Source organism: Anser cygnoides, chromosome 2 (genome assembly GCF_040182565.1).
Source record: "Anser cygnoides isolate HZ-2024a breed goose chromosome 2, Taihu_goose_T2T_genome, whole genome shotgun sequence".
Classification (NCBI taxonomy): domain Eukaryota; kingdom Metazoa; phylum Chordata; class Aves; order Anseriformes; family Anatidae; genus Anser; species Anser cygnoides.
In genome coordinates this window covers 70,782,801-70,897,748 of record NC_089874.1, presented here as the reverse complement: position 1 = coordinate 70,897,748, position 114,948 = coordinate 70,782,801, and the positions used below count along the sequence as shown (strand labels likewise).

The 114,948-nt window shown below is 42.4% G+C and overlaps 1 protein-coding gene and 1 long non-coding RNA gene across 3 annotated transcripts; both read right to left on the bottom strand.

Annotated features, from left to right (window-relative positions):
* Positions 1-10,407: 10,407 nt before the first annotated feature.
* Positions 10,408-108,707, bottom strand: NEDD9 (neural precursor cell expressed, developmentally down-regulated 9). 2 transcript variants are annotated; one of them, XM_013190430.3, is made up of 8 exons: positions 108,549-108,707; positions 81,492-81,699; positions 32,862-33,302; positions 17,896-17,997; positions 16,599-16,700; positions 14,960-16,183; positions 14,523-14,612; positions 10,408-13,023 (listed from the first exon to the last, which is right to left on the bottom strand). In XM_013190430.3, the coding sequence occupies exons 2-8, from the start codon at positions 81,492-81,494 to the stop codon at positions 12,514-12,516; spliced, it is 2,472 nt and encodes an 823-aa protein (XP_013045884.3). In that variant the 5' UTR covers positions 81,495-81,699; positions 108,549-108,707; the 3' UTR covers positions 10,408-12,513. The 2 variants fall into 2 exon arrangements, with proteins under 2 accessions (XP_013045884.3, XP_013045883.3); XM_013190429.3 differs by lacking the exons at positions 81,492-81,699; positions 108,549-108,707 and adding an exon at positions 48,592-48,745.
* LOC136790120 (uncharacterized) lies at positions 69,743-81,481 on the bottom strand. Its single transcript, XR_010829416.1, has 2 exons — positions 75,649-81,481; positions 69,743-75,429 (listed from the first exon to the last, which is right to left on the bottom strand). It is a non-coding gene; the product is annotated as an uncharacterized lncRNA (long non-coding RNA).
* Positions 108,708-114,948: the final 6,241 nt, after the last annotated feature.

Below are 114,948 nucleotides of genomic sequence, written 5' to 3'. Positions count from 1 at the left end.
TTGCCATAAAATTTCTTTAATATTGCGAGAATGAGATGTTCTGCTGTTGTCCTACTCTTCTCATTTGCAGAAAGGGCCTACTAACAGAGTACAGTAAAATGCTATGGCATTAGGTAACTTGGGCACTTGAGGGTTTTTTGACTTCAAAAAGTCTGAATTGTAGATAGGGGTGTGTTTGTGAAGGGGGGGGTTAGAGATAGGTGGGAGTGATACGTGATTGTTTACAAGTATCAGATGTTCATAAAGCACCTGCTTGCTGTTCTGCTTGGTGCTGACCACAAGGAAGCACATAACGGTCTGCTCCAGGAAGATAACTAAAGCTGCTGCTCTGTAACTCTGCTCTGCCCCAAGCTCCCTAGCAGGCCATCGTTGCCGGCAGTGCTCCTTCCACACAGGTACTTGTGTGCAATCCTTGAGGTTCTCATGGCCATTATCCAACACAAGGAGATCAGGTAGTCTTTGTAAAACAAGCTGGGTTTCATCTTGCCTTGGTTATACCTATGTGGCCTTGGTTAAACCTATGTGAAGACTTTTACCTAGGATTAGACTGGGAGTTGGTAGTGTAAGGATGCTGGGTTTCATATCAAAACTTAAAGACGTGTATATTGCTGTACTCTTCATGTAGACCAGAAATTTGTGTGTTTTGAGCATCTGTACTGTACATGTACACTGTTTGTGATGTACTTCCTTCTAGCATGGCTTGTGTGCTTTGCCACCAGGACTCTGCCAGTGCCATTGAACTTGGAAGGGTGAGAAGACATGTCCTGTATTGGGGGCTGTGGCCTGATAACTATTTACCTGCAAATCCTTCCCAGCTGGGGCTGTGTGTGTGCAGTACGATGCAGGCAGCTGATTCTCGTTCCTTCCATTAAAACTTGCAGTCTTCTATGCAGAAATCTGTGCTGTGAAACCTGTGACTGGAGCTTCAATTGCCTTGCCTTCACTGGAGTAACTTAGCAAACCAGGAGGTGTGTGCACCCTACATCCTGCTCAAAACTGCTGCAGTGGAGGGTAGCTTGTTATATGTGATATTAATATCTCCTCTGTGCTGGAGGATTTGAATGGCTCGTTAGGATTTGAAAGTCTGGTATCAGCAAATACAAATTTCACTTTCTGGATCTCGTTCTCAGTTTTTCTGTTGACTTTCTGTATTAGCCTCTTAATTTGCCAAAATCACAAGGTTTATTTGACATTTGCATCATTTAATTACCAGCAATTACATGTACAAAACGTTATTTGTTTTATACTTTCTAAAGGATTCAAATACTGAGGGGAGGCTTGACTTTTTCCGTACCCTTAGTTCCAAGATGTCCTCATGTTCCTCTTAAGTGCTGCAGTAATAGTGTGGCTATCAGGAAAGCGCTTACCTCTGGACTGGCTTCCCAAACAGGTGAATTGTGCCTGTCTTGTCTGAAACCTGGAGGATCTTGTTGCCAAAGGTGGGTGAAAAGGGAGCTTGGGGCCCAGCTGTTCACCACTAGATGGCGTGGGCCTTCAAGCTTTGCAGGTAGAGGGCACATTGCAGGAGACCTGTTGAGCACCCACCCATCAGTGCACCCAGTGCGGTCAATCACCTTTGCTGTCCCTGTTTTTAGCGATCCCGGTGGAAATCCTGGTGGATCTTGGCTGGGAGGAACAGGGACATCCCCTTGCAGGGAATGCCTTCCTGCTATTTGCCTACATGTCTCGTGCCAGGAAAGCTATGAACTGTGTGTAGAGTCCTGTGCCTGGGGGAATTGCATGTTGTTTTGCAGTAGAGGATCACTGGATAATTTTTTTTGTCAAAGAAAGTGACCTCAGAAATGATCTGCCTCAAAGGAAATCCCAAAAGTACCAAGAGGGATCTGCTTTTCTTACTGCTTGCCATAAAATAGAAGCAGCATTTCTTTACCTCTCTGGGTTATGAACATACTGTAACGTTGTAAAGACCAGCTTAAAGAAATGGGTTAGTTTTTCATGTTTATTTTTTTCTGGACTAATCATAGGAGTAAACTGTCTACTGTCCAGATCTCTTCAGAAACAACCTGCTGTTGCATTTCTCACCTTTCTTATGGTTTCACTGCAGGGATGTGAAGTGAAATGACAGCCCACCAGAGCTGGTCAAAATCTTCCTGGTTACGGAGCAGCTGTTTTCTGGCTGTAAAACCAAGACTTATGATGTGCTCACTTAATATTAGCCTTGCAGGGAAGGTTTTAATACTAGGCTTGGGGGTAGAGAGCCTGTGTCACGTTTTCTTTGTAATGAAGACAGAAATCCTTGAGAAGAGCAATGAGATACAGATGTAGTGGGAGCCTTGCTAGCTTGTGAGTCATCCTGCTGATTCAGGCAAAGGGAGAAACAGGGAGCATTTTGTTGGTGTCCCTTTGAACCCTTTTTGATCTTTCAGGCTGTATGGCTTGCCAGGGAAAGAGGGCTTATTGCAGCTGTGTCTGTGTCCAGGCTACATGCGTTTCTCCTTCAATCCATCTCTTAAAGACTGAGCTCAAAGACACCATGTCCCTGCAGGTTTCCTGTAAGTAAGGAGTGGGTGGAAAGACAGGAAGGCTTCAGGTCAGCTGTGCACAGGAGTTTGTGTATAAAGGTAGGGTTAATGCAGGGCTTCCCTTGCCCTTCTGCATTGGAGCCATTCATGTGCTGCTTGGGCCTGGAGGGCTGCTGCTCTTTTTAACAGTTTTTAGCACTTGGCAAGAGAGCCTCTTAACAAAAGTAAATGTGTTGGGAATAAACTGGGCTGTCTGCAGTCACCTAGCAGGTCAGCATCTTGCAGGATCCATCCACCACATCAGTGGAAGCTCCTTTGATGCTGTATGGGAGAGACATCTCCCTGTGATCACAGTCCACACCTATCTCCAGCAATGGCACTAGATTTCCTCCTCTGTCCCATGCCCTTCCTGAGAGGAACTGAGAGTTCATGTTAGATGAGCCGCACTTGTCCTCAATACTTCAAGCAGGACTGGAGGATGCTTCAAAAGTAATTCTGGGAGATCGGGTGAGCTTGTCCCATTCTAGCAAAAGGAAGAAAGTGTGCTGAGAGAAGGAGAGGGTGCAGTGGTGGGGTTTGGTGTGTGCTTCCTGCACTGGGAAGAAGACGCAATAGACTGAGTTTCATTAATAGCCATCATGTTTACTACTACTAATGACAGTAAGAGGCCAGCATTTGGTGCAGCGCAGGGGATGAGATTGCAGCCTTCCCATTGCCTGAGACCTTCTGCATGCTGAGAGGCTGGTGTGTTTTGGAGCTGGGCTTTGCTTTCATGTTTTGTGCTGCTGTCAGCAGGTGCGAGACTGTCCCACCTGGGCAAGGAAGCTGTGGAAAGCTCATCAGTCTTCCTACTTGTGCAAAAGGTAGGGCTTGGAAAGCCTTTGGGTTTTCTGTTGTGTTTTGGTTTGTTTTGTTTTTTTTTTTGCATTCCCTCTGCCTGCAGTACAAGGGCAAGAGATGAATCAAGTCTGGAGGACTTGCTGCTGTGAGCATGAAATAGGTTTTTAAAGATATATATGCATCTCAGCTGGTGAGGGGGCCACAGCTGTGGCTGCTCTGATAATGAGGCTGGTGCCTTCGTCTTCACGGCTGTGGACAAGCATCCCTGCTGGGGAAGGGAAGGCTGCTGCTGCAGTCCTTGCCTGGGTGCCTGTTGTGCAGTTTCCTTCTGGGAAGCCATGGGTGCTTTCTGGTACAAAACATTGTGTTTCACTTTTCTGCTTCCATTATTCTTCTTTAAAAAAAAAAATTCCTTGTAATTCCTTGTAAAAGTAATTCCTTGTAAAAGGGTCGGAATTGTTGCTCCAAAGGCTTTTGTTTGCTGTATAAGAGATACCATAGATAGCCTTGAGCTCCTGTGCTGCTGCCCTGTCATGGAACCCTGACCAGAAAGTTAGATGTAATGGCTCCATATGAAAAATGTGAAATGTGGGAGTTTATTCCCTTTGCTAGCACAGCTGGAGGAAGATCTGTCTGCTGGAAAACCAGTGAGCTGCAGCAATTTGGGTTGTGGTAAATGTCTGGTAACTAGTGCTGGCCTGTCTGTGCCTTTGTCTTCCCAGACAGTAGTACCATGGGTTTGTGGTATAGGAGCAGTTTCTGTGTCCTGATGCTCCCATCTTAAGTGTGCTCTGGTTAGCTGTTGATGAGCACAGTGCCCCAGTACCTTGCTCGTTATTAATGTGCTACCAGCTGCCCCTGCAGTTTGTTGCATGGGCAGTTTCTTTGCTTGTGCCATCAGATAAAGCATTGAAAATAAGCCGAGACTGTTTCCAAATATCGTGCACTGTAGAAGACTCGTTTCATTGAATGTGTGTACTCACTAAGGTACGTATTGTTTGCCGAATAATTGTCATGTTCATGCTGATACGGAACAAAAATAGGATGGAGGCCTATATGCTGGCCGTCAGGAAACAGTAAATGACGATCTTTCATAACGTGTTTCTAATTAGTAAAAGAAAATAAAATCACTGTCAGAAAGTCATTTTGAAAACCACACTTTGAAATTGTATGCTATACTGTAAGTAATTGTATGCGGTAATGTATGTAAAATAGAAGTTCTTTCAGCCTTCTTATTTTTTTGTGATTCAGCTGTTGTCATGCCTGCAGGCTGGCAGCTGTGGGCTCCTACCAGAGCCCCTGGTGACTGCCTGGGCTCAGCCCTGCTTCAAGCAGGGAGCTGTCAAGAGAAGAGATTTGATGAAGCCTCAGCACCAAAGCTTTGATTTACTGACACCAGGCTCCCTGGTCCTGGGGAAATCCACAAGCTTCTACGGTGTTTTAGCTTGTGACTCCAGTTAAACTCCATATGTAGCTGCGCCAAGTTACAGGAGATAGATACGGGATTTGTCATGTTAGGATCCCGCAATGTGATCGTTTGTTGATGAGCCACTTAACTGAGCTGCCTGTAGAGGCTTGAGGAGATGTAAACAATGGAGCTTGGAGAGAGTTTATCTCCTGCTAAGGTAGACTTAGTCATACAGATCAGGCTTTACTGAGCCTATTTCTCTCTATTCAGTTTAAGGAGAGCCCTGGTGATTGCTCATGTGCAAATGTCTTTAGATAAGCAAGACAAGTCACACCTGGGGTGTCTTACACTAGGAGAAGAGATGAACTGACCCAAACCGGGGCACTTCTGAGTACACCACCCCTAGAGAGAAGAAAAGAGGGAACAAGGAGTAGGCTCTCATTTGTATCTCTGCCTTCAAGCAGCTTTACTCCTTGGGTGGAGCTGGTGGTTATTCATACTGCTCACAGCTGCAGGATTCGTCAGTGTGTGTAGCATCGAGAAAAGACTTCCAAGATCATCTAGCCCAGCCACCAATGTCACCCACTAAACCATGTCTCTAAGCACCACGTCCAACCTTTCCTTAAACACCCCCAGGGATGGTGACTACCACTTCCCTGGCAACCCATTCCAATGCCTGACCACTATTTCTGAGAAGAAATGTCTCCTCATTTCCAACCTAAACCTCCCCCGGCACATCTTGAGGCCATTCCCTCTAGTCCTATCACTAGTTATCTGTGAGAAGAGGCTGACCCCCAGCTCCTCACACCTTCCTTTCAGGTAGTTGTAGAGAGCAATAGGGTCTCCCAAGTGCCTCCTCTTCTCCAGATTAAATAACCCCAGTTCCCTCAGCTGCTCCTCATAGGCCCTTCACCCGCTTCGTAGCCCTTCTCTGGACATGCTCCAGGGCATTTGATCAGTTTTCAACAGGGAAAAAAAAAATATATATATATATATCTTTACCAGAGTATTTGGGGCTACAAATCAAGAATAAAAGTATTTTAGAAAACAGTAGAGAAACATACCTAGAGAACAGTATTTAAGTTACCAATTTGTACAAAATTTCTCCTATAGGTGAGCCATCCACAAAGCAGGACGGTTGTTTCTAAACTACACAGGAACAAAGACCACCACAGTGTTCAGGACTTCACTCAGGAGACTAGGCGATTCATAATTAGTCTATTTAAAGTTCCTCCTGCTGCTGCTGCAGGGTGAAAATGCTGGATCCTGTGTCCACCTCCTGCATATGTGCACAGGGCCATGACGTGTCCTGTGAAGTGCAGCCCTGCTCTGGGAATGTCCTTTCACTCATCGTACTAGTTCCTATAAAAGCAATGCGAGTTGCCAGCAGGGCTGTGCTCATTCCTGAAGTAAATCTGTTACCAGCGTCTCAAGCGACAAGTGACAAAAGCTACAGGTTGAGCAGTGCAAAATACATGTGATTGTTCTCATTTATCAAAAATTAATTTCTCTTTGAAATACAGCACAAAAAAAGCCCAGTTTAGTTAACTTCTCCCCTTCTGGAGTGCAAGTTAATTACAGGTACCAGTTTCTAGCTTAAATCGCCTCCTGAGATAAAGGCTTTTGGCTGAGCTGCTCTCACCATCCTTCGTAAAATCAAAGCACAGGGTGGAAAAACAGAACAGTGTAAGTCCATTTTTCTTTTTCATGTTCATGGCCAGTCACTCTCGTGGCTTTTTATCTTTGAGTTTAGCTGGGAATAAAGCCAGGCTTGAATCAGTGTGTGGGGGAAATGCCCTGGAGCCTTCTACCTGCACAAAGAGTTTAAAGATTGATTCATTTCTGCAAGGCTACTTGAAGTCAGAGCAAGCTGCTATTTTTTCCTTCTTCTCTGCTCTCCTCTTGCAGACCTTTCTGCTTGTCCTTCACTGCAACCTTCATTGTAAAATGAAGCCTGTTTTTGCCTCTGCATAAACAGCAGATGCTTCTGGGAATTTTTCTCCTTCATCTTCCTGGCTGAAAATGGTTCAGGTAGCCCTGGCTGCAGGGCTGAACGGGGTAAAGTTAGTTAAGTGGGAAGCTACAAATTATTTCTTGCATTTGGGATCATGCAGCTTGGCCTTAAAGAGCTCCAATCGCTTTTCCTGTAATTAAGGGAAATTACAGGGAAGCAGAAAAATCACCCTGATCTCGTAGGACAACCCCCCTGTGCCGCAGCAAGGTTTTACATCCCTCCTTCGGCCGGCAGCACGCGGGTGTGAGCGTGTGTGGAGCCAGGGAATCATGATGTTGTTGGGATTTTTCTATCGGTGACCTTCTGGGATGCTGTGGCCTGCAGAGGTAGCTGCTGCTTGTGACACAAGGCCGGGGCAACATGCTGCAGGTGGGGTTAGCTTTATATATCTCCTGTGGACCTGATGCACAGTGTTCTCCCCCATTCTGTTCTTGCTGTAGTCAGCCTGATCTATCAAGTTGCTGCTTGTACAGCAAAAGATAGCATGCCCCTTCATGTTCAGCAGAGAAACAGAAGCCTTTGACAGGGAGATGGGAGATATGCTGAATTTGTTGCAGCTGCATCTCCGTGTGTGTAGGCTTCCCAGTTGTGGGGCTCTTCCCCCAGCAGTGACTCAGGGAAGCCATGGAGATAGCAATGAAACAACACAGACTTACACAAGGAATGTGGATTTGACGAACTTTGCTTGTGGGAGTGCAGGGGCAGAAGTTAAAACCAGAGGGAGAGGCAGAAGAAAGCAGGCTGCAAATCCGTTCTGGGCTTTATTTAGCCTGACAGTGCCTGTTGGAAGGAGAAATGAGGCACAAACTTGTGTGTGGAGATGACTATTGCAAAGTAAAGCCCAGGAAAGTCTTGTTCTGTTCAGCACTGTTCTGCGTTCTGGAACATTTCAGCTTTTCCTCCTGATAAACCCATGGCAAATGTAGAGATGTGAGTTTATCAGGAGTAAAAAGCAGCTTTTGTCTCCTTGTTTCTTGCCACAGCACCGGCAATTCCTGATGCTCTGCTGCCATACGAGGCTGAAGTGAAGCCTGCATGCATGCCCGGTCCATGCCCTGACATTTTTACCTGAAACAGTCTTTGCTGTTCCTCTGCTTTGGGACACCTGCCCTAAGCTGCTGAGCTGGGAGATGGTGGGATGACAAGCACACCACTCTGAACCCAGCAGAACTTCCCAGATGAGGAGCTCTGGGGAGATATCTGCTCCAGGGTTTGGCTGCTGTTTCATTCCCTCTGTAACTTGCAAGCACTGAAGACTAAGAGAACGATGTACTTGTTTCCAAAGCGAGTCCAGCAGTGTGTCCAGCATGCTCCAACATCACTAAAGATGTGAGCTGCACTGAAAATTTGTCTCTAATTTAATCAAAGGAAGGCTGTCTCAGAGTGGTTCGTTGGGGGAAGCGGAGGTGATACCAGCTACAGAAGGAGCCCATGCAGTCCCCTGTCAACCCAAGAGGCTGAGGTTCCTGTTGTTCCTGCTCGCTCTGAGGTCGGCAGCCCTGCTGTAAGGCTGGGCTAGGTGTTCTACTGCCTATCACTTCATCCAGGCACTGTTCAACACCCAGTTGAGTCAGAAGCACTTCTAGGAATTCTTGAAGAGCTAGGTGTGACTGTAGGCCAGCTGTGGTGCCAAAGAGCCACACAACTGTTTCTGGGACTCCTCAGACAGGGAAAGCTGCTGTCCTGGGTGGAATTCAGATGCAAATAGAAAAATGCTTCAAAAAAAAAATCCATATTATCTGGATAGTCTGAGGTCTTCTAATCTTATTTTGGACAGAAAAATTGCTCAGTTGATTTAAGAGTGGTGCATATATCTTTTGAAACTGTCAGCGTATGCTGTGAGGAAATGAGTGGACATGTTTCAGAGTCAGGAGGAGCACTGAGACTAACTACTATACTTCACCCTGGAAACCTTCCTGCCTGAATGTCGACTAATGTGAGAGGAGAAGGAGGCATGGAAGGTTAAGAACCGACTTTGGAGTAAGCACGACAAGTTTCTAAAGGCTTTAGGTTGATGAAGGAATGAAAGACATGGACTCCTGATGGCTTTTGAACAGGAGACGTTTATTGCCCTTTTTCACTACTACATATACCTTCCCCGTAGCCCCACACGCTGTCCACGCGCCCGAATCTGTCATACAATTGGTTAGAGACCCTCAGACACACGTCTCAAGCCAGCCAGCAATTGGCCACTGCCCAAAGCTCATCTTTAACACTGTAGCCAATTTACTTTATCTCGACCTTGCTCAAGTTTCTGTTTCTACCGCTTGTTTCCTCATTATCTCTAATTCAGGGACATGTGAAACAGCGCAAAGCCACCTGCGAATTCCTTTCCCACAGGTTGAGACTGAGGCATGTTAAGATGGAGTAGGCAGCCAGGAGGAAGGGTTTGTCAGGGAGAAACTGGCAGAAGAATGGGCTTTGGATGCTTTGTTTGTAGAAGGATGGTGTTACCAGCGTAGGAATGCCCTGAGGAGCGCCAGCAGGAGATGTGGGAGGGACAGATCTGAAATGTATCCCAGATGTACGTATTGGAGAGTGCTAGAAGCTCTAGGGTATAGACGTTACAGGGGATGTGAAGATACTGGGGTGTAATCTGGTGGCAGTGTGGGAGCTTGACTGACTTCACCTGCATTGCTGTAGCTGGAAAGGCAGACAGCGGATCTCCTGAAGTCCCAGCAATACACAGGGCAGCACAACTACAGCAGCTGTGCAGCCCTGGCTTGCAAGAAACTTCAGAGGTGCAGCAGGGGAGTTGTGTGGTATGGGGTGAAGTAAAATATAGTTCCTGTGGGCTCTGCAGAAACAGATTATATGATGGACTGACAGTTTCTCTGAAACTTGCCAATTTCTAGAGCGGCTTTTCTCTCTTCTTTTTCCCTTTGTCACCTTTCTGGGAGAGAAAGGAAGCGTTTGTCTAATTAATAAGAATTAATATTTACTTCCTTGTCTGGAGTAAGGAGCCAAGTGTGTTCTGTGTTTGCCATTAGTGTGAGGCAGATGTTTTTCCCTGCTGGACATCAGACTCATTTCACATGGGCCATCCACTCGGTTGCCAAACAGCAGCAGCTTGTTGGCAACTGACTGGGGATGCTGCAGCTCAGGGAGGCGAGAGAAGAGGTTCTGCTTTCTATTCTGAACTGTTTGGGTTATCCAGTCTCTCCTTTATTGTTGGGCTCTTTAAAATTTAGCAGAACAAAATGGAGTACTCCCAGGAAGCACCTCATGGATCCTTGGCTGTCCCCCTGCAAATACAGAAGGAGCCACGCCAGGCACTTTGTTCTCCAGGCTTTCATTTGTGTTTTCTCTGCAGGAACTTTTTTCATTGGCAGCTGAACTGCCGTAAGAGTGGAGCTGATCCCAGCCAGCGACAGGCTTTTTCTCTCTTTCTTGCACATCCAGGGTGTTTGACAGCAGGGAGGGTAATGCCTCAGCAGCAGTGAAATGGGAAAATAACTTTCAGAAAACACTGTGATCTATCAAGGCATATGGTTGTTTCAGGTGGTATCGAGGCCCAGATAGACTTAACTTGGCACACATTAGAAGAGGGAGGCTCTCACTGTTGGTTGAAGGGAAGGGATGGCTGCACTGAGCAAAGCTGCTCTTCTGGTTCCCATGTGGATCTTTTACAGTCCTCTAAGCATCTTACAAACAAGAAAAAATAAGGCCAAATATAACCTTTTATTAAAAACAAAACAACAAAAAAACACAATCCCTAGTCATTTAACGATTTAAAAATGACTCCCTACTAAATCTGTATACAGGCTTGTGATTAAGGTTCTTTTGAAAGCACAATCAGCATAACAGATAAGCTTCAGAATGCTTTTTCACTTCCTAAGAATATACAATGGAAAAAATGAACAAGGAAAACCAAACGAATCCCAAACAGCACAAGTACAAAACAGGTTCACGAAGATAATTTTTTGGCTATTGGTTACAATAGGATAACTACCCTTATTCTCAAGCTGATTTGGGCTTTGGATGTTAAGCCTGAGCCAAGCACCAGGGCTGATCCTGATGCTTCTGAGGTTGGGCTGGGACTTCCTGGGGACCTTCTGGAGCCTTGAAGTGATGTTACGGATGCTAAGAGCAGTCTTTACTCTGAGATGATATATTAAGGCAGCAACGTTTCATACACTGCTGAAACTTGTTTCAAGACAGTGAATCCCATTGCAATAAGGCAGATATGTAGATACAAACAGGGGAACAGAAAAAGTTAAGCAGAAATGCCTGTTTTCTAGGTGCTACTGATCTTGTGATGGTGTATTTACCAGCAATTTGCACTCTCGTGCAGTCAAAATACATCAATGTGGCACTACCCTGGCTTATCTGAGGACAGTAGTGTTTCTGCTTTTAAAATGCCAGAATCGCCTGGAATTTATGAGCTCAACTGCTCCTATTGCCCACTTTGAAGAGTAGCTTCTAATGTGAGGACCATGCACAGCTGGTGTTCTGTGACTTAATTTTAGGGGGTACGCAAAAGGCAACCAATAAAAACAAGTTTATACATGTATACATGTTTTGGAGCAGCTGGCATACATGAAGTTTCTAAAGGTCCCTGCAACTCTTAATTTTTAAGGGTCCAAGTTGAAAATTATTGTGTAAGATTGTGTATACTGCTGATGTAATTGCCCTATTAAAACAGGAGGTCATTTCTGGTAATGTTGTAGTGCAGAAGGACCAGTAGCTATGGAACAGAATTTAGGGGAAAAAAAGCCCAATACTTGAATGGAAATCAAAATTGAAGTAGATGCAATTAATTTCCAAGATTTTTTCCTAGAAAAAAAATAAGTGCCATTTCTTCATCAAATTGTGTACAATGTATACATATGTTTAATTATCCAATGCTTCAAATTCTGTTGTTTTTCCTGTATGAATTACAATCCTTACCTTAATCCTTCTGGAGGGACTGATATTTTGAGACATTCCTCATCTGCACCCTCAAAGATGAGCCCAATGGATTTTCTCAGGATAACTCTAAGTCCATAAGCAAGGCTTTTGAGCATGACTTTAATTTAATTGCTGATGCAAGGATATACAAGGTAAACATAAATCTACGTTGCTGAGACTCCAGGCTTTAAAATCTGATATTGTACAGTTATTAGGAACAGCAAAATTTGAACGCCATAAGATATTTAATATGTACAGTTCTTTCCTTCTTAGAAGGTTGTTTCTTATATGGCCTAAACATGCTTTTCTCCCCAAAAAACATACTTTGTTGCTTGTTGCGGTTGTGCATATATACTACTCAGAATGATTGAATCCTGTATATAACAAAACAGCGAGAGGGAAGTTAAAGTTCTTGGAAATTACTAGGTTAATTCCATTACGGGAATGGGGTTCTATGAGAACCATTACACTTGCTTCATGGATTGCTACAAGTAGATTTCACAACCAGTCTATGTGCCAAAATTAAGATGGAATGAATCAAGAAGAGTGCAGCATCCAGTTAAATATACTGAAGAAATAGCAGTATATACAAAAGATATGCACTGCTTACCCGACGCATACTTTAAGGTGCTTAATGATGTTTTAGGGAATGTAGCAACATATACAGAGTGTATACATGTCTAAATGTATATCAGAAACACAATACGGAGCCAGATATATTCCCAGATCCCTGATTTCTTTAGATTCTCTAACTTGTAAGAACATATTTAAAACATTTCATATAAAATATCTTCAAAAAATAAATGATAATGTTTACATAAAAATAGTTCCAGTTTTCTTTTCTGTTTCACTGTTCGTGGGTCATGTTCTGCTTTGTTTCATAAGGATGCCATCTGGACTAGTGAGAGTTTAAACAACTGTGCCTGATGAGACAGCTCTGTTACTCGGTCCACCATCTCCTGTAGCGTGGCAGTGTTAGGGTAATGCAAGGCAGCCATCTTTGTAGCCATCACGATGCTCTTCAGCAGTTCACACAACTGATCGCTGGAGTTCCTCACTCTGTTGCGTATGTCCTGAGTTGTCACTTGCCGTGTGAGTGTGTCTCCAATGAACACGAGTTTGTGAGCACTCAAAATGACGAGTTTGCTGTGGGCAACAAAGATTCGGGGGGGCTGAGAACTGTTGATGCAACTGAAAAAGGCATCGATGGTGTTTAGGAGGTAATTGAAATGAGTTTCGTATTGGTCAGAGTAGAATAAAAGAGGCTCTCTGTCATGAGAGGCAGCAGTGCTGTTTGCAATCTGGAGAGCTTGAGGTGGCTTCCATTTCGAAATGTCGTTCTCTACAGGCTTTGTGATCTCTTGCTCCAGCTGTTGAAACTGATTGATCTGAAAGACAAATAAAAAGTTTCTCTTCAAATAATGTTCTTATAAAGAGGTTAAGTATTACAATTATACCTTATGCCTCAGAACAGTAATACAGGTATCCTAGATTAGTTTCACACTGAATAAAAACTAGTGTACACGTTCTTAAGAATATCTTACTTTGGAGAGTGAGGGTGGAGAGTGAGGGAGAGCTTTTGTTAACGTAAATATAAACAGAGTTCAGAAGAAAAAAACGTTAAAAACATTCCATTTGCATTTAGAAGCCTACTGAATTTACAGGCTGTTTCTCATTTAGAATATGCTGAAATCGTAAATGAGGGATGGATCCAAGTGACAACGACAGCTATGCAATCTTTAAAAACCTGCCATTTCTGTGGGGTTTTGAGATGACAATTGGGAAATTAAAGACAGGCACTTAAGTTTAAGTGCTGATGAAGCAAAAGTTTAATATGCTCAGACAGCAGGAAATGCAGAACATGAGGTGTCTTTTACTGTTGTCCTCCCCACCAAAAGTGGGGGAAACAGGAATGTTCTCAGCTCTTTTGTTTCTTTAATGTAAAATTTGCTGCCATATCACGTGGCAGCAACCTACTGAACGATTAATGGCACAATGACAGCCATCAATCTTACATTGCCTGTTTGTTTTTCTTTAGCTTTAAAGTGATGTTAAGCACTATTAAAGTTAATGGTATTGTTGTTCACTGAACATATGTGCAGGCAGCATGTGTATTCAGTGTGGTCCAGTGACTAAGACACTGGATTGTGGGTCAGGAAAATTGAGTTCTAAGGTTGGCTTTGTTATCGACCCACTATATGACACTACAGAAGTCTGCTTCTCTTTTGGATGAGAACTTTTGGAGATCGGGACTGCTTTCTATTACATGTACACAGTGAGCCTGCCATAGTGGTGCACTGTAATAAAAAAGATAACTGATCTCTTAAACTGAGATGGTTGGAAATTGTTTTCAAGGGAAAGGCTTATTTGTGTCACAAGAGATGTCATTCCAAACACCAAGAGCTGTGGCTTTGCTTCCACACAGTTACTAAGTGGCAGCAAGGAAACAAAGTGGGCAGAGATGCTAACTTTCAGAACAGCTAATCTGCAGTAAATACTTGAGCTTTCTTTGGCATAAGCAATGGCTGACACAGATGCCACGGGCAAGGACAGTGCTGCAATCCTGATGCTCACCATTTCTCATTTGGATCATGACAGCGTGTGTCTTTGTCCTTTGCATTCCTGAATCTGTTAATAGTGGAACTTGACTGGCACACTTGACTGGCTTGGAAAGAAGCTAACCTCGGTCCACTGTCTAGCCAAGACCCAGTCCCAGCCATCTGGGACTTCCTAGCTGTGTGTTCTGGCACTCAGGCATGTCTCACAGCCAAGGTGCTAGCAGTCACACAGTGCTAAGGCAAGGGCCTCTCCTGTTATATTTGACCAGTACTCCGTATATGCAAGAACGCTACATTTCAACGTGATTATTGCACCTTAGCAAACATACCTGATGGTGTTCTAGCTCCATTTTGTTCTGCTTGATGATATTTTCTTTTTCCAGCAGCTCCTTCTGTTGCCTCTCAAACTCTTCTTTCCCCTGTTTTGCATAATGTAAGAAGACACTGTGTTAAATCAAAACTGCTCCTGAGCTACATGACAACTTATAGGCCAAATAGCAGGCTTCTTTGTATTGACTTTTTCACTGGCAGTAGATCCCTGAGAGCAGGGAGAAGAAAAAGATAGCACAGCTGAAGTAAAAGGCTATTGCTGCTGTCTGTGCGACAGTCCTATTTGAGAGCAAGTAACCACCCTGGTGAAACTACTCCTGAACATGTCTTAGTGTGACAATCTACTTGCTACATTCCTGCAAACAGCTTTTGAAAAAAAGAAGCATCAACAACTCTTACCTGGTCTTGCACAGAACAAGGTGTTGGGTTTACCTACCTGAAGATGAACGTAATCGTAGTCATCCATCCAGCTCTTTTCTAAGCTCTTGCTGGTGGTATTGTGAGGGTGCTGACCTTTACTCAGGAGCGGAGGAAGGGAACCACAGTGATTCTGTGTTTTTTCTCCATGATGTTGCATATGAGGATTGTTATATACGTAGTCAGGAGCGTTCATATTCTCTGGTATGTTCCTGAAATGTGAGCTGTTCAACACCTGTTTGAAGAGCACCTCAGCATTGACGCTGATGGTGGTGGTCAGCTGCTTGGCATCGTCCGGGACTGTCTTTGCCACCATAACAAACCGGTCTAGGTCATCACACTTGTTCTGCAGTCTGTTAACAGCTAGAACATTCAAAGACCAATTGTAGCTGTTCAAGTCATGGCTGGTTTGGGTAAGGATCTGGTGAGAGTCCTCCAGCCTTTGCACCTCCCTCTTCATTTTGTTGTAGAGGCTGAACTCAGACAGACAGGAAGCACTGGCTGCTGACCCTTTTGCAAACTGAAGGTATTCCAGCAGTGACTGCTCTACCTTATCCACAGCAGCATGAATTTCATTGATGTGTTTCTCCATATGTCTGTAAGACCGCCAGTCTGCTGTAGTGAAGGCCATGAGGTTATTGACAGCTGTCTCCACCATCTGCTGAAGGTGATAAAGCCTCTCTATAGCAGTGTCTGGATCAAGGATTAGTCTTTTGTCCTGTGCAGTTGATGCTGAGAAAGAAGAGTCTTTTGACGTTGTTGAAGATGTGGACATGTTACTCCTTGTGCTTCCTGTGCTGGAGAAAGACAACCTATTTATCCCATCAGTCACATCCTGAAAGCCTTTAGTGTCTTGGAAAATTGGTGGTGGCACATCATAGACACCTTCTCTTCCTTCTGAGACCAGACTTTCAATGAGTCCTGTCTGTTGTCCTGGGAATGCAATTCCCCTTGGGGTATCATAAACGTCTTTCTGAGGTGCAATTTGCTGTCCAAGAAAATGGTTTTGATGGTTCACAGGGATGTCATAAACATTCTGTTTGTGTGTTACTCCATCAGTCAATAAAAGGCCCCCGGAAGAAAATTTCTGATTAAGTTCTTTCCCAGCTGTTTTGGTGATAGGAGGAGGAATATCATACGCTCCTTCTGGTCTTGCACTGTGCCCCATTGGAGATGAAAAATCCTGCAAATTTTCCCTCAGGCCTGTATCATCTCGGCATGCAGATGGAGGTATAGCATAGATCTGAAACAGAAAGCAAACCATGAAACCTTTGGCTAGAATAGCAAAATAATTTACATCTTCCATATGGCAAATTGAATGTTTGGATGGAAGATCTGCTATTGAATTCCATGGAGTCAGACATTCTGAGTTTGATGGAGCATCAGTTTTAATATCTCACTTTTTAATCTTTGCCTTGATGCAAATTCTCATGGAAGGCAAAATCCAAGAAGGCCGCATGCTGCCATAAGGAAAATCTAGGTCTAATGACCAGTTCACACTCCATAACGTTAGCAGTTTTGATACAGTGCTTCACTTCATCAGTTTTAACAAAAACGTTAAAAGCTTAAGGAAATCTTTAAAGTACTGAATCTCATTTTCCTTCAGAATCATATGTGAACTCATTTAAGCATGATATTGTGGAAACTCTAGCACTTACCCCTTTGGCAGGTGGTATATCATACACTCCTAAAGCTTTCGCTTCTCCCATGGGACCTGGATGTGCAGTCCCCTTAGCCGACGTGGGGGGAATGTCATATATCTAAAGAAAGAATAAATTGGTTATAGAAGTAAGTCACTTCACAAAAACTCTAGTCTTGGGTAAGTTTTCTTGGTTTCCATGTTTCCTCTCAGACTGAAGATGACTAGGGCTGTGCAACTCTGTTTCATGTGGGACAGCTACTTGGATTTGGCTGGTATTTTGGACAGTTAGGAGGAATTATGCTCTGCTAGGACCCCTTTGGGGAAATGTGTGGATGGCAGACTGGACAGATGAAGTCATGGCTGACTCCCATCCCAAAGGTTAAATCAAGGCAGGTCTATTACAGATGTCTGTTGGGGTGAACAGGGGAGCACTACATTCACGTGCCTAGAACTGATGACACCCTCACCAACAGACATTAGAGGGATGGAGGAATAAGCTTGTGCAAGAACATGCTACCAAACCCTCTGAGATTAAGGCTGCTCCTCAGTATCGTGTATCTGCTTTATCCGGTGTAGTGTGGGCTGTCTTACTAGCAGGGAGTAAAGCTGTCTGCTGTTTCAAGCAACCCATTTAGTGTCATGTCCTATGGTACAGTGGGTTCTGCGTGTGCTCTAAGGCGAATGTTCGAATGTCTCTTACCCCAGATTTCCCAACAGTTCCATCCACTCAGTGTTAGTCTGTTATGTACTATTGGCTGTCAACGTTGTTCCCTAGAGGAGCTGCACTATTAAAGAGCCACAGAGAGATGTAGGGCTGTTGAGTTAGAAGTCCTCCAAGCATCCATTCTAGATGTCCGTGGTCTTGGAGATCATGTGCCAAAGGTGTTCCCCAGAACAAAAATATATTTCAAGTTCAGTGACATGTGCAGTAGACACATGGTGAAAACAATTCCCTGTGGGGCAGCTGTTTGTCTGAGAGATAATTTTACCCTTACTGAACGAATTACTGTCAACTTTCCAAAAACAAAGTAAAGGAAAAAAATGTTCCCAGGCAGCAAGTTTATTCTGTTTAGATATTCTGTTTGATCAAAATACAGAAAACGAATGGGACTTTTGTGTTTGGTGTGCTGCCAGAGCTTAGTCAACTTCAAATACAACTCTGAAATACTTCTGCACTCTGTGAAAAAGTCATTGCATTTAATTAAAACATGTTTTCACTCTGAAATGAGAGAACTCAGTTTGCTCTTAAACTTCTGGTAGAAATTAATCTTTTGTGCCTTTTCAGTGCTGTTGGCAGTTTTATTGGTACTTACCCCTTGGAGAGGGCGAACAGGGGGGATGTCGTAGGTATCCTTCTGGTATTTGGAAGGGAATTCATAAACATAACCTTGGCCTGACCTGACTGGAGTTATTACCTGTGGGTTGGAAGAATAGGAAACTTAAGTCTTTGAAGATTTTGGCATGTACTCTCTGTAAATGCATAGGGTTTTCAGTATAAACATTCTGGTATTATTAACATTCACATTTTAGGTGACAATGTCAGTAACACAAGTCTACATATATTTCTGACAGTTGAACTCAGCAAAGTGACCATCAGTAGCTATAAATGTACCATCCATTTCTTCCAGACCACTTCTGACATGGCTGCTTGTTTATCTCCTATTTGTCAAGCAAAGATTCTCTTTCAGAGATATAAGAGAACTTTGTCCTTTCCTCTCGTTGACTGCCAGTTAGCACAAACCACATGATGTGATGGTCATACCACCCTCTCACTGAGATCAAGGCTATACAGACCTTGCTAATCCTACTGACGTGTTGAGTGTTCCCACTTACTGACAGAGGCTCAAAATATTATGGGAGTCTTCCCCCTTTGTTCATGGAAGTATTTTCTACCTACTCCAGCAGAATGTCTCATGTTACTGTGCCCCACAGGACAACATCCTGAATAACTGAGTGTGAGCTGTGGCTTTGAAAATTCTTTACCTAGAAAAGCTATTCTTAAACCTACCGAAGTGGGGCATTTAATTATGCTGTCTCCATTTGGTTTGTCTATATTAGTGGCTAAGAGAGAGGAAATGTTAAGCCATTCTTTAAGTATGCAATGTGAGAGCCATCTCTGAAAAAAGCTTAGAATTTACATTTTTGGCATTTTCTAAACCATTAACCATAATGACTTCAAATAAATTTTGGTGAAAAATAAATGCCTTATGTCTTGGAAGGCATCTGTGTGCTAGAATTTCAGTATAGTGTGGTATAAAAGAAATGATGTTACCTAACCCCCAAAAGAGCTAATTTTATAGCGGAAATACTGCTTAACCTCTGCCGGTGCTGCTTGACTCCAACAACAACAAAAATAAATAGAAATACCGTAACCTGAAGGCATAAAATGACAAATTACATAGGCCCATATGAGATGTGGTTTTGTGCTCAGCAGGGGAGAATTGTTTACCAGAGCTACTTAACTACCTTTAGAAATGTATGCAAGATGTCAAAGAGAATTTTCAACCACGTGCTCAGTAAAGATCCCACAACAGTTTTGGCTATAAGAAATCCTCGCGTCTTGGCCAAATTTCACTGTGAGTGTTGATTGGCTGAGGTCTGCAGGGAAACTCCTTGATGTTAACCTGCTACCTCCTCTTTGCTGTATTAACAATGCAGGCTTTTCTTCTTTTTATTTGCTGCATAAATATTTTTGTGTAGTTTTTTTTCAGGGCACCGTACCATGAAAAAAACACTGGATTCCCCCCCACCCCATGGTGACTGTCCTATCACTTTCAAATACAGGTGTGATTCAGCTGTGAGTAGCCCAAGGCAATGTGCCCTGTAGTATGTACACTGTGCTGACTGTGTGCACCTAAGGTGAGGGAGGAATGTCATGTCGTTTGTTTGTTTGTTTGTTTGTTTTTTGCAGCTGCTTTTCCCTGAATTAGCATCAGAGGACAGGGAAGATGGAACTGGAAGCAATACGATCTCCATAGTGCTATACCGGTTCACTGTCCATCAGAGAGCTCCTGCTGAAGTGGGTGTAGGATTAATAGGATTTAAATACTTATGAGCTTTTTAAAAATAATCTAAAAATGTAAATTTATTACAGACTGTTTCTTTTCCCCCAGAGTCACCTACTACATTGTAAAAGAGATCTACAGGCAAAACTCTAAAGACAATTCTCCCTTAAGTTACTGGAAGTTTCCCATAATGGCTCACTCCAGACATCACCCCTCCCAGGCCATTCTCATGTACTACTGGGATTATGTTGTTTGCCTTAGAAACTCAACATCACTTCCCTGTGCTTTTTCTGACCATGAGGGCTAGAGATCAGACTAGCATACTTTTTTTTTTTTTTCCCTTCAGTTGGGTGCTGCCAGTCAAATGCCTTCCACCCAAGTTAGGAACAGAAGGACTTGATTTTAAGCAGTGTTTACTCAGAGGATCCTTCCAGCAGTTCGAAAATCACAGCCACAGCCTTGCTTCAATAATGAGTCACTGGATTTTTAAAAATTGTCCTTCAGGAGAACAGAAAATGCAAAGTAAAAACCTAAAGGGCTTCTTGTGTAGCCGATCTACATGAATATTTTTGCCACAGTGAACACTGTGGCATTAGGCTGCTTGTTACGCCAGGGCAGTGCTTGACCATGACAGAGAAAAAAACAGACTGTTGTTGAGATGCAGGCAGGGGCCCCACTCAAGCTCTGGGAACAGGGAGAAGTGGTGCACCGCTGCAGGTCAGCTCTGCTTTACCTGCTGAGTGGTGCCTCGCATGACAAGACTGTTAGGCTCCAAAAAGATGGGCATCATTCCTCGGGCTGAAATCTTTATAAACCTTTGCTCAGTTGTGACCTTATCCAGAAGCTGAACTCCATCCTAAATCTAGATTAGGAGTAAAATTTGACCAGATCTCCTCCAGGCCTCAGATGTAAGATGCTTCTTCCAGTCCTACCCAAGGAGACAGCACACAGCACCTCAGCAGGAGCTTTCTGGCACCTCAAGTTCTTCAGTATTTGCACAGCAGCAGTATCACGCAGCTGCGGTTATTCTTGTTGCTCATTCTTAGAGACCCTTCCCATTTTTCAGAAAAGGCTGGCCTACTAGATGCCATGTGAAAGGCTTAAACAACTACAAGGCTACTGTTTTTATTTATGGCTGCAATGTGATCCTAAATAACTACACTAAAGTTAGGCTTGCCAGATGAAGGAAGCCAACTGCACTTATCTTTCTGACACTTTTGCATTTGCACAGACTTGACTAAGCTGAAGTAGTAGTCAAGCAGCGTCACTCCTTTATCTGGGGGCTTCTGGCTGTCATCAAAGGCAGCGTGAGGTTAAAACACCACATGCCTGATTTGGGGGATTCATGAGTACAGCCTGCCTATATGACTGACTGTGGACATGAGACCTGACCTGTCTGAAGGCCGCACTTAGCAGTGCACTGTGTTTAATGTGGCATTTATTTTCCAAGTAAAAATGCCTGAGGCTTTTATGTCTGCTCCTTTTCAGGCTTCTGAAATAGCTATAAGAAAAAACAGAAAATACAGTTCTAAAAAAAAAACCAGCAACACCCAGCAACAACCAAGGTTTGTTGATAATATGAAAGACAACTTTGTTCTCCCAGTGACTCAGGTGTATTTTCCTGTGTGAAGGATCATTCTCCAGTAACAACATGTTCTGAGTGATTTCATAAAATTCCCCACAAACGCTGATAAAGCTCTGCACTGAGTACAAGAACATTTCCTGTTGTACCTCTGCTCCTCTTCCCTTCCATCACTTTTCACTAGGTTAAACATGCCTTCTGCTGGACTGCTTGTTCCTAGTCAATTCAGAACAGAAGCTGCTCATCACCAAAACATACCTTGATACCAACATAATGTTTCGTAACAGTAATTTAAAAGAATACTGATGCTGCTCAATGAAATGAAAATGTGGAACACTGCTTTTTCTGAATAAGGAAGAGGGAGGTAGCTGGATAGATGAAGAAAGCCACCAGACCCAGTACTTTCAGAAGAAAATTCTGATTTGGGGTATTCACCCACAAATCTATTAAATGAACTCTGTTCTTCTGAATGGGTTGCTCAGCCCTTTCAACGCATTGTTGAACCAGTTTTTATGGTTTTGCATGTTCGCTATCCGTTTAGTTCTGAAGACAGACTTCACACGGAAGGAGGTGGCTGCAAAAGAAAAGTTCTCCTTCTCTCATTTGTGGAATGGGGATAGCAGCCCTGTTTGGTACTTAAGGATTTATTTTCCAGCAAATGTCACTGATCCTCAGACCACAAGAGGATTCTTTTTCCTTTTACCTCTTCTCTTTTAAGAATGCCTGTGGTTATCTGACTTTAAATAATCCTGCATTTCAAATCAGCAATTTTCCTTGTTTACACACTGAAGGAAACAGATGGTGTTCCCACAAACTAGTTAGCCCAACATTCTCAAAACATCGTTAACCACTTAATCCATGCAGAGCAACTAACAGGGACCAGATTTGGCTCTGGTGAAACATGTAATGAGCCTACTTTGAACTTTCAGTACCGAAAAACAAAGACAACTGAACAGAAAGTTTGTTCTGTTCTTGCTGAATACCACACTCTTCCAAAAGCAATTACTTGCGTCTTTTCCATGCCAATGGCATATTTATGACCAAGAAAAAGAGCTCAACGTGCATGTACTTTGCAAAATTCCCAGCCTTGTGGTTCATTAAAACTCTCCTCCTTAAACATAAGGAAAAAAGATATTCTGTTTCTTCCAGGATTAAAATGGAAGTTAGGCTAAAACAGAGAACATTCCAAACTAAGGCAGCCACAAGACAGTTCCTGTGCTTCCTGCAGAAGCACAAAATTGTAGTTTACATGGTTTAAGGAGGACACAGGGTGAATAAATGTACAGAAGCCAACAGAATTACTCTGGATTTACAGCAATACTGTGGAGGGCAGAATTCAGCCTCTTCCCCTGAACTGCAGTACCTAATATGCAGAATGATGGAAATTAAGCTTTACTGAGTCTTATAGGGTGAGAAAGCTGAAGCATGGGTATGTTGAACAACTTGCCCCAAATCACCGCTATTTCCCAGTACTGCCTCTTAATCCCAAGAACCTTCTGAACCAACCCTTGCTGACTGCTTTTGAAACAGATCAGTGCTTTTAGAGGTGAAGAAGAGGAGGCATATGCATTAGATCTTGTATATGTATTTTTTAAATCTGGAGGAATATTTGCATTGAAATATGTTTCCTCCCACGATGCTCTCCTCTTCAGCCCATGGGTAACTCTCAGCAGAGGGCATGAGCCACAGCCAGAAGCTGCTGCTAATGTCAGCTGTCAGTCCTGGCTCTGTTAAATCAGCTGTGGCTTGCCCTGAAAGGAATCCTGTCCTGGAAAAGACCAAGCGGTAGTGCATAAAATGGAGCCATTATAAAGCTTGGACATAGGAAAAATTAATCAAAATGTAATTAAAGGAAAAGTAACATATCTGTTCTGTTGTAGGGTATTTCTGTAAGTTTGTTTAATGTAAAACTCTACAGTTATTGCAAATCTGTTCCCAAGCCTCTTAAGTAGCTATATAACAGCTACCTGGACTATCTTAGGTCTGTAAGGAAAATGAAACAGCCAAAGGGATATGGGAAAACTGTAAGAGAGTGAGAGATTTTTTTTTTGCGGGGGTGGGGTTGGGGAGTGGTCCCTTTTCTCTTGGACTCTATGAGCCACTGAACTGTGCTGGATCAGACAGTGAGCCACCTCTCAGCCCGTCTTTCTGTTTTGCTTCATGTGCTTAGGAAGCCACGTGTCTATTTATTTTTTATTTTTTTTTTAATGAGGGTGGTGGTGGTTATATGACTAAGTAGAACAGCAAGAAGGTTGTGTTAAGAAGAGTGTTCCTAAGATAAGATGAGTATTTGAAAAAACTTGGCTAGCTGGCTAAACTCCGTCCTTTTTACAAAAAACAAACAAACAAACAAAAGTTAAGTGTTTCCTCTCCTGTCTTTTACAAGCTGTATCAAGATTTCCAGTGACTGATAATGCACTTCCTGACAATAACACCTATCAAATCACTCAGGATTGTCTGCTGCAAAAAATGAGCAAAAATATTTGTATGATGCAGTAATCTTAACTTATTTGCTATACATGACGATATCCGATGTGTTTTCCAGCTGTCAGTAAATAAAGGTTGTGGTTTCATTATCACATGTGCTAACTATGCTTGTGCTTACTAATGTTTGTTTTTGTGAGTTGCCATAGGTCTTAGCATAATCAAATCATAACACTTTATTTCAATCTAAATAATGAATAACCACCAGGCCACTATAAAATATTCACGTAGAGTACTTTCTGTCATCACTGAAATGTTGGAGAGCTTTTGACCAAGGCTCACAAGCTGAAAGAGGGGGGGGAAGCCTGTAGAGGCAGTTCTAATGCACCAGGTTTGGAGCTGCAACTGTGAGCTGATTTCTAGTGCTATGAGGCCAACTGTTTCTGAAGTACAGAAGGAAATCGATAGGAATGACTGCTTTCTCTTTCCCAGCCTGACTGAGTTATTCTGGCAGAAAGAGGCATGGTATCAACACACGTGGTGACACTGCTGCTTTTGTGCAGGCTGTCTTTAACTGGGTGTTCCCCATTGAATTTTCTGAGAAGTAAGATTCAGATGTGTGAAGATAAGGTTACATGTAAAACGCTACCCTGACGCAGAACTGATTTGTTCTTTGATGTTGCATGCATCTTTAAAATGCCTGCTTATTTTCTGCCTGTGCTTTATGTCCACTTCTTGTCTGGGACCATTGCTTATGACGATTTGCTTTTCTGCTGTCATTGTACGTGCTCTCAGGGCTGAAGCATGTCCAGATGTCATTGACTCACCCAGTGTGTTAAATTAAAAATGCTTCGCTTTGCAGGCTTAGGGCTTTAAATGGAAACTTTATGATGTGGCTATGAAGTGCCTCACCAGTAGATGCCCAGTCTATTTTTTTAAAAAGCAAAATAAAGCAAAACATGGTGCCGTAATACAAATAATAAGAAGTAACAAAAATCTGTTACTTTTTTCTTCTTTTGATGTCATCTTATTTCAACCAGATTTATGCAAGTTCTGCATCGCGATTCTCAAAGATGTGAAATAGAAGACGTGAAAGTGATTTAAAATAAAAAATTTGAAATCACATGCTGGCCTTGATCCAAACCATGAACCCATGGAGGGGAAGAGGGGGGGTTGGTTCATTTTTTTGTATTGTTTTGTTTTGTTTTTTAAGTTATAGAGTTACACAGACGACCTAAGCTTCCACTAGCATAGAATGACAGTGCTGTATTATGTGCAGTGGAATGGTGCTGATTTGCATCAGCTGTAGTTTTGGATTATGGTGTTGAATTTTTGCTTGCTGCTGGTGTTCATGATCAAAAACCAAATGCAGATACAAAGGTCCATCTTTGCATAGACTTTGCTGAATGAGCAGTACAAGGTGGAAAAAGGATCAACACATTTGCCATTAACAAAATTTTACTTTTTTTTTTTTTCATTTAATGATGCTTTCATGACTTGATCCTGCTCTCACTCACATCAGCTTGAGGGTTTTCTGCCAGTTTTGTTATGAGCAACATTTCTGCTTGCTTCAGTGGAACAGGCTTGGTGCTGGCTGCCCTTGAATCGCAAGGCTGACTGGGAAGGAGTATTCCTAGCTTCTGATGTCATTCTTCCTTACAAAATGTGATTAAAAAGAAAGAGACAAATCAATACTTCTGAAGACGTGTCACTTTTGAGGAGAGGAAGAGAACAACTGCAAAGAGCAGCTCTTTATAGTTAAAAATTATCAGCATTTTCAAGGGAAGTGGAAAAAGTGATACTTGTCCAATATACTTGTGAAGGGTTTTACTAGTGCCATCCCCGTAACAATTACTCATTTAAGACAGACTGATTTCATCATTTCTGCATGTTGGCCAGCAGGGCTAAAGAGCTAATGTGTTACAGTACTGGTGATAGAAGAGTCATGAACTCTAGAGTGCCAAAATAAATGGTTGTGGTGAAAAAAATCTGCCAAAATTATTGTGTGCTTAGTTCTTCTGGTGGAGAAGTATGTGTTATTTGCTAAAGCATTATCTGGAAGCCTGTGATCAAATTTGAGCACAAGCTTTGATTGATGAAAAGCCCATGGCAAAACTTGGTACTTCAGTGTTTTGGAAGCAGCTTCTTGCTTTGGCCATCCCAGCCTATTTAGTCTTCCCATTTTAAAAAGGTTCCAACATGAAGAACCATTCAACATGTGCACTTGTCTCCTATGCTGGTAATAGCATGACTGTCTGCTCTCAAAAACAGAAGCCTAATGATAGGGCATTTAGAGGATGAGATGAAATGAAGAACAAAGATGAGAAGAAAAGGTTCTGGGACAGGTAGGGCAGAGAATGGTCTTACTGTTGTGAGTGATAGGAAATCCTGAAGGCTAACAAACAATAAATCAGTTTGGTTCAGTCCAAATTATTTGTTTTAATTCTTTTAAGGAGTTTCATCTTATTTTCTTTATTTCTTCCTTCCTATATTAAATTTCTAGATATAATGTTAGAGGAGAATAAAAAGGGGGAGGGGGGGTAAGAAACCTTCATTTGGAAAATGTTTAAGTCGGATGTTTCAATGACTTTTTGTTTCCCTTCAAATATTTTATTCTTTATTTGCGACATTTCTCAGAAATGACTCTTCCCTGTCAACAGTTTCCGTTTGGGCAAATTGGCATTTCCAAGTGAGGGGAAAAATGGTTGCAATGAAACACTGCCAGTTTCAATTTCACGTGAGTGCTCTCATGGGTGTACACAAGCAGAAGTAGGGGAAGCGTCTCTCAGTCACTTAAGTTGAGAATCATGTTGCTCTGAGAGAAGTAGGCAAAAGAAAGCTTCCAGCAGGAAGAAGTTCAATGTAATTTGATTTATAGAGGTTCTTGGGCTTAGAAGCTATATTCTGGTTCTATTTTTGTATGGGTTTCTCAAGGCAAGTGTTCAGACAAGTTCTGCTAACTGGTGTTTACATTTACACAGCTTGTTTTGGCAAGTTTATGGGAGGCATAGACTCCTCTTAAACAGGCATTAATGCAACAGGCAATTAAGGATGCAGTTAATATAATAATTAGACGACCTCAGACAGGTCTGATTGTGTATATAAAAAAAGTTGTGATGATAAGATCCAATAGGAATATGTCAGTGTTCTTTAGGGATTACGGATGTACTGTCTCATGGAATGTTTTTGTCTCCTAAGAATTTAATTGCATTAATTTCACTTTGATTCCATTTGGATTATCTGTTTTGGTAGAAAGGTTCATTTAAGCTTAGGGTTTTCTAAAGGTGAAAAAAATCACACGCAATATTAGCACTGCTATTAACAAAAAAAAACCAACAAACATACCAGATGTGAAATTATGACATTCTGATGCTGGTAAGTTTTCTGCCAAAACAACTGTCTACAAAATCATCCAGCACCTGCAAAGCCTCTACCTATCAATAGCACTATATTTCCAGACAGTCAAACACCAGTCTACATCCATCCATTTCCCACCTCAGAAATTGCACGTCCTCCTATGATGAGGCTCACTTTTTAAATAATCAGTTTTGCACTCAAGTTTTTCTAAAATGCTTGACTGCTGTAGTTCTATGGTTTGGGCACTTGCAGGGAAATTTAAATTACCCAAACCTAGTGCTTGGCTAGTGGATTTTCAGGTGTAACCAAAGATGCAGTTAGGTCTAACCACCAAGGAAGAGCCCATAAGTTTGCTTTTTTCTTATTTATTTATTTTAACTATTTTTATTTTTTTTTAAAGCTAAGGTTTAATCCTGCACTTGTGCCTTGCAGGCAGATTTGTGTTCCTGGGGAGCTCACCTGTTGAATGAGGCTGCAGGACTGGCCCCTTTTCTGATACTACTAGGAAAAAATGCATGCCTCTGGTCTACAAATAGAACTGATTAAAAAGAGAGCTGTGCATAGGGAGAAACAAGGAGTAATGCTGAGCTCATATGTTTACTCAGCCTAATAAAATGCAGTCTTTTTCTTAAAATAGCTCTCTACAAATCACATCAGTGACTAACTACTGCTTACTCTGCCTTATGGATGAGGGTTTCTTCACCCAGTGGTTTTCTTGGAGACTACTGAGGATAGATTACTGATATGAAGCCCATGCAGTTAAAATGGCATTTCTCCTATTAATTTCACATGAAGTTACAAGAGAAACACCCAAATCTAAGGATATGTCTGTGTGCTGCTTTTACCATTCAGTTTGCATTTGAGAGAATTTCATCCTTCCGAGCACACTTCATGAAACAGAGCACTGAGTGTTGAGGTACGTGTTACAATTCCTGCTGCACTCAGCAAATTTGTTGTGTGTTCAACACTTTAACACTGAAGTAGGATCTTGTTACAAAGGACACAAATCCCCAAAGTAGAATTTGTAATGTGAAAGTAAAAAGATGGACTGCTTGGGCCATTTAAGTAAACTGTATCACAGGAAGCTGTTACTTGAGGGTAAATGGGGACATTATTCCATTTTGGAATGTAAATACATTTTTTTTATGAAAAAAAGAAAGGGAGCATATGCACTATTTTGTCACTTGTTGACACAAGTATCTACCATGCTAACCACAGCTCTTCACTATGCTAGGTGTATGTATTTTCATACTTCATAAATGTGAAGCTAGGCAAGAAAAAAGATGATAAAGAGAGGGCAGGCTCATTCCTGGAACAAACATTACATTGCAGCCATTTGTTTCCTCCCCACAAGGACAGTATTTGTTTACTTGGAAGGAAAAACGTCACAATGTGGCTAACTGACTTGCTACTGAAGCCTATGCCAGAACAGTCAGGGTGGTGCTACTTGTGGGGTGGTGGTGCCACTTTCACGTAGATTCAACCAACATGACTCTAGGGTAACTGAAGACCATCAGGGAATAAGGTCTGTTCTCTCAACCACAGTTTGCCTAAACCTCCTCCTGAAGGCAGTGAACTTGTGAAAAAGCTGGAGATCACAAGATGGTGAGGTGTGAAAGTCTTGATCCCTGTCAAGGGCGTGTTTACACTTCGAAATAGGCCAGGGATGTTCACATGCAAATATGAGTTCCTTTTGTGTTCTGCTTCATGCACTTTTAAAAGGTGGGAAAGTTTAAGTGTTTCCTAAGCTGTGGAGTTCTACTTTAAAAAAAAAAGCTGATGTATTCCTAGTTGGCATTAATCTCTATTTGGCTGAGTTACTCTGTGCCTTGTGGGAGTTGTACTTCGGGGCTGATATCCACTGCAGAGCAGTTGCTTCCCTCCTTGAACAGCTGTGGTGTACCCACCTCATATTCTGTTTTGTGCCGATTTCTCTTGATCAAAAGTTCTCGCTCAAGCTACTGGTTCCTACAGAAAGCTTTCAGATGATATTGTAATGGCTTTCCAACAAGGGAACAATTCCTTTAGACTTTTGGCCAAAGCTATTTGCTGGATGGCAGGGACAGTGGAGCAGGTCAGTCAGGGAAACACTGAACCAGAAAAAGAGAAGACTTAAATTATGTTGGTGATGTCCTTTAATCATTATTTTTCACAAGAGCTTTAAATTAGAGAAAGCTATGTGTAACTGCAGATGCAGAAGACAATTTGTGCTTTGATGGCACCTTTCCCAAAGGATGTTCCCCCAGCAGTCTGCACAGAATGAGTTCCCTTATAATCGCCCCCACATGTTTTGCAGATGAGATCACTGAGGTGCAGAGACTCCACTCAAGACTATGCAGAAGTCTGTGGCGAGGATAAAACCCAGGTTTCCTGAATACCAGATTTAACTGAAGGTTCCTTCTCTTTGCTGGTTGCAGTGAAAGTAAGGCTGAGCACAGAAGGGAGAAATAAATCATAAGATACAGCTTTTGTATCTTTATGCTCCTCTGATGCTCTTCACACTTGGAGGTGTAACTGTTTTGTGACTGAACTTGCAGCACAGCTGTAAAAGCTTACTGCTGAGCAAGGCTAATTTTAAACCACCCCTCGTTATCTCTGTCATTTGTAGGGTAAGTTTTAGAAGGTGGTATTTTTATTTGACAGAAGAAGCTGGTAGAGCTCTGTCGTCAACAACTTGCCTGGCCAGAATCAATTCATCATTATAATTACCTGCCTCAGGACTCCTTTTGGTTTGCTTTGCCTTTCTGGCTAACTAGATGTGTTACCTCAACACAGCTTTATAACATGCCTGCTGTTGATTTACTGTTACTTGAGGCTAGACAATTCCTGCCTGACAGCAGTCAGAGCTTTGCCTGTAAAACTTGTATGGCAGCCAAACCACACATTTGCACAAAGAAAACAGGCAAACGTGCACGGAAATGCATAGGATAGGAACTGCTGCTGGACCTCCTTAGGATGGTGTTTAGGACGCAGCCTTCTTGAGCTACTGCTATGAGAAGGGAGAAGGCTTACACATACGATGAGTGTATAGTAAAAACCCTTTAACTTCCATAGCCCCACCAAGTCACACAGCTTGCTAACCAACTCCTTCTGCTGATGGAAGAAAGCAGAATGGCTCACTTAAGTCATTTTTGCAGGTGTCACAAGTCTGAGAAAAGATATTCATAATTTATGAAGTCAAGGCAAAGATTCCCAAAATCAAATGCTCAAGATTTCCAACTTTCCTTAATACTAAGGATTGTTTTTACTGATCCCTAGAGAAGGAAGATTTGGGGACAGGCTGTTTCCCCAGACAAAGGAGGCAAGTGCTAAAGTCTTCCCCTTAATTATTTTTTTTCTTTCATGAAGGCATTAGCAGGGAGTTGCAGCAGCTGTTTTTGGTGAGCATAGCACTAAACACTGCTTTGCAAGGTTAGACTGATAAAGAATGGAGTATTTTCTTCTTTACTTTTTTTTTCTTGCCTTAGACTCTTCTGTTACTAATAAACCTACAGTTCTCTCTTGTCTATCATCATTTCAACCCCAAAGCACTTTTCTTAGTCTGAAACAGAGAATTCCAAGGGGCTAAACATGTGTCTGCCTCTAATCAAAGGAAGACACTGCAATGAGGTTTGCCATCCAGCAAGTTTGACACTAATACTGAATAGCGAAATTCGGGGCTTTTAGGACAAATAAATTTAAAGTTGGGCTTAAAACAATCCCATCCTAAGTAACAAGAATTGGCCGGTGCTAAGCAGGTTGACAGCTATTTGGCTGAGGGTAAACCACTTTATAAATTGCACCTTTAGTTTATTCTACAATGGACAGTGTAGCCACTTGTTTTTATGCAGCACGGCTGACTTTTCATAACTTGCAAAGAATTAAATGAAACAAGTTATAAGTCAGACAAATAAATGGTCTTAGTTTTCTGTTGAATTCAGAAAAAAAGCATATTCGAATTTTCTGAAAAATTTCCAGGCTGAAACTTAGTGAAAACAGATGTTTTAGTTTCTCTGATTTTTGCACACCTCAATAAGAAGTTTGCATTTAACTGAAATCTCTGTTTCAATTATTTCGATGTACCTGGGGTTTTATCACACTCCATGCAGCGGTCAGGTTTATGCAGAATGTCCTATTAGTTTCAGTGGAGCTGGAGATGGCATGAGGGAAGGTTAAGAGATTTTGCATGCAGTTGGAGGGCTTTGCCTTTCAGGCTTGCACTTTTGCCTTTCAGAGTACACACACACACACTCATTACGCTGCGTAAACTACGCTAGTCATCATTTAGACAGGCCAGGTCCTAAAACCAAAGTAGCTGGTCAGTAAATAGAATGTAATCTGAGCTAACACCCTGGGCTTCTTGACAGGCTTGGTGCAGCTCTGCGGTATGGTGCATCTTCTGTGGACTGAGCCAGCTGGGTGAGGCATCTCCACATGGTTCTGGGCTGTTCCATACAGACCTACACTAAAATGTGATCTTTTCTTTGCTATCTATTCAAGAAGAGGCTCTTTGCCAGGTGTTTGCTCACTACCTGGGAAGGTGCCTAAATGTTACCGTGGATAGGTAAACTACACTGCCCCAGAAAATGTTTAACTGTATCTAGCCTGTAGGCACAGGAGAAAAGGAGATAGAAGATGTGAGGTTACCCAAGAAAACCCAAGATTGCTCCAACAAAGATCCTACTTCTACTTATGCAGCAAGTGCAGTTTATCTTCCTGCTCATTTTATCTTTTTGCATGCCCTACAAAGCATAATTGTGGAAAAGCTGAGCAATCAAACCTCTCCTATAATTTGACTTGGAATGATTTCACAGATCTTTTGCTCTTGCGCAGAAGGAAAAAAGTCCATTTATTCCTATCAATGAAAATGAAATTATAACAAGAAAATAAAATCATGAGAAGAACTCTTCTGAAGGCCTGATATGAAAAAATGTGAATTTAGGGTCTAAAAACAAACAAACAAACAGAACAACCCAAAACAGACTGTCTTGCCAATATAAATCATGAGATAAAAGTTTGAACTAGTCAGGAACTTCCTTACAGAGACACCATCTGCTCATATAACTTGGATATAAATACCATGCTTTACACTCTCAAGGTAAGGAAGATGCTAGATGCTAGCCAGAGCTGCTGAGCTGGGAATGGAAGGACTGCAGGGCAACTTCTTTTTGGCTTGGCAATAAGCAGTCTGGAAGGCCAGGAGAATCTCCTCCCTCACTTGTACACACTTTCCCTAATCTTTTCAGTTACCAAGACCCTGCTGCCATATGCACAGGTGGTACTGTGCACCATTTCACCTGCAAATGTAAAATGAGGCAATGATTGGAGATGAGGAGAGCCTGAGATGGACAACAGGAAGAGGGGGGATCCACATAATGCAATGTCGCTCATTCTCACTGGAGCCTTTGGAGCTCTCAGCTTTGGAGATCCCACTTTCAATCAAGAAATCTGCATAGATAATTATCAAGTGCATTCTTAGAAACTTTAGGTTCATTATTAACCCCTCATTATCATCCTCTTGCTCCTTCACTCTCCCAAGTATCTCCTGTCTCATCAATCATTGCTTTCCCTTTGTAGTTAGAACCACTGAGGCAATACATATTTAATTAAACAAAAAATACTTGGGCAGATGATGTAACTGCTCATTAACTTGTGGGAGAGTTAATCTCACTGCAGTAGCTATCTTTTGAGCATATAATGCAAAAATGCCATAGGCCAGATGTGCTCCAGGCTGCTCAGGGAGCCTGTGAGGACACAAGACCACATACTTCCCTCACCTTTAGCAGCTGGTAAGTAGCTCAGCAATTGGTAGTAGACTTATTTATTTACCCGTCCTTAAGCCCACAGGCTATTACTACATATTAACTACTTCACTGGCAGTCGGCACAAATGACCTGCTTTGGAGCTATGATATGAAAGTAAATGCATGTACCTTGTTAATCAGAGGCGGACCGTCAAGGCATCTCTGCATGGAAGGTGGCACTTGGTAAATATCTTGCCCCACTAGACCATGACCAGTGGGTATTTGGTAAATTCCCTGATTCAGATGCAAAGGCGGCACCTGGTAGACAGGGTCCTGTGCAGAAGCATGCGAGGTTGGCACTTGATAGATTTTTTGTTGGTTGAAGGACTGATGTGTCAGTCCTGAACTGGACATATTCTGGCCAGATGGACTGTCCTGTACCACTGGACCTATCAGAAGTTTCACACGGTTGCCTGGAACGATGCCTTGCCGGCCATGTAAGGAGCAGAGCCACCATCCTTCAAGGCCTTCAGTGTTCTGTTCTATCACTGTCAAAATGTCTCCTTTACGGAAGGCCAACTCTTCTGCACATTCAGGGACATTATCATACAGGGCTCTTGCCATAAGATTCTGTGGAGAAAGAAAGAGAAGAAAAACAAATGAACAAACAAGCAAGAATTTTTCTAAAACTTCAAGGACATTCTAGGTGGAGAGAAAGAAGAACTGAATTTGACAAAGAAGTGTGCAGGAAACCAAAATAACCCAGAAAATGATGCAACATAACACAGGATTCCTCTTTCCCAAGTTGGAGAAATGAGGTGCAACACTGCAAGTGAGAGCTTTTCCAGTAATACCAGGTCCAGTAGAAGCTCTTTAAATTGTCTGTTTGCCTATAAGGACTGTAAGCCAGGAGAGTTCTGCTCTCAGCTCCAGGATGCTCTTCCTGTTCCTTGGGGCTTGTAAACTCATCATCTCCTGGCATTGATTTCCCTATAAACATGTGTATACTCTGTGTACAGAGCTACAGCTAGCTAGCCAATATTTTAAATAAATTTTGAACACCACTCCAAGTAACATAAACCAGAACAATTGCAGGGTCCCAAAAGGCTTTTGGGTGCAGAGAGGTGCAGATTCCATTAGCATAATGACAGTGGGACAGCTTTTCTTAGCTAACACCTGCAGACTTCTTAAAATTAGGGATCTAGGGATCACAGGGTGAGGAAAACCCACCCTAAAATGTAAACTGACAAAATGTCACTGTTTCTGAACTACGACACTCGTATTATGTAGCTCTGTGCCTTCTCATTCTTTCTGTAAACTTCCTTAGTGGAACAGCATAAAAGCAGCTTAACAGGTTAAAAAGCTTCCCCATCCACCCACCACCACCCTAAAGCCCCAAACAAAAAAAAATACAAAGGACAAGGTTCCTTAGAGCCCTGCTCTCTGTAGACAGATCTTGAAGAGAACATTATTTCAAAAACAATGTGCTCAGTGACCCCAGCGGGAGTCATAGCTTTGCCACAGGGAAAGCTGTAAGATGTCTATGTGGGCATGTCCTTTAGTCAAAGAGAATTAAGAAGTTAGGTACCAAACATTACCGCATAGCACATCAATGTGCAACTTGGGAGGACTCCAAGGGCAGCCAAAGAGTGTCAGTTTAACAGTTTAAGAGTTCTTATATGCATCTTGCTTGATCATTGATACTTCTCCACTTGAAATAATATGAAACCTCACACGGGTCTACTCCCAAGCATCTGTCTAGTGTTTCAGGCAGGTTTTGCAGTTTGCCCTGAGGTCCATTTTGCTGTGGCTATGCTACCAGCGGTACCTCTGCTAAGAAGTTTTAAGCCACCTCTGAGTTTTTGTAGACCTGTGGTTTGTGAGGTGCAGATATCTTCCTGAAAAGTGCTATCTCCTCTCATAGATTGAACCAGATCCTTTCCCTCTGTCTCTGCAGGCCTGTGTGGCACATTCAGTTCTGAATTAACAGTCAAGCTTAGGTATTCAATAGAAAGTAGGCAGGCTGTATGTACTGACATTCTTGGAGCCCTCACAAAGGCCGTGGACGTTTCATTTTTTGGCTCTGGTGATGTTTCCAGATACATTGACAGTGACTGCTCCATGCCTGCCCGCTTTTTGGTGAAGGCAGTCAGCAGAGACAGTTATAAATTAATTGTAAGCACCTGAAAAAACACAGGGAACCCTATATCTGGAGTGTTCTAACTAAGTATTTGGATGCAGTACACGGACTGAAATGGTGCTAATCCACTATAAGATAGGATAATGCAGCTGCCTAGAAGGTTTATTTTCCCTCTACTAAAGGGACAGTGGCAAGTACAGTTTACTGTTTTTATCTGTCATTATTTATTCTCCCTCTCGGACATATTAAAACTTTTTTTTTTTTATCCCCCATTCATTATATCTTTTCCCATTGATAAACACCAGCGTTTCCCCATCATCTCTGTTCTTCATCAAGACAGCAGACTTCATTTGATCTTGCTTGGGTCAATGTTTCTAAGCACAGCACACAACCAGGAGGTTGTATGAAGGCGTAACTGGTGGATGGAGAAGGGGGAAGCTCAAATGTCACATAAAAGGAAGATGAATATGTTTTTTCTCAGACATGTGGTGTTGAAACAGGGTGCCTGAGATCAGTTTTCTCTTCTCTGAACCGGGTATCAGCTTTCAAATGTATGAGAAACATCGGCTTTGCCTTTCATCAGCGTCATTAGGGAGGTCATTATAAATTAGGCTCTGGCTTGGAAAAGCAGGACTGCCATTTTGAGCTCCCATGTGAAGAGCATCACTGGGGGCCCACCATTCTCTCTGACTGAAATCTACTCTGTTCATCAGTCAACAATGCTGAGAAATGTGAATAGAGATACAGCACAAAGCAATTATGTCCGTGCCTTGGCAGAACTTTAAAACTATTCCTTAGCACCAGTAAACACAATGGTCTCTTCTCAAATGCTACATCTGTGCTATTGCTGTGTTGACTTTACTGCTCAGCTGAGCCCAAGAAGCTCAGAAAAGAAAAGCTCCTGTCCAGTATGAATATTCAAGTTAATCACTTATTTTTTTACATTTCTTTCAAATGTGTCTTTCACAGGAGAAATCTACTGATGTGACTAGCTCAGCCTGTATAACTAAACAGGGCTTTTGCAGAGGATGATGTTTAAAGAGGACAATGATTACAGGGTGTCCACAAAATGAGCAGGCTAAACCAATGATAAATGCTTATTCTTCTATACTTTATTGGTTTAAGGTATTTAAAAAACATGATTAGGTTCTACAGCAAAGCAGTTCTCAGAACAAAGCCTGGAATGGTGGCAGAATTAGAGCAGATAAAAATTCCCATGTGAATTTTGTTTCCAGTTGCTCATTATCTCTGTCCCAGTGACCTTCTCACCACCTGGCATGCAGCATGTTAATACTTTCTGGATATGCTTCAAGAACTTCCTTGCTGCAAATAGCATCAGATTCTTGTTGTCAGTGTTAACTTGGGCACCAGTATGTGAATTATACTAATTGGTTGCCACTTGTTTCACAACAATTTTCCCAAGGCCTTTTGAATAGCCCATAGTCATGCCACCAGCATCCCTCACTGATGGAGCAGTAAAGTCATAACATATTCCTCCAAACAAGCACTGGAATGAGAAACAAAAATCCTGTTGCTTGGTTGCCAACAAGTTTTCATGCTAAGCAAACCTCCCGTGTTCTGAGTGTTTCTCTGACTCCATTCTTCCTTCACTGGACTTCTCAGTGTGAGCTTCAGGAACAGTATCACAGATGCTGCTATTAGTCAGCATAGTCAGCATAGTCAGCCTTGAGAAAAATCAAAGTAGTCACCACAGAAGCTCATCAGGAAAGCTTTTGAGAACCACACAGCAATCTTTAATTGGCTGTGGTGATCAGGCTGGTAGTCTCTACTCTTCCACATGCAGAAAGAAGTCCTGATCAAAGATACCCCTCAATACTTTATCTGGATTGATTTGACAAATTTGAATAGCTTTGGGATATTGTGGGCATCAGACCGTATCTCACAATATAGTCTCAGTTTGGATCTATCAGCTTAGACACAGGAGAGGGTTATCTGGAATTGACTGGACTTGCTCTTAGAGGCTTGGTTCTATTACTCATTTATCTGTGAAGCACCAAATAAGCTCTAACATCTGAGATGAGAAGGCAAAGGCACAGCAGTGACCTTTTTGCATGACTAAGTGCTAAAAAAAACTCAGCCATTTCTTAAACAAACTGGCATTAGAGAAAGGGCTGATGAGAAACGTGTCTTGGAGTTGTTTTGGCAACTAGGAAGTTGCACAAAATTCTTTTTATATTTCCAATACAATAAGGGGGAAAAAGGAGGGCAACAGATTCAGAACTACAAATTCATGTTCTGTAATGGCAGGGGAGAAATTATTTGATCCTAGATAGGGACAAATGTTGGTTTGCCATGGAAATCAGCTGTGCTTCATAAAATGAACTTTTATGAAAAAAAGGCTGTTATGGCCTTCTTTTAATAAGATTACGGATGGATGTCTCTGTTGCTCTCTATCAATCCAGTTACATGATATTTATCATATATATCATATATATATGCCATGATATATATATATGATATATGATATCACATATGTGATATATGATATATATATATCATTCAGTTGCATGATAGTTGCAATTGTGCTCTCTTAAAACTGAAAGTACCCATGGTCTGTAAACAACTCTGTTCTCCTGATCTCCTGTGTTATAGCAGCACAGCAGCCATGCTTCAGTTAACGAGAGCTTTGACTTTTTTGACTGGAAAGTCTCTGGACTCTCTGGACTTGACTGGATACTCTCTAGATTATATGCAGATTACAGTGCCCATAGTCCCAAATTTCAACATCAATTGAGACAGAAGTAAAGTTTTCAAGGGTTCACTACGTAAAGTGAACCTGGAATTTCATGTTTTTTCAATGTCAGTTCTAAATCCATTCATATTCTCTGCACACTTTAGATTTTTCTCTTTTGAGTCCAGGATGCATGTCCCAGTAAAACCTGGCTGAGAATAAAAGATGCTGCCCTGAAAGCTGTCAGATGTCCTATTTGTAGTACCTGAAGCAAAAAAAAAAAAAAAAAAACCTCTCTGTGTAAACTATTTTTCCTCTCAGATGCAGAAGAGATTACAGGCCAGATTCAGATGCATAAAGACTGAACGAGGTCCATCTCAGAAAAGTCAAAGTTGTCTCCTCTCTCCTAAACCTACAGCGATCAATGGCTAGCATGCCTGCAGCTGAACAAAGACACACAAAAATACTTTGAAAAATATGAACTATTTTTGTTAGCCTTCCCTAAAGCAAAGGGAACTGATAAAATTCTGTTATTTTTAATTTGAAGAATGGACGGTTGCTTGTTGATGAGGCTGAGTGGCAGAAGAGGTAACTGAGAGAGCGGTGGAAACATCTACTCCTGCTGTTAGAGTAAACACAGCCAGTGACGTGGGTAACAAGAGCGTGTGAGGTGCAGGCAGCCATGCAAGTAAACACAGGAATGATAAATGACACGCTATGAGATTAAATACAAAAGGCTCCTTAAGCGCCAAGGGCTGTGGTGCCAAGCTCCTGGCGCAGAGCTGCTGACCTGAGTGCTCAGCCAGTGCTGCCGTGAATGAATACTGAAAGAAAAGGGTCAGCCAAATGTAAGCTCACTGAAATGCAGTCACTTCCCTCAGAGGTGCAATTTGATGATGTTCCAGAGAACACAGGTTTGTGCATACTGTCCCCTCCTCTGGCTTGTGGGGTGTACTGTGGTTTTTTTGTGTGTGCTTTATTTTCTTCTTTGTTTTGTTTTTAAATATTGCTTCCTATCTTTGGAGTTTCCGCAAAAATAGAACCAGGGAAATCACTTCTGTTCTTATCTGAAGAAGGGTGGGATTCCGCTCTATTATTGGACAAATTGTTTCTTAAAAGCCCAAATGGCTTCTTTGCTATGTTTTGATAGCTTAGGAAAAGGAAGGAAGAGAGCAACAAAGGAAGGAAAGGTAAGGGAGACACCCCAACGAAGTGCCTGTGCACAAACTAGAAGCTTTATCTTGGTTGGATTGCTTTTAATTCTCCATCACAGAATATTTTTGTAAATATTGTCCTGTCTCCTTAATACAAGTTGCCTAAGGTGACAGAATAAGACGTTCAGCCTTAGAAAATGTCTGTTGCTGTTCTCCTCTAATGTGGAAGAAGGCAGTGACTTGCATGGGTTATGGACTGCAAAATGGTCCCTTAGTGCTTGGTGGTAGCAGCCCATGTGTGTGCAGACCCATAGTAGCTGAGTGCCAGCAACAAGCTGTGTGCAGGTACTTAACCTTTTATCTTAAGTTAATAGCTCCATAGAGGAAGCAGGAAATGCTACCACAACATGTGTGACACAGCTTGCTGCACCACTAGGGCAGTGCTGTTACCACAGCTTCAGCAGGACAAGCAGAAGGACTTTGGGAAGCCCACAGCACCCAGTTCAGACCTGTGGTCTGTCCATTGGCTCTGGGAAACATGAGCTTCCTTGGCTCACAGATAATGACAAAACAGAGAGCCTGGCTGCAAATGCTCAGCGTCATAAGGTTTCATAGACTTATACAGGCAAAAGCCATAGTTACCTTTTTTAGGCTCTCCTTTGCTTTCTTCCACAAAAAAACAAAACAAAACAAAAAACAAAAACAAAAAACACCTCTGTTTTAGCACAGACACTTTTCTGGTTAAATGTTACTAGCCAGAATAATTGCAAGTCCTGCTGTCTGGAAATTAAGGCAGTTTTCCATGCACAGATTTGGAAGGTTGACTTTACAGCTAATGAGAGAGCGAGCTATGAGGTGACAGCCTGAGCAGAGCCCTAACAAGAACAGATCTTCTGCCCTGAGTATCCTCAGTCTGGTCCTGTGTATCTCTGGAACACAGGCTGCCAGTCATGCTGAAGCGTGCCAAGCTGTCTGGAAGTTGTGATGTGGAAAATCTTGGGTCTGCAGAGAGGAAAGGCAAGTGTCTAATTTCAGTGTTCCACTGAGCTGTCCCAGCTCTCGTCCAGCCTGAGACGCCTGAATTTAGGAGTTTGCTCTGGGCTGCTTTTGGTAGTGAAACCAGTTATGCAGAAAGTAAGGCTGACAAGTCCGCATATACCCTCCTTACTGGTTCATGCTGGGGTAAGCCACAGGAGGGCATGATACCTGTCATGCTCTGGATATATTCACAGTCGGCTTTTACAGGCACAATATTCCACCCAGGAGGGGTGGCAGGCAATCAGCTAGCAGATCAGCTAGGGCTCAGGCACTTCACACTCCTGCTTGCTGATGTGGCCCATCAGTTCTTCCATGACTGGGATTCAAGCATAAAGTAAACACATGAGAGACCAAGTGCTCTCAGCTCTGAGGACATTTTTGTTTCACCACAGCTATCCCTTTTTAAGCATGTAAGAGAGATTCGTGCATCCAGAGTTTTTGCAGGCAGTCAGCAAAGTACTTTACAAAACTGAGGCAGAGCAGTGAACCTGCAATTTGGGAAGGAATCCAAGTGCATGAATCCTAAAGAAGGTAATAAAAGAGCAGCTCCTTAGTGATGAAAGGGAGATGGGGGGAAGGAAAAATGTGAAAATGAAGATTATTAGCACAAAAGATCCTTCATTGTTCTGCACTGAGTGCATCTGCTTTTTGCTGTGCCTGACATTTCACACTGGGCAAGTGAGCTGAAAACACAGTTCTCTTGCTCAGAATCTATTAAGAGCAATAAAATGATAATTCTACATTGCACAGCAAGCTATACTTTTGCCTCTTCTGGTTGTGTTTCTTTTGCTTTGTTTTTTGCTTGTTTGGCTGTTCTCATTTGATTTTAGCTAGAGGGGATGTGAGGTCTCAGGGGGCTGCCCTGCTTTCCTCGGCATTACACAGATCATCACAGAAATATAATTTTAGATCAGACATTGCATAAGGAGTTGATTTACCCCTCCTATCTTTGACGTAGAGAAGGGTGGTTGTACCATTAATGCCTTTTGCATCACATTAGACTTCTGAGGTGCTTGGTGAGCACGCAGAAGCGGCTTCTCCCTCCCACTCATAGTAACCTCCTGCTTGGGCTCTTGGTGCTGGGACTGAACAGGCCATAGCTGGGCTAGAAAAGGGCCTGGCTGAGGCAATGCACTTTAGCTCAGCATTGGGGAACACCCATGAGATTAATGCACTCTGCTTGTGTGTTGTCAGACCACCCAGCCTGGTCTGGAGCTATCACACAAGGCAGATATGGTTAGAGACAGCACAATTAACAGCGAGGCAGAGCAGCGATCCCCTGATCACATACCCTGATCTTATTCCCCCGCCCCCTGAGTTTCTGAAGTGCTGAAATCTTTTCTTTGCTCTTTCTGGGAATACAAACCACATCCCCTGACTTATTACTTTCGAGACCTATTGATATTTTGGGAAATTCCACCACACCTAACTCACAGAGTTTTCTGTATGTATTTTACCCTCGTAACCAGTTTCCTTTCCCCCCACCCAAGGAAGGGTGTGATCTAGCTCCATGACTTTTAAAGGCCTTTTCAAATCTGTCTGAGGACTGTGTGCCTTCTGTGACATCAACAGGAAAAAAAATAAAATAAAAAAGAGGGAAAAAATAAAGCGTGCAAACAATAGCGTTAGAGTAAATATTATCTCACTGTGATTAAACCCCAGTGCCTCAAAATCAAAGAGCATGTGGAAAACCTAACCTCTTTCCTTCAGGCAAGCAATTAAAACTTAATGAAAGGAGACTGGATGATGAATGTGTAAAAACTGAAGGAGCAGAAGGAAAAAAAAAAAAAGGAAGGATGGAAAGAAAGAATCCAGAAACTTGTGTTTTGAGTTCTCAGTTTTCCATTTTTTGGCATTAGTGAGCAGCCTTCTTCCAGAGAAATTTTCCTTAAAAGAACCTCTTGCTCCCAAATTTAACCCTTCCATATGCAACTCTTTGGGGAAACAATCACAGCTTGACTGTCAAGAAACTACAGCTGTGTAGACATAAGACTTCGGTATTGTCACAGACTTTTGTGTGATGTCTTCAGCTTTGGAAAGTATGACTAATTGATTTTAACATTCAAAACTTAGCTGAACTGGGATGTGTTTTTCTTCTCCCAGCTGTCTCCAAAAACTCTCCACAGAAGGGAAAGCCATCCTTTCCTGTAACTTTACCATCACCCACCTGGGTTACTAAACAGCAGCCACAACTTGTGACGATGCCCCAAGAGTTCAGGTTACTGGGGGAAAACAAGCCTGGGAACTTGTGTCCCCAGGCACCCACCTGCAGCCTGGCAAGGGGACAAGAAGCCAGAGCTGCCTGGAGATCACATGCTTGCAGGACAGGCAGGCCTGGCTGTCAGATGAGGCTTGGCAGGTCCCATCAGAGTCTTCTCCAGACCACTGGGCACTCACCAAAAGTCAGCAAAAAGTCACCAAACTACCAGCACAGCTCATTTTTTGGCAAGCTGACATTTTCTAGGGAAGCATTCTCATGGAGATGCAAGAAGGGAGTGTGTTTTAGCCGGCTGTCGTTACCACACTTGTTCTCAAATTGAAATAAAACTTTAACTGTATTCTCGATTGCATGAGAGATTGGTTTGTGGAGCTTAAGGGCTGCAAATGAGGTAAACCAGGATAATAAGACAGAGAGAGAAAAAAAGAGAAGATATCTGCTTGTAAACTAGGCCCTTCTGTAACAGTAAAAGTTGATTTATTACCCTAAGCTTTTTATCTGGATGTAAAGTCCTTAGGAGAGAGGTATTCATGAACATACCTACTGCAAACTGCATGTCAAACAAACAGTGTACACTTCCAGATGTTTTATACCTAACCCTTTGGATTATATATATATATATATATATATATATATATGTTTCAAAGACAATCACAGAATCTTCAGTCTGTGCTTCCCCCCCTCCTGCCCTCAACTAAGCAAGACATTCACTGGAGGAATTGAGATAAAGTCCTAGGATGGTGCAGCATTTTCTGAGATTTGTTGTGACCAAATGATTCACATTATTGCTCCTGCTAAATTTTTCAACCTTGCTGTGAGTGGGGCCTGTTTAAGAAAGGACCTCTGATGTGCTGACTGCATTTCTGTAGAGTAAACGCCTTCTTATTACTCTTCCTTTCTCAGGCAGCCTAATCCACTCTGACTGTGAATGAAGCACCTTTGAAATAAACACAAAAACAGAAAGGCAGGAATAAGCTTCATCCCTACAGAGGAAAAAAATAAAGTTTTTGTCATGCTAAGCACTTGGGTTTCTCGGACTGCAAACTATAGCTTTAGCAGTCCTGTTTCTTGTCAAACACAAACTACGTCCAAATCCGCTGTGGAAAAATGAACTCCTTAAAATTAAGACAGTTTCCACTACTGTAATGTCTAGACCAACAGGCAAATGAAAAAGGTCACTTGCCAAGAGTAGCCTGTGATAGACAGGTAGCAAAACTCAAGGGCTGTACTCTTTATTGCTGTAAAGAGACACAGCTTCACTGATACTGAGAGCTGCAGCCATTTACAGGCAGCAAGGAGTACCTTTAAATGCAGATTTACTTAGCAGTAGCCTGACTTACAAATATTTATGGCATGTATTCAGCAATATTTTTGGCAGTACAGTCCCAGAGGACTGTCTGATTAATCCTACTGCAGACCAACTATAAAGCATATTTTGGCAGTTGGAGTACGGTTGCTGATGAACGTCCACTGCTTTCATGGGTGTTCAGAGAGCATGTATTACATAAAGAAGTGTCTTGAAAAGTGACTTCCAAATTTATGATTCCAAACATCACTGAATGTGAGCTTTTAGAGGTATATGCTCTCTCAAAAAGTTCAGCTATTTCTCTTCATCAAAGGCAGGCAGAAGTAGGAACTCTCAAAGATGCAGGTTCTCCAGCTTTGTCACAGCTAAAGCAGACACCTGTGCACACTGATCTTTGTGCTCCAGACTTTAGGGACAAACACATGCTTACCTTCTATTGGTATCAATAGGACTTACGCACCTAAGTGTTTGGGATAAGCTAGTCTAAATAAATTAGGCAAAACAAAAGTGACTTTTGCTAGCTCAAGCTGTTGTGTACTGAAGTCCTCCCATGCCCCTAGCATCTTTGGTAATGGCATTGAGACACGGAGGGAGCTCTATGTTTCAATTATGTTCTTCTAGTCTTTGCATGCAGAGAGACACTAGGCTGTTTGCTATTTCCAGACACTAAAGATTCCAGATTCCTCTTTGCCTGCACTCCTGTGCAAGAGCAGGACTGTAGGCTTGCTTCTCTCAGAGCACTGCCATGAGCACATGCTCTTTGCAAGATGATGAATATAAGATTGTTTCTTACTGTGTTTAAAGTTGGCCAAAGAAGCCAAACAGGGACACCCCTTCCAGTAGTGGAGCAAGGAGGTTGTGAGTGACTCAGAATTTCCTCCTCTCAACTTTTACTTGGGTCACTAGTCAAGCCTGACCTTACTGCAATGACTCTGGTATTTGTAATGTTGTAGAGCAACAGGTACTAGGCAATTCAATCACATAAACTTCTCCTGAGACACCACACGTAGGAGTTCAATGTTCAGCGATAAGTTATCAGTGCAAGTATAATCTTTTCTAACCCTGACTGTTGCCATGCTTGAGATTATGAGATTCCAAAGGTGATTTCATACAGTGTTACAAACTGGTCCCAGAGTTAATGCTGAATTCACAATAACACTTCATATGACTTCTCCAAATGCTAGCCTGTGTCCTGCAGAGTGGTGATCATTGGCTTAGAAGGGCTGCAGAACTTTTCTCCTGTGCTTGAAGTTTTTCCTTTGCAGGAAATGTTTCTGTGAAGCCTTACTATTAGGCAGCTCTACTCTCTAATCTGGTAGGGCCCCCTCTGATCATGTCGTTAGATAGCACGGCAGTATTTTAGACAACTAGCTCTTGATGAACAGGCTTACAGCTACATTACTAATGAGCAGCTGTTAGCATGAAAACACAGAAGTTTAGAAAACACGCAAAAAAATGCATGCTGTTAGCTGTAACGCTTTGTCCTGGCTCCTCCCTCTGAAATAAGTTCTGTAACATTTGTATGGCACAGCACCTCCACCTGCAAAATGGGACTAACAGTACAGTACCTTGCTATCCTAGGAAGTCTCTGGGAGGCTAAACAAATTCTGTCACAAGTTTCTCAGATACCTGGACATACCGAGGCAAATACCACCATTAGGTATATAAATACAGACTTGAGACTCAGAAGCTGTATGCAAGTCTACTGGAGGGCAGGGGCAGCATGCAGAGGCCAGAGTGGGCAAGAGTAGAAATCTGAAAACGATGGTGGCTCTCCAAGTTTTGTGAAGGAGCCAGTCCTACTGCTACTTCTCACTAGTGCTGCTGCTGATAAATGCCATTAGGCCTGATCCTGCTGGGATTCTGCCATCTCCCTCCATGTGCGTACAGAGGAGAGAAAATCATGAAACTTCTACTCTAAACTCATGACCATAACAGAGACAGCACAAACTTGCACAGTTTTCATTTTGTTGGTTTGTTTCTCTAATATGTTTCTCTAATATGACCTTCTCCAAGGTTTTACAGCTCCTATTTATTTCTAGGTTTGATTGTCACACTGTGATTGCTGAGATACAAAAAAAAAAAAGGAAAACAAAGAGTGTGAGGAATAAACAAGACAAGGAGGATTGGTTAGTAAAGTACAGGCAGTTCTTTTCCCTTTACATGGCATGATGCTTAAAGTCTTTCATTGCCAGGGTTACAAGCAGCTTTTCACAAGCATTTCTGGTTGGGAATATAGTATTTCTTCCCAGTGACAGTATTTTGTTTGTCTTGGCATGCAGGCATTGTAATCAATTCTATATATTAAAGCACTGTGCCTTAGCACAAATCCCTGTTTTACAAACCCTATTTACTTAGGTTTCTTCCTTGCCCAACAAATTATCTAAAAATAGATAATCAAGACCTAATACTTTACATCTACGTCATTCCTTTTGGCTTAAGTGAGGTAAGGAATGTAGTTCTTTTTCTCTTCTCTTTCACCAACTGTATGGATCTTTTAGTAAAGAGATAAGTCCCCTTTCTCCTTCCTCCTCTTTTTTGTCTTGCTTGTGAACAGCCAACAAGCCACAAAAGCCTTGTTATGACAATGCCCCCTTCTTTTGCTTGTGTCACACTAGCATTGCCAGAGATAGGGCACTGGAATTACTGGCCAGAGATAACCTCTCCCACCCATGTTCTTTTCTGGTCACAGTAACCCACAGATATTTCTGTTCCAACATACTGCATTTCAGCCATAACTGCTTCATCCTTGGAGTCACAGTCAGTCTGGGTTTGGTTCCAGAAGAGTGGATTTCACCTTCTGATTTCAAGAATACTGGAATAGCATCCTTCGAGAACTTGAGGGGATGCAATTTTGTGGAACATGGGGATTTAGCACAAAAAGATGCTGTTGCCATCAAATGAGGAAGAACTGGGGCATTACCATAATACAACTGCACCCTACAGGAATTAGTTTCTGAAAGTAGCTTTCAGACAAGTCGGACTAAGAAATACTAGCAACCAGCACAGATGTATTTGTTATGCTCAATGCTTCCTATCTTCCCATGGCTCAATCAAAATAACTTTTGTATTCTCCAGTATTTAACTTGTACATGAACGGTAGAAGAAGACCTGACCTTAGGTCAGATCTGTCCTTGGTTTACAGTCACATCTTCACCGAATTTCACACAGTAAGCAAAAGATAGAAATATACAGACATCTAAGGTTAAATTCTAAAATTGCTGAAATCCACATGAATTTCCTCCCTGGCATACAGGGGACTTGGGTATTATCTTAGAAGAATGTTTGAAGAGTGGAATGAAGAATAAAAGAAACTTGGGTGAAAGAACAAAGGGAGGGAATAAGTTTTCAAAATGCTTATGAGTGAAAAAAGGGAGAAGATAACAGACTGAGTAGCAGAAAGGAACTCTAGACCAGAAACAACCCTGGGTTTAGTCACACTGAAAGTGAAGTCAGGAGTGATGGAGAGATGTACTTGGGGTCTCCCACACAAGTCAGTTCCTGTTCCGTTAACACCCTAAGTAGTAATAGGGACCTCAATCACTTCAGTAGATGAAGCCTTATCTGATAGACTACTGCAACAAAAGTAAAGAGTGACAACCCCCAAAATAACACCACCGGGAGAATACCAGGAGCAGTGAAACAGACCCAACTCTGCACCTGGAAGCTATGCCACCTCTGAGGAGTTGTCACATTCCCAGGCAGAACATGAGTATGCTCTGTTTCTTTATTTTCTGTAAACAATAAAAAGTACATGACTTTTGTTTCCCTATAGAAAAAGAAAGAAAGAAAATATCAGAGCTGAATGAGCAGGTAATTTCTTTGTATGTTAATCCAGGGATATGAAGTATACCTAAGGATGTTTGTCCTAGTTAAACAGTGTAAGTAACTACTTCACATTACCTAAAGAAAGCAAACATCCTAGCCTGACAAGAAGGTTTCTGAGGTCAAAACCTCTCTTTTTTTTAAAAAACTTTTTTAAAGGCTTGCTCTTTCTTTGTCTAGCTTGCTCCATCTAGAATTACGTAATCACCTCCTCAAACCAAAGTGTTCATTTCAACCAGACCAGGGGCACAGGAAGCATTATGGAACAGGGTGGACTTCCCCCTTTTCAACTACCTTACTAATTCCTATTCTTGCAGTGCCACTGGGTTACATAGGAAGTGTGATCATGCAGCACAGGAAGGATGGACGGTGACAAGAAAAGTCAGGGAGTTGTCATAACCATGCAGGACCATTATTTTGCTACTGGGATAAAAGTGCTGCTTAGTTGTGGACAACTGGGAAGCATTTCAGGAGGTCTAACAATGACACTGTGCTCTTTTACTCCCAATTGCCTGATATTTTCTGAGGAGAGGCACGGCTTTCCTAAGCGGGTACAAAGTCCACCTGAACTGGTCTGAAGGGGGAGTAGAAAGGAGCATGAGAGGAATTTGACCTCAGACTTTAAAGCAGTTATTTGAGAGACAATAATAATTAAAGAAAAAAAAAGCCACCAGATGCAGATCAAAGTTTCCAAAGTCACAGGGTATCTTGGTCGGTCTGTATCTCAAACAATCTCCCTTTCCTGGTTACTCTTACTGCCACGAGATAAACTGACAGCAGCTTTGAAAACGAAGTCTAAACTTTCCCAAGTTTGGGTATGAGAGATCTGCAAACCCTGGGCTGAGCTCAGACATCAGAAAGGCATAAGGATGAGTGTACATTTGCCTAGGCATCCCTCAGACATCTCACATTAAGCTTTATCCACCACTGTAGGATGTGGGCTCCTTTACATCACACTCTGCCCATCTTCGGTCCAAAATCTCCAAGCGTGTACCGTGCGTGACATTTCTAAATCACCTCCCCGTTGCACTGATGCTGCAGTTACTTTTGGCAGAGAAAGTAAAGTTTTTCCTTCCCCCCCCCCCCCCCCCCCCCCCCTTTTTTCCTAATCGCACAACATTACGGTATGTCTGTATGCTAATCTACAGCCCCATAAGTGAAGCAGTGCCTTGCCCAGACATTTTAAAGCAGGATCAAGTGGAATTAAGTGGAGTAATATTAAGACAGAAGTCTGCAAATTTGTGTCTCCCGAAAGAGTGTGTCTCACCTCTAAAGGGTCTTGAAGGTCCAAGTCCCTCTTTTTATTTAATGGGGGACAGAGGGATGGGCTGCCTATTTTTGCAAATGTAGTTGCTTTTTATTTTTTTTTTTAAATATAAAGTTGCTTTTTATTATTATTATTGTTGTTTTGGATAAGGAAAATGTTTGGATGGTGGTTTTTTTTAGGCAGCACATCCCATTTGCCCCCCAAAACGCGACTCCTCAAAGCTTCAACCCCGCTAACCCGACCCCTAGCAGCGGGTATTGGGGCTCCCCGGCGCCTCACCTTGTACTTCATGGCTGCGGAGGGGCTGCCGGGCAAGGCTCAGTGCCGTATAGCCACCATCACCATCCCCGTCACCATCCCCGTCGCCGCCGCGTCTCGCCGCCGCGCCGCCCGCCGCGCCGCCAGGCTCCCCCGTTCCGTCGCGTAGCGCCCCTCCCGTTGGGCGCCTGCCCACACCAGGGCCACGCCCCGCCCGCCCCTCCCCGCCCCGCTGCAGTTCTCCCGCTCCTGCCGTTGCGCGGCGGGGCCGTGAGGGAGGCGGCGCTGAGGGAGGCGGCGCTGAGGGAGGGGCGGGCGGCCTTGGGGCTGAGAATAGGTGGCGGCTCGTGGTTCGACGGCAGGAACCGGCAGGGGAAAGAAACATGCAGCGGCCCTCCGCGGTTCCTAAATCGTGTCCCTTAGTCAGCCACGATTACTGTAATGCCCGTAATAGAAATCTTTGTGTGTGGGATGTACGCCAGCTTGCTGAGATAAAAGGGAAATAAATTCTCTGCTTTTTGCCCAAGTTGGCTCTCACCCAGCGTTTCTAGGTCACAGATGGACTCAAGACTATTTCTAGTGGCCTAAGGAAAAACAGCAAAGAATAATCTTCTACTACCAGTCTGCAAACATAACTTCATTTCACAGTACAGTGATAGTCTGAAATTCTCATGTGGCTCGTCCTCTAGAGAGAGATCCTATTGCTGAAATGGCTTCATAGCCTCTAAAGAATGCGATACTTTTATCTGTAATTCCTCCATTACCTAGTTCTAGGCTAAAATAAGTGGTGGTACTGTACATATTTACCAAATGCGTGCAGAAATGTGTATTTTTTCAGTACTCTTTCTTGCCTGCACATGCCCTGGTAGTTCATGGAGTACAAGTCCCTGTCAATACAAAAGATACCTCAGTCTTCAGTGAGAAATGAAACCTTCAGCTTCTGCAGTGCAGAGCGTGACACTGCAACTGTGCTCCCTACTCCTATGGGGATTTTTTTCTGGGTTTTTCTTTCTGTTTTCTTCCCCTCACCGCGTTTTTCAAAATAGATATTATTTGATATTGCTGAGTTTTGGGCAACACTGTTCTGAGTGTACTATCAAAATAAATTTGAGTAGCTTCAAAAGAATACAGCTCATTTGTATGCTGTATCCTTAAGACAACTTATTTAAAGAAAGAATTGTTTCAGTGATTATGCATGACCAGCTTACTGTTAGGAAAGTGCAAATCCCCTTGGTGTGTTTCTACAAGTAGAGAGTTTGACCTTTGATTTTATTTATGTATTTATTTATTTATTGTGTGTTTTTGCCCTTCATACTGCAGGGATAAAAATTTCTCCTAGGGTACGTTTCCCAAGGACAGAGGATGCAACGGCCAAGGTGGTAGTGTGGTGCTGGACTAACAACCAAATCCTGCTCCCTGAATGAGCCCTGTATAATCTCTTGATCTGAAAGCCTCCATTTCTAGCACCATTATCATGAAGATTAATGCATTAGAGATTGTAAAACTACATTAATAAGGACCAGATAGCTATCAAAGACAAAAATAAGAAAAGCAGAATCCTACTTCTGACTCCACCTATATGTAAATGCAGAGTGTGTCTGTTTTCCAGTCATCCCACCAGTACTGATATTTTTCGTGTAAAAGGTGTTTTTCCTTTTTCAGAGGGCTTTACAATCACATTATGAAACCTAAGCACATTTGAGAAGCTGTGCCTCCTGCTTTTGTTTTAGCTTGCATTGCCTCTGATACATTTAAAATGTCCCTGACTGAGTTTAATCTGAGGTAACAGATGTTTTAATGTGAAATTCTAGTTGGGTTATTGCCTACTATGTATTGCTTTGCATTTATCTGTCTCCATAACTCATGCTAAAAATCTGTAATTAAACACCACCAGAATGAAACTTTGGACATCAAACCCCAAAGTTTATCGGTGTTGATAGCAGTATGTTACAATTGTAAGGAAACAGATACAAGAGTAAGTATTTTACAGGGAGGAAAACAGATTGCCATCTCTCACCACCTCTTCAGTAAAGTCCCACTGCTCACTTGATTCATGCACCCTCCTTTCCCCTCTCACCTGCTCCATTTACAATCTTAGCTTTTCTTTGCAGTTTGGGGGGGGGGGGTTAATTTCCCAAAGGGTGAAATACTCCTGCTTAGTGTGACACCTCTAGCAGAGCTAGCAGTGTGGCGGAGCTCCCCAGTCTATCATGAATATCAGGCATTAGATATACCTTGAAAGAGATTTGTAAATACGATCCTCTAACCTTGACACGGTACCATAAAAAGTGACAGTTGTGGAAAGCACACATTTGTGGTTAGCGCAAGCACTTTGCTTTTCTCGATGACCTTGTCAAGGGCGATGTCTTTACTATGTAAAGACTTTATTTCACATGTAGTCTTGGGAAGTTTTAAATTGGTTGCCTTGGATAATCAGCTGAATTATATAATGGAACACACTGATGAGGAAGCCAAGGTCTGGCTTCACTGATGTATGTGTTGTAGAGGCAACTTGAGATATTCTGGCAGGATTTATAACAACAGGGCCCTATTGAAGTCCGCAGGAGGGTAATTCATGTAATGTGTATTTTTGCTTCACAGCGCAGCAATGATTTGAATCACTGCCTCATATTTTATGCTGCTGCAGTTCTAGTGGAGTAGCAAATGTGTTCTCTGACTTCGCCTTCTGCCTGCATTGATGGCCTTTGTTTCTTTGCTTTTGCTGAGGGCAAATTAATATTACTCTCTGCTCATTTGGGCAACCCAGTGCCCTTCTCCTGCTCTTATACATCACCCTGGTGAGCTTATTGCTTGCTTTATCTCTCACTGTGCCACTGGCTGGTGCCCTCCCCATGCTCTCCTGATTGCCAGCCAGGGCTCTGAGGTATTTGGGGGCCAGCAGCAGGTGAGATGGTCCTGCCACCAAAGGGGGGCTTGCCAGCCAGGCTCCGCGGCATACCCAGCACAACCCTCAGTGTGCACCATGAAACAAAGCCATCAGTCAGGCTGGGAGGGAAACAGCCATGGAAGCAAATCAGCCAGCTATCGTCCTGTGACAACTGATAGGAGACAAACACAAGACAGATATCCTACTCTGAAAGGTTACTGAAACAGAAACCCCTTGTTCTGCTTTCCCCATGATACAACCTGGGAAAAGAGAGGCACAGCGGAGTGTCTCCCTCACACTTGAAAAATCCTTTTCAGAAGGAGTCTGTGAGCTTGGTGTTTTGGAAGCACTGAACGACTTTTTTTTTTTTTTTTCCCTCACACAAATCCGTGGCTATCCTTTGGATAATGTTGTGCAGCATCTGCATCACTTCTTGCTGTGATACTTGGCCAGGGGATTGGGATTAAAATTAGTTTAGTTATAGTGCCACTGCACTTTAAGAGCAAAGGAGGGTACTGCTGATTAACGTCGATCCTGCCACCTACATAATGCTACGCAGACTGGTTCAGCTGGTATTCAGTGGCCAGAATTTCTTCGCTATAGAATGGTTTTGTACACAGTCAGAATGGTGGAATTTGCTTGCTTGGAGAAATCTATGAAAAGAAGATGAAATGCTGCTGTTTCCTGAAAAGAACATGAACAAAAATTCACCACTGACGTGGGCTGGCTTCTATGTCTGTCTAGACAGAAAGGCCCTCTCTCCCACCTCACTAGGAGACAATGAGAAAAAGATTTCATTCTCACCCAAAGAAGGGAATATTTTGCATTTCAGTAAATCAAAACAAAACCTGCTCCATTTTTCTCCGACCAGTGAAGGAAATCTTTTCAAGCTAGGAGTTTATTCCATGTGACAGTAACAGAAGTCTGTCCTGCCAGGCAGGATAGTGGTCCAGGGTGGATATTGTATCCAAGGTGGATAGTGATCCACCCTATCCAGGGTGGATAGTCATCCCTGTCATGGTCAGGTTTAAATGCAAGGGTCAAGCTGTGAAAGAAAAATTGTTAATTGAAGTATCTTTTAAAATTTGACTCTCCTTTGCTGTTCTACATAAGATGCCTGTGGCTAAAGCCACAGAGCAGGTTCACTTGCCTTGGTCAAGAATACTACGTTTCCTTTAGCAAGTATGAACTAATCGTACAGGCATCCCACATCCTTTCTGAAGAAAGCACAAAGACAGTTTCACATTCTCAAGAAGGGCATTTTACGCAGCTTTACTCAGTTTCTTCAGGAATCACTCATTCAACTTTCCAAGTCAACCATCAAAGTCCTGTTTAGTGGTGCTCTTTCAGATAAAAGGAATAAATGCAGCTCCCTCTGTCCTCTCTGTTTTGCTTCAAATGCCAGCCAGAAAGAAACATATTGGTGTCCTCCCACCTAAAAAGTTTTGAAAGTGAATCCAGACTTTGTTAGCTTGGGAAATCATGGAAAGCAATTGCAGTTTAGTTATTCTGGCACTGGGATCTCTCTGAGCGACCAGCCTGATCCAGTGATTAAAAACTGCAAAATCTGTTCAGATTTAAATAAAGGATGAAAATAAATACCGCTACAATTTCCACTTGTTATTCGAAGCAGGCAGTCAGGTTCTCAGGAGGAAATGAACATGGGAAAGGGAAACAGTGGAATCACTATTAAAACAGCATGAGGGACCCATCTCACCCTGGGGAAAGGAAAGGAGAGAACATAAAATCAGAACAAAATGAATTTATCTCTGGTCCAAGGCTGAGTACTGACTGCAGATGATGATGCAGAAGAAGCAGCTGCCCCGGCGGAGCAGAGCATCTGGGTCAGCCAAGGGGACTTCTCATCCTGGGCAGCATAGGCAGGACTTTGTGGAAGACAAAGCAATTGCAGTCACACTGCCACCTGCAGTGCAGGCAGCCAAGGCAAGCCAGAGACCTGGGCACCTCGATACCATGTGTGTGCTGGGTAGGAGAGACAGCAGAAGCTGGTGCTGTTGCAGGCAATTTCTGCCCTTTGAAATAGCCGCAGCATTGGGGCAGACTGGGTCCCCAGTGCTTGCCTGCCCATGACCCAGTGGTGGTGAGAGGGCAAGAAGAATTTAAGGTATGTGGGGAAGGCTGGAGACAGAAAAGAAGATCAGGATGCAGCATGCACTGGCCTATTCCTTCCAGAGATACTGTAAAAGGGTTATTCATTTCCCAAACAAATAAAACAGTCTAACAGTCATGCTGGTAGAATACACTCCTTTATTTTCTGCTCTGGCACCGAATGTTTTTAATACATGGGATAAAAAATACAGGCTTGCTTCCAGATGTGTGGTGTGCATGCCATTTGACCTACTGATGCCAAAAGAGTTTTTGTTTTGTTTAGTTTTTCTTAAGAAAAGATGAGAAATAGCAAAGCAAAAGGCTTCTTTCTAGTTCACAGATGTGTGGATGAAATATGATAGATGTCATACAGGGAGGTTGCTCAAGAGAAAAGATATGCTTAGGCATCATAGCTAGTTTAAGATGAAAGGAATCCAGAACTGGAACCAGAATTGCCTCAGATGAGAAGTTTCCCTGTAGCTTAGGCATGTTAAGCTTTTCGTGCAGTGAATTTTTGGTCAAGGCTAGGCAGCCCACCACAGCACTGTTATCCCAGTTTGGAATCAGGCTCTTTGAATACGTGCATTTGGCATAGTGGGTTTGTAAGAATGAAGGATGACTCAAATAGCACACAGCTCACCCAAGGGAGATGGTCTCTTCTGTGGACTGTGGCAAGTTCCGCCTGCAAAGGAGCCCTTCATGAAGGAAGGGTTGTGAGCATGGACAATTAAGCAGGAAACAGGTCTGGAATAAAGACGTTCACTTTGCTGTGTCAAAAGTGCCACACTAGTATTTAATATCTAGGAAGGTGAGATTTGCTAGAGAAGCATCAAGTTGTTTTTTCTCAGCAGGTGCACACAGACACATGCAGCAATACGCACCAATTCCCATCCCCAGAAGTTTTATCTTGAAGGGTTTTTTTCCCCTGAACATGTGGAGGGAGGCTGTACAGAAACCTGGAGCAACAAAATGGCATATGAAGTGGGGTGTGCATTGATGTCCTTAAAAGCCTATTTTAAATAGATTTAAAACTACATCAAATTCCTTGAAATCACATGAATCCTCTTTGCAGAGGATTTCTACATTGTAGCCCCATTTCTTGGACACAGGACCAAAAAAGCCCTTGCCTAAATACTCTCCTCCTCCCTGATTTGCAAAATGTGCATTACTTCAGCCTGTCAAAAAATTACAATTGCCCCTAAAGTGCAATCTCTCCCGATTTTGTCCATCAGTTTTACACATTGTTCAAGTAATCATCCCATGACTAGACTAGGCAACTGTGTCCATTTTGTTTGCAAAGCCTGTGTTTTTTAATTGTTTTTTTTTTTTTTTTATTTTTATCATTCTCTGCTTTTAGGAACCTCTTATTGAATATCTCCCTTGTTTCTTTTAGTGTAGGTGATCTGCTGTTGTATTTTATATCCTCATATTTTTCCTCTCCCCATCTCCCATCACCCTTGATTTCAAAGCAGCAAAGCATTTACCCCTGGTAGGGCCAGCAGGTCGGTTGTTGTCCACTAGCAGCAACCACTCCATTCCAGTGGGAGGAGGGAAATCAAAAAAGAAAATTTAATGAAATGTAAATTAGGGATTTAAAAAAAAAAAATCAGTCCAAAGGGGAAGCGCCTGTTTTGCCTTTACCACTAAGCTTCCCATGAAGTCACAGACTAGAGGTGAGTTGAGGTTTGAGGAATTTCAGGGAAATTTGCTCCTTTTGGATGTGTTTGGAAGGAGAATATGCAATTGGAAAGAGACAATATTTTCTCTCTTTTGCCTCAGCCAGATCTGTGAAGATCCGTTGATACCCATAACAATTGAGAAAAGCATGTGAAAAGTCTTACACTTATTTTTCTCTTCTTTGGGCCTTAGTGTTTAAACTCTCATCTCATACTCAGTGTAAATTTGCATCTCCACAAAACTGCCAAAAATGGTTATCGTTGCTTCCATCTAAATCTGCTTATGGTCTGCTCTCCCAAAATAATTCTTTAAAGGAAAATGACTTATTTCCAAACTCCTCCTCCTCTTCTGTTGTTTGCAATGAGCAATTCAGTCCAACGTCATTTAAGGAAAAAGTCATTGCGTTACTGCCTGCTGCAGGACTCTCAGGAAACAATAGTAGAAGAGAAGGAACGTGGGAACTCTTCTCCTTCTCTTTTCCATTGCTATCGTTTGTGAACTCTGAATGCTTCCAGCAGCAGGGTAGCCAAAGATGGGGTGAAAAGGACAGAGCGTGTTCCCATTGGCAAAGGTTCCCTCGACTTCACTGGGACCAGAATTTGGCCCACATCATGTAGCATTGTGAGCCTTGGCTTTGACTTAATTGGCTCCTCTAAGCAGATTGTCTCAGTGAGGGATGCAGCACTGCAGATAACTCAGCTGTCACGTGTATCCACCACTGTTATTCTTCTACTTGCTTCAGACTGGATACGCAGCTGATAGAAGCACCAGTCATTGGACTGTATGAAGGGCAGGCTGTACACAACAGTCTGTTGATCTCTCCTTCAACACCTACATCCTCTTTTCCATCTTTACCCCCAAGGCTCTGTCCTTTCCCACACATCCCAGTTGACTCATTGTGTTTGCTCCTGGAATCTGATGTGGGCTTGAGTCATAGGGTTGACATGAAGATTTGACTCCTCACCTCCTCAGACTTCCCTTGTCTGGGAGCTGTAAACATCTGTCTCCTTGTGTGTTCATGGCTTTTATGAAACTACTTTTCAAAACGGGGCAAAGCTCATTTTTTGTGCCATGAAGTCCTGCCAGATGTACATCTGGAAGCCATTGCTAAAAAGCTGTGGGTACATCAGGGTATTAGTGACACTGTCCTCTAATTTCAGAGTTTTGAGATAATGCATTAGCGCTGCCCCTCCAAGCAATAAGTAGGCACTGTAAAAGGACTTCAGTCTTACTTTCAAAAGTAGGGCACTGCAGTGTGCCACAGTGAGATGAGCTACCATGGAATTGTTCCACGATGGTGCTCCAGAAGCTGTTGTTCCAGTGAAAGATCATGGTACGGATGAGTGTTTGCTCAAAAAGAAGATCAAGAAGGCTGTATGTATGCAAACCCCTCTCCCCAGAACAGGCATGGTTAGACATGACTATCTAGTGGTTTAAATGCTGGCTCAGAAACACAAGAGTCGAAGATGTACTGGGAGAGCAGCTTTCAGGTATATATATGCATATAGGATCAACAGACTTTGACTAAAGCTGGTAGAATAGACTCCACAGACTGGCCTTATTGTTTCATTTTCCTCTTTTCTCAGAGATGGGCAGAGATCAAAAGTGAGGAAGCAGGAGGAAACGCAAGGTCTCAGATGCTGACTCCTGACCTAAGCAAATGGGTGAAAGAAAAGTCTGTTGGACCAAGCTGTAACCACTGTGGGGAAGAGATGAAGGGAAAAGGTGTCTTTGAATTGCGGGAGAAGGGAAAGAGCAAGAAAAGGAAGATGTATAGAGGAACAGACTACTATTAATCAACATAATGAGAGAGAAACAGGGGCATTAGGGATCCAAAGTACCCACACCTTGTGAGGATCAGTACAGATTATACCCTTTTCTGTCTTTGAAAAATCTGTTCCCCTCCTTACTTTGCTATTTAAAGCATTCTGCACTTGATAAATAACAAAAAATATGGCTCTTAAAGATTAAACCACATTTTGGTAGCAGCAAATATAACTTTATGAAGACAGACAAACTTTTGTTAAATTAAAAAAATATATATATCACACTAGAAAGTTATGTAAGATTCTATTTTAAAATCATCTGGTCCTAATTTACTAAATTTACTGCCTCAGAGCTAATGCCAAACTGCTACATTTGATTTATAGAAAAACTTTAGCACATTTTTCCATCAGGCTATTGTAGAATATATCTACTGCGTTTTTATTATTGTAAAAAATGCAGACTTCTTTAAAGAAAAGGAACATTTTTGAAGAGCTTATTGGTAGTTGCTCACAGGATGCCAGGAGACATGCAGATAGTAAACAATGCTGTGTGCTTAGGAACATTCCACTCGATTTTCAACTCCTTTACCATCTTTCTTCTTTGTAATTGAACAAAGTGATCCATCTGGCAAATGGACGTTTGAGAATGTTCAGTTTGTGCCAAACCACTTTTCTTAAGCACAGACTACATTTTTTTCAAGCAAATATTTAAACAGCAGCCATACTGTAATGCATTGCTAACCATTAAAAAAACACATACAAAACCCAGACAGCAGGCAGGGGGGAGTTGGGGTGGAAGAAAGCTTAACAAATATTCCATTAAAAATCTATCTAAAAATATCACGCTACACAACCCTCTTTCTTCCTCTCTCTTTCCGTGAAAAGGGTGTCCAAACAGGAAATGGCTGCTAGGGATGAAAACCTATGTCCCGTGTTCAACAAAGCAATTGAACACATGCTTAACTTTATGCATGTTCTCGAGGCCCTTCATACTCAGCAGTGCTTTCACTTGTGCGTGTGCTTCACCGAACTGGATCCATGGTGAGTCTTTGTCCACTTGTACAACAAAGCTGTGGACCCAGGGAGTTATCTTTTTGAAGGTTTTGAGAAGTTGTTAGCTTTTTTTTCCACCTACATCCATCTCCCATGCAACTCGCCCACAAAGTTTGCAACAGACGCAATATGTTCTCAAATTTATGGGGAATGGATGGAGATCTGCTTCAGGCCTTTCCCTAATTTTTATTCACCACTGTATACTGAACCCAGAAGTGCCAAAATACCACAAGCAGAGGGAATTTTTCTGGCATTTCCAGCTTGAGCAGAAGTAGGAAGTATTAGACATCTGTTCTTCCATGCTAACTCAGACTAATTCAGATCTAGGCTAGTACCTAGTCATTCCGATACCTCTTCTACAAAAGTCCCCATATAGCTAAAGTACCTGGAACTGTTATTGTCTGTTTCCAATTTCATGCCTCTCTTTCCTCATCCATCTCTACAATTCTTCTCAGTTGATCTCAGATTCAAACTCTGAAGTCAGATAACCAACTAACCAACTTCATGGGCCTTACCTTCAGCCCTGTTTTGAATCCATAAAATGACTCCCATTTTAAAGCCCAAACCTCTGAATAATTCTGAAGCTCAAGGGATTGATATTTTTTGTGTTGACACAGCAAAGCATCACACTCTGAAATTCAGCTTACTGATGAGTTGGGTTTGCACAGCTGAAAAGGTTGTTTTTTTTCAGTGGACGATCAAGGGGGTATGATTAATCCTGATCCTAGCAAAACTGACTCAGGTGTGGCTGTGGCTCTGAGATTTCATCTGTTTAGCCTCAAGATGGAGAAGACTCAGTCAGATATCCCAGTCTTACAGTGCCAAGGCAAAACTGTTGTCTATTTGATATCCATGACTGCATTGCGCATGTGTTTGTTTGTGATATCCCAAGATTTCAAGGTATTTCAGTTTGAAAGAACTTGAAATGTTTCCTGGGAAACAGGATACTCAGCTGTTGTAGTTTGTTACAGTTGAAGAAACACTGTCAGAAAATGGGAGCTATGTTTGTTGCCCACCATGAAAGGCTCCTGGCTGAGAAAACTTCCCTGCAGCTCAAGTACAAATCTACCGAATCTTCTCAAATACTTCTGTGATAGAGATGCTTGAGAGCCACTCGTGAAGAAATGGACAGACACGAAAGGGGAAGGGGTAGAAAGGTCATAGCTGGGAAAAGAAATGATTCAGCACTAGTTTTTTGTGGGCTGGCATTTGTGTTTGCAGGTCAAAGTCAGTGTAAGGTGGTAAATGTTCTGCGTTTTTTTCTGGAAAGGAGGTAACGGCACAAGACAAGCAAAGCACTAAAGGCTAAATTTAATCTGACACACCACGAAAATGAGACAATTGTCTGCTAGCTGTTTGAGGTCCAGAGATGCCACCTCCCATTACTATCATTTACTGAGCGGTTGCCAACATTTGTACATTTTCATAGCCCCATCGATGCTACAGAAGAGTATTTCTGGGAATCCTTGGCAGTATGAGGAAGAGTGGAGCTTTGTTTTTCTGGAGCTAATCCCCTTAAACCACTTCCTCTTCCTACTGGAGTGAGGTTTTCTTAATGCCTCTTTGTGTGTTTTGTTTTGTTTTGTTTGCTCTCGGGGGGGGGGGGGGGGGGGGGGGGGGGGGGGGGGTGGCGCGTTTGCTCTCTCCCAGTGCTCTCGGGGCTGTTTCCAGGTCTCCCTGAAAGGTCAGGTCTGTTTTTCTCTTTCCTTGCCATTCATATGGTGAGTGGCAATTGCTCCTTCTGCCCTGTTCCCTCAGGCTTTGAGGCTGCTCTGTTTGCTGACCTCAATCCTGTTCTTTGAGAATAACAGAGATTACTTCATTATTTCACTCTTTAGAGAAAATAAAATGAAAAAGAGTTGAGTTCCTTAAAAACTTGTGAGTTTTCATCTGTTCTTGCTTTTAGCGCTACTTCACTCAAATATTTGAGTAAATAAAAAGTGTGTCTATATTTTTCAGCTTTTTCTGTGCAGTGATACAATTAAAGACGCCTGATGCAGAGGCATTTTTCCACTTGTGGCCCTGGGCAGCTTTCAGCTCTGCTTTAATGTTTGTTGTTTTCTCTTGCAGAGCTTGCTCTGTATTTCAGAAAACAAAAGCAAACCCGCATGTGACATGTTTATACAGCTGTGGTTCTAGACTTCGGATGTGCTGTAAGTATGCATTTATGTAAGTAGATGCCCCCATATCTAAAATATGTCAGGCATGCCATTTTAATAGATACATATAACAACTCATTAGTCACAGAATCACAGAATTGAAGGGGTTGGAAGGAACCTCAAAAGATCATCGGGTCCAACCCCCCTGCCAAAGCAGGTTCCTTAGAGCAGGCTGCCCAGGTAGGCGTCCAGACGGGCCTTGAATCTCTCCAGAGAAGGAGACTCCACAACCTCCCTGGGCAGCCTGTTCCAGTGCTCCGTCACCCTCACCGTGAAGAAGTTCTTTCTCATGTTGGTGCAGAACTTCCTGTGCTCAATTTTGTGGCCATTGCCCCTTGTCCTGTCTCCAGAAACCGCTGAAAAGAGGTTGGCCAAATCCCTCTGTCTCCCACACCTCAGGTATTTATAAACATTGATGAGATCCCCTCTCAGCCTTCTTTTCTCCAGGCTGAACAGACCCAGGTCTCTCAGCCTTTCTTCATAGGGAAGATGCTCCAGGCCCTGTATCATCTTTGTGGCCCTCCGCTGGACTCTTTCCAGGATATCCCTGTCTTTTTTTTGTACTGGGGAGCCCAGAACTGGACACAGTACTCCAGGTGAGGCCTGACCAGGGCAGAGTAGAGGGGGAGGATCACCTCCCTTGACCTGCTGGCCACGCTCCTTTTAATGCACGCCAGGATCCCATTGGCCCTCTTGGCCACCAGGGCACACTGCTGGCTTATGGTCAACCTGTCATCCACCAGGACTCCCAGGTCCTTCTCCTCAGAGCTCCTCTCCAGCAGGTCGTCCCCCAGCCTGTACTGATATGTCCGGTTGTTCCTTCCCAGGTGCAGGACTCTACACTTGATCTTATTAAACCTCATTTGGTTTCTTCCTGCCCATCTCTCCAGCAGGTCCAGGTCTCGCTGAATGGCAGCACAGCCTTCTGGCGTGTCGGCCACTCCTCCCAGCTTTGTGTCATCGGCGTACTTGCTGAGGGCAGACACTATTCCCTCATCAAGGTCGTTTATGAAGGTGTTGAACAAGAGCAGACTCAGCACCGACCCCTGGGGAACACTGCTAGTCACAGGTCTCCAGCCGGACTCTGCGCCACCGATCACCACCCTCTGAGCTTGGCCAGTCAGCCAGTTCTCAACCCACCTTGCTGTCCACTCCTCTATCCCACACTTTCTCAGCTTTGCTATCAGGATGTCATGGGAGACAGTATAAAAAGCCTTGCTAAAGTCAAGGTAGATGACATCCACTGCTCTCCCCCCATCTACGCAGCTGCTGATGCCATCATAGAAGGCAATGAGGTTGGTCGAGCACGACTTCCCCTTGGTGAATCCATTCTGACTACTCCTCATAACATTCTTCTCTTCCAATTGCTTGGAGATGGCATCCAGCACAAGCTGTTCCAACACTTTTCCAGGGACAGAGGTGAGACTGACTGGCCTGTAGTTTCCTGGATCCTCCTTCTTGCCCTTCCTGAAGACCGGAGTGACATTGGCTATCCTCCAGTCTTCGGGCACCTCTCCTGTTCTCCAGGACCTTTCAAAGATGATAGAGAGCGGTTCGGCAATCACCTCTGCCAACTCCCTTAGCACACGTGGATGCATCCTGGCGGGACCCATGAATTTGTGTGCATTGAGCCCATTCAAACGCTTCTGAACCACTCTCTCGTCAATCAGGTGGGAGCCCTCCATTTCCCAGCCCCTTTCTCCTCCTGCCAGGGTCGAGGAGTCCTGGGGGGGAGTCCTTGAAGCAAAGACTGAAGCAAAGAAAACATTCAGTATCTCCGCCTTCTTGTTGTCTCCCGTTACCAGGACACCCCCCTCGTTCAGTAAGGGACCCACATTATCCCTAGTCTTCCTTTTACTGTTTACATACATGCTAAAGACTGCTTCTGTCTTTGATTTGTGCAAGATCTTTGTGGTGTTGGGAATGCACTTGCTATACTAAAGCTGCTCAGTTTTATGGGTCATTACTGCTTCTTTGGACCAGTCCAGCTGATAAAGCTTATGTTGAAGTAGGTGACAGTTGTGTTCACATGTGTAGGGTAATAATTCTGATCTTGGAGGTCTCTTCCAACCTAGATGATTCTGTGATTTGTGTGATTCTGTGACTTACTATGTGTAGATGAATTCATATAGATGAATTCCAAATGCTCGCCATGAATGATGTAGTTAGATATGGAAAAATCTGTCAGGGTATGAGAAGATTTAACTTAGAAGTGAGTCTAGCCTTCAAAGCAGCAACTTCCTCCTCTCTATTCAAGGGCCTGTCTTTCTGTAACAGTGCTAAGTTCCAAAGTTGAGAACTGACTGGCTAATTCATAGTAAATATGATCTTGATGAATTTTGCTTTCTTCTGTCTTCATCACTTGCAAACAATTTGTGATTTTTCTCAGGTTGGCTGATTTCTGTTCAAATTAATTTGGAGGTGTTTGTTTGTTTGTTTGTTTGTTTTTTCCTTCATATGGTTCCATTTTATTAGGGAATTTCTTTTGAAATTCTTTGCTGCTAGTTATGGCTCTATCATTCATTCCCCTTCAAGGTTTCAGAAATGAGGTGAGTGCAGAGTGTGGCACTTTTGTACCAGGTGAGGTTAGAAAACAAGTGCTGAGATGCTAATATGAACCCACTTCTGGACCACAACCATGACTGACATGAGAAATGAAGTACCGGAGAAGAAGGTGTTTCATTTAGGTGTGTGCAGAGGAAAATAAGGGAAAGCTTGTATACATTACAGTCTGTCAGTGGTTTACTGTCCACACTGTGGTTAAACTTTGGGTAAAAGAAAATCCTGCAGAGGTTAAACATTTATTGACATAGAACTATATATAGCAGAGATGTAATACACCTATTTGATCATGTAGTCGCTTGCATTTAAGAAAAATTACTGCATCCTCTACTACCAGGTTTTTCTCTGGTGTATGTTGTAGGTCAGCAGTCTCTGAACTGCTGGTAGTTCTTCGAGGTGGAATAGTAACATCAGCAGCAGCATCTTTCAGGCAGGAAAATGCAGGCACTTAGTGATTTGTGGATGATGACACGAGCAGAGCACAGCAGCTGCAGTGCAGGCAGCCATGAGCTGAGTGGCAGGGAGAGCTGGCAAGCTGCAGCAGCACAGCTCGATAGGGAGGCATGTGTGTTGCTCAAAGGGGTTTCTATCTTTGCTGAATCTCCCCCAGCATATCCTTGGCTGTGTTGTGACAATACAAACAGCACCAAGATGGATTTCCCCTGTTCTTGGCACTGTGTCCTCCTCCTCAAAAAGCAAAGTGGTTTGGAGGTTCAGTTAGCTTAGGTAAGTGAGGTCTAGATTTTCAAAAGTGGGTCTAGCAGAGATTGGATTGGGTTATTGAAGCATGGAGTCTATGGACAGGTATCTTAGGGCATCCCAGCTACTCCAGGAGGGCAGGGGTATCCAATAGGTCCTATCTGATTATGCCCATCCTTGTGTGGCTGGCTGAGAGCTGAGTGCCCAAATCTTTTGAATCCAACCCTTGAATATTTGCTGGGATCACAGCCAAGATATCTGAACACCCTGGTTCAGCAAAACTGAGTTGGAGTCTGAGACCTGCATCTCCCCTGCCCATAAATGCGTTTCGTCTGGCAGAAACCAGATACATGGAGGAGAAAATGTATAAAATAATAATCATCACATCTTCCAAATACATTTGAGCAGTTTCCAGGTAAAGTTTTGGTCCAGGAATTCTGGGAACAGGAGAAATTTGGTAGTCAGAGTAATAGTAGTAGAAAAATCCAGGCCAGTTGCTGGTCCCAAGGGTTCAGCCAATAAAAATTCATCCATTGTAAAATTGTCACAGCCTGCTCGCTTAGGCTGCCATGACCTCTGTCACTTCTATCCCGTAAATAGAGGGTGGCCTCTTCCCTGGTCCAGCAAGGAACAGAAAATGATTCATTGCAGACAAGCATCTCAGTGCTCAAAGTAGCCAGCATGCTTTTTTCCCAGAACTTCTGAAAAGCCTGTTCATTTGATGGAAGATGCACAGAAGACAAGGATATAGAAGAGGGAAATCAGTCCTTACAGCTGTTTTCTGTTTCTACTAATCTGTACTGTGCTTAAAAACAAAAGACCCCTGCATCCATTACTTATTCAGTAACCTCTCTGCATCAGCAATCTACCTTGCAGGCTGCAGTTTCAAAATGTCTTTCTGTCTTTTCCAGTGAAATCACACCTCATGCTGAGAATTTCTAGGTCATATGCTCGCGTTCAGAAAGGATGTGGTTTTCCTGTTCTGCAGGCTGTGAGGCAGAGCTGCATCAAAATGGACTCTGAGAAAATTTGCTGTGTAGTGCCAGCGGTGACAAGTGCTGACATTTTGTGGGTGCTGCTAGGCACGGTAGTATTGAGAGCACTTAACGTTGCCTTTCTTTCTAAACCTTGTTCACGCTGACTGTGTGTGTGCAGTTTTAACCACATTGCCAAAAGACAGTATCTAGAAGGCCAAGTGGAGACATGCAGAGCAATGATTCTCACTCCAGTGCTTAGTACAACTGGCCCTTGCTTATTCTGCGTTGGCTTCCACTCGTATTGAATGTGCTACTGCGATAAATCTTGTCTCTTTCCTCCTCTGTGGCAGGTACCTAACTAGACTTTGCATCCTGGCTGGAGTTCACATCCACAAAGCTGCAGCATCCAAGGAATACTTATATGGCACCTGTTTGCTTGCCAAACATCTGCTGACTCCATGCCAGTGCTTAGGAGGTCTACTCTGAGCCCTCCAGCTTTGAAGTTTGCAAAGGGCCTCACTGTGCTTGTGGGAGCTAGTTTCTGTAAGCAGTTCTCATTGAGTTACGAGATGCTTAGCAGACTCCTCATATGGAGGAGTCATATGGAAGAAATGTAGGTGGGGACACCTGCTCCTTGTGCTGAATGATGGGAGGGAATCAGATGCAGTGGCTCCTTCTTCTAAAAGGACTACACATTTTGCAGTCCATGTGTCTTTATGCATGAGGACCAGAGGCTCTCTGTCCTCCTTCCTGATAGATTTTGATAGATTTGCTAATAAACTGAGAAGAAAAAGGTGTCACCATATTGATGACATTCTACCACTCAGTGGCAAGCACTTGATGCCTCCTGTGCCAGGCACCAGGGTTAGCCCTGATCTGACAAGGAGATGTGCACAGCTGTGCAATTAAAACATCCACCCGTGCCCTAGGAGCATCTGCCATATTCACTGCTGTCAGCCAGAGGGTTAATGCCTGATAACACTTCTTGGTCAATCTGCAAGGGCACCACACCTGACAGAAATGGAACTGCTGAATGTACTCAGCATCCTGTTCTTTACTGCTAGCACTGAAATCATGTCTCCATCTTTCTTCTCCTTTAGAGAACAAAAAATTAGCTATATGATGTAAAATCCCTCAAGATCATGGTTTGAAAATGCTACCAAAGAGAAGTTCTAAGGAAATGTTTGGCCAACCAATTAGTAAACTGATCTTTAATGACAAGCTCTTGAGATTATTGCATAATTCCCAGTCTCAGGCCCCATAATGAAAAAAGTTACCCTTCCCTGAAACCACCACCTGGCTACGAATCATGATTTCGTTTCAAGAAAAAGATAACTAGAGCAATAAATATGTATTACATTTTAATAATCACCCAGACCATACTATTTATGAAATGTTTAAAGAGTAATCATCATACATAGGGTTGGGTTCCTTTCCTAATAAATCTGGTTTGAGTGTGAAGCAAAGGCTTCACAATGATTTGCTTTTGGGCTTGACTTCATGTGTGTTTTTAATGGGGTGCACAGCTGTGTCAAAATGGCTTCTGACCTGACCAGCCTATCATTCTGCAGGTAGGGCTGGAGACACAACTTAAGAGACAGTAGTTGCTGATGGATCTCAGGTATTTTCTCAACATTCAAACAGAAGGCAGCATTTTACATAGAGAAGATATTAATGCAAAATTTTGGCCCATATGGGGAAAAAAAAAAGTTGAGTAAGTTGAGTAAAGACAAACACAGGACTGCAAAATGGCTAGCTCAGGGAGTGTTTGCACTAACCCACTTAAAGGAACTAGATACTTTTTTCAGCTCTTTCTTTATTCAAACATAGCCTCAGGTCTGCTGGAATGTTCATAATATTCAACAAGGGAAAGTTTCTAAAATCTTGCATTATTTGAGTTTTCACAGTGCCTCTTCCAAAACTACCCATGGCTGTACACGATATTTGTATCTAATACAATATCTGTAGCCCTGTTCTGCAACTGTGCAACTTCTTCCTGCAACAGTGAAAGAGCTTCAAATGTGCTCACACTAATGGTCTTGTGGTTAATGTGCCAGCTCCCCCATTTAACAGCGAGGCAATCTGATGCACTAGCATGTGATTGTCACTTTTCTCTGTAGAATAACTCTCTAAGTTCAAAGAATACCAAGTACAGACGAAGATGTCCCTGACCTTTCCACCAAGCTGGCAGTGATTTTGCTGCTGTTCCACTTCTTTCACTCCAGTAAGCTGTTTTAATGGTTTGAAGCCCACCTGATTCTACAAGCATTTAGCTATGTTTCATTACACTGACAGTCTAACTTACTTAATGCAGAACTAAGGCTACTGGGGGAACTGAGTGCTCTTAAAGCACTTAAATATTTAAATGGCAATAAGTGCAGCAGCTATCACTCTTATGGAAGTCCTTAGGCCAGGTCATTAAAACTGTCTCTAGTGGGGACTTCTGTTTCATTTGTGAAGTGCCATAACTGATTTCAATGATGCTACTCATCAGCCAACGTGTTTCCAGTAAGAACAGCAAAATTTTGGATTATGTAACTTCTAAAACTGATTCCTGCTTTTGGTAATCTATTTGCTAATTGATAATGAATGCTGGAATGTCTGCATGTGTGCAAACTATATCCACATGTAAAGATACTCATTTTACAGTTTTTCCTGTTTACAACTGATATGGTAAAATATTCCTCTGCTTTTTAAATATAGTGAATGCACCTTAGCAGAGTCAGTAAGTACTGACTGCATGCTTCAAAAGCACTGGTCTTTTTTTACTGATGTTGGGTAATCTCATTCATCTTAAGTTTGCTGTCTCCTTTTATAAGTCCAACAGAGAAGTAAATATTCTGGTAGAGAAAGAGTAACCAAGTCTGACCTGAGTGCCTGTGTTGATCAATATGGTATGCAATTTTGCAGTAAGCACCTTAAAGGAAAAGGAATGTGAAATGTATTTGATGTGTTTATTTCCTATTTTATGCCATGTAACATTGATTATGGAAAGGCTAAGTTGGAGATTCCAATTTAAAAAGTATTCTTTTGAGTGAGGAATAAAAATTATTGCTGTTTTTCAACAATAGCACCTAAAACTTTATTGATCTGAAATATAAATAAAGCCCCATTTGGTGTCAAGTGCAGACTTGAAGGGTGAACATAAAAATTTTGAGTTTGTCCTGAAAGGCAAGAACTAAATAACTAAAATAAATTTAGTTTAGAAATGGCAAAATTTCATTTCTTCTGGGATATGAACCATTCACATCCAAGCAGCATATAGTTTTGGGAATATATCTGTATGGTGCTCTTTCTTTTTGTGGATTTACAAATAGGTGCTACTTTAGGACATAAAACTGTTTAATCTCAAATATGTTATTTTTACACGAGCCGAACTAACCTTACAGAAATTAACTGTTTCCTACTTCATTATTGAAGGAAGCCCTTAAGACAATGTTTTCTCTTTTCCTTTTGCTTCATGCTATAAGTACTGTCTGCCCTACTGATGTTGTCCTGGTATTAAAAATGTAGGCAGGTAGGATAGTATTCACATATCTCCTAATGATTGCCTAGCTGGTGACTGTACCGTATCAGATTTTTGGTCTGTGGAATCAAATGAACACAGTATATTGAGGATTATTGTACATCAGCAATAAGTTCTGTGTATTCAAAACCATCTGTGTACTGCAGATAATGAGACAGATTGAAAAAACAAAACAACAAAAAACACACAAAAAATTTTTTTACATTAAATTGTTTAAGTTTTGCTGGCAGAGATTTTAAAATAAAGCCAGATGACCTTTATTTCTATGTAATTATTTAGTTTCTGGGGAAAGAAATAACATGCTTGTATTTTGGGAGATTTCCACTCCATTTCTCTCAATTTTCTCTCATACAAAAAAAAAAAGGGGGAATATGCGGGGTTTCTAAAGTCTCAGGATGCTCCCCATTTCCAGTTGTGATAAGAGTACAGATGTTATCTGAAAGTGTTTTATTCTGTTCTCCTTCTAAGCTTTTAAAAGTATTTTCCACCACTTTTAAGTGAGAGAGTATAAAACCTCTATAATAACAGAGAGGTGTTTCTCTTTCTTCTTCTTTCTCTCTCTCCCTCTTTTTTTAATGTTTTACACCCCTTCAGGAATATGAGCTCTTGATCTACTTCTCCCTCTTCCAGGGAGTATTTAGACTGTTAGCACCATTCATTCCTCTAGGCCATCCTTTAGATGAGTGTCCATCACTGTAAACACCATCCTCTAGAAGACTAAAACATCACGTTTATTACTCACCACAGCTTTGGTTACAGCTGAAGCAGTTTATTAATGCAGTTTAGTGAAGCAAGATTAAGGCTCTCTCGCACAACCTAGCAAAACAGTTCTTGAGCTGTTTCAGATAGTGCTGTAAAGGACATACCTGTGTTATTGTTAATAAGACCTTGTCTAAAATCCAGGCTGCCATAAAGAGGGTATCTAGAAGCATTTACAGGACACAGTAAGATCTGGAACTCGTCCACCGAAATACAATAAGGTATTTTTAAATATGTAAGAATCTTCCAAATATTTGGAAATCTGAGCAAGTTGCTTTGAGAATGCCTGTAAGTTAAATACCTTCCAGACCTGCACATCATATCTGTTGCCAAAGTTTAATCCCAAATACTAAAAGTGCAGAAAGAAGCTGGCTTATAAAGTGTGCAGGGGCGCTCTTATGTGCAAACAGATTATCTTCTTTTGCAAAGTCCCTGACAAATCCGCAATATTTTCAATGTTCAAAATCAACTTGCACCTGCATAACTCTCAGAAAGGGGATTTCTGCATTGCAAAGAGATGTTTTTGGTGGTATTACTTTATATACCCCAGTGACTTCACAGATAACTTGGTATTTCATCTCACTGAGCTAGGTTGTGGGTGCGCTACCAGCCCTGGCTCCCTGAAAGACAAGGGTCAGGAGTTTCTTATGCTCAGACAATGGTCATCCACGCACATGGTGAACTTTCCTAAGACATACTCACAGGCTCAGATACAGTCTGTTAACCCTTAAGCTTTCATTTCCTTCGGAAACCAGGCATTCACACACCCCACAGCACACATATGTAAAGATAGACATTAAGACTCAGACCAAACTGTTCTGATGCCCAAAGTGCTGTTTTGTTCTGTTGCACATTGACATAGGCTGCATTGGTACCTGACATTAGGAACTGAGGGAGTAAGTGCAAGGGAATATGCGTGGCTGCCCTAATGCTTTCAGCATACATGTTATTGCAAATCCATACTTCTCTACAAGTTAACCAGACATAGGTTTGTTAGCACTTTTGTGTAACTTCTATTTGTGCAGCTGAGAATCTCTCATTTTCCTGCATATTAAATTCTGATCATTAAAATTAAAACCCAACAAAAAGGATCATCATTTGATGATCATCCGTTATCAAAAATTCCATGGGTTGTTTCCTATTCCCTCCCTAGACAGCTAGGATAGTATTTAGGTGTTTTGTGGCTGACAGTTAACACACATTCATCCTATGGTTTGTGTCCATATTCAAATATTTTGCATCTCAATTACTTTTATGTGATTTCTTCTATGTAAAGAAATGACAGACAGACTGTTCCATCAGTTTCTCAAGAGTAAATACTGTGCTAGGTAGGACCGAGTTAGGCTGTTCAGATAGTGTTTAGTTCCTTGGACCCTTGCAACAAGTGACCAGCTGGCAGATAAATGACAGCTCTCCCTGTGCCCTGGAGTAGTGTTGTGCTGGACTCTTTTAAAAAGTTTTGTCAGCTTATGTATAACGAATACCCTACTCATTTGCCTTTGGTTACAAAATAACAATTAGGCATTCACTGTTGTTGTAGGCAACCATAATTATTATCAATTACTAAGTATGCAAACTTATCTTGTATACCCAATGGATTTAGACCTATTTTCATTCCAGTCTAATTAGAAAGCTACATCGTAATCTCCAGCCTCAGGCTTTTCCTACACACCCTTGAATGACTGCTTAACTTACTCCTTCAAAATAAACAAAGAGCTGCTACATCCACAGCACAGCTCCAGATGAAGGCCCCATACACGATGACAGCACTAAGAATTGACTTATTTTTATCAATTCCCCTTTATTTTGCTTTGTAGCATTGTCTACTAGCTTCAGTTAGAAGGTTTAACTTCGATTTTCAATTTCACTGTTTCTCTATCAAGTCAATATTTCCTTTCATGCATAATGGGAAAGGAAGAAAGCAGATAAATATGAGGCAAAGAGTGGTTAGTTAGCCATAAGACAAAGATAAGTTATGGGAGTATAAAGTACTGATGCAGATATGTGAATGTAGTTGTGGACTCTACTTTCTTGTACTCTTTCCAGTGCATGTTAGATAAACACTTGCTGGGGTTAACCTAGGGATATCTGATCCTGCCGCTGGCCAGAAATTTGTATTAGATGATCTCATGAGGCCTCTTTATACCCTAGTTTTGTAAGATTAAACCCAAATGAGCTGAATGTAATCCATTACTGCTACAAATTCAGGGTGTCCATCTTGTGCTCCCTGTGTCCCAGAAATAAGCTTTAGCCACTGGGCCTTTTGATAGAAAAGAGGCACAGTCCTCGGAGCCTCCTCCTGGGCATGAGTTTTGGGTGGGTTTCATGAAGAGGCCTAATGTAAGACCAGTGTTTAGCATGCATTAGGCACCAAGCACTTTGGAGCTGAATGAGAGAGAAGGAGGTTCAGAATCTCCAGACTGAGGTTTGGTTTCCCAGGATGCAGACTTTAGGCTTTGTGCAAAACATGTCAGTTGTCTAAATCACCCCCATAAATCTCATCCCATCAAACTGTGGCATTTGATTTATATTTATATTCATCTTTAAACATGCATTTTAGAGGAAAATGCAAAAAAAGTCACCATTGTATGTGTGACAGCACACGTATTTTAGTCACAAATAGCCTGCCCCAGACAAACCATCGGGCTCTACCTCTTCATTTCACATTCATTTTCCCACTCTGGGGTACATAGTGGCTTTAGGACCTCAGGAAGAGCTGTTTGTGCACATTACCAAGCAAACCATTGGTATGTTCATTCCAAAGACTCATAGCTCAGGCAGGAAAAAAAAAAATCATCAAGTTGCTCAAAGGAGCTTGTTTAGGGTGGCAATTTCCTTGCCATATTTCAACTCTGTCTACAGCTATTCAGACTATCTAAAATAAATCACTATTTTTTGTTTGTTTTTGTTGATTTGTTTTTTGTTTTGTTTTGTTTTGTTTTGTTTTCCTAACAATGAGGGAAGTGAGATCAGTTTGTGTTAACTTTTTTCATTCTTTTGCAATAAGACCAAATGAAATCTGTGACAGTTTTTATCGACAGCTCTACTCTAAGACCTACACACAAAAAGCCTCAGGGGGGTTAAAGTAGTATTAAGTGGGAGAAGTCAAATAGCTTAACTGTTTTATCTGTCACTGGACTGGAAATGCAAGCTATTTACACAAACCAGGCCTCAAGCATTTAAGAACATCTCAAGAACATCTTAAGTAAGATCTATTCCTCCCTCTAGAAGCTTTCATCCTGCATTGAAAGGATGCTCAGTCCCAAATCCTATTAGGTGGCTTCATCCTAGACAGTGAGTCCATATAAAATCACAACCAGTGTTTTTTTTTTTTTTTTCCCCCCAAAGCTGAATATATTTGCTTTTGTAGTACTGTTGGTGAGGAGCATGTTTTGTTACGCATGGTGTTAACACTGGTTCAAAATTTTAAATACTTTTTCAGATTAAAATAAGAAGACGTCCATGAGAAGTTGAGATTGGCTTTTTTAACTACAAGCTGCAACTGTTTTTTTCTCTCAAGGCTTCTCAAATGAACTAAAGGCACTGTTTAGGAGCAGGAGACCAAAAGGATGTTTTTGAGCTAAAAGGCAGGCAGAATAATCTTGGCTTGTCACCAAGTTGCACTGAATTTGACAAATGAAATTTCATTAGAGGTGCAGGGGCAGTTGTGAAACTGCCAGTAAATAACTGTCTCCCCAGAGTCTCACACTTTTTCCAGAGTCTATTTTCTCTTTGGACTCCATTCTGCCAGCAACAGTATTTTAAAAGCAAAAACTAGAGCAAGCTGTTAGAGCTAGAAGTTAGTAGATAATAAAGGTCAAATACATTTTTTTTTCCAGGAGCTACTGGAATTTATGGAATTATTTTATTTTTTTCTTCCTCCCTTCAACATTCTTTTGCAGTTGTTGCTACTAATTGGTCCAAGACAAGGCCATGAATCTAGACAAATTCAGGGATGGTTCCAGAGCTAATTTTGTAGCTGACTGTGTTCTCTGCAATCAACCAAAGCAAAACTCAAACCCCTTACCCATGACACCATGCTCTGAAAAGATTTGGAACTGTTTCAGACCTGGACATGAACCTCGTGGCCGATGAATTTAACTAGTCATCATCCTTCAGTAATTCAAAATATAAATTAAATGCACACCATAATGCCAAAATGGGAGGTCCAGTGACAACAGCAAAGTCAGGAAAAGGAAAGCAGCTCCCCCTCAATTAAAGCGTCTGTATCGCCTGTGTCTGAAGTGCACAGCAGTGTCTCCAAATGGAGACATGTGTTACAGGAGATGGAGGTACCTTGGAATCATTCTCTTGTCTCATTTTTAAAAATAAAGAGCTTGAGAACATGTGGTTTTGTCTAAATCTGTGCCTGCTGCTGTCAGAAGGGCAGAGCTGGGATTTTAGGTTTGTAATTTGGTTGATAGTTTGATTTCCTGGGAAACAAGTCCTGCATATCACACGCTTCAGCTGATAAAATCGGCAGTACTTTGCCATGTTCTCTCATCAGGCTGTTTACACCCATCACTGGCGTAAACAGAAGTCATTACACACATATTTTACAGGAGCAGGATTTAGGTATAGAGAGAATAGAGACACACTTTTTGCTCTTCCAAGTTTCTTAAAGCCATAAGTACTTGCAGAACTAATGTAAAGAGTATTTCTAGTGTAGATGAAGTTCAAAGACTCAGTTTCTTGGTACAACTTCTGTTTTCTGGAACTTTAATTAGAACTTTCAAAAATCACTGATAACCCAGCTCTCTTGCCACTGCTCTCAGTATAAGGCAATCCTAGATGACCTTCCACAAATCCCTTTTAATTAGCCTTTTTCCCAGAGTGTGCCATGCCAGCAGAAGATTAATACATTAACCTTACTGTATTTGCAGCTGCTTCTTTATTCCTTCTCTACAAATGACTTTTTTTTTTTTTCCCAATGAAGTTTTAGGTCATGATCATCTACTGTAAAACCTATTCTCACCCTTAAGAAAGTATAGCCACATTTTTTGGGGGAAGGAATATCTAAAATAAAAGCTTGCAGATGATAATGCACAAAAAAAAAAAATGCAATGTGTTGCCAGCAGTCCTGCTGCTTAAGAACAAAAACTGTCTCTACTCCTGCAATCTGAGTTGACAAGTTGATCACAATGCTATTGAACAAGATAACGAATGCCATACCACTGTGCAAGCTCACGCTGGAGGCAGTGCTAACATATACACTCATGTTACCAAACTGTGAGGATTGTGACATCAGATATAGTCCTTACTCTTGAGAAATAAGGAGTGCTGTTTATTATTGAGAAATAATAAAAGAAAAAAAAATCCAGTCGTGGCACTTGATATTTATCATGGTATTGGATAGAAAATAGCCATGTGAAAGAAAAAGCTAGGGGATTTAACCGCGTTCACTAGATTTGCTGGAAAACACATCCAGCGTGTTACCTGTTGTAAATTTGATCTGAATTTGGGTCTCCAATCAGATATTAGATTGAAATGTAACATGACATTTGGGAGGGTCAGCAGAACATGAAGCTTTGTATTTAAAATACTATAATCCTTGTCAGGCATTAACTAGATCAGCTGCTATAAATGGCACTAAAGAAATCCTTTTGCAACTGACCTCAAAATGTTTTCCCTGAATCTTTCTGTTTGGCGAAAAAAATGTAAAGAAACAGGTAAGTGCACTTCTGCCATCACCAGCATTTCTGAAGCGATGACTTCGGGGTTGTTGGTGGGAAGTGAGGATGGCAAGGCTCAGGGTGAGTGACTGGTCACATGGAGCTTGTGGAATCTGGAAAGAGGAGCTGTCAGGCAGGTTTATCTGTCCTGGTGGTAATCTGGGAACCAGCAGATATTTGGTAGCTTTATGGTAGGTGTGAGAAGGGCCATAAATTCTCAGACTCAAGCCACAAACTGACCTGTAACCTTCATGGAAGTTAGGGCCAAACTTCCCCTTTGTGGAAACTATTTGTGTCTTAGCAAGGCAGCTGTTTACCTGTCAAAACCAGCGCTCTGAAGCAGATGGACATATGGAATCAGATACAGTGATTCCTATGTACTCCAGCTGTCAGACCGAGTAGAGAAGCTCTGTCAGATGGTGAAAGCCCCCTCTGCAAAAGATCTGCCACTACCTTCTTACAATAGCTGTATGTATACTGCATATTTAAACACCAAGAATCAAGTCCTACAGAGTACTACCAGCGCTGTCATTTGCTGAAATCACTGTAAATTGAGGATACTTTGCAGCGTGGTGACCTGGGGCCTTGAGTCAGGAAAGCACCTCTCACTTGACGAGCAAAGGGGAGAAGTCAGAGAACTGGGAAATAGGATGGGAATGGGATCTGAGAGAGAAGCTGCAGAGAAGGCTTCAGCAATGGTATTTTGAAGTGTTTTCTGCTATGTTCAGGGAGCCAGTAGAGATTTCTGAAGACATTTGCTTGGTAGAACACCCACTGATTGTTTCAATTAGCTTGGTCTCATTTTTAATAGTCACCAGATGAAAACTTTGAGTAGGATCTTGCACACATCTCAGTTTTAATGCAGAAAGATGGGCCTGACAGACTTTGAGCTTGGATCCTGGTTACTGTAGGAACAGTTCCCCTGGGATGGCCTGGTGCAGCATGGGGAGAGCAGCAAGACCCAGCTGAATTCAGTATTGCAGTTTGGGCTCTCTGTGTTTTACCTGGTAGACCTGAAATATAAAGTCCATTTAGGTGCCTTGTTGCCAGTCTCTGCTCAAGGCTGCTGAGGTCTGTTAAAAACCGTTGGGAAAAAAAACTAGCAAGTAACTACTTCATAGAAAAGCTAGAAGTGATAGATTAAAGCATGTCAGCAATCCTTGATTGATAGCAGACAAACCAAACTGCTCTCATATTCCCTCACACAGAGCCTTTAAATCTTGCTGACATACCCAGAAGCTGAAAAAGCCCATGATGAGATGTGATAATAGCTTGTAAACACAGAGTGTGGCCACACCTTGCAGCATCTACAGCTTGAGGGAACAGATCTGCCAATCTACATCTGCCCTTAAATGCCAGGAAACAAGTCATCAGTAATAAAACATGAAGACTGTTCTCCATCTGTAATCAATTGCTGTTTAACTAATGAATTTAAATAGAAAATAGCCACAGTCATCTCTTATCAGGTCCTTGAATAAACAAGGGCAGGGAGTAGTATAGGAAGGAGCTACTGTTTTGTTTTCCAGGTGGTTGTAGCTGCTGAGGTTTGCGTAACTGTGGCTAGTGAGGTGTGACTGATCTGGTTACGGCCATCAGCCATGGCTGGTGTGACTGAGGGAAGTGTGCCTGTCTTTGCTGCTCAGCCTGGACCAAGGTGGTGAGTTCATAACAGCAAAGCAAGAGCTGTGACTCAGTGAAAAGAGTAAGTCTTTCTACTGGTAGCAAATGGCTTTGGGTTCAACCACAAAGTATCCCAGGGCAGGGAGGAGTTCTAGTTGCCTGGGGAAAAAAATACAGAGTTAGAGCTGCCTCTAAGCTCTCAAGTAGACCCTGGCGCAAACCACATCTTGTGTTTTCCCCTGCCCTTTTGAGCAAGGGGATCCTTTGGGATGCAACAGCTAGTGGCATTGCAGATCCCTTTAACAGCCCAGCTGTGTATAGTTAAGATGGTTTTTAAGGCTCAGTAACAGAGTGACCTTCAAGATGTAATGTTTGGATTGGGGTCTGGTGCAAGAGTTGTGAAATCAAAAGGTGATGATGTGGTTCTGATTTGGCTCACAAAATGCAGCATGCAGATACTGCCTCTCAATGTTTCTAGGTTTAAGGTTATTTACCCTGCAAGTTAGCTTGTGTGCCATCTATAAACTGCAAAAACCAGCTCTCCTCAAGTGGAAGGTCTGTGCTATGTATGCACACAGGTCTTGGCTGTTCTCTTGCAATAAAATGCTACGCCAAATAAGCAATCATGAGCATAAGGAAATCTCACGAGTGAGAGAAGGCAGAAGAATAAAATGAAATAAGGCTCTTCAAAAAATATTCTGGGAAATGAGCAGGAAAACAAAACCATTATCATTTGTAGGCAACCTGTTGTATCTGTGCTCTTTAATGTTGTTCTAGTACTGTGGCTAAGAAATGTGTGTATTTGTGGGATTTCAGTAGATGCTAGATACCCTTGTTTTAGGATTAAAGCAAATAAAGCTCAAACGTATTTTTCAGAGAGCTGCCTCACTGTGTTCTTTAAAAAAAAAAAACTAACAGGAAAAAAAAAAAACACACAGCAAAACAGAATTCCCAGAGGAAAATATCTATGTTCACTTGGGGCAAACCAAAGCCTTTCATTTGATATCGTTTTGAAAGGTAAATGTTTACCTGGAGTGTGAGCCTGCCCTGCAGGTGTTGTGGCTGTCCCCGTTAACCTGAATAGATCTGCCCATACACACATAAGGGTTGCAGGGTGACCTGCCTTACTGTGTTTATCTTAACATGTCCAGAAAAGAATGAATCTATGGAGTAGTATTTCTTGTGAAAATGTGAATATTTCTGGCTGGTAGTAAGCTAGAGAAACTGTGAAAGGTAGAGGGTGGTTTTGTTCTGTTTTTCCCCTTCATTCTACTCAGTAATAATTACTTCAGACAGACCAAAATGGGGTCTGGTGTCTCATCACTTCTGACTCTAGAAAAAGTCTGTTCTGAATATGAAGTTAGCATCGGCTTGTTCCAAAGCTTTAGTATTTACCACTATTTAGCTTGGTATTCTGGATCTACCCCCTCCAACAGGGTAATAATGGTGATGATACATTTCAAGCGTGGCTTATGTAATATGGCTCTGTATTGCTATAATAAGCCTTTACTTCGACTGCATCAGATGTATTGTAACTTCTTTCGCAAATCCTTGTGAACCACATAGACACTGTAGCTACCCTACACAGCAGTGAAACACAGCATCTAGAGGGTGTCTTTGACTGGACAAGGCAATATTTGAGCGATTGTATGAGAAGTCACCGTAGCTGGAGCAGACCTACCCTTAAATGCCCTGGTTACCCACCAGCAGCTATGTCCCTGGGCTCTCCCTTCTGCTCTCATCCTTGTTGCGAAGTGTCACTTCTCTGGTCAAGGATGCATTAATCCACAACCTGAACCTTTCCTTCAGCCATGCCTCTGGTTCTCATTGCTCTTTGGTAGAGCAGAGCTTGAGATGTGCCTGGCATGCACTGTGTTGGACTAGGAAAGAAGAGAGAACTAAGCCAGCTTTGAGCCTGTGACTGTCTGCAGTCTAGGAGCTGCTGGGTTGAATGCAGGAACAAAAGAATAGGCTGAGGCTTTTTCCTTGCTCTTCTGTTTTGCCAGCACCTCCTGAGGACTGCTCTATCCCATGAGGATGGACTTCTGCTCTGATGAACAGCAAATGCAGCACTTGTTCCCAGGGCCAGGCTTCTGTGAAGGATTCTTTTATCTAAACCACTGGTGGCTAACGTGTGCTGGTAAGTTACTTTGTTCAGACTACTCAGAAGCTTGTATTTAAGGGGAAAAAAATCCAAGCACTTGGTGTTTTTCTTCAAGACTTGTTATGAGGTACTCTGTCTTGCTGTCTCAGTGGATATGAAACTCAAAGTTCATTAAAAATTATCATGGAGAAATAAAACTCTGCACAGAATGTTCCTGTCACTAGGTACATTTCAGGCAACTGCTATTTCAGGCCTCCATCTTGCTGTATCTCAGTGGAGAGGAACATAATCTATGTCAGTTGGCAGTAGAGGTTATAGACTAAAAACTATGGCCCCCATGAATGAAAGTATTATTCACAGAGTGAGATATAATCCCCAAAATCCAGGCTAGGAAAACTGCTGCTCAGCTGAGGCCCCTTTTAAAGGCTATAAGGTAGTTGCTTTCTTTGTATACTGAGGAATTGTGTATAAATACAGTTTACTGCACCTTTAAGGTAAAAAACAAAACAGATGGCTGAAAGATACTATGCTCTCTTGTCAGATCTTGCCCTGTTTGTGTGGACTTGTTCCAGCCCTCCCAGCCTTTCTCTGTGGGTTTTAATACAGTTTTTAATCCTGATTTCCCTCTCCCCTTGGCAAGGGGCCTTTCCTCTTGCCAGTCTGTGGATGGACAGTACTGCTGAAGCCTGACTCAAAACTTGATTATGCTGAATCCAAGATTAGCTATTGCTTGGAAACCCTAAAAATTGGGAAAGGTGTATATATTCAGCTGGATGCTAGAGGTTCTGTGCAGGCGGTCACAGGTAGGAACAGTCTCTGGACAAGTATTGCAGAGCAGCTCAGCTGACTGCAGTATAAAGCATCAGGAGATTCACACCAAAAGCATGATGCGTTGCAGAAGGGCATGTTGCTGTGATGCAGCTGCCTGCACAGACCAAGGGGTCAGCTTTGTTGCCTGAACTGCAAGGCAGATAAAACAGTGAAGGCTGAGTAAAAAAAACATATAAAACAAAATAGAATACTGGGATCCCTCAGAATGGGAGCTGGCAGAGTGCTGTAGAAATCAGCATATATTCTCAATCTTGTGTTTCAGAAAATGTATTGTGAGCTGGTGGCTCTGGACAGCGGAAGGCTCAAAGGGATAAAATACTGAAGTTGTGTGCTTCAATCTGCTGGAAGTCAAGGAGGAGGTGTTTGATTTGAACATATCTGGTTTGGGGGATGTCTGAGCCTGCAGACTTGTTTTGGCTAGGACAAAGGGGAAAGTTTCTCCTTAATCGGAGGAAGAAAGTGAGTGCAGCTGAAGCCTTGCTGAACTTAGGGAGTCACTGGCTACCTTTCAGCTCCTGTGATTTGGCAGTGCTCCATTCTGTCCACATGGTTTCTTCAGTGTGATTGGGCTTTGTAAAAACCTCCTTACTCCAACACAAATGTTTTATGGAACTGCATCTGGTGCAGTCATATTTCACTGGATTTAAATGAGAAAATTAAATCTCAGTCTAGACGGAGTACTCTCTAGCTCCAGTGGATCTTGTACCCAGCAAGATGCATCATCTATGATTGTTTCTCATTTTCCAGATGAGCCTGGGGGATCTGCAGCCCCCAGTAAAATTCCTGTCTGCACTAAATTGCCTTTTAGTCATGATTTATACCTCAGTAAAATACATCATGAGGAGGAGAAAATGTTTAATTGTATGACTTATGTATGACATTTTTACTGGTTATTTATGCACTTGTCTTATATAAAGAAGTAAAAGACCGACAACTTTAATTTACAGAGCAAAGAGGTGAGGGCAAGTAAAAACAGTGAAGGTCAAGAAGTAAACCTTAAACTAGTATGGCTTCTAGAAAAGAGCTTAGGTTAAGAGATCCATAAAAAATATGGAGAGGGTCAGGCTGGATCTCAGATTTTGAGGGGTCCCTAGAAAAAGAAATCTAAATTCTCTCCTGTCCAAACCAAGCTAGAAAACAACCTCAGGTTGGGGCTGTTTGGATTTTTTTTTTGAAAGTTGGAAAATGCTTCTTTTCTTAAAGCAGTAAGAAGTGAAGAAATCTTTTATGTTGCTTGTGGAAATCTCGGATTGAGTTCTTGTTTGATTTCTTTTGCCCAGACCCCTTTCAAAATTGCACTGTGGTTTTCTTTTAAAATACCTTTCTTAGGGTGGTGAATATGGTGCTAGTTCTGAACGATAGGCATGCAAGCCTGTCTTCAGGTTTCTGCTACAGGATTTCTACTCACAACCTTGTCCTACTGATGAAAGGTGTTCTGGCAGCAGCTTAAACAAATGTTCAAGTGGTGCATGCCAGATGAGAATGCTTGGGATAATTAGAAGTGGGTTCATAATTGGGAGACTGGCATGATTTAAGTAATTACATCATAAGCATACTTCCATATCTTTTCTATCACCTGTGTAATGATGTAGCTTCTAAGCCTATTCTTTAGGGGGGTGAAAGCTAAGGAGCAAAGTTAAGCTTGTTGTTGAGCTCCAATTTGGTGCCATTACTGATAAAGTGTTTATTATAGCGTAAGAGTTAGCACTGACATGTGCTTTGTTCTTCACAACTTGACTCTTGCCTCCATGGTTATCTAGACTTCAAAAGAGTGTGTGTGGTAATTCAAAGGCAAGCCTATATATTTGCATATTAGGTTGATGGAAGAAATGCTTCTTAAACATGCAGGCCAACAGCTTTATCTCACTCCCTCTTGCTGTTTCAGCCCTGAGCCTATGTGCTTCACTTGCAGTGACATCAGCTGCGTGGTGGCTCAGCTGCAGGGGTGCTGTGAACTGACAAACAAGGAGTGCAAAGCTGGAAACTTGTGGAGGTTTTAGTGGTGGTATCTAGTCTGCCTAAAATGTTTTGAATTGCTCTGGTTTACTAATTGTCCATAGAAGATCATGAATTCTTCCTGATGACATCTCAAAATTTCCCTTGAATATGTAAAGTGATCAGCACAGTCTACAAAAGTTCCCTTCTGATGAAGAGATGGACCAAGTCCCTCACATCTTCATACTTACACTGTACCTCAATGGCCTGTACAATTCCCTTGAGACATGGTTTGCTAGGGAGATGCCTCACCCCTCTTCCTGAAAGAAAATCCTCCTGTCAGTGTGTTCAGTAAAGCTGCATTTACTACCAAGACTTACAGTACTGCTGCCTGCCCAGGATGCCTGCTCTCCTAGTTCTTGCACTAAAACTGCTTGTGGCCAACCTGACAATGAGAGCTCTGCCTGACTTCTAAACAAAGCGGGCATTCAGTCAGCCTTACGAAAGAACATTTTTGTTGCTGAGCTCCATGAAAAAGGCAGTTACGCTTCTATTAAAGTGCCTTTTGACTTTGTAGAAACTTACCATTGTCTGGTGTTTTTGGCTTCCACCTATGGTATGTTAATCAAAGGAACACAGGAGCTTTGTGCGTCCACGACAGCTATCTCCATACAAAATCCTGCATTGTAGTAAACTGGTGGGTTCTTGCCTTTCCCGATTGTTGGACTTTTCACTTCCAGGATTTCCTTGCTCTAAATATTTCTTCATAGACCCAAGCACCTTTTTTCCCCATCTGAAAGAAAAGGTCAATGAAACAGATGAACAAAGGAGGAAAAAGCTACTTACTTTCTGCCTTGCCAATTCAAACTGTTTGGGGCTGCTCAGGGTTTCCCTGCACAGTTCTAGCGATGCATAACACTGACCTCAGGGAAAAACTTTCTTAACTTTCTTTCTAAAATACAGTTAAATAACTTTGCCACTGTTAGCAATATGTGTTTTTAATCAGAGACGTGACCTTTTTTATATCTTTGTTAAGGGCTAAGGAATTTTGGCAGGTATCAAACTGATGCATGCTGCATGGCCTTACTTTATTGCTCCCAATGCATTTATCAGGAAGGCTGATATCCAGAGTTGTTCAAAAGCTCTGGAATGTTTATTCCAGCAGCTCCTTCATTGGCAAGTCTGCAGCTTAATGTTGCAGCCTTGTGCTGGAGAACTAAAAGGTCAAACAGACCTTATCTGGGGGAAAATCAGCTACTTTGTGGGCTTTACTGAGCAAGTTTTGAGAGAAATGCAGCCAGCAAACCGAAGTGTAACCAATCCACAATCATGGATTAAAAAATCAATATTTTATGGGTTTGAATATCTTACTCTTTTAATATTTTTCTTCATGTTCTTCATATAGGGACAGTGCCTAGAAGCCAGACCGCCATCTGGATTATGCAAACAAAAAGGCTGATCTCTATACTGGAGATCATTAATTTGGCTTTAAACTGACCAGTCATGCTTTCAGAGGTCACTTTGGTTTGTTTTTCAAACCTGCTTGTTGTCTTGAGTAACCCAAACATCACATTGCTGAGACCCTGTCCTTATGCTGATAAGGAACACACAAGCTGCTATTGTGCATGGGATTTGCTTGCTGAGCTTTCACATACGTAAGTGACCATCCAACAATAAGCAGTTCCTCAATGGGAATTTCTGATACACTTAATCTCTGAAAGAAAGATCTGAGCTGCATGAAAAAGAAGCATAGGAGTTGCCTGGAAATAGCTGTGCAAGCCTGTGAGAACCCTCTGAGTTAAAAGAGGGTTTATGCCATGTGTGGAGGGTGTGAAGTTTTAGATGGGTAAAGGGTATGGCTGCAGTAAGCTGTGACATAAACCTTCTAGCATGCAATGTACAGCGTGAGCAAGAAGTTGAGTGGAGTTCTTTAGCTTTGGGATCTTCTCCATTTGCCAGGAGAGTCAGTCTGAAGGAAACCTTGGAAACAGTACATTTTCTTGAGGAGGTCAGTAACTTTTACTATTTGTACCTCCAAATCCAGAATAGTTTGTCACAAATGACTGTCTTGAGTTGTTGGATGAGCCTGTAAGGTGTGACAGTGGCTCCTGAACTTCAAAATGCCTTCACTAGCATCTGTAGTGTGCAGAGAACCTAGGAGGCATGACTTTGTTTGGCACTTTCTTATACAACATTAACACTGCCTCCAAAAACTATGGAGGGCAGAACTTCACAGAACAAGGCAGAAGTGATTGCCTTCTTAAAAGATGCTTGCATCATGACACTAGCACTTTCTCCTTCCAAACAAAGCAGACACACACACACACACACACACACACACACACACATATATAACAAAAGCACTCAGTAAGCTGCAGGGTCCTTGGTTGACATCAAGACTGATAGTAAATGTTGCACAGCAATTGCCTTTCTCTTTCCTCAACAAATGAGGAAAACTGTCTTGGCAAAGATTTTTCCTCTCTGTCTGGGTCTTAAGCACAGAAGCAGCACTTCACAGGGAAGAAAAAAATTATGTCTTGGTGTGTGAATAGTAGCCAATTTCTGGATGGCTGTTTTTGTTGTTTCTTCCCTCTGCCCCCTGACTTCTAAAACATGTTAAACATATTGAACTCAATTTCTCGCCCTTCATCCAATGTGGAGTGGATTTAAATAACAGCAACAAAAAGTTTTCCATACATAACATACAGCAAGCTTCCTGAGGAATGAGTGGGACAAAAGGAGATGGTTGCATCTAGCCTACTGTTTTAGCTTGATATTCACCCAGAACTGTACTCAGGTATTACGCTGAAGAGGCTAGGTGGGAGATACTAACAGGAAGACTCTTAATGGAGGCAGTATGCGCCACCTTGCTGTGGAACCAGTGATGCTGGCCTTGCTTAAGTCACCTCTCTCTGGACTTTGCTTTGTAGAAGCTTTAACAATTGCTTTGGCACCCTTCTTCCTCCTCTCCAGCCTCTATGACTTAAGCCACCTACTGCTTGTGGTCATCTCTCAGTGGAGGACAGGAACACTGTTTCCCTCTGTCTTGCCCTAGGACAACTCTTCTGCAAGAAGTGACCTTGTGAAGGGCAGCCTCAGGGCTGGACAACCCATGGATACTTAGGGTTTCCTGTTTTGGCTGACTACGTATCTCTCCTGTGACCTGGGAGATATGCTGACACTGAATTTTGTGCAAGTGCTGGGATTTTTACAGGTGCAGTGTTGGGGTGCAATTATGTTATTGCAATAATGCTAGTAATTTTGCATTAACTTCCTTTGCCTACAGATAGTGTAGGTCAAGCTGTCTGAGCTATTTCTGGAGCAAAACTTCCTGAGTGTAAGCAAGGTATTTGATCTGAGCAGTGCCCCTGCTTTCCTGCGATATGTTTCTGACCTGATGATATCCAGGAAGGGCCACACAGCTGGGGAGCTGAGGGATCCCTGTCATAGAGTAAAGTGGGATGGCCTTTTAGTAAGGGCATCGAGCAAGGCTCTAAATATTGGTAGGGTTTTTTGTTGTTGCTTTTTTCTTCCTCTTCCCTAGAGAGGCATGAAACCTGCCTATGAGGTCCACACAGCATTCATCCCTGTTGCTTAATTAAGAAAATCTTGAAGGACGCTATTTGCTTTCATGCTAGGTAGCAGTAGTCTTATGCTAAATCCTGTGAACAAAAGGCTGTAGAATACTTTAGCTCTCTGATACTGCTGAACTTCCTACCTTAGGGAAATAAAAGGTACTTCAAAAGTAAATAAGGGCTTCTCAAATTGATGCTGTGGGATTATTACCCTTACGTTTCAATTAATAAGTTCATTCCACTGTGAGGCATACAGAAAACACTTGTTTTGCAAAATGATCCTTCTGTGATGTGTGGCTTACCAGTGTAAATCATGGTACTGAAAATGATGGAAAAACAGATCCAATTAAAATCCTTTTCAAAATAAAAATGCAGAAGAAATCCTTGTCAAGCTATGTTTAAGGAAGAAGGGCAAACATGAAATCTTGAGCACCTCTTTTCTAAAGAAGGGCAGCATTGTACTGAAAGGGTTCGCTGCTGCTCTATAGAATGCATGATTTTACTTTGTACCTTTTAGTAGCACCAAGAAAAGAAAATAAGTTGCAACCCACATGCCTTCCAGATCTGCTGTAAAGCCTTTTCCCTCTTGCTGCATAATGAACAGACGCTGTCTTTGCTTCACAGTTTTATTGCTATATGCTGAATTACACTTTTATTTGATGAAGGACACAGTTCTTGATACTTGGACAGACAACATTGAGAGCAAGGACTGGTATGAGGATGTGAAATGACTTGTACAAGACCTGGGCAGAAAATAAGTGGTGGTAAAAGTCCACACTTCTAGCTGGAAATACTCATCCAACCTGCTCTGCTCAAGAAAGAACTGGTTTGAAGAGTTGTTCTAGTCACATGCTTACATGAAGAGAGAATTGTTAGCAGGTAGAAGTGAAGAGAGCTGGGAGAAGTTGGAGAAGAGCAGGGATAGACAGCTGAGGTGTAAAGCTTGATAAACGGGTGCTTGGTTTCACTGTTCAAAAGGTACGTGGTAGTTGAGGCTGCAATAGTCCAAAAGGTGTGTTTGATTTAAACTACAGGAATGCACTTGAATTCCTGGGCAGTCATAGAGCAATCTGCAGTGAGAATTACTTAATACATCTGACTGCAAGTTGCTGCTTGAAGGTGTTCACATCTGCCAGACTTTGACCAGGTAGGCTGATATTCTTGGGGGTCAAAGTACAGGTGCAGATTCTGTAATTGGCTCCAGTCCATGAGTTGAGGGCTGCTTCTCTCTTCCTGTTGTGTGGGATGGGCCTAACCTGATACCTGCTTCTGAACCCAGGTAGGGAAAGGAGTGCTTTAACCACCCCAATTAAACCATGAATCTGTTAAGCAAGCTGGTAGGTAAATGGTTGAGCATTGCTCCAGGGGCCATTTCCCTTCAGGGCTTGTGGAGCAACAATGTGGGCTCTGTTTCCTTTCTGTCCCACCTCCTTCTGTAGGAGGACTGTAAAGGGAATAACAATTTGCTGTTGCTATGGGTTATTGTGTTATTGTGATATTTGATGAATCAGAACTTTGTATTTTCTTTGTGTTTTTTTTCCTTCATTATCTGTGGTCTACTTCTTCCATAATTATTTTGAGGGGGAAAAATGCAATCTGAAACATTGCTTTTCATTTCCATTTAAAGCATACTTTAATATTAAACTTTAGATAAACAGATTGTTCTTGGAAAATAAAGCCACATGTTTGAATTATTGGTAATATTTGCCGACAGTTCCTTTTGACTTTGACCCAACTTTGCTCACAAGTTCACTTAACTAAAAAATAAATTTGTTTTTATGTCAAACTACCATGAAATAGAGGGGAAAAAACACTTCTTGTATACAGCTCTTTTCTTATGATACTTAAACTTGAAATATAGGCCTCTGCTTCTGTTTACTGTTTGTGCATGCTTACCACTTCAGCAAAACAGGCCAAAATATTTCAGTGCAATTAACTGGAAGTAGAGAAATATAAAGTATGCATTCAAAGTCTGGGGCTGAATAAGGTAACAGGCATCTTGTAGAAACTGTGCAACGCTTTCAGGAGCATTCTGAGGTTACAAAAACTTTAGTTTTAAACGAGATTTTTCTTTCAAACAACAGCGTTCACCATTTCAGCAGCATATTATGACTTCCACAATAAATAGAGCAGGGTCCTTCTAGACAGGATACCTATTAGGGCACAGCCCCTGGTTAATGCTTAAATTACTGGCACTGAATGAGGCAGCAAACTTGTGGAAAAAGTCATAAAATGCATGGCTGAGGACTAAAGCTAAGAAACGCAGGTATAAAGGCTATTTGTGCAGTCTTAATTCAGAGTACTTGACTTTGTAGTATTCTTTTAAGTTGTAACTGTTTTTGATGCTACAAGTGCTGGACTGAGATGTGCCAGGGAGGTCTGGCGTGCATGTTTGTGTATATGCACACACTTAAAATGGATATATTGGTCTCAAATCTGTACATAATTCTTTTCTCCTCATCCAAACTGTTGTGTCCATGCTGAGAGAACTGAGGTGGAAGGGATCTGGACCACCTCAGCCTTCCTGAGAGGTACAAGAGTAGGCTGATGCAAGACTGCTTCCACTCCACGTGGCACATGTGATGGCAGGTGAACTAGGTGCGTCAGTAAGACTTATTACAGTGCAATGTCACTTCTTCAAGGCAGAAGAGCAGTTTTGGTGGCTTCTTGTGTTATGTAGCCTCATTAATGCCCAAAAAGCAGTGGACAGCATGCGTGGTCATGATATGTAGTGCTTGGTTCTGGTGATGGTATCCACCAGGAGCGCAACTGCCTTGTCTGAAGTGAGGAAATGAAAGCAAAGATTCACTTTTCCTAACCTTTTGATTCTTGGAGGTGGATGAAGCTTGTGTTTCCAAGGCAGATGAGCAAGGACGTTGCAGTCTTGACAGTGTTTAGCAGCTTATTTCCTGTCTGTCACAGAGCAGTCAGTGTTTCAACATTGACAATTACAATAGATGGCTGCAAGATCGGAAATGAACTTCTGTGCAATGCCATTTTCAGATATAAGCTGTTACTTAGGGTATGTGTCAACATACTTGCAGATAGTGAGCAATTCTAGAGGGACTGATGGGAATCAGATACACCAGTCAATGCTCAGTGTGCACTGGGCCATGCCACCTTCTCTGTTCAGACATGGCTTTGGGAGGTACAAGGTGGTAGCAGAGAAGCTGGAGGCATGCCTCATCACTAGGCTTCAGATCTGTACTCCTGCTGAATGAGATACCTAGGAAAGATTATTGCCCAAATCTTGTAGGCAAATCTACAGCTTTGCGTTATCCCCTCTACGATGCCACAGATTACCACCCACCGAGCTGTTAGCTGTGTGGTGGGGTAGAGGGAGGTAAGTCATAAGACACAGGAGGTCATAAAGGACCTCATGAACAGCAGACAAAGGAGAGGTGAGTTAATGTAGAAGCAGAATAAGCAGTATAGTTAAAAGCCAAAAGAAAATGAAGCATCAGCTGTCCTATTGGAAGTGTGTGTACCATCAGGTGTCCTTATGTTCTGGTTTTAAGTGAGGAATTAGTCATGTGTAGCAGAGCTAAGCCTGAGGGAGGTGAAATGGCTCCTGCAGCTGCCTCCTGGAGTTGCTCATCTCATGCATTCCAAAAACCCCCCAGTGTCTGCTGGTGGACAGATGAACATCAGCCTGCTTCCCTCAGGAGTCCCTGGCCCATGAGCTCAGCTGAGCAGGGGCCAGGTTGGTCCTGGGCAGTAAACGTACAATAAGAACTAGCATGGCACCAGGAGGCAGCTGCGGGTCCTTGGTTGGGGTCTGCCTGGACAGTTTGTGGGAGAATGGTCCTCCATCCTGTGCAAGCCCTGCACTTGTATGTAGTATGGAAACAGTTGTTAAAGGCAGTATTGTAGAGGAAGGCATCATCAGAAGCTTCTGCTGTGTAAACATAACCCAGTATTGTGGCTGTGATCATCTGCTAGCTCACGCTTGCTTTATACCACACCAAAGACAGGAGAAAAAGTTACGGGTCAGTAGCTCTCTTTCTAGCATCAGTTTTGAAATCAAAGAGGTGACTTCTCCATTGAGTTAACTATTACAAGCAAGCCATTCTGACATAAGGCAAGACAGACATCCAACAATTAAATTTATCCGCCCAGAGTTTGAGGCAAGGCTTGCAATTCCTCTCAAGTATTTGAGGTGATGATCAGCTGGTGAGGGTTGGGCACACCTTGGTGGTGTGTCTGACCCCTCTGCCAGAAGTTCTGCCACCATGGCGAAGATGAGAAGAGAAGCAGCACACTCCCCTCTCCCTAGTGCAGTTTGCATCTTCACACCCTAACTTCACCTAGGGTGGCTTAGTGCCAGCTGCACTCAGGGGATTTCTTGACTGCCTGCTAAGGGTGACTGTAGCTCACTGAACAGAGGCAGAAACACTGAGTCTATACACAACACATATAACAAAAATGGGCAAAACTGCAGGAGAACACACAAATTTAAAATTTGTGTTTTGGATGAGTAGCTACCAATTACATCAAGAACTACTTCTGCAATTGCCATTGAAAGCTCACTGCAAGTTGTATTTCTTTTTTTGGCCATGATGCATCAGCTTATTGAATTAGTATTTGTAAATGTCACTGGGACTTGAGGGTTGAGGACAAATAATCCAGTTAAATGGTTTGGTTGTAAGATGTTGGGTGTGTACTGGTCTGGCCTAAATATGAACTTCTTAGGGGATGGAGCATGAAATTAGAACTATAGAGGGAGGGCTGTAGAAACTGCCATAGTTTGTGATAATGATTAATCTACTCTCTTGCCTAACTGATAGTTGCTGCCTGTGTTCCCTTCACCATATGAGGAGAGTTGGGAACCTCTGAATGGCTCTCATACTTTTGCACGGTGTAAGTGTTGACTTGCTGCATTACGCTGGCCTGAGCACTGGGGCACTTGCAGATCAAGAGGTGAGCCAGCTAGTTCAAGGGGGCTGGAAACAGAACAGATGAGGACTCCTTCCTTCCTTTTGTGCAAGGCTTTACAACTAAGTGGCTTGAGTATGTTCATAAAAGGTTGTGGGTAATCAAGTGAGATGGAGGGACAGAATTAAACACTGGTTTCCTTGCATTGCAGCTGGGCTGTAAAGTAAGAGGAGAACCACGATCTCTTCCAGTTTTGCTTTATGCAAACCTGTGAATAATAGCTCTAGTTGTTTACAAAAACTGGGCCTCTTTGACAAAGTAGTCAAATGAGGTCTCAGGCTGTGGATCCATGCTTTGTGCAAAAATGGCAGCCATGGTGGCAGGGTGTGTTGCACAAGGGGCTTGGCTAGCAAACTCCATCTTTTAAACACCCTCTGTGACAGTGGAGTAGCTGCCTGTGTTTGTTTGCTCCTGGTTCTAGTTTCCTCAGCTGCTATGAATGATTTTCCACATGAGGCTAAGAGATTTGAGGTTTGTGGGACTGCCTGAAGAATTATGACGTTAGTGGAAGGGACTTACATCCGAGGTGACAGTAACTTTTTAGTGCCATGTCTGAGACGAATGACCACTGATGAAGTAAACCACAGTTTCAGCTGTCAGGGCTGTAATTGCAGACAGAAGGACTAGTTCAGACTTGTGTTCAAAAATAAAATCCCAGGTGTAACCTTTTATTGAAACTAGATGTGTTTGTGAAAGGCAGGAGTTATCTAAGAAGGTACATATTTAAATGTGCATAGCAAAGTGTCAGTTGTCAGCTATTCATTTGAAGCCCTATATATAGTCACCCGTCCATTTCTCTGATAGTGGAAGATTATCTTGGATATGCTGTTCTCTTAGCGCCAGTCCAGTTGTGCTTCAGGAGGATCAGTTCATTCCTTTTCATGCTTATTTTCCCCTGGCTTACTTGCAGTATTACCAAATAGTCTGAGTTCTCCCTCCTGAAAATTTGCCAAAGGATAACTGTTTTCAGCACTGGGATAAACATGAAAACCACTTGTAATGTTTTAAGACATTAATTGGTGTATCAATTTTTTGGTCTACCAATCACAGCACGTTATTTTCCTAGATCAGCATCTTCTCAGCATACCAGTTATACAGTCACCCAAGCAGAACTGTGTACATTTTGTTTGCTAACAAAAAGGGTGCAACACTTGGCAGCAAACATTTCTCAAATTTCAGTGAGCCTCTGACATAAACTTTTATCTATACATTTTTAAAAAAAATTCTGGAAACTATGTTCTTTAAGCTCAAATAATAATGAAAAACACTTGTTTGTAGAAACCTCTGTGCTGCGGCATGGGAGGCTTGCCTGGAATTCCCTGGCTCAAGAGAGGGATGCTCACAGCAGAGTTGAGGAGGTGGGTGCCAGGAGGCAAGCTGGGCTTCTCAGTGCTGGGCAAGCTCTTGCTGTAGTAAAATGTTGCCTGCTCAGCAACTGAATGGCCCTGGCAGATAACTGGTATTCAGTTTTCTCACGTACAAAAGCAACTTTTGAGACCTTCATGCTCCAGCAGCTCTGATGCAGTGTACCACCCACAGGAGATGGTATGAGGAACTGACACTTGGTCTTGACTTGGGCCTGTTCTAGGGGAAGTCAGCTCATGAGGGCACTGACTGCTGCACAGACTGGGCCCAGGGCTTGCACCAGTCCAGCTCAGGGGTTGGTGTTCAAAACAGCATTTCCCTTGCTGAGTCATTAAATGTTCCTCATATTTGTTGGTGCAAGGTAGAATGGGATGCTAGGGGCAGTGGTATTTCAGGCCAGTGGTGGGCCAGGTAGCCCTGACCAGGGGCTGGATGCCCTCTGTACCTCCTGTGGGGATGGACTGTGTCTCATCTCATGTATTCAGGGACATACACAGCTACCTTATTTCAGGAATGGGAACAAGAGCTCTTGTATGTACAGCTCTGATCTCTGGGCCATTTGGTCTTGATTAGAACAGTAATTCATGTGAAATTCATGCACTGTAGTTCATGGATCCAAATAAATCTGGTCATTGGTCAGGTCCCTGCAGTATAGATGCAAGGAACTAATCTGGGCAGAATGCTGAACAGGAGTTTGTGTCTTTGTTGTGATTGTGGCATGGAGAGCTGTAGTTTCCATCTTCCAGAGATCTGGCTCTGGAGACAGTGCGTGTGGTTGTAGTTGAGATTGATTTCAAAGGAAAAATGCCAGCAGCAGATGAAAAGGAAAGGTGATGTTTGCTTATCAGCTGCCCTGGCTACACCTGTATAAATGTGATTGCCCTTACATGCAAAAAATAGGAAATGAGTCTGAAACACTGCTTCCCAACTTTTCCCTGAATCGGTCCCCTACTTACATAGGGACCACTTGCCTTAATAGGAGAAAATCCTACTGCCTGTGCCAGCTCTTCCTTTGCAATTTGACCTGACAGGCGAAGCTTAGGGAAAGCAATCGAGTCAGTGGTTTGGGCATCCAAGAGCTAAATTATGTCACAAGCACCGGACTCCTCAAAAGAGGTGAAAGAAACCACAGTCATCTCAGCCCCTTCCATGTACTTCAAAGTCCTCACAAAGTGAGACAGCACATGCTGTGGGTGATAAGACTTATGCATGCTGACTGGTATTCCAGTTGCTGGAATGCCAAATATGTGGGATTTGGCTTCTGACCCTGCCTTCCCCTTGCTCTTCTGTAGCCACCTGCCTGTGAAATTGGCCAGAGCTTTCCGGAGTGCAACTGGGAGAACTCTGCCATCAATGTTGGCAGCAGATGTGAATCTTGGGAGTCAGGATGTGAATTTGCCCTTTGTCAAATTGTCAAATGGTGTGTTCTCCAAATGTGCTAAGTGATTTACATGTGGTGAGATTGGGATCTGTGACCTCGTGGCCCTGGTAGTGCTCTGCAATGCACGCAGGCGAACAAAGCAGTTTAAAGGATATCTGCTTTAGTTCGCCAACTAAACACTAGTTTAGTGGTCATGAACTCATAGTTGTGTAAAGCATTTTTTATTGGGCAGTTGACAGGAGGAGACTGTTCAAAGGGGCATTGTGAGTCATCTTTCGGTGACATCAGAACCTGCTTTTTACGTGTGAAAGCTGGAGGTCAGGAGTCTTCCTGCTTTCAAGATAGCAGTAGGTTTTGGTTTACAAAACAGCGTCTCTGGGATACGAATGAGGCATTTGACAGCCTTGATAGAGAAGTTGTTTGGGAATCACAGAATCATCTAGGTTGGAAGAGACCTCCAAGATCACCTAGTCTAACCTCTGACCTAACACTAACAAGTCCTCCATTAAACCATATCACTAAGCTCAACATCTAAACATCTCTTAAAGACCTCCAGGGATGGTGACTCAACCACTTCCCTGGGCAGCCCACTCCAATGCCTAACAACCCTTTCAGTAAAGAAGTTTTTCCTAATATCCAACCTAAACCTCCCCTGGCGCAACTTTAGCCCATTCCCCCTCATCCTGTCACCAGGCACGTGGGAGAATAGACCAACCCCCACCTCACTACAGCCTTCTTTAAGGTATCTATAGAGAGCAATAAGATCTCCCCTGAGCCTCTTCTTCTCCAGGCTAATGTTTTTCTCCAGATCATTTCCATGACCAAAAAGCCCTACTTTGTCTCAAGTAATCGTTTTGTTAAGAACTGATATTTTTCAGAGACTTATTAGCAGTTTTAAAAACTTTTCCTTTTTAAATTGAAAGGACCAATTTTGGTATTTTTAGTTGAAAAATACTGGGTCACAATTACCTTCATTTTGACACGTGAGACACATGACCTTATTATAAGACCCTGAAACAAAATAAAAAATCTAAATATCTTGTGCTCAAAGCTTAAATAAACACAATGTGGGGAAGAAGGGTTATATTTTTCTCAGACTTTCATTTTTTCTTTAGGAAAAAAATGTTTTTCTTCTCAATAATTCTTTTGAAGCCTCATATATTTCCCTCATGTAGGAGGACTTTCTCTAGTCCAGTTTACTATGGATTCAGTAGTAAAACTGTCTTCCACAACAGAACCTTAAAAATACTGCTCCAGGTGAGAAGGAAACCTGAGCCCGTCAGCCTTTCCATGGAATTACTCAAGCCAGAGGCTTTTTCTACATGATATAGGTATCTACTTTCTCTTTGAAGCTTTCTAGAAAGCACTCTGTAAGAGAAATTGATGGTGCCTCTAAACAGAGGGGTACGGAGACATGAGGTCTGTGTGGTGGTAGGCGTGAAGAGTGATGTGGAACAACTGGGGGCGTTTCCCCACCACTGCAAAACGTGTGCCAGTAGGGTTGTGTATCTCTAAGATCTCTTGTGATGGATATAAGGCTTTTTAAGCAGGCTGTATTGCCAGCAGTGTCAAATCTGCAGGTTTTCCATCAGTCCAGGGTCACCAAGTGAGATTGAAATCATTCATGATCCCTGCCTGCTCTCTGTCCCACAGCTACCTGTTATGCGGGGTGGGCTGGAGTATTGCTGGCACCGGTGTGAGAGGGGCTTTGAATGACTCTGAGATCATGGTGGTGATGACTTGTGGATGGGGAGGGAAGCAGTGGAGGCTGACCTGCTCCTCTGCTCTTCCATCTTCTGCAGGGCTTTATTTCAAGAGCTCTCCTCTGTCCCTTTGCTTTGGTGCTTTATTCCCCTCCTGTTCCCTCCTTCAGAGTCTTATCCTTCCCACTTTTCTCTCCCTTATTTTTTTTCTGCTTTTGTTTTCAGTGCCAGTAGTTCAGTGAGATCAGTCTGAAAGCTTAAAACTTGTGAAAAGAGCCTGAGAGCTTTTTTTTATTTGTTCCCTGTCAAAGCTCTTAGATTTCCAACTTAAGCTTTTGGAGGGGTATCTCAGAGGTGAAGACAACAGCAGGACTTGTGGGGACATCCCAGAGGGTTTGTTCTGGGAACATAATGCAGGCTGTATTGAAAGAGGCTTTGCATAGCAGTGCTCTCAAGCTTTTCCCTTTCTTTTAGAAAGGGTTCTTACCCTCTCACCCTTTCCTGAACTAAAGGCTGACCAAAGAGGTGCCTTCCAGCATGTCAGCATGCCCACTGCTGGTTGTTGGATTTGTTTGGTAAACCACTTAACTCTGTACAAGTTTTCCCTGCTCCTGAGCTGTTCTGCTCATGTGATAGCTGTTCTTGCCCTTCCTGCTGGGAGGGAGTGTGTTCATCAAGTGGAAAGTGCCAAGGCAGGTTGTGGGAGAGGAAGTGTGTTCCTAACAGGGAGGAAGAAGGCAGGGTGGAGACTCAGGCTTTGTGCAGGGTCCCCTCCTAGAATCATCTCCTTTCACAGTCCATGCTGCCTCCTGCTTAATTCCAGGAAGTCCTTAACTCTTACCTAGTTTGCTAAGTGTTGCCATCAGTAAGAAAACAGTGTTTAAACCAAGTGCTAGTGTGTCTCCAGAAACTCCGAGGGGATCTTTGGCTTGAATCCAGTGCCACCTGAGGAGCAGAAGATCACCTCCTGAAAGCTGGCCAACCCCAGTGTAGCCCCCCAAGCTAAGCCCAATGAGCAAACTTGTGTGGAATGGCTCCGTGATGCTTCACGTTGCTTAAACTTGAAAGCTGGAAAATTCAGAGCCAGCACCAAATATTTGTTCTGCTTTCAAAGCTGAGCATCAGGGAGCCACTCCTTAAATAGTGGGTGTCTGTTCTCTGAGTACAGATATGCTTATAGCACAGCTTTTGCCAGTGTTTTCCCTTCCTCATGCTTCCCACATGAATGTGTATGCAGCTTTCTAGCCATCTATTTTTACCCTTTAAATACGGTGTGAGGGGTGTAGCAGCTGTTCCTTCTCTAATACAGGTGGTGATAACATTCTACAAATTGTTTTCAGCCTTAACTGGTAAAGCTTGCCATGCAAGCTCTCATATTTCTTGTCAGAAGCAATAAGTTGGAAACTGTTTTGCATTTGACAAAATACATTAGTCAAAGATGCTTCAGCATATCTGTTACTTTCCTGTAGTACGCAAGTAATAATTCAGTTCTTAAAACGTTCCATCTGGATTTGGGAGGTCACCTGAGTTCCCACTGCAGGAATTCAGAGACATGTTGGTGTGAGGTAGCAATGCTAACCTGTACATGAAGTGATAGATAGCATCATGGTGTTCATGTAACTAGAAAGAGCAATTGACTTCAGCCTGGAATTTAGGATGTGGGTCTCTCCAAGTCTACAAGGGTGAAATTTTTTGAAGTTTTAACCAAGTCTTTTACTGAAACTTTTTTAAGCTACTGTGGCTTTGGTTGTGTGTGGAAACCTTATTTCTAACCCTCAAAGGGGACAACATGTAGAGGAAGTCAGAATGGTCAAGACGAAATTGCAAAAGTTTCAACATCAGTTTGAGAAAAATGCATTCTGACTTACCACACCCTTAACTCCATCATGTTTCAGACAGCACCAAGAATTGGAAAATGAAGTCAGGTGTCAAGCCAAAAATAACCAGATTCATCAAATGAGGAAAAGATGAAGGGGTGACTCAAACAGTTGAAAAGCATGTGGTAAGCTGATAAATTCTGGGGTAAATCACAGGAAGGCTGACATGGAGTTGCTTTTAGGGGTTAGAAAGAGGTAATAAAACTAACAGCAATCAATATAGCTTTATGAAAACTGTTTTGTCAAAAAGTCACAGTATAGTACTTTAAGATGCCACCTGATAGGGGTGATGGTTTTGATGTGTACTTAAGCATACATCTATTCAAGTTTGTATAAGGCAAGTGAGTTTTTTCCACAGGATATTCTGAGTAAAAACAAAACTAGAAATATACAAAACTAATTGAAGACATTAAATGAATTGCAATCTTGCTAATTGTCATACTTTTTAAAGCAATTACAGGGAGAAGCAATCAGAAAGGACGTTCCCAACAGATACACCAAAGGGCTTATTCTTGGGCTCAGAGTTGTTCAGTCACTTGGTTTTTGGCTTGAGAGCAAATATTGTATTTCATTAGACAAATTCAATGATGATACAACCATTGAAGTAGTTAAAGGACAATGTCAAGGACAAAGTTGTTCTTCAGGGTCCTCTGGTTCATCTGGTAAACTAATCTTATTGAAATAGTGTTTTTAAATTGCCAATCAAATTCGAGGTATTTACAGACCAAAAATGTACTTTTAGTCATACTCTAAAGATGGGTTTGTGAAATACAATTTCCCTGTGAGTCAACCAGGCTTGTTGTTTTAACAGATAATCAGCTAAGCATGTTCTCCCCATGTGATACAGCACACCTGAAAGCAAATGCTACTGTCTTGGATTAGAGCAGATCGCTGAGTAAAGGTCAAGGAGGTGATATTTCCATGTGTACAGCATTAATGAGACCATTACTGAAATATAGAGTCTGTTTCTGGTGTTTACACACTAAAAGGATGTTGACAGATAGGAAGAGAATGTCCTAGCAGCACAAGCGTGGGTTGAACCATGCTGTCTAAAGAGAGGCAGGAGAAGCGAAGTCTATTTAGTTTCTCAAACAGGAGATCTGACTGTCTTCCACCAATACCTGAAAGCAAAGTTATTTAATAATCAAACTAGCTATGGATACAGCAAGATCTAATGATTAGATGCTGAAGGTGGACAAATTCAGATTAGAAAACAGGCAGATAAAAATGCCTTTTGCTTTCAGCATCAGCAGCCAACCACTGAACCTGGGATGTTGGGCTTGCTTGTCAAGTGAAGTCTGTGAGCAAGCCCTGAGCCTTTCTGAAGAACATAAGATGCTGGCAAATGAGTTTGTGTGAGGCACAAGTGTTGTGATAAAATACTGTGGCTGATACAGTTCAAGCATCTGAGACGTGAGAGAGCTTACTGGTTTCAGTGGCTCTAGCCATAAACTGATCTTTTTTTTCTTACATAATGTTAACAATTTTAAGTAAAAATAGTCAAGGCCTGGAAACAATCCAGTGTTCAAGTGTTGCAGGCAGTGGTGTAGTGAAACCTGGTTTGACCTGAGCATCTGAGGTGGAAATGGCAGAGCAGGCAGCAAGAGCCATCTTTCATCTTGCAAACCGTGTGTGAAGCTCCTTGGGGACACTGCTCCTAACTGCTTGTCTGGTACACCATGTTTAGTTTAGTCTTCCTGCTAACTTGATGGCTTTCAGGATCTAACAATCTTTGTCACCTAAGGAATAATGGTGAAACTCTTTCACTGTAGCTGATCAGCTGAAGACAGCCTTTCAAGAGGGCAGTGAAAGCACAAAGTACTTAATACAATGGAAAATAACAGTATGTCTCTTCTGTGGGTCTATAAAGTACTGATTATTTGTCAACTTACGGTTGGTCTTCAAATTCAGCATGCCATCAGAATATAAATGTTATAGAACACAATATCAGCCAAGCTTGGGGAAAAATATTCAGAACAAAGCATGGGATGAAACTTTGATCTAGTTAGACATTTTATGGGTGGTAAGGTAGCTTGGTGTATTGCACTCATAGAAGAAAGATGGGAAGAGAAACTCTTCAGAAGAAGTTCTGTGCATAAATACACTAGAGACTGAAAGGTAACCGATATACTGTACATGTGTGTAGAGAAATCTGGAGCAGAATGAACTTCTTGGCCCACAGTGGGATGTGAATCCTAGTTGTGGGCCAGTGACAGTCGGTCATTGACTGAAAGTACTGGCTTGTGCACATGCAAAGCAAGAATAATCTCCAGTCTGAAGCTTTCTTCCTACATAGATGCAGTAGCAAAACAAATGCTAGGTACCTGGCTGCACTGGGATGCAAGAGGTGACATCTATATACTAGGCAGCATCTACAGACTGAAAAATCAATTCCTTGCTAGCTTAGGAGAATATCCTGTGGGCTGAAAGGAGTGTGGTAGCAGGCATGCTTATCTGAACAGTATGGTTTATATGAAGCAATTGCACTTTGTAGAGTATGTCATGTGGTGGGTATGAAGTAGGAGTAAGGGGCAGGGGTCACTGATCCTCTCTGATAGGGAGAGAAGAGCTGAAAGAGGAGTAGGGGGTCATTACTCAACAGAGATAACTGACTTTCTCATAAACGGCCTGTCCCCCACCACTGCAAAAGTCAGCATGGGAAGTTTATGGAGCTTCTCTGGCATATGTGAACTACAATGACTACAATGGTGCAATATGTGTAAGTATCTATCCTGTATGCAAGTGCTTTGTACCTGAAGCAACCCTGTTAAGGTGTCAATGGCCAGAAACAAATGTCAGCAGCACAAATACACTCAAAAAGGCTCTTGATCCCTTTTGAAGGGCCTTCCTATTAATTCCAGCACACACAATACAGGGCAAGTTCTTCTTGCATGGGTAGTGTGTAATATCTCATGCTTGTTTGTGTTTTGACTACTTGGGAGGCTGGAAGAAACTTGACTTTACATCTAGTTTTTACTCAGATTAACCTTTCAGATAGAATAAATCCTACAAGCAGAAGGACCTCTGATGTTAGTATGATGGTGCCTATGCTAGGATCAAAATTTTGATGGGGTGGCATTTTTTGTGTATTCACAGCTATGCTAGTCAAAGTCTAAAGTAAATTTATGTACTGGAGTCCTGCATATCCTTACATAGCAATGACATTGCCCATATATTCGTTCTGCTTTATTGGTCTGATTTTAGAAAAGCTTGTTCTGACAATTTCCTTACTTGCTTGGCTTGGCATTCCCAAGCATCATGTCAGCTTTCCACAGAGGAAAGTTTAGAGCCATCTCATTTAGGTCAGCTAGGGAATTCAGAACACTGCTTGGTTGTGTTGAGCCAGGCCTACATTGCCTCTTTATATTACCACGGCAAGCAGCATGACTCAGGGAGAAGATAGTTTAAGCACTCCATCTAAGTAAAATAAATGGAAACATAGATGGTGAGAGGCAAAAACTTTAACAGCAATAAAAAGAGAGGGAAGGCTGATAGGAGCAGTCAACAATTTCATTTCTAGTTAGTTGGCATATTCACTGAGAGAAAACAGGCAATAATTGGGCATGCAGCATTTCTTCAGACTCACTTGAAAGGCTGTATTTTATTTCAGTTTGCCTCATGAAAGCGATTGCTTCTCTCAGAGACCTGTTCGTCACTTAAATCTTTATACTACTATACCTCTATCGTTATGGCACTGAAAGTCATTTCTGCAGGAAATGCTGACAGTGGGTGATTCTGGCTTGGGCACTGTTTTATTTGTGGGAGGCAAAGATGCTGAAGACTGAAGGAAACAACTGAAAGGGAGAGTAAGTGAAAGCTTGTTCTAATTTCTAGCCTAAATGTACTACAGCCCAGGATACACCCCTTTTCAGGGTGTGAGAATAATACCGTCATCAGAAGTCAGTTGCTACTTTATGCATGATGTTTCACCACCGAAGGTGTCCATGGGAATCACTCAAACCCTCCTCTGCCCTCCCTCTGCTCAGACCCAGTTGATGGGTGTCTTCTGCAGCAGGTCCTGGCCAGCACAAGCTGGTAGCTGCTGAGGAGAGCAGTCCCACCCTTCCTCCTGCTCCCACCAGTGTTGTCTGGCTGGGAGCAGCTGGCTACTGCACTGCTCTCTGTCCAACATCCCACATGGTTATTTTTAACCCAGATTGGCATCTTGATTCACATCATGTGGCCTCATGCTTTTGGCAGCAGAAACGGACTGTGGAGTTAACCCCAGCTTTGGTGAAAGCAGCCTCCCTGCAGCCCTCATCACCCTGGGTAGCTCATCTCAATTTGCCCTGCAGTGTCCTAGGTGGGGGGCAGTGCCTGGCACAAACACTTCTCTGCCTGTGCTGGAAGCATCTCCCCTGGTAATGTGGAAGGTGGTATTGTTTTCTCCTACTGCTGTGGCACATGAGCATAGGCTCATATTGTCCAGAACAGCATACATAGGCTTGGGACGAGTGAAAAGCTATTGGATCCCACAGCACATTCATAACTTTTCAGATCTGCTAGTAGAGTCCAGGTATTTTTCTCTGCTTTCCTCATGCTTTTCATTACGATATTTCACCAAATTTCTTCTTATAGGCTTCAAAACCGTTACACCCATGACAGTCAGGGAAAATAATTTCCCCCAGTAAATAGCTGTTAGCATTGAAGAACTGTGGCAATAAAACTCTAAATGGGAAACTGCACCAGAAGTACACTTCTGCATGGAATTTGAATATTCTAGCTCTGAGTATGACTGCTGACCACAACAGGCTCCAACCACAATCCATCCCCCCTGTGGAAGTCAATAGGGGTAGGATCCATCTCATCCAGCTTTAGAGGTCAGCACTATGTGAGGCAGTATCTGGAGCAGTCAGACAGAGACTCTTTGAAGTCAGGGGAGAGTAAATGTGTTTTGGCACTAATCTGTCTCATCTATTTTAGATTTGTCTGAAGATGTGGTCTGACTTCTTTTTCTGGACAGTCAATCAGCTGCCAATAATGAGTTCAGATTTGGATATCTACATCTCAAGTCAGCTGATATGTACCTTCAAACTTTCCAGTTACTTCACCTGGCTCTAGACCAGCTCTTGGCAGATCAGCAGTTAGTTCTGAGCACTCATGTAACCACGATGATAACCTTTGAGTTCTTGCTTCGCAAGGTCTTGAATTAAATGGATGTGATGTTAGTGGAGATGTGACCACACATTACTATAGTTTACTTATGTACTTACATGTGTTGTTGCAAGCTGTTCAGTGATGTCTACCAATGTTTCTATGCCCTTCATGACAAATTACAGTTTACAGTACAAGAATCACAGAATCCTTTATTTGGGAAGGCATCTCCTAAGCTCACCTAGCCAAACCTCCTGCTCAAATCAGGACAAACTGTAGGATCAGACTCACTCAGGGCTCTGTCCATTTGGTCTTAAAAACCTTCAAGGATGGAGACTGCGTGACCTGTCTGGGTGACCTGCTCCACTTCTTGGCTGCTTGGCTGTCCCTGTGGGGAAAATGACTTTCCTCATGTCAAGACAGAACATCCCATCCTCTGTCAGAACACACAACCTTTGTGTCTCATCCTGCCACTATGCATGTTTGTGGAAAAGCCTGGCTCAGTCTTCTTATCTTCTCCTTGTAGGCACTGTGGGGCTGCTGATAGGTCCCCTGAAAACCATCTCTTCTCTAGGCTGGATGAACCCTGGTCCCTCAGCTTCTCCTTGCAGGGCAAGTGCTCCAGCACCAATCATTGTGGTGGCCCTCTGCTGAGCTCCCTCCAGGCTATCATTGTCTTTCCTGTACTAGGTGGCCCAAAACTGGACACACTGTCTAGATGTGCTCTAATGAGCACAGAGCAAAGGGGAAAAACCACTTCTCCATATATGCTGGCCATGCTCCTGTTGGCACAGCCCAATTGGTTTCCAACGTGCACTGTTTGCTTGGTAGGATTTTGGTGGTAGTCTTGTAGTGATTGAGAGTTGTGGGAAGAATTAGCAGTTCTTGTTATTAGGTATCATTAAGCCATGAATACCTTCAAAGATTAAAAGTCTGTTGGTATTTATTGGGAATATCTCCCTAAAACAAAATGCTCACCAGGATTTATTATTTAGCTTCAAAAAAGTCTGATGTGGAAACTCTTTACAGCTCAAATAAAAAAACAGCTAATTATGTTTTCAGAAATGTTGATGATCTCTTTTTGGCATGAAAGTTGTGAAATGCTGAGGTGCTCAAGCTCGTTATGTGTAGTCTTTTCTTTTTGGCACTCAACAGTGCTGCACATGAACAATGCACCGCTGCCGTTGCATTCAACCTTGTGACTTTCTCGCAAAGTAGAAATGAGTTGTACTTCCTGTTTAAAAGGAAGCAGCTCTTGTGCTGAAACACAGCCACCTCTGGCATAATTTTAGCTGTCAGGCATCCAGACCCAATTTTGATAATCTACAATCCCCCCAGAATAGGAGAAAGAGGTCCTTCCAGAGGTTACTTCATTTCATCTTTCATACCTATTTCAGGGTGAGAAGTGGCTTGCCTGTCTTCACTGACCCAAACATCATCTAAACAGTCAGTCCAAGTTATTAGTCTTTAATGGAAACCCAGGGCTAAAATCCTAGCTAAAGCTAAGCCTAGGCATTATCTTTCAAGTGCTTCTGCCCCTAGCTCATTGTTGGGAACTGAGATTCCTTCTAGGTTTTTCTCCAAACTAAAGCCTCCGGGCTATCCCTTATATTGCCTGAAGGATACTTTGGAGACATGGGGATGCTAACGGGGGGGCAAGAAGGCAGTTGTCTGCCTCCTCCTTTAGTCCCCCCTTTGCCAGGACATTTCCCCCCCCATTTAAGTGACTTCATAGTCACTGGGGATGTGAAGAGGGGTTGTACCTAGCATTTCCATTCCTACCACCTCACATCTGTGGATCGTCCTTGCAGTGGGGCAGTAAACACCCCATAGAAAAGAGACCTAACTTATTTCACTAAAGAAAATGCTGCTATTTAGCTACTAGGGTGCTTAAAAATTATTTCAGTAGAAACGGTACTAAAATCTCCCTTATTTCCACAGCCATGTCTTTACTACTCAACTTGGCTACTGTTTTCAGTGATGCAGTCAACACAGCTGAAGTGCAACAGTTTCCTTCAACACCTCTGCAGACATCTAGATGAAACCCAACTGTTAGTGAGTTTTGCTGGGGGATGAAGGATTTGGGGTTTTTGTCTTGTACAGTTCTCAAAAGATGAGCTAAATTCTCACACTGGGGGAAAAAATCACCAGTGTGTGTGCAGCACAAAGCAAAATGATGGCACCCTGGGATATAAAACTGGTGGTTTGTTTCTAGCCTGTGGGAGTTCTGGCTAGGTTGCACCATTCACAGGTTTAACTAAGAGAGCATTTCAAATAAAGAATCTTTAATGCTGAACAGAAACTTTAGTTGTGTTTTGCTGCATATTGAAAAACTCTCATGCACAACCGGCTCTCAAAAGCAAAAAGCGCTGCGGGCTCCTGTCCCAACAGCCAGCCCCTGCCCCAGTCCCTCCTCAAAGGCGCCACGGTGTTTTGGTTAAAAGAGCCACATGGTAACCTAAGTGAGAGCAAATCTCAATTAAGACTTAGTTTTTAGCCTTCAAACTATCCAATGAGTTAGTCTCGGGGATTAAGGAAAACAAAACCTTACCAATGGCTGGATAAAATTCACATTCCTTTCAATTGTGATCATCCTACATCAAGGAAATGTTGGCAGTCTCCTAAGGTATGCCTGTGAAAGTTGTTATATTGCTTTAAGTATGTTAAGAAAAAGGAACCAAGAGCTATAGCACAAATGTGTTATATAAATCTTCGTTGGGATCACTGCTCTTTTTATAAAAATAGATTGATCAATGTTGGGTCTCAGTGGGCAACCTTTAAAAGAGACCACATCAAATGGGGAGGCAAAGCTGTAGGTCTCCACCCCCATGCTGGCTCTTCTCCTCACAAGAGACAGCTATGTCATCTCTAGCCATAAAAGAAATTGAAGAATGTCTGTCTTGCTAAAGACAGAAAAGGAGTCCTTTCCCCCTCTCTGCTGGAGCAAGCCATGTCCCTACAAAGCCATGTCCCAGGCTGCGAAGTGAGCTGCATACCTGAACGGGGGCTTAAGGGGGCAGTAAAACATTCCTCTTACTCTGGGGGAAGGTGTCCTGAGGTAGGAATCATAGCTACATGGCACCTTTATTTAGCTATTTAATTAGTGTGGGAACATTGTAATTTGCTAGCTAGGTCTATCAGCAGCAAATTCTTAATTCTGAAAGAAGGGGAAAGTTTGATGTTCAGAGGGACTTTCCGAAGCACAGTATCTCCTAGGAAACATATGTGGGATACTTCATTTCTAGTGATGCTTCTTACCCTGAGTACTTACACTTAAAAGAGCAGTTCAGCACAACGTTGATGGTGTGCAGTTCATGAGATTGCCCATCCAACATTTGAACCAGGTAAAAATGCACAGATTATTGTGGTAGAAAATCCACTTAGACCTTTTATTCCTTTTTCTTCAACAACGATTGTTTGTCTGCAGCTTAGAAAATCTTGTTCTTGCTATTTTTAATCAGAAATCTGAGCAGAAATAATCAGTGCTATTGTTACAAAATGGTGTCTTATTTTCAGAAAGCTGTACCAGAGAAACATGAAACAAAATCCTACTGAGGTGTCCTGTGTTGAGTCATTCAGAGATCTGTTTTGGCGAATAAGAGTTCATCAGCTCAGATAGAAATGGCACTTGTGGAACAAGCAATTCATCAGAGGAAGATGAAGTGTTTGTTTTGGATTCATGTCTGTGATGGAGTATGAGAGCAACAAAGACCCTTTGTGCGGTTATCAACCCCATGCTGCTACGTGGCAGCCAGTCACCCAAATCAGATTACTCAAAATGGTTTTGTTGCAGTTGTTTGCTATCAAAAATATTTTCTTCCATTCAAGAGCTTTTTCCAGCGTCTTTCTCAGGGACTCTCTACTTAAGACAAGGCCAGTAAGGTCCCTGTGTGAGTACAGGAAAGCTTCAGGAAAAAGGGTAAAGACTGTCACTGTGGCTGAGTGGCAAAGGGAGGTATAGGGATGCAGACACTTCATGGCTATGTCCTCCCTATAGCCAAGTTCCTGCACTGGGTCATGGTGTGTCTCAAGACTTCGTGTGAAACTTCTGAAGAAATAACATGCTGGTGCATCCCCAGCAGCCAAGCTCTACAAAGTAGCCTCCCTCAACTTATGAATCAGAGTAACTGGGGTCATTTCTTGCTGTTCAGATGATTTTATAAGGTAAGAAAAAAAGTCCTTTTCCCTTCTTTAATTCTCTTCATGACCACATGAAAAAATACCCTCCTTTGATATTTCAGTCCTTACTACTCCTTGTCACCTTCTAGAAAAGCCCTTCAGTCCCCCTCTAGTAGCAAATGACCAGAGGAAGAAAGTCAACATGTTTAGGAGCTACCATGGAGAAGGAGAAAACATCACAGAACACAGACCAGCTCTTGTTTAAGCATCCCTAATAGCCACAAAATCCTCAAGATCTTTTACTGCTCAGTCTGAGCATGTGGATAATGCAGCTGTTTCCATAACAAGTGAGGTCTAGAAACCAAGAGTAGGCTTTCTGTGAAAGATAAGTAGAAGATACAGCAGCAGGCCCTTGTTGGATGCTCTGAGACAGCAAAACCCATAAAGCTCAGGCATGAGATGGGAGGATCTTGATCAGTGTTTGGATGGAGAAAACACATGCACCTGATTTTCCCCAGCAAAACTCTCTAGGAGGTGGGTTTCATCTAGGTGTCTGCAGAGGTATTGAAGCAGATGATGTTCAGCTGAGCTGTGATGAGTTTGTCACTTGAGACTTGCTCCTTATATCTGGGAAGATGTCTGCACTGCATCTCAGGAGTTTCTCCAACAAGAATACAGGATGGATCGATTATTGATTATAAGGCACATTGTGAGTACAGCTTTTTTTTGGGGGCCTGCTCTCAAGAGCCATGTAGACACAAACACTGAGCTTTAAATTAGAGGGATTAAAAATTAATTGAAGATCATTATTTTTGCCCTGTCTGAATCTCTAAATCTTCTTGGAATCTGGTTGTTTAGACACCACTGCCTTTTTTTTTTTTTTTTAAACTGCTGACAGAGGAGAATTGTTGGTCTGGTCTTTGGTGGGATGTCAGAGGGTCTGAGAACAGCCAACCATATGCTTCAAACCAAATAATGGCAAATGGAGACCTTGTTACACGACTCACAGACAAAGAACTGTCTCTGCTTTTCAGTTTGTTTCCCAGATGCTGCTGGAAGTGTTTTAAGTATTTGGTATTCATGATATGCTCTTTGGTTAGTATTTGATTCATTCAGATTGTTTTCCACTGAGTGGCAAGAACAATAGTTTCCAGTTTCAATTCTTGAAAGTACAAATTCAAAATTTCTTTGAAATGCTAATATTTGCTTAAAATATGCTGTTCCTGGTAAAATGCCTGCCACTAGGCTTGTATGGTAGATTGCTTAGAGCATGCTTTGTTCTAAAAGGGCAAATTTAGGTGAGAGAAATGTAACAAGAATGATTTTTTTAAAGAGAAAAAAACACCAAAAGACACACAAAACAAACAACTACAACAACACCCTAACCTACAACCAAAGATATTTTGAGTAGGCCTCAAATGATAAATTTTATAAAAAGATTATCATTATCAACTAGCCCACCTTGATTACTTGGCACAAGTTTTTTCTAGGTGCAAATAAAGCCCATAGGTATGGATTTAGCAGAACATAGACTAGATGTGTATTTTAGAGCAGTAGGTGTATTAGGGCAGAAATCAGACATATTTTCATATTTTGTTCTTCTCTTGTTTTCTTTTGCTTCTGTTTTGTTCTTCTCTGTTGGACACTGTGCAGATCAAACTGCATTGCATAGTGATAGGAAGATTTGCTTTTGGGGTGGGTAGAACAACTGGCAGAAGGAATCAATAGGGACTGTAAGGAGGGTGAAGGAGAATGCTGTAACTTCCCCAAACTATTTTGCCATTCCTCATCTTCCTTCCCTCTTGAAATACAAGATTCCCCCTTCCCTATTTATGCTCTTCTCTCACCTCTGTCATGGGCTTGAATTTTGAATGTTCATGCTGCAAGATACTGTATCTCACCAGCGTTCAAAGCTTGCTCCCAGCCCATTCATTTATCACCACTATCAGAAGCAGGCAAGTCCTCTAAGCCACAGTGGCCCCTGGCATGGAAGGAGAGTCAAAGCTCTTTCCAAGAGGCAATGTGGCTTGTCTGATGAAACATAAGCTATTATTATCTGCCTTATTTTGTTTTCCTTAGAAGCAGACAAAAAATCCATATTCTAGACAACTGGCTTCAGTACTATGCCCCCATGTCCATCCTTGGTCGAGCTTGGCCTGCTGTTTATATGATGCTTTTAGCAGAATGGATAACTTTAACTGACCCTGTGAAGCAATATTGCTTCAGAGGAACCCTCAGCACCATGAACTGAATTTTCTATCTTTCTGTTATTTCTTTGTTTAGTGAGGGCTGTCTGGAGCTGGTAGATATGGACTTCAGAAACCTACAATAAGGTTGCCGAGGGCTGCTTTTCATGAGGCTTGACCACTACACAGGTGTGTCCAGCCTTTGCTCGTCCTCCTGACTGTATTGCAAATCCTGACAGGTTGCAAAAAGAGAAGACAAGGGAACCCTCCAGGGCAGTAGAAGCAATAGTCCCTTTTTAGTAATCATGGGGTGTTGCTTAACTGAATTTAGTCTGCAAGTATTGTTTTTAACTGAAGAAATTATTCCTTGAAATAGAGTGAAAGTGAACAGAACAATTCATTTCTGCTTACAACACACAGTGTTACCCAAGTCATGTCCTATTGTCATATCCTATTGCACCCTGGATGGTGTTTCTGAAAGAGGTTGGACTGTGTGGTGCAGGTCACAATGTAATATTTTCTGAGGATTCATGTTTGGTCTCTGTACAATCACAGATCAGCTGTGAACATCTGCGGAAAGTGAAAGAAAGAGCCATGTACCACTGACACAGCTTTGTAGTCATTATTCAAATAACATTTGCAGATGCTTTTTTTGCTATTTTTTTCTTTAATCAAATCCCACCAGCATTAGAAAACACCTTGCCCAACACCACAGACTAGCAAAGTAGCAATCATGTTATGTTCCTCAGACATTATGAATCACATAAACGAAGGAAAAAAAATCATGATAAAAATTCAATCATGTGAAAAATATATAGGTTAGAAAGCCTAGAAATGAATAAGAATGATGAAACAGACCTATGTTCAAACCTGTGCTTGCAAAGAATGATCTCTTTTGTCTGCAAAAACTCCATTTTAAAATTATATTTGAGCTTTTTCACATCCCAAACCTTGGTTTAGAGAACTGCCAGTATGTCCAGTATGAAAGAGACTTTTCTTTTTTATTGCTAAATATACAGTAATGAGAAGCTTCCTATCTGATAAATACAATAGATGAGATAATTAAACGCTGATGATCTGTTTGGCAATGCACAGCTTGCGCCAAGTAAGGATGGGCTTTCTCCAGAAGAACTTATAATGTTTTCTCTCAGCAAGTGGCAGGTGGATGAAAAAAATTTTATTTCAGTAAATTTTATTTCAGAAAATATTATTTCAGTAAAACAGACCGTGGTGGTAAAATGACAAATAATCCAGCCTTTAGCAAGCACAGAGCTTTAGCAAGCACATGGTTTGGAAGGGCTGTTCAAAACCCATCAGGCTGATGCATGTCTAAGCTAAGAGAGACCTGACCAGGCTCAAGCTGGGCTTTGGGGTGGCAGCAAAAGGCACAGCCAGGGGGGCACTTACCTAGCCAGAGGTGCTCCCAATTCCCTCTACCGACCCTTCTCACTGTGTTCCTTGAGTCCTCCGTGAGCCCAAGGTTCTCACGTTCAACCACGTTCTCCCAGTGGTTCATCAGGAAGGACTTAGTTGTAAGTCCTACATTTGTTCTCGGGCTGCTCTCTTTCTTGTAAGAGAGAAACCACAAGTGTTTTTCTTCCGGTTTTAGTCATTTCCTTTCAGCTTGGCAAACCTTGTTGTGTTTTTTTTTTTTTTTTTTACAAGATCTCTCAGATATTCAGGCTGAGTGCTCCCTTGAATAAGGGAGCCCACAGGGAGTGGTTCCTTTAGGCACCACGTTCAGTGCAGATATCCTGAGTAATAATTTCATTATGATTATTTACTTGGCAGCCCCAATTCCTGACAATATTTCTACCCTTGCTTCAGTGCTAACAATTTTGAACTGCTGGAGAGTCATATTGTAGGCTTCAACCCTGCTGTGCTGCGTGAGGAAGAATGGCCACAGTCTGCCTGGCTCTGCACAGCTCAGTGCCTCCCCAGGCTATAGACAAGGGCAGCAAGAAGTGCCTTGGTGCTTCAGGACCCTCACTCTCATTGTCGCGAATGATGAAGAAGTTGAGAGGCTGAGTTGCTTTAAAAAATAATTAAGGGATAGCAGGAGTATGGTGGACTGAGGCTTCCTTCCCATGCATGGATGGAGGTTTGGCTTGCACCTCATCATCAGCATGGAGATGGGACAAGACCCCATCTAAATCAACAAAGTGGGAAAGCATGATTAGGTGTACACTGACAAAATTCCTATTATTGGTCACAAAGCAAAGAATATCCAACAGAGGAGGGAGCATGAGAGGATGAGGGAAGGCTCACTCCTTCTCTTGCCTCTTTTGAAGTCCTTTCTTCAGTTCTGAGCCCAGTTCATAATCTCCTGTGCCCTTTGAGGCACTGCTGCAGGTGTTTTGGTTGTCTTGACTACAGGCATTAGTAGTTTCTAGAGAAACAACAGTTGTAATGAGATGCTGACAGTAGGCTCTTCAGGGGCTGTTTGCAGGGCCTGAAGTGAACAAGGTGTCAAGAGGAGGCCATGCAGCCATGCTGCCCTTCTAGCAGCCCAGCTGAGCAGGCAGGGGAAAATCTAATTAACTCAGGAGAATGGTGCTAATGTCCGTCATAGGAACAATACTGAGTAACTGAGCACTCTGTATTGAAATTTTGTTCTTTACTAAGGTGTCTCGAAGCTCCCCACGCTGTGATGGAGCATGGATGAAGTGGGGAGAGAAGATGGTGTGGAAAGAGAGAAAGTGTGATGCAGTCAAAAGGCAATTCAATAAATTTTTTGGTCAAGGCAAGCTCCAAAGAGCTCTGTCAGTGAATGGGAAAAATGAGCCAGACCTCTGAGGTCAAAAGAGGTGGGCTGAGGGGGAGTGGGGAGCACCAGGCTCTGACTGGCCACTAGCAAGAAAGCTGGAGTTAGCAAGAAGAGAAAGAGAGGGGGGAGAGAGAGAGGCTCATTCACTGCACTTCAGCTTTTTTGTCTCAGTGCACACCACTTCAGAGTGGGATACTTGCTGGAGTGCTTCTGGTGGAAGAAGTACAGAGGGTAAATTTATTAGTTTCTGCATGCCTCGCAAATTCATAGAACCCAGTCAGTCTGTCCCCAACTCTAATTTGCTCTGAAATGGATAAGCAACCACAGCCAATTTATTACCTTACAAAGCAAACACTGTTTATGTTTTGATCTTTATTTAATCTGCTTGTTTGCTAGCCCTAGCCTTTTCCATCCATGACACATTTTTAACATCGTCAAATATTTCTAATCTCCAGACTAGTCAGCTACTCACCTACGTAAACACAGTTGTTAAGTCGCTTGTGGAACGTTTTACCAAAGAGCGATGTTTGCATCTGAGATAGGAGGAACCAGACCAAGCCCTGTGGTCACTAATGGCCAGCAGCTTGTCACACCAATATCTTTCCTGAAATCACATTTCCCTCGTGCTTCATAGGCCAAGCTGGCTGCAGCTCCTAGCCCCATCAATGCTAATTACTGAGGTGGCAAAATCAAGACTTCAGGACTTCACAGATGCAGCAGGCCGGCCACCATGTCAGCTCCTACATTTCCAAGCATGACTGCACATACCAAAGTGACTTGCATCTGCTTTAACCTGGCTGTGAAGTGTATTAGCTGAGCTTTCTGGGCCATCTTCCCTGCCACGCTGGGCTGCTGTGGCTGAAACTGAAGCTGTGGCAAGAAAGACTCCTCCAGATTTTGCAGCTTTACCTCCTTGGGTAGTGAATCAGAGCCAGCAGGCATTTCAGCGCCTCTGTGGGCCGTGTTTGGAAAGCCTGATTCCCTCAGAAATGAAACTTCCTTAACGAAAGCAAGAGCCACAGCCATGTATTAGTGCTGCAGGTGCACATTACTTCTAAAAGAACAGGACAGGCAGAAGTCAGAAAATGTCTGGAAACCTTAGAAACCTCAGCCAGTTAGGCTAAGGTCAGACCTGAGTAGGCTGATGTTATTCTGATGAGGCATGTGTATCACTGCTTTAACTCACAAAGTTTTCAGGCCATACTCCAATATATTGGCAAAAGATGCCTCTTTCTGGTGAAAACTGCTCATCCTTTTGTATGCATGTATGAGCATCTCTGTGTTAATCTCTGCTGCCCTGGGAGGACTGCTGTTTTATCTCTGTGTCAGTGGAGATATGAAGCTTTTGGAAGGCCCTCAAAATCTCACCATAGGTTTTTAAATTCTTTACAGTAATTTCAATAGGAAATACCAGATGTGTTCTGTGGATAAATGCTCCCAGGGAAGTCAGCTGATAAATATTACAGTAAATCCGAGGAAGCATATCTGAGGACCCTGCTCCACGCAGAAATGAAAGGTTAACTTTAGATGAGAGGGAAGCACCAAATCTTTTGCTGCAGTGTATTGAGCATATCAAAGTAGTTACTCAGGCCCTCCCATCCCTTTCAAGTCAAGGTCTTCACTCCCAGCTTATCGTTTTCCTCAGCTGGACAGACTGATGTATGTCCAGACTGGCATTCCTCTTCTTCTGGTATGACAGCTGTGCATCTTGCTATTTGGAACGGATATGTAAATCAGCTTCTTCCTTATTCATTAAAGGAATTCATTAAAAAAATTCATTATTCTCAAAAAATTTTTGTCGAATAATAGTTCCAAGTTTACTTGTTCCTGAAAGAAATCTAGCAGGCTTTCCTGACAGCCATTGGGTTGGTGAAAAATGCCAGCAAAGTGTTGCTCAAGAACCAATGGAAAACAGACAATGCCTTTCAGGCCACACCAACATCAGCTGCTACAGTGTTTTGGCGTGCAGAACCCACTCTTCCCAGGGAGGCTCCTGCTATAAGCACCAGAGGCTTTGCTACTGAATGATTTAGCGTCTGTTCTTTCTTTTGCTCTTTTACAGCCTGCCCTACTGCTGGCAAACATTGTTTCCAGAGGTATTCCACCTTTAGAAGAAATCCTTTTCCTATTCAACATAGGCTCAGTAAGTCCATTTATTCTTCCAACGAGTGGTTTGCGCCCCTGCTACATTCATCTGAAATCATTTTTCCAAAGTCTAGGGGCCATCTTTTTATATTTCCCTAAAGATACTTCTCCCCCCAAAAACCTCTTCCAACAGGCCCATGAATCTGTATATATATATGGCTTCCTTTGAGGCAATTAGTGCCTTGTAATGTTTAGACTCGTTGAGATTTTGTCCAAGCTGAGCATCCCTCAAATTCAGCCCCGAGATCTGCCAGTGTGTCTGTGCCCCAGTTCCCTGGGAAAACACTGTTTTATGCAAATCACTTTTACAGCAAGTAGTTGTTACGTGAGATGTGACATGAAACAAATGCTGCACAAAACAATGCAGCCAGCTCATGGGCTTTTGCACTGCGCTCCTTTGACACTTGCTCTGCCTCTGGAGTGCTTTCAGGGGCGTGCCAAGCTGTCTTCTTCACAGCAGCAAAGCAAGCCAGCCTGCACAAAACAGTCCTGAATACTAAATGTATTTTGGTCAGAACCCTCTTAGAGTTTCAGGTGCCTCCTAGCTAAATAAACTTAACAGAGCAAGTCTCTGAATGTGGCTGGTTTGCATTTTTTTTGTTTCCTCCAGGAGATGCTCGGGTATGCATTTACAGTGATGAAGCTTGCAAGCAAGGCAAGTGCCTAGGGAGAGCCAGGGGGGCATCAAGGGAAGCCTGGCCCCACCAAACACTGCAAAAAAACTGTCCTGATTCATCAAAACAAAAATCTACATTGAAAAGTTCCCAAATGCAGAGATGCTGACACTAGCTACAAGCTGTCTGCCTTGGGTTTCCTTCTCCTTTCAGCACACCAGGTTCATTACCCTGCTGAGAAAGAAGCTGTCCTGAGTCAGGCATCAGAAAGTAAAACCCTCCATCCAGTTTCAGCTAGGCTCATGTCAAAATTATGTGAAACAAACCTCTCTGGACTGCTGAGTAAAGCTAGAACAGTCACTCAAAATTGCATTCACTGCATCAGGGGATTGCTGGAAGATTCATGGGCCAGAGGGAGCCTTTTACAGTAAATCCAGTCCCACGCCTGGTTTAACATTGCAGTCTGAAAATGGGTACATTTTAAGGAGTTGTGTGTCTTGCCAGGAAGGCTGCAGCACAAAGCACTTGATATGTTTTTCTGGCAGTGGGAACAGAACGGCCCAGACATCCGCTGGTTTGGGCGATCACTAAAGTGAGAGAAAAGACAACAGTGCCTTCTGGCTGGTTGTTTTTTTTAACAAAATTGAAAATACATGTCCAAGGGACATGTTGGAGGCATGGCTGTGGTGAATGACACACTGCTGGGTTACAGCAAGGTACACCGAGTCCTCTCTGTTGCATCCTCATGCAGTCATGAACAAATGAGAGGGGCTGGGACCAAGGGAGAGGAGGTCTGGCCAGGGACAGCCATTGCAACTGGCCTGGGAGATCTGTTTCAGGTTCACATCCCAGCTTTGGGATGCTAGATATCAGAAGAAATAGTAGGGAAAGGTCACTGTATAGTGGGAAAGCACATTCAGATCCATACTTTATAGTCATATGTGCTTTAAATCCTTCTTCTTCTGCTTTGTAACTGAAAGCTTCTGAGGCAGGCTTTCTCTCAGGGCAGACAGATTACTGCAGTAAAATTTCCCTGGGTTACTCTGTTTATCTGTGCTAAGGTTGGATTGCTCAACACACACTTAAGTAAATAACAGAAAATCCAAGGACTATCTTTAGCTACTGCGAGTTGTTTTTCCTTAAAATAATGGAGTGTGTAATTGCCATTGGTTGAGCAAGAGTATATTAAATTTTTTCAGTATTTTTGGTGTAGAGGAAAGAGGGAAGAACAGTAGAGGTGACTTGGGGACAAGGCACTTGTCCTTTTCCTTGAGACCAGGAAAGGTCAGAGCTGCCCTGAAGCAGGGGCCAGCCTGGCCCCAGGGGTGGCCAAGTATAGAGTCAGAGGTGCCTGCATGGCTCTGAATGGAAAGGGGTGAGCAGGGCTGGGGCTGGGGGTGGGGCTCTTCTGCGAAGGAAGTGTCAGATGCTGGCATACATGGGGAAGAAAATGGGGAAAGTATAGATGTAGATAAAATCTCCATTCACATGGAGACCAGCTGTGAAGAAATGGAGAACTTTTGTGAAGGGCTGGAGTATGTGCAAGGGCACTTTCAGCAGTTCTGTGGGTTGCGTGTCTTGCTTGTCTTTGCTGTGTATTACCCTCTTGTTTAAAATTAATGGGAGTTGTATGTGTCTTGTAAATGAACATATAGGATCATTTCCAAACTCTCCATCCATTTATTTCTCTCTGAAGAAGAAACTAATGAGATCTGCAGAAATTGTTCATCATAATTAAACTCCTTGACAAATATTTGGATGTTTTTGTTTAATAAGTTAGTTGTAAATATTTTTGCCATAGCTCAATTGTTACCAGAAATAACTCAGTCCTGGAATTCACTCCCTGATAATATGTGGCATCTTCCTGGAATAACTGCATTCCAGAGGTCACATTCTGTGAATTGCTTTCCTCACTTCACTCACTCACCAAACAGTCTGAAGTATCCTATATGCTTGCTGTTGTGAAACTCAGTAGCCATCTGTATTTAATTGCTTTCAGGGGAAAAAAAAAGCTACATGTAGTGCTTCTGGATCCATGCTTTCCTTCAGAGAATGTATACCTGCAAGTGTTGTCATTATTCACATTTTATGTGCATGTGAAGGATATCCATATGTTCTGTTCCCAAAAAAACACAGTGGGGTACTGCTATTAATGATCATTCTTTAGTGTCAAGTGATAAAGTTACACTTTGGCAATAGCTTTAGCATTATTGCAATAGTGCTATTTTGTTATAAAGAAAGCAGAAATGTGCATTTGGGCTTCAGTGAGAACAGAGTGCTG

What these genes read in the sequence shown, in the direction of transcription:
- NEDD9 (XM_013190429.3), bottom strand. An exon ending in GTCCGCCTCTGATTAACAAG is followed by an intron (nt 17,998 to 32,861) that starts GTACATGCATTT and finishes TCCAACCCACAG; the next exon opens with GTAATAACTCCAGTCAGGTC. An exon ending in ATATACCACCTGCCAAAGGG is followed by an intron (nt 16,184 to 16,598) that starts GTAAGTGCTAGA and finishes TTTCTGTTTCAG; the next exon opens with ATCTATGCTATACCTCCATC.